Source organism: Oxyura jamaicensis, chromosome Z (genome assembly GCF_011077185.1).
Source record: "Oxyura jamaicensis isolate SHBP4307 breed ruddy duck chromosome Z, BPBGC_Ojam_1.0, whole genome shotgun sequence".
Lineage (NCBI taxonomy): Eukaryota > Metazoa > Chordata > Aves > Anseriformes > Anatidae > Oxyura > Oxyura jamaicensis.
The window spans coordinates 2,653,120-2,790,481 of NC_048926.1; the positions used below are offsets into that span (position 1 = coordinate 2,653,120).

The window sequence follows — 137,362 nt, forward strand, 5'->3', positions numbered from 1 at the left end:
GGGCCGCGGGTTGCCAAGGCCTCCCCGTTGCTATAGCGAGGCGAGACAGGGCCGAGCGCTGCCTTCCTCCACCACCCAGCTTCTCCTAATCGCACCTGAAACGCACGCCACACGTTTCACCAAAATTAATATTTCATGGCCTTTAAAAAAAAAAAAAAAATTAAATTAATTATCAAGGCATTTCCCCGTTGAGTCAACATAAGCGTCTCTCTGGCTGGAACGAGTTTGCGGCGCTAACTGCGAAGTTAAAATATTTATCTTCATAAACGTGTCACCCGAGCCGTGCTCTTCCTCTCGGGGTAATTAGCGCGAGGCACGTTAGCCCAATCAGCAAGGTGCCTGGGAGACACAGATTTGCCTCTCGCTGCTGGGCGTGGTGAGGAGATGATTTATTAAACGGATTGGAGAGCCGTGAATCTGGCCAGACCTCTGAGCAAAACCGCGGCAGAAAGGGAAAAAAAAAAAAAAAGAAAAAAGAAAAAAGAAAAAAAAAAAGGAAAGAAAGCTGAAGCGTTTTCAGGCAGGGTTATTTCAGCAGAGTCGGTCGCTGACTTTGAGGCATCCTCTGCCGAAGCTGTCTGGACCCACGGAGCACCCAGCTGCGGAGACAGTCCTGGTGTTAATTGGGTACCCCCGGGGACTTGGGTCGCTTTAATGAGGATTCAGGTGAGATATTGCCCAAATGCGGGCGCGTGGCTTTGTGGGGAGGCACGCTGTCCTTCCCCTCCGCCCCCGGTCTTGGGGTTAAAATGCAATTTTTGAGGCTGTGAAGTTTAACCCTGTATGGCCCGGTACTGAACGTGCCCTGGAGAGGAACGTGTGGGATCTGTGTGTATGTGGGATGGAGGAAGGCTGAGGCAGCGGCATGATCTGGGGCGTGAGGCTGTGTTTTGTGTGTGTTCGGTGGGCTGGCACAGCTCTGGAAGCAGAGCACATGCTTTCCAACCAACTCTTCGCTCTCAGGTACCCCAGGCTGTGTGGTGGAGGACGCTCATCCCCTGGGAGCGCCGGACACGATGCTGTGGGGTCACTTCCCAAAGCTTGTGCCTTCACCGGGGGTGTCTGTGTCCTGTAGACCTCTCTGCTCTTGAGACTGGGGAGATGTGTGAGGGCAGAGCTAGTGACGGCCCTGTGCTGTAGGAGAAGGACACCAGGTCCACGGCTGGTGGCAGTGGCAGACTGATGAAGATTGTTTCAGCTGAGGGCCTGTCTCTGGGTTTTTCTCTCCAAAGTCCCCTTCTGCTTCTTGAGCCCCATCAGACACTTGTGCAAACCACCAAGAGATGACATGGTCTGAGCAGCTTCTCTGTGGTGTCTTGCCCCTCAGGCATCATGAAGGGCTCTTTGCTTACCGCAGCTTGCCGAAGTTAGAGCAGGGTTTGCAGAAGAGGTGTCTGATGTGGGGCAGATCTCAGGTTAATCACAGAAAGGGGAAATCCAAGCGGTGCTGTTTGTGGCCTGGGGAAGGTCTGGTGCCCCATCCTTTGAATGGATAAATGTGCTCTTAAGGGTTGAGATGCATTTTTTTTTACTCTCTTCCCTCCAGCAGAGAACCTCCGTTTTTAGTGAAATTTTTGAAAACGGGTCTCCTGAGCAGTGTTGCAAGTGGGCTGTTGTCAGAGATCTGGTTTTTGGTAGGAAGCCAGTCCTTAGGGGAGGCGTTCTGGCCGCTCCCCATCGGTCCTGCAGCTGGCGCTCGCTGCTGTCGGTGCTTGTCTCCGACTCGCCTTCCCCAGCTGTGAGATGGAGCTGCACTCCCCCAGATGTGCCGAGGCGTACAGCTGGAGGGGTTCTCAGAAGAGCTTTCCCTTAATTTATTTCCAGGATTTGCTGTAGCAAATGCGGCTCACCGTGGATTCCCAGGTCTGTGGCTGCTCTGCTTAGGCAAGCTCAGTCCCTGATGCTCCCACCACTGCTTGTCTCCTCGCTGCTCTTCTCTCCTGGTCGGGCCGGGGAGCACCGCCTGGTGCTCTCCACAAGTTTTTCGTTAGCTCTGTCATGACTTGATCTGATCATCATTCCGTGGCGATGGCTAAATGGCACGGAGCGTGCTCAGCGCTAATCACTTGCAGGAGATGTACGGAAAGGTTACATCCTGTTGGTAAATGTCGTGCCCTCTGCGGTTCAATCAGGGCTGGTATTTATGTGATCGTGCTCCCCCGTGCCGGCTGGGTGCTGCTCCTCCTGGGGAAATCCGGGTATGTTGGTGGCAGCAGGATCTGACCCCCATTTCTGGGAAGTTTTGGTAGCTTCTTCCCTGCCCTTTTCCTGCAGTCGGTTTCCAGGGCTGCCTCTGGGGCTGCAGCTGTCACAACAAACATCCTTGGATTAAAACAGTACTGAGGCAGCAGCAGCTCTCACTGCACCGTGATGTGGTCAGGGAGCAAAGCATGGCCTGGGGGTGGCATCGCGGTTAGTACCCCCGGTAGGCGAGGGGATCTGGTCCGTCCTGGGCCAGAAAATTGCTTCTGGTTCAAGTCCTGCTTCTTTGTGGTGGGAAACACGGGAAAGGAGAGGCAGCCTCCCTGGGTGCTCACACAAAGCACTGGGGCTGAGGGGCACAGGGGGAACCCAGGAAGCTCGTTAGGGCAAACGAGCACACTGCCTTGTCTGTCCCTGGGGCTGTCAGAGGGGAGCTGTTACAGCCCTGTCCCTGGTGTGAAACCCACCCTCAGCCTCCAGGAGAGGAAAGCTTTTTCCCCAGAGCCCCCCTGATTGAAGGTGTGATTGCCTACAGCAGGTTTGTTACGGGCTGCAGGGAAAGCAGGACTGGGGGATTGTGTGAATCTTGCTCTAAGGTGCTTTAAGGGGACTGTGGGGATGTGCGGAACTTATTACGTGTAGTTGCAGTAGGTGGTCTTTGAAGGTCCCTTCCAGCTGGCCATGAATCCTCTTGTCCTGATGGTTCTGATGGTGGAGAAGTTGCTGGTCACTGGGCCAGACAGCCCAGCCGGTGACGTCTGCAGGGCTTTGGTGCCCTGACCAGAATTTGGCCAGTTTTGTTACCAAGTGCAGGAGCTGGGCAGCAGCCTGACCTCAGCCCTGGAGCTCCGAGTTATCCAAAGCCCAGATTTCGCAGAGAAATTGTGAGCCCTGAGGCTTGCATCAACCCGGCTGCATATTTTGTAGTCCTCTCAAGCTGTGGGCAAGGCCGGCGTTCGGAGGCTGCTTCCCGTGACTCAGAGGATAACTAGCACTTGTCCGTGCTCACCTGGCCTCCCCGCTAAAAATGAGCAGGGAGCAGTTCAGCGGGTTGTTTCCTCTGAAGATGACTTCTATTTCGGTCAGGTTCATCTCTGATTATGTGCCGTCAAACCTCAGAAATTCCTAGCTGCCTGTCCACGTTGTAATTATATGTGTATATTTAAGAAACGGGAGAGGAAAGGATGGTAGTCCTCTCTCAGTGGAAATCCAGAAATACAAATACAAGAGCAGGTGAGTTGTGAAGGACGCCTCTCGCAGGTGAGGACGTGTGCCTGGGTAGCAGTGCAGACCTGGTGAGAAGCACTGTTTTTGCAGTAAGAACTTTGAGGCTGTGTGGCAGGCACATGAAAACACGCAGAGCTAAACAGACCTCCTGTGGGTCGTCTGTTGTGCCGTGTTTTGCTAGCAATGCAGTTTCCTTAAGAGGAGGCCCGTCTCTTCGTTTAAGGCCTGCCATGCTGTAATTATTGTCATAATTTCAGGGATATTGCCCCTTTTGTGGTGCCCAAGTGGCAAGCCGTGAGCTCCTGGCAGGAGCAGCCTGTGGGGGTGAGGGTTGGTTTGGATTTACGTCCAGGCGGAGCGCAGGGACCTCCTCTCGGTGCTGTATGAAGCAAGGCGATGGCTGTGTGAGCAGCCAGCTCTGCAGCGTGACAGAGAGGGATGTGGTGTTAGTGCAGGTCCATGGGGACAGGGCTGCAGCGTGGGATGAAATAATGGGAAATAACTGGGAAAGGTTATTGGGAAATAATGGGGAAAAATGGGATGTCGGCATCAGCTCTGCTGCTGCCACCGTGTCATGGCAAATCCCGGTGCTTGCCACAGAGCAAGTCAGCTTGGGGAGCAAGGTGAGGTGAAGGCAGGTGGCTACAGAGAATGATGTTCTTGACCAGAATTCCTCCCAGGTGGTGGGGTACCCCTGGGGGATACCTGGGTGCTGCCCAGCTCTGCCACAACCTGCCTGGGTGGCCACAGCAGGTCACTGCAGGTCTCGTGTTTCCACTGAGAATCGCCTCTTGGCTCTTCCAGGGCAGGGACTGTCTTTTATGTTGCAAGTAAACCAGTAGCAGCTTGCCTAGCATGATAATAAATGCCATCTTGGCCGTGTCTCTGGGCTTCTCTGTAATATGGACGGTGAATTGTAATGATTATGGCAAAGTTTAGCCGATGCTAAAAGCCAGTAGGCTGCAAGTTGTTGGGGTTCTTAAGATCTTTCAGCCCCTTAAGGAAGGAAACATCAGAAGGTCTGCACTGACAGGGCCCTGGTTTGCACAAAGTATCCAAACCTTCAGACTGCTGCCTGGTAAAACTAGCGCAAAATACATGCAAACTTCAAAATAGCAGATGGCTTAGATTTTTCTTTCTTCTCAAATATAAGGGACACTGAAATTTGTTGATTTGACCTTTGCGAATTTTATAGGAGGCAGTGACGAATTTACATGGGTGGGATAATCATCTGGAAGGAAGGAGGTCAGTGAAAGAGGCTTTTTGGAAGCTAAAAAAGAGAGAGGGAGCATTAGACTGCTGTAATGCAGTTAGCCCAAGCTGTAGCCGAGGCTCATCCATCCCACCAGGACGGGCTAACATCACTGCCCACGACCCACCCAGCTGGCAGCGGGTGGGAGCAGCTCCAGGAGGAGACGTGGGGTGGCTGGACCGGGCAGAGCGAGGGAGGAGCGCACAGCTCGGCCCCATCTGCTAGGAGGCTGGGCTGAATGCTGTGGCCGTGTTAATTTCTGGTAATGAGGAATAAGTAAGGAGATCCAGCTGTTGAGGGGTGGTTGGGATTCGTGCGGAGTGACTCAGATCTGAGAGGGAGAGAGGGTTTATTCTCCCTTCCCAAATCTCGTGGGATCTCCGCAGTGGCCAAGAGGACAGGCTCGTGGTGAGACCCGTCACTGCCGTGCCAGCAGTTCAGCTCGGACCCGGTGTGTCAGCTTGGCTCCGTCACTGGGACCAAGATATTTGAAGCTCCTTCCAGCCTGGTTTGGTTGGGCGCCTAAATAAGAGCAGGAAGCCCTGTGGTCCTCGGAGCAGGACAGCCCCTGCAGGTGGAGTTCAGCATGTCGGTCTGCTCCTTGGATTCCTGGTCTTCTTCCCACCTAGAGGAGGGAGATGATGCTTTTCTACCAAGCATTGTGAGGCATCTAGAAGAGCTCAGCTGTGACAGCTTGGAGCTTCTCAGCAAAAATATAGGGGAATTTGTCATCTAATCCTTGTAGATAGCGTCTCTGCTCCTTATCTCATGGGATATTTACCTCCTCATCAGTGAGTTTCAGCTCTTGCAGCCTGTGTAATGACAGTCACCTGCTCTGTGAAGTTGCCCAGGAAGAGGCTGCAGCGTGGGACGTCTTGCAAGCCTTCTGGACACACACACAGAGAGCGCGGGAGGTCGGGGAAGGGATCTGTAAAGCCAAGTGATGTGCAGGCAGCAGTCATTGCCCACCCTGAGGGCATACCGTGCCACTCCGTCTGACACTCGGTGCTTTGCTCCTCTGCAGCAGGGTGGGAGGTGAGCCTGTTCTCACAGTGCCCTAGCATGTAGTACTTCGCTGCATTTCAGCTCAGAGCAGCTTTTTTCTTGCAGAGAGCAGAAGGCGTGGCCAGGATGTGCTCTGGCGTGGGGTCCGGAGCAGCCCTGAGCACAGCTCATCCTCCTTGCTCTGTCCTTGCCCTGCCAGGTCATGCCTGTGAGCAGCCTGTGCTCTGGGTGTGCTCCCGGACACCAGGGCTGCAGAAACAGCTCAGTGGTCCTTTGAGCTCCGAGCCGTCTGACACAGGGATGACAGAAGGCGAAGCCCTGGTGCTGGTGTGCAAGGCTCCCACCGCAGCCCTGCTGCAGCCAAGCTCTCACTGTGGTCCCCAGGAGGGCACCGCAGGCACATCTGAGCAAGTTGCTGGTTAGAATTTTTGCTGCTATTCTAAAGCCCTCCTCGCTTCCCCTTCAAATCCTTCCTCTGCTCTCCATTTTCTCCGCCAAGATCCTGCTTCCTTCTTCCCACCAGAATTCGCTCCCTTTCAAGCTGCACATTTCAATGCTCGAGACAGACACGAACCTTATCAGGAGGCCAGGCACCTCCATTTCAAAATGCCTGTGGGGCCAGTGATCACTTCTCTGATGCCCAAAAAGGCTTTTTCACAGCCACGAGCAGTGCTGGGGCACGGCATTGCTGAACGCAGGCTGGTGCCCTCCCTGCCCTCGATGCGTTTCCCAGCCCCGAGCAGCCCGGGTTTATGCCAGGTTACGAGGGAACAGAGACTGCAGAGCCCTGGTTCTCCACCGCTCGCATTTCATCTGGTGTAAGTCATCCTCGCCAGGCAGCAGCCCTCATTTTGCCCTCATTTACAAGGGTGCAGCTGGGCTCAGCGTTGCTGGGAGCGTCACCCATGCACGGTAATGGAAGAGCAGTCAGGGTTTTTAATCACTTATTCCAAGTGTAATTCCCAGACCGTTCTGAGTCATGTCAAGAGCTGCAAAACAAGGCGTCTAGCATCCCTCCTTCGCATTGGTGTCTGGTGATGGTGATGTAGAGCTATCCCCTGCCGTGCCTCACCCAGCCCTGTGCACCGGGCCCTGGCTCTGCACCCACAGCCTGGGGAAAGCGAGGTGTGCAGCATGCTGCCTGGTAGGGACAAGAAATGCGAGGGAAAACCGGAGCAGCACGAGCACCTGGCTGAGCCCAAGGCCAATTTGCAGCAATGAGGGTGAGTATGGCTCTTAAAAATCGTCTGGGTATGGACATCAGGTGTCCCTTCCACTTGGCTCAGGGTTGTGTCGCAGGTCTGGGACGTGATGCTGCACACGCCAGCAAGGAAAGCAACCTGGCAGTCAGGGGAGGTGTTGTGTTGTAGGGGATTGCCTTGGAAGCTGGGGTTCAGGAGGCACAGCACGCTCCCCGTGAAGGGCAGCCAGTGCAGATATATGGCTGTCGGAGGAGGAAGAGGGAGGCAATTAAGCTGTGCTGTCCACGCAGCCGTGCACCCTCCAGCTGATCAGTGCATGGGGGGAGAAAGCCTTTCCTGGCTGGGAAGTGAGGCCGTGGAAGCAGGAGGAAGGGTGCAGATCTTGCAGCCAGCCCTCAGGGATTTTACAGCAAGGCATTGCAGTCGAGGCTCTCCTTGCCTGTCTTTGACTTCGAAGTGAAAACAAAACAGCTTGCAAGATAACCTGGGATTTCAGGCTGGAGCAGACTGTCACAGGCATCCTGCTCTGGGGCTGTCCCCAGGAAGGGGGGATGTGACCACTTACTGCAGTGAAGCACCAGAGCCAGCCCCGAATCCATTCTTAGAGAGCTTCTGTCAGCCTGGCAGGCTGGACTTTGGTGGTCCTCACCGAGCTGTGCACCAGAGGAGGTTGTGTTACACCTCATTACTGCTGACCTGCTTGGGAGATGAGGCTGTTTTATTTTACGTTATTTTATTTTGATATTAAAGACGTCCTTTAAAGAAATGTCAGCTCGCAGGCTGTCACTTTTATGAATAAAAAAATTACAGCCACTTGCCTGGGGTGTATTTGAGAATGACAAGGAAGAGACTATTTTAGATTAGTGAGGGCTTAATTAATTTTCATTATTTGCGTAACAGTGTCCTTTAATTAATAGCTAATGAGCAGTCTCTGAATTAATGCTGGAAAGGGGTCTCTGGTAATGCCATTAGAGAAGGGTTTTTTATTGCTAGGAACTGAAGCTTTGCTTATTCTTTCTAGTAAATGCAGTAACCAAAAGACCCAAAGGTATCTGGGGCAAGAGCAGGCATTTTTAGGGGCAAAAATTCAGCTTTCCTAAATCCTGCTGCTCACTTGTGCATGCAGTGGGGCAGGACTGGACTGATTCTTCATCCGAAAGGGGGAAGAAGGAGGCAGCAGCGCAGGGGCTGGCCGGGGACAACGCCTTGCTGACCACAGGGTTGGTCCTCAAGTGCAGCCAGTGTCTTCTTCAAGCCTTTTGCTGGGCTGCTGCTGCTGGCACAGGCCAGCCAAGAAGCTGCCCTTACGATTTAATCTCCCTGAAGTAGCTTGTAAAGTAGCTGCTTGTATCGTGGCCGTGTCATTTTCCCTCCTGGCTCTTCCCCGTAAAAATCTAGCATGCTGTCATTTCGCGTGTCTGTTCCTGAGCTGGCAGATATCTTACTGCTGGTCTGGAGGCATACAAACGGTGCGTGTCTCAGATGTATGCTGCAGGGTGATATCTCACTCTCAGTATCTTTCTTTGGCACTGTCTCTGTTTCTCTCTCCTTTTTCATGCTGTGGTTATGCCAGTGTTTGTGATAACAACAGAATTGGATTGCATCGGATGACTTGAGATACACGGCTTGGCTTAAAGCAGGGAAAAACAGGTGATAAATTTTGGGGTGGGAACAAGATAGAGGCAAACCCCTTTGCTGGCAAAAGCAGCTTCAGCTGCGTTTGCTTTGCAAATACATCCCGGCAGTAGCTGGACCGCAGAGCAGGCTCAGTGAGATAGGTGCTGTGCAAAAGGCAGTCAGCATCCCGAGGAGCTCTCCTCGTCAAGGTGAGACAGGCAAACGGTGCAGATGTAGGAAGGGAGAAGACAAAGCACTGGAACACAGGTGCAGGATAATGGTTCCTGGGTTTTCTTTCCCACCAAGCTGCCTGCCCTGGGACTGTTTTGTCCATTGAGAAGACCCTTGTCAGGCAGGTGGTTAAGCACTCATCCCTGCACGTTGTTGTGCACTCTGAATTTCCCACAGTGATAATCCTGCTCCTTCAGAGAGCTCACGTGGACGTGGCCTTGGGTCTGTGTTGGGATTTGCACCCACTCATACCAGTGGTGAGCGGGGACCTTGGAGCTTATTTGCTTTTTTTTCGGTTAATCTACCCCTTTTCTTCAAGGGAAAGCTTCTGATATCTAAACTGTAAGTGTTTTCACTCGTTTTCCAACGAACCCCTGGGAGATACCACGTGCTCTGAGCTCCCACTGACTGTGCTTTGCGTTCCCACTGATATTTCTGGGAACCAGGGGTGTTTGTTGTTGTGCCAGAGCTGTATGCTCAGGATTGCTTGTAATCAGGTGTCAGCGCCCATTTACACCTGAGCATCTGCAGCTTGCTAACTTCTTGTGAATAAGACAAACCTGATGTTTTGAGTGATGGTTATTGGCGCTGACAAAGGGGGAGCATCGTTCTGACAGACGGCAGCTATTTCAGAAATAAATGACAAAAAAAAAAATAAAAAAGCAGGTCATGGAAGTTGAAATGTACGTTTTTGTTGCATGTGCAGTTCTGAACAGTATCTCCTCACCAACGGCAGCTCTTCAAAGAGGAAGCACAATTTGGCTAAAATTGCTCAAATGAGGTAATAAAATTATACTCCTGTGCAAGGCCCCATTATTCACGAAACACATTTGTTTGGATGCAAATTACTGCAGACCTTTCACTGATACAGCGGGGAAAAGAGAGAGTTTTCATGAGCTTTGCATCGGTACCACAATGTGGCCGCTGAGCGGATTAATACTAATGCAGCAGCCAAATGCTCTATTAGAGCCCATTTGTTCCCTATTATGCTCTGCGGACTGCCGCTCTTTGGGTGAAATCCTGACAAGAGCTCATCAGATACTGCTTACAAGGAAGTCCATTTGAATAATACCTTCAGCCTCAAAACGCCCCGCAGCACACGTGCCCAGGACCCCCTCCCGAAGCCCTGAGCTGGACGTTGTGACCGGACACGGTGCTGTCCCCGGGGCAGTTGCTCCTTCAGGCAGCTGCTGCTCATTTGTGGGAGGTTTCTGAACGCAGCAAGGTATCAGCGTGAGAACACACGTGAGCAGGAGGACGCAGAGAGTACCCACCTGATAAGGGGCTTCTCTGTGAGTACAGCAGTTAGGAAAGTTGCCAGCCCTGATGATCAACAAGTCTGGTACTCATTCCTGCAGAAAAGGAGCCTTTAATTAGCATGGGTGCGTGGGGCCTCCATTTCACATCTTGCTTAAGAGACGACGTGTGCCTTGCAGGTGCCACCTCGGTGCATTGGTTCGTGCTGGCCATGCGCTGCCAGGCTCAAGGGCTGTTTTCTGTTGGGTTTTGGTGGGAGGATTCTTGCTGAAGAAAAGCCCAAACCTGGCTTTGTACTGATGGGTTCTCAGTTTAGGAGTCCAGAGAAAAGGAGCAGCTTCCTTAGGACAATAGTAGGAGGCTCTAATGCCCTGCTTCCAGGAGCTGTGTATTTCCCGAGACGTTGTTTTTTATTTGTCATTCATACTTCAGCAGGTGAAGAGCCAACTTGCTTTCATTTAGTACAGGATGTTGACAGAGCTTGAGGAATGGGAATTTAAAAATCCACAGAAGGGCATGGATTTAAATGCAGAAATGTACGGAGAGCGAGGAAAAGGCTGAATGCAAAGAGGCTTGTTCTGCTGTCCCTAACCTCAGAAGGTGAAGGGGTAAAGGGATCCAGAGAAAGGATAACAGGAGAGAAAAGCAAGATACAGAGCTGCGTTCTTCTATTGCAGTAATTATTCCTGCAGCTGTCTCATAAAAGCAGTGGTGTTTTGCTCTGTGTTTCCTACCTCCCGTGACCGTGCCGGGGTGCCTGCTTTTATCCGGTGGACAATGGCGGTGCTGCCGGCATTGAGCCGCGTTCTGAGCGGCTCTGCACCTCATGTGGATTCACGTTAAATAAATGGCTTGGCTCGCTCAGGGAGTGAATCAAAAGAAGGAGCCGAGCCTCCAGCCTGCAGGCCCCGTGCTGCACACGCAGGCGTATGAACATGTCAGTTATTCTTTGGTGTTCAGTGCAGAGCAAACCTGGAGAAGTCAGTGTTTCTGATCTCCCGGAGCCCTCTTCGGGGTCTCCACGTAGGGGGCAAGGATTTTCTGGGTTTGAGCTGGGCCCAGTAGAAGTCCAGGTGAGTGTAAGTTTGTGGTCTGTCGTATGCACGTGTCTTTGCCTCGTCATCGGTGCGAAGTGCTTTCAGTCTGAGCAAGGCACGGTGTTGAAAAGTAAAACAGGAAAAATCTTCAGTGCTGTCACAGGCACAGTAAAATGAGGATAACGCATTGCCAGCCGTAGGTGACCATACACGTGGAGTTCTTGCCACTGGAAAGACCCGGTACCTTGCCGATGGTGCTCTGGGACAGGTTCTCCTGTCCTGGGCTGACTTACTGGAAAGCCTTTGCTCCATCAGCCTCCCCGGGGAGGTCACGCCGTGATGGTGACAGCATAAAGCCCAATGCTGCAAACTTTCCTTTTGCCACTCTCTATCCAAGCTGGCTTGAAGACAGCGCCATATCATCCAGAAACACGGCTGTGGGCATCTCCAGCCCATCAGAGAGCTCAAATTCTGGCTGAGCCTTGCAGCTGGCCTGGGGGCCCTGCTAGCTACCACACTGAGTGCCCCCCACAAGCTTGGGTGTGACCACTGCCGTGTCCCCAAAGCCCCTCGCCAAGGCCTTTGGCTGCTGCATGTCCCTATCAGCAGGAGTATTACTCATCTGAAGAGCAGTTGCGAGACAATACCCTTGGTTGTCATTGCTGGCTGTTCTTGTCATGCCTCCAAAGCCTTGCAAATCAGTCACGGCTTGACGTGGTCGCCTGTGTATGCGAGGAGAGATCTACTGAGAAATTGTTTTTATTATATGTTAGTGCTAGCACATAAATAATGTTCCCTCTATATCATGCATGGGGAGATAGTTTTCTCCCGTGCCTTCAGATCTGGTGACTAATAATAGCCATTAATCCCCATGAATGACAGCAGTATATTTGGAGCGAAGCACATGTTAAAATAATTTGAGAGAATGTTGTCAGGTCATAGGCTAACCTGTTCTCTTCATATAATATTTTCATAAGGTATAAATATTTCTCGGCTTGAGAACGTTGGCTGGAGATCCAGTTTAAAGAACGAACAAAGATGGATCATAAACAAGGGCATTGGTGGGGTCTCGGTATCACAGCCTGAACCAAAACCAAACTGAACTTCCAGCATAAATTCACTCCAAAAGTTGGATTCTGGAAAGACAGAACTATTCATAAGCTTAAGCTGAATTTGGCAGCGAGATATGTTCAAAATCCCCAGGGAGAGTTAATTTGTTTTTAATGTCCAGGCATTACATTTGAAATGTCAGAATGAAACGGGTCATTTTGGAAATGCCAAAACATTTCTTTCTGACATCTTCTCAATGAAGCTTTTCAACTTTTTGTTTTGAAATGGCAGTTTTCAGTTAGAATGAGGAAAGGTTAAACAACGTGGTTAAGTGACTTGAAAGTGAACAAAGACATCGCATTTTGATTTGAAGAAAATGTGGAGGGGTAGCAAATTTTTGTTGTTAGTTGCTTTTCTATATACAGCTGAACCCCTTTACCTTTCCCCGAAATCTGTTTCCAATTGACCCAAGCTATTTTAACTCCTACTTTTAGCACAAATAGGAAATGTCACAAGATTAAAAAAAATCATTATTCCCCCTCTTCTCGTTCCTGGAGGGCCCTAGTTTGGAAACGGTGAAAAACAGTGATTGAAAACCTGAGAGGGAATACTCAGAAAATACTCAGAACAGCCTTTTAATATCTGGTGACCCTAAATACAGTATTTTTGGGCGGGCTAAGTGCAGAAAACTTAAGCCAATGCTTCACGTTTTCCACCTCTGGATGCCCGTGCCCTTGCTGTGCGTGCTGCAAGGGTAAAGCCCTGTGCGCGGTGCCCCTTGGGTGGTGGTGGGAGCAGCATCCCTCACCTGCTTCTGCTCACAGCATGCCCACGGGCTCGGATCTCATCTGCCTCCTTCCCGGTGAGCTGAGGAGGGTGTCCCTGCTCGGCGGCTGGGTGGGGAGGGATGGACAATTTTGGGGAGCTGCAACATCCCCCGACCTCTCACATGTATCTAAGAGGGTTGTACGGAAATGACTCTGCAGCTGGATTTCAAAACCAGAGCATGAAATCCTCTGCGCTTTTTCTTCCCCCTCTCTAAGCCATCCTCTGGAAAGCTGTGGCGGGGATGCAGTTCTCTGTCCTGCGATCCGTCACTGCGGCGAGGCGGAGAGGAGGTGGCGGTGGTGAAGCGCCGGAGGGCTTCCAACAGGGGCTCGCAGCAGCGGAGGCACTGCGGACGTCGGAAAACAAGGGTGGATACGTTCACTTTGTTCACCCCAATTAACAGGCGAAGCTTCAAAATGCGTCCCGAAAGCGAGTCGGGGGAGGAGGAGGGCTGGGCATCCCGCTCAGATGGCTGGAGAATCCCCACGGCCACCGGCGGCGCGGAGCTGTCAGCGCCGTGGCGTGCGAGATGGGGCTCGGAAACCCCCGGGTGCACATTTCGCATGGACTGGCTCTGTAGCTGTCATCCAGCGCCGAGGCTTGGGAATAGCCATGTGCGTGGTGATGGCAGCATCCCCATGGCTTTTGTTTCTTTAATTGCTAACAGGCAGGCGTTGCTGCTTGCGACGCAGCCCTGCGGTGGTAGGGGCTGTGCTACCTGCGGGGCGGCTCCGTTAGTCTCCTGCCTCCTTTCCCATCTTTGAGCTGCAGGAAAGCTTTGTGGCACCTCCAGGGGAACAGAGGCGTTTGCTGGGTGCCGTTGAATGTCCCGTCTAGTGAGAGCTGTGAAATGCAAACCTTTGCATAGCTTTGGAGCAGGCTCTGGGAAGGCTCGGGCTGCGATGGCCGCTCCTGAGCGGGCTCAGCCCTGGTGGGATGCCTGTGCAGTTCTGCGTTTAATCAGATGAGGTCAAATGTGAAGCCAGCATGCTGGATTTTGTAGTTTCCCTTTGCCAATTCCGTTTTCCTGACTTTCTTCAGCCTTTGCATGCTCAGCTCGGGAGGATTTGTGCACTTCCAGGACAGACTTAACGAGCACGAGATTTTGTAAAGCTCATTTAGCAGTGAGGCTGAGATAGGGAATCGTCACCAAACATTCCCTTGGTTATCCCTATGTGTTGGTAGGGCTTTCAGATGGTTGCCCGTATGCCCGGAGCTAACAGTCAAAACAAGGCAGATCTTCATCGTTGTTCTTCTCTCCCCTTGGCTGCTCTGGCCCTAATTCTGCAGACAGGATGAACCGTCCATCTGGGGTTAACGAGGATGCTTGTGCCCCGGCGTGCCCAAGTGTTGGACCAGGGGTTGTGGGCAGCTGCAGGTGGAGCCGTGGCAACCTCAGATGTCATCTGCTCTGGGGACAGCATCACGGCTGTCAGCCTGGGCACGGGCACAGCGTGCGTGAGCCCGCAGCTCCAGGGTGGTCCCCGGGCTTCTGGAGGCTCCCTGCATCCCTCGTTTGTGCGTTCCAAACATAGCAGCGCAGTATTTGTGCTGAAGGAGGGCGAGCTGGCCTGGCTGAAAAGCCAAACCTCAAGCCCATGTCTATTTAGGGTGCCTGTGATTTTTCTTTATATATAGTGCAGGTGGTGGGTGCCTACGAAGCAGCGGGGCACGCTGCAAAGTGTTGGCTGTTCCTTCACGGGGGCACAGCGGGGTTTCGGCGGTCTGTGCAGCAGCGTGCTCTCTTTCAGGGGAGGTGTCCCCAGTCAAAGCAGGTAATTTGAATTTCCCTGGTGCCCCGGTATGAACAGGCCCTGGTGGAAGCCCGGATAGAGCCAGTGGCAAGGCTTTGGCTCACACCCTTTTTTTTTTTTTTTCTTTTTCTTTTTTTTTGTGGGATGCTTTTGTTATCTTTCGAGATGAAAGGTGTCCCAGAAATGTAAACCACCAACGAGCCATACTCCTTTTAATGTAAAATAGTAATAATAGAAGCTATCACGCAGCTCCACGCATCCCTGGAGGTCACAAAGCACTCCATAAATTGCACTTCAGCCTTTCGCATTCCAGCTGCTGAGTGTACCGAGATACAGCGGTGTGTGAGAACAGAAGAAATGCTATCTTAGGGGCCGCTGCTTATGTTATCCACAGGTTAATGTGAGCGTTTCATATTTCCCTTCACTCCCCCTTAGCCCAGTCTCTGATCTGCGTTGATCCGGGGGCTGACTTCAGCCTGCAGCAGCTCGTGCCGTTATTTCTGCTGGCTAACACCAGCCAACAGCAGCCACCTCGCTCATCCCCCTGGCCAGGGCAGAGCTGTTGACCTGGCCTTTGCTCGCCAGGCAGCCTGAATGCCACGGCGAGAGACGTGAGGCTTGATGCAATGCTGGCTGTTGCCTCCCTGCCCTTTCCCGTGGCCAGAGGGAGTGTTTAAGAACAACACCTGGCCAGATGTGGTGCTCGGATTTCCCTTAGCAGGCTCGATTCCCCTCCCTCTGCTCCTAGCCGGCCAGTTTGGGTTTTCTCACACCACCACTGTCGTGTTTCTCTTCTGTCAGCCGCACCTCCTTCCCAACCGGCGTGCCCAGAGCAAGCCAAGGGTGAGATGAGTGTTTTGGAAGGAGGGCTGAGTGTGCCTGAGCTCTGCTATGCCTCCCTGGGGACCTCCTGATGCGCAGCACCGCGCACGCACCAGCTCGCTGGCTGCTCCTCTGCCCCCGTCCTCGTGTGGGAGGCGTTTGGCCAAGGGGGGAATGGGAGCCCGTAGGTTGGATGCCGTCTGTGACCACACACAGCAGCCTGACTGATTTTGTAATTTCTTTGGCAATCAGACGGGACCCTTCCTCAGCACCGAGCCGCCCGTGTTTCTCCTGCGGCTCCTCCGAGCCTCTCTCCCAAAGGCAGGGCAAAAAGTGAGGGGGTGGAGAGGTGCTTCTGTGGCCTCTGCGAGCCCCGTCTGCTGGTGCCCAGCCCGCAGTGATATCCACATTCAGACAGGGGCCGTGGGGGGCCCGGGGAGCGCGACCTCCATTTGGGCAGCCCAGTCTGGCGGCTTCGGGTTATTTTAAAGCGGGCGGGTGGCGGAGCCCGCGGAGATAAACACTCAGGTAATCGCCTGGGTCCAAACCACGGGCCACCTTCTGCCATCAGAGCAATTTGGAAATCAATTTGATGTCTGGCGGGGAGGCGGCGAGGCTCTCTCAGGAGCAGAGTGGCACGCTGGGTCCCTTCGGCGCTCATTAGCATTCAGGTGGCAGCGCTCTGCGTAAGCCAGAGACCGGTGCCGCTTTTTCTGGGAAAGCCATTAGAAGAAATAAATTAAAGGGGGGAAAAAATAAAATAAAATCAAGCATTACCGATAATTTCCTCTCGTTAAAGGTAACAATAGCTCAGACCACAGCCCCAGCGCCAGTCTCGAACATGGCTGGCTCCTGGTTGGGTTCCCGAGACAGCCAGGCAGAGAGCACACCACAGAAGTGAAGTGATGATCAAATAAGAAAGCAAATGAGGCTCCCCCCTCGTTTTTAACAAAGGCAGGAATGGGGCCAGTGGCAGGGTGGTTTAGCTGAGCAGTTAGAAAATTTGAGGTCAAAGCCTGACATGGCTATTGATGAATTTGAGGGTGATGGAAGAAGAGTAGCAGACATTACGAGTGGGCTGCAGGGACTGAAACATGAAGCAAGATTAAAAGAACTTAAGTACCTGGAGGTACTGTGGCTGTGCGACAGCAAGGCGGGCCGTAATTACCCTGCAGACTGCCGAGAGAGACAGAGAGAGGAGCAGAGGGGGGCAAAACGGGGGTAAGGCAGAGGAAGGGGGTGGAATTTGGGCTGTTTTCTCTAGATGCTGTTTGGCCGTGCTATGTGGGGCATCAACTGGTAGTGCTTTTTTTTTGTTGTTGTTATCTCTTCTTGTACCACTCTGTTTTATACCCTGCTGTTCCTGATGGACCCACAGCTCTTTAATGAAGGGCCGGATTCTGCTCTCTGCGCTGCTCTGTTGGTGGAGAACGGCCCTGTCTGAGGCACTTCCAGTGCCTGCTACTCAGTGCTGTAAAGCAGCATTGCTGGGGCAGGGTTCAAAGCCCAGAGGAGCAAACCCTTTGAAAATGTGGTCTGCCCTCTGTCCGTGGGGCTGCCTGGGCACGGTGGTGGTGTGTTGCAGCTCGTAGGAAAGCATCTCCGCTGGGAATAGTCCAGTGTCAGACTTGCTTTGCAGCTTGCCTTTCAGTGGTGTCACTTAGTGGCTCTTTCTGGATAAGCCTGCCTGTTCTCATGAAGAGCTGATGAGCTTTGTAGCTTCCTATTGCCATACCTCCCCTTGAAACTAGAGCAAAAACGTTGACCTGGGCCGGTGATGGACTGAAAGATGTAGATGCACAGACCTACACGTGTGCAATAAACCTTGCTTCCTTACGAAGCCAAGCTCAAAGTGCATCCCTGAGCATTGCAGCTGCAAAGTTGTCTTTGGATCCAAGTGTAGCAGCATTTCCCTGAGTCTGTGGCAGAACGTGTGAGCTCCCCTGCCTTTTACCGAGTGCTTCGGGGAGTTTCTCAGCACTGCCACTTCTCCTTGATTGTCAAGACTCACTTTTTCCTGGGAATGAATTGGAAGCAGAGTCCCCTGAAGCCTGTCCGTATCATGCATTTCCATGTTTGCACTGGAGCTGTACCATTTTTTAGCTCAGCTTCCAAGGAAACAAGTCTGAGACCTGTCTGTTCCTCTGTCCACATAGCTCTCCCCAGTACTGCGTGATCGATGTGGTGGCCGAGGGCCAGGCCTGATGGAGGTGTAGCCAGGGCTTGAAGCTGCTAGACTTCTAGAATGTAAATGTTTTGGTCGGCAGACCCTACTAATGACTTCAGTGAGGAAACACCTGCAGTGTTATTAGGCACCTGCAGATGTGCCCCAGCACTTGGGAGAACCATCAACCAGCACATGAACGTTAGGGGACAGCAGAGAATCTACCCAGGAGCCAGAGATCCTCTGAAAAATAGCCCGTGTGAGTACCACAGCTCCCAGTTCAGCTGCCTTCACCATGTGGGGCTTGCGAGCTGCAGGTGTTCAGCGCTCTGAAAGCCTGTCCCCGGTTGCCACCCGACTGCAGAGGCTCTTTCCATGGGTGGATGCTTTGAGCAAATTAGTCCTAGGGGTGCCTGCAGTGTCTGTATAGCCAGACAGTTCTAGGATAAATCCTGGACCTAATTCAGGGCTGTCTGGCATCTCCTGTAGTCATTCAGATTCCGCAGAGCAGGGACAAAAAGCAGCCAGACTGATGTTTCACTGCGAGGCACTGAGGGATTGAACCTTTTGCATGTGTCTGATCCAGGCAGACATGAGTCTCGAATCAGATAAAAAAAAAAAAAAAAAAGACTTGATAGTTCATTAGACATGACTAAGGGCTGTTTGGGTTAATGGAAAAGTTGAGCAAAGTGTAATTGTTCCTGCATAAATAGCACACGGAGGAGCGATCGGAGGTGAGGTGTATAAGGTGTTACGGGTGCACGTATAGCATTTAAGGGAGCAGATCGGCCAGCGTGGCATTGCACAAGGAGGAAGAACATGAAAATAAAGCTCATGAGCTTTTGTGCTGCAGGAGGGCTGCCAGTACCGGAGCAGGAGTTTCTTTTCCTGCCCATTTGCTTTATACTGGTGGATTTCACGAGGTGCTGCGTGCGCCCAGCGCTGCCGCCGCGCGCCGGTCAGGGCTGCGTGTGCCCGTGCAGCGGGTGCAAGGGGCACCCACGTGTCCCCGTGCCGGCCTGGGCTGTGCGACCTGCCCCGTGAAATGGCCTCCCAGCCCCTTCTCAGGCAACCCCAACCTAAATAACCCAGGGGACAACCACATCTCCCTGCCGGCTGCAGAGGCAGCCTTCAATCTTCAGGGCTTGCCGCAGGGCCGAGCCGGAGGGACTGGAGGGTGGGCACGCAGCGAAGCCTTGGAAAGGGAGTTGCCAGTCTTCTGCATCCTCCTCCATACCCGCCGTCCGGTTGCATGGTAACACAGCCCTCGCATTTTGCCTCCCTGCCAGCCTCTTGTTTAACCCCTGGCCTCTGCTGCCGGCCTCCTTTCAGTGCTTGGGTCCGCTCACCCGGATCCAGGCAGCAGCCGATGCGTGGTGGGTGCGCTGCCTCCTCACCTGTCTGGGAAGGGGGCAGGAGGTGGGAGGGAGACCAAAACGGAGCCAGACGGGGTCAGAAACAGGCAGGGATTTTTGGTGTGACTGCTCAGGTCCTGGCTCCTTTGTCGAGGTGGGAGGGAAGGCGTGGGAAATTCCCCAGCCGCCATCGGTGCGACACCGACTGCACTGCAAGAAAGGACTTTATTTAGTAGAGTAAGTGTTATATTGACACAGGGAGACATACTTGATGCAGCAGCAAACTGACCGTGAGATGGAATAAAAATTTTATGCATCATCTCTTTTCCTTTCTTCCCTTTTACACCTCAAGCACTCGTTGCTGCTGCCTGGAAGGGTCTGGTCTTGGCACCCGGGTCATTTTATGACTGTTGTTGCTGTTTTCATGGGAGTAGAGTGATTTATGTGCATCTGCAGATTTGGGCCGTTAGATAACATCTAACTGCGCTCCCACGCATGCCGCCACAGCAACATCCCATAACCCCTGCATAGAAAAATATTTCCTTTTCATTGTAGCAGTGAAGCTGGAATTTCTGAAAGGATGATGGTGCAAAGCGCGTAACTCCCACCCAGGTAAATAAAAGCCAGGCACGTTATTCTTTCCAGGGCCTGCTTGCAAAGCTCCTGGTGTGTCTGCAGCGGGGCTCGAGGCTCAGTTCGGGTAGCACGGTGCTGAGACCGAACCCTGGGGTGAACCATGTCCCACACAGGGCCTTCAGAGGCTCTGCCTCTCCAGAAATTGGCTTTGCCCTTCTGGCAGGCACCTTCCTAGTGGTTTGGGTGCAGTGGGGGCTGAGCAACCTTCCAGTCCCAGGCTGGGCTTCAGCTTTCAGGTGGCCGAACCATGCTGGGTTGGTGTCCCAGCCCAAGGCTTGCCAGGAGCAGGGCTCAGCTCCAGAGCGTGCTGTCACCCTTGATAACGCTGTGGGAAGTTACGTGCAAAGAACAGGAGACCCTTTAAAGCTTTTTGAGGCCAGGCGGAGAAAGGGGAGGAATAAAATAAAAATAAAAGGCTGTTTTGTCCCCCAACCGGCGCAGCAGCATTAATGAAATTCTACAGAGGGCAGAGGGAGGGCAAGCCAGCACAGTCAGCAAAAATGAATCCGGACGGCTGTAACATAAATATCAAGGGGGCTGGAGGAAGCTGGAGCCGTTGCCCTGCCCTGTGCCATGCCAAGCATTGCGATTTAAGACCACGGTGTCCTAGTTAGGGGAGCAGCCGCCCGCACGTGCATGCACGCACATACACACTGATTTTGGCAAAACCTGCCCCCTGCCCGGGGAGCTCCAGGGTCGGGGAGGGGGGAGCAGTGCCCTTGCATGCCTCTGTGGGGAAACCTGCCTTTGGCCCCCTTTGGCTTTTTTCCCATTTTGGCCTGGGGAGCTGCAGGTGCCGTGGAGGGGCTGCTGCTCCACCAGGGGTGGCTGTCCTGGTGTCATGGTGCCTGTCCCCTGCCCTGCCTGTCCCCATCTCCCGAGCTGCCCTGCCCCAGCACATGAAGAGCTCCGTGCTCCCATTTCCCTGGCCTCACCACCCCCTCCTCTCAACTCCCTGCTGCCTGCAGCGCTGTCCCTTTGCTGCCTCCTGTGCCCCTGGTTGCTGTTTATCCCTCCCTGTCTTTTTCTCCCACCCACATGCCCAAACCCAGAGCCTGCTCTATTTCGGGAGCCGCTGCAGATGCAGCAGTGCTCTGGCTTTACTGTGGCTTGGACTTGGAGAAGGATGGCTATTTTTTCACTGCAGCCATCTGCTGTGTAGACATCATGGGTGTAAGCTGCGACGTTCAGAGCCAGATGTCCAGAGCCCCAAAGCTCAGGGACGTTTGGATCGAGGGTTTTGGCCTCTGCCTTGCATTTCTGATTGAAGGAAACAATGAGTCCTGGGGGCTCCCCTCCCAGGAAGCTGAGGCTCCGAAGGAGAAGCGCGCACAATGCCAGAGGAGCACACGGACTGCCCAGGGCAGTCTTTGCGTTCGGACCGTTCCTGTTGGATGATGAGTGATCCGGATCCAAGTCGGGGAAGACGCCGTCCCTGTCTGGGCCTGTGTTAGGATTCCCTTGTCCACGGAGAGTGCAGATGCAGCCCCGGGGGAATTGAGTGTTCTGGCTCCAGCTTTGCTTTGAGTGCTTGGGTACCCTCAAATCTACGGCTCAGAGTGAGGTCTGGGGAGATGGCAACATGAACACGTACAGCCAAGGCTGTGTGGGCAGAAGGCAGAGGGAGCAGAGACCCTTGCTGAGGTTTCCACAGCTGGCTTTAGGTGAATGAGAGCAGGGTCCCCTCTTCTTGGCATGCTTTGGATCCCCAAGCTTTCAGAGTCCTTTGTTGCAGAGGAACTCAGGGCAGTTTTTCCCTGCCCATGTTTATTTACTGACACTTTCATCTTTGCTATTACTGAAATATCCAGAAAGAGCCGTCTTAAATCTTTCATCTGGCCTGTGCTGATGCTCCTGGCAGAGTGGTAGCCATGTAGCCCAGCTGAACACTCTGAACCGTTCCAGCTCTTAGCTGCTAACTGGAGCCAGGTGGAGATATTAAGCTAGGATTTCCTAGGGCTGGATTGTGGTGGCTTTGCTTCTGTATTCAGCTGGCACTCAGTGGCTTTTGGCCATCAGGCATCCACATTCAGAATTCACAGAGCAGCAGCCCCCCCCCCCCCCCCCCAAAAAAAAAAACACCCCACTATCATAACGCCCAGCATCTGTAAGGCAGGCTATATAACATGAGGGAAGTTTCTTGTAACAGAGTTAAAAGAAGTAGCCGAAAGGGTAAAATGCAGGTGAAGTGGAGGCCACCTAATGATTCACTGTTTAAAACTCCAAAAAAAAATATCTTCTACCTCTAAAATCTCATTAACTTCCCCCCCAAACCAAGTATAATTAAACAGTAAATCAAAGGAAATAATTAGCAGTAAATGGTATCCTTCAGAAATGGAATTGCCATCCTGTTGAGGAAAACAATAAAAACATCTGAAAATGTAAAAATAGCAACTTAAATGTAGACCCATAATAATGCCAAAAATTTTCAGGGACAGTTTGTGAAAGGTGTAGAAATCGCCAATAAAATATTTCCAAAGCACAAAAAGCAAGAAGCCAGCTAGGAAGTCTGTAGATAGCAGCTAGACAGGGAATGTGCTGAATAAATACGAGGCTTTTGCAGAAATGTCATATTAATTATTTGCATCGCTTCGTTATGTAATAGCTCGGAAGGAGTCCCCCACCGGAGCCCTTTTTATGGAAACCAAGTAAAACAAAGTGTTTTAAAGATGTGTTTTAGTGGAAGGGATTCTAGAACCAACCAGTATAATGAAGAGTAACAGATAACAAGAACCAAACTGAATTTACCCAAGAGCTTTATGAAAATTCAAATTTTCCAGCTACCTCTTTGCTACATACCTAGGCAAGGGAACAGGAGGACAAAGAGGCAAAGGCAGTACTGATTTTTAAGCAGGACTGGTGGTGGGATCTGCAGCCCGTTACTGTTACTTCCGTACCGGGCATCTTTGTTGAATCTCAGGAGGTGAATTCATGGACAGATGAATAAATATGATATACAGAGGAAGAGTCAACCTGAGTTCTACAGAGTGAAGTCATTCTTCGTTATCTATTCAAGTTCTTCAAAGAAGACAGGAATGGAGAGAAAAATGACCCAGTCAATATCGTGTCCTTGAATTTCCCCCAGACTTTGGCAGCGTCCCTTGCCAAAGGCTCCTGAAGAAGTTAAGCTGTTGTAGGACAAGATTTCCTTGTGGATTAATAGTAGTGTAAAAGACAGAAAACAGAGGAAAGAAGGAAATGCTCATTTTTCACCATGGCTACCAGGGGAATCCGGCAGGTATGCACGCTAGTACCTGAGCTGTTCAACAAATTCATAAATGATCTGGAAACAGGGGAACAGGGAGATGGCAATGTGTACTGACTTTACTGAGTTATTTCAGGCACTTAGAACTACAGAGAGGTGTGGAAAGATCCGGTGATACTGCGTGACGGAGTGATGGAACAGCAAACAAAACTCAAGTATGTTGATTAAAGCAAAGCAATGCACTCGAGGAGGTAATCCCCAGCTACTCGTGCACAGCGACAGGCTCTCGATGGACCCATACTGCTTTAAGAAAGCGATCTCTGAGTCGTTGTGGATGCTTCTTTGAGATGCCACCAGCTCAAACCTCAGTCACTGTTGGATAGGCAAATTGAACATTAGGAATTGTCAGGACGAAGGCTGAGGAGGAAAGGGAGAACATCAGACACATTACCAGACTTTATGGTGCAGCTGCCTCTTGAGCAGTGTGCACCCAGACTCAGGAGTGATGGAGGCAGGGAGAGCCGAAGGGTTTTAGGAGGAAAAGAGTTTAAACAGATGAGGCCACTTAGTGCTGGAAAAAACTTGTCTGAGGAGGCTTTATTAAGACAGAAATATCAAACCGTGAATGGCGTGGAGAAGGGGAGCCGGGAACGGTTATTCATTGTCTCTTTCATAACACAGAAATGAATGGCTGTGAAATGAAATTATTTGGCAGCACTTTTAAAGCAAACAAAAGGAAATAGTTTTTTCACACAGTGAGTAATTAAACTGGGGGAGCTCATTGGCACAAAGTATTTTGGAGACTGAAGGTGCAGAAAGGTTCAAAAAGCAATTAGATGGGCGCAAGGCCCAGAGAGGACTGCTAGCTCTAGGGTTCAGATCATCCTGGGAACATCTTGCACGTGGATCAGGGAGGAAGCATCTCTGTGTGCTCCTACCTTTCTGTACACTTCTCCTGCCTAGGTCATGCCAGCTACTGTTAAAAACAAGAATTGGGGCTGGACTCTCCCTTTCTGAACGCGTGTCTTCTCATCTGAGTCGATGTGCTGTGGTCCTGTGGGGATCACCCACCTCTCACAGGCTTTCCTACAGCTCGATGCAGTCCCTCAGTTCCTTGGGGTCCCCATGTTCCTGTAGCTGCAAATGCCTCCTAAGGCTGTGCTCTGAGACCCGTGGTGTGTAGCCCTGTGGGGTTATCTTCCTTGCAATCATCTTGCCAAGTGGGAATAAATATCTTTTATATAAATATATAAATATATTTTGAGATAAAAGACAGATGCTGAAGTCTGTGTAGACCCGGAAGGGAATTCCTTAGGAGGCCCTACTGGTCATGCTTTTGTCTCTTACAGCTATGTCCATTCTCCTGCTTGGCTTTTCACACTCTCCACCGATCTCTTGCTGCTCAGCTCCTCCTGTTTCTCATGCTGGAGAATGTAGCATCCATTGAGCTGGAGAAGGATGGTTTGGCCGGCATGTGCCAGTATGAGCCCTGAATAAAAATACCACTTTACCCAAAGAGGCTGCTTGCCTGTCTCTCGTATTCAGTGCCACACTGGACCTTGTCGTTCTGCAAGCTAGAGGCTGGCAAGGGGGTTGACCTTAGCGGAGGAAGGGATTTTTGAGGGCATTCACCATTGTTCTAGTGCTTTCATCTTTATGTTATTAAAAAAAAAAAAAAAAAAAACTGTGTATAGCATTTTGCCAATGCGAATTTGCTATTGCATTCATTGGGAGCAGAATTAGCTCAACGCTGGCCGTATTTGAAGCCCCTGCCAACCTCAAAGGACCTCATTCAGTATCCACTTTGTTTCAACAATTAGCAATACGAAAGAGCATCTGGCATGCAAATTGTATGCTAGGACAAATGCCCAAAGTGATGTCCTGTACTGGCAAGCAACAGTTCAAAACAAACAAACAAAATCTCTTTCAGTCAGAAGATCTGCTGCTGGGATGTCTCCAGATGCCTGTACATTGACACAGTACTTTTTTTTCTCATGGTGTCCCTCCAGGGCTGGCCTGTGCAGCAAGAAGAGCTGCTCTGCCCCGTGCATCAGTAGTTGATCACCAACTTCTCATCACGTCCCGTGTGGCTATCTAACGTGCTGTGTCTTCGCTCTCATTTTAGTGAGGTGGCAGCCAGTAGCAGGGAAGAGAGGATGATGAAATATTTTCAATTTTTATTTTATTATTTTTTATTTATTTATTTTTAAGGTACATGGAAAAAATAGACATTGGAGTATTTTTTTTATATAATTTTGGCTAGATGGAGAGATTGGCTTTCACAGGAGATCATGGGCTTGGTTGATGCTTTTGTAGTTTGTTGTCTAAAGTGAGGTGCAAGTGGTGGCTTTTGAGCCAGCAGTGGTTGAACGACGGACCATGTAGATCCTCGTGGCGGGGATTTTGGGTGGTCAGCCTGGGTGCTGAGGTTCCCCTGGACACCTCTGTCCCCTCTGTCACCTCCTACCCCTTGCTGACGGGCTCCCTTCCCTTTCCCCACGCTACCCCAGCGCTGCTGGCACAAGCCCGGCCTCAGGCCCGGCCGCGGCCTTGCAAGTGGCAAAGTGCAGATGCTGATTTTCTGACTCGTAGGGGCTGGCCGAGCCTCCTGCTGTCCCTGCGTGTTGGGACAACGTGCCGTGACCTCCTGGCTCTTGGTGTGGAAGCTGGGAGGGCGGCAGGGCCGGGCGGCGGGCAGCGCGGCCTGGTCGCTGGGACATGGCGCGGCCTTGGGAGGCTGCAGCGGTCGGAGGCCAGCCTGTTGCCTTGCCCTCCCTCTCCGGTTCTTTTTGGGCTGGAAATCCCAAAAGATCGTGCCCTGTGCATATGGGCTCTGACCTCGCAGCCGCCCAGGTTGCTCTGTCGGGGCAGGTAGAGATGTGAGGAATTCTCAGTGGCACTCAGCCCTCGGGTGTTTTCTAAATTTAAGTGTGATAACTACTTTTTTCCACTTTACAGACTATCCGGATCCTTCAAATTAATAGCTCGGGGTTGTGGGAAACTGCCTTTACTTTGACTTGAGGTAGCCTTAGCTGAGCTTGTTGGCATCTCTGATCCATCCCAAACCTTCTGGGCTCAGAGAACAAAAACAAACTGGTGATAACAACAATCCCTGTGTTCCCAGTGAAAGGCAGAACTGGGCAAACAGCAAGAGTTTGGGGTTTTGATCTTGCAGCTTTGACGTGATTCATTGGAAATAAATGTGCTACAACTTTAAGGATTTGCCTGCAGCTAAATATAAGGGTGTGCTGGCTCCACCCTGCCGCTTTGTTAGGGATACAGGCACTTATTTTCTCTAGTGGGTTTTGTCTTTTTTTTTTTTTTTCCTACTTTTTTTTTTTTTTTTTTTGGTGAATCTCCACCATGACATAACCCAAGGTCTCACAGAGCAGCCTTTGAGCATGCAGCGGCGATACCTGACTAACGTGTCGTTCTCCCCACGGCACGTGGAAGGGCTGGGACCTAAGGAGCTCCGGGTCTCACCTCTCCTGTGAGTACCGTGCGCTCCTGGCTGGCGGGGAGGTGATGGCAGGGACCGCGGTGGGGGGCTTGAGAGCAGGGCTTGTCTTCACCTGCTGCTCAGGAGACCCCAGCCTGGCTTCTTGAGGGCCAGCGAGCACGCCAGGAGCTACGGATCTTTGCCAGCCTGGGGATGAAGGTGGGGTGGGTGACTCTTTTCCTACAGATTTTTCAAGTGAGAACTCGGTGCGTTAGTAAAACTCGGAGAGGGGGTGGCAGGGTGTGTTTTCAATCAGCGTTTAGTCAGTCTGAGTTTAGTCTCCAACTTTCTGCCTTTGAAAGATAAGTTGGTTTCATCTTCGTTTTCTATAATCATCTATTTATTTTATGCGCTTTTTCAAAAAACCTGCATTTCCCCTGGTGCGTGTCCACCTGTTTTGTATAAGCTGCTGAAGGTCTGAGCTTTTGCTCCGTTTGTGCGGAGTAGATTTCTTTCAACAAGCCAAAAGAAACTACAAGACTATATACTAAAAAGGGCAAAAAAACCACATGCTGTGCTATTTTGGTAGTAGCAAATTATGCGTTCTACAAATTACCATTGGTTATGAACACAGTGTGTCTGTCTGTATAACAATGTCCTGCTTTCAGATCACCACTAATACATTTAAAGTTATGATAATACCCATTGAAATCCAAGCGTCTCCTCTTTTCCGAGATCTGATTTATTCCTACCAGCAAATGTCAGATGTAAGTAGAAGTTTTATGGCTGTATAATTCACACACTGTTAGGCATCTTATTAGGAAGGACTTGGACTTTTTAAAAAATGACTTGATGTTGTTCCTTAAATATACAGAAACTATTAGTTCCCTTTTCTTTCTCTTTTTTCCTCATTTTTTTTTTCTTTTCCTCTTTTTCCTCTTTTTCTTTTTTTCCATTTTTCATTTTTTTCCTTTTTTTTTTTTTATTTACATTTTTCCTCTTTCCTCATTGCTTTTTTCTCTTTTCCCCTTTTTTGCTTTATTTTATTCTGTTCTTTCCAGTGAGGGGCAGGTTAAGCTGATTAAAAGATAACACATTTTTATTATTTTATAATGTTAATTTTCATTTGATATTATGGAATTAAACAATTTAATTAAAAGGTATCACCTTTTAATATTATTAATTTTCATTTATTGTAGGTATTATTATTATTAATTTAAATAATGTTATGAATCACAGGAAGAAACATCAATATTCTATGATTCTATCATCTTCATGAGCATCAGCTCTCAAATACCACTCTGAAAATATGATGAGGAATGTGGTACTGTATATACGTTGAGAGGTGGATTAGATTTGATTACACGCAGGAATTTCCCCACCTGTAGTGCTATGGGCACATTCAGCATGTGATACCTTACGAACCTTTTGCCAGCAATAATAAACAGCACTGCTGCTTCGGGAAGATGATAAACGCCCAAATACCCCTGCACGTATTCCTTCCCCTCTCACACTTACGGAGGCAGGGCAGGCTCATGATGCCGACACTTGCTGTGTGCAGAGGAGTCTAACAGCACTTTTCTGGTGAGTTTGAGCATCACAGGGGAACACCTGCCCCTGTGCCACCCCGCAACCCAGCCGGGCTCTCCCTCCATCCACATCTTATTGCTGATTCCTGCTGCTGGGGGCTGCCAAGGCCCCTGTGTGTATGTGTGCATGGGGTGGATGCTGAAACAGAAAACCCTGCAGGCAGCTTTCTCCCCTCAGACGAGCACCCTCTGCACCACCTGTTAGTGTCTGGCTGGGGGTTCTGCAGCATTTCACCCAAAAAAGACCTGTGCTGCTCTGCTGGGCCTTCTCTGGGCTGCTTTTCTGGGCTGTGCAGGGGCATGAGGACAGCTGCTTTGCTGCTGCCTGGGGAGAAAACAAAGCTGCTGCCTTGATCCGTGCTGATAGATCCCGGCATCACTCCACTTTTATTAAATATATCAATGGTGATTTAGTGGTCTTCCCCTTCTGTGCACACAGGGGTGCAAGGAAGGTGTGGAGCACCCACGGTTTCGGAGGTGCTGGCAGAGAGCTGGGTGCACGGGGAGCCATTTTAGGCAGGCTCTGTCCGTGGCTGGGCTGCACCCTCAGACGCTCGGGAGCTGCTTTGCATGTTGCTTCAGGTCATGAAACCAAAGCACTGCCTGGAAAGACAGATTGCCGCCGCAGCGTAAGCAAATCTATTGGAAACAGACAGCTCGCTAATTGACCCCGTGTTACGTGCGTGTCTCTCCTCCCCGCTCCTGCCTTCCTGGACAGACTGAGGAGGGCTGGGGCATCGCTGCTTTCTCAAAGAGGAGGAGAGAGATTGAAACTGCACTTCTGGGAGATGAAATAAAGGAGCAGCAGTCACTCAGGGCTCTGGGGCGATTCCCCGTCGTGCTCCCAGTTCTTAGCTTCTTTTGTGTAATGCGAGGAAAACCGGAGTGACAGCCCTGGTGTGTGTGAACAGCAACACTGGGCGCACCACCACCGATGGTGGACACCTGGAAGTAGCCCAGGCTGACGATTAAGGCTTGATGTAGCTGAAAGCTCCTGGGAAGTGGCTTTGTGTGAGACCACGGGGCTCTCAGGAGCAGGCAGGTGGTGGCAGCTCCCTCACACAGCTCCTGGCCCGTGTTGCTCGCAGCACCCTTCTCCCTCCACTCTGGGTGCCTGTGTGCAGTTCGCAGATGGATAATAAAAATGGAAAAAAATGAGAAAAAAAATGGATAAAAATGGAAAAGCATATAAAAGTGGCCAGTGCTTCCCTGCAGGCTCATGTATGATGTAGAGAACCAGCATCAGGAGGAGAGAGCAAGACACGGAGAGGATGAGGAGGGGAGGCACAGCAGGGGGGTCCCAGCACCTGGCAGCAGGACAGGGGACACTGGGACGCTCTCATGTGTTGGCTGCAGTTCCTGCAGCCTCTGCTGAAGGCTTCAAGCATGGTCAGCCAACGAGGCCCATGCAGACGCTGTGCAGAAGCTGAGGAGCCTGCAGCAGGTACAGGGGACCCACCACTAACGCCACTGATGGGCTGCTTTGTTGGGGCAGCCGCAGCAAAGACCCCCCAACCCCTCCTCCCCGAGCAGGAGTGAGGCCCCTCTTCTCCAGAGCTGCCCACCCGGTGGCGTCTGCAGCGCGTGTGTGTAAACCTGTACCTGCACATCCCTCCACTTCTGGCAGCAGAGCCAAACTCAGGGATGTTTTGGTTTAAGGACGGATGAGCTGCAGCCCATGCTGCTCATTTGCACCTTTTCCATCCCCTAATGGAAGGGATGTGGCGTTTGCTGGCAAATTGAACAAATGCGCTATAGAGCACCTAAAAGGGGGGTGCGTGTGTGCGCTGCGGAGCAGGATGCACAGACCGAGTGTTAGCATTTCTAAGAAATGGCAATTCTCCTTTCGAAGCCTAAGTGAACACCACTTTCCTGGAGTTGCATAATTTAAATCATCTTTGCTCTGTTTTGTCCTGTCCATTATTTTGAGCTGTCACGTTAAGTGCCACGAAGACTCTTGAAGAGGTTTCTTTCTGTTTCCCTCTAATAATCCCAGAAACATGCACTGGTCCCATTGTAAGGGGCTCTCTCTGGCAGCTCTCAGCATTCAATTTGCTGTAGAGGAGGCACTTTGTAGAACAATAGGACAATCAGTGCTGCAGCAGCTCAAGTGCTCCCATCCTGCCCTTGAAGAGGCAGGAGGAGAGCGAGGTGGAATAGTGTTTTGACCATCACCATTAATGAGTTCTAGGAAAAGCCTTGGTGGCGGCTCAGCGTGACAGCACAACAAAGGTGATCCTGGCTTGCAAAAATAGACGCTTGCGTTTCCTTTGCTCGAAAATTTGTTGGGGTTCAGCTGATTGCTGGTGCTCTAGGGAGAGCGATAAACTCTGGCGTTCAGGGCGGGATTAGGGCTTGGAGCCTGAGCCCAGGATGAAGGCCAGCAGAGAGAAAGCATCGCCCAAACTTCCTGGCTCTTTGAGGAGTTAGTAGGGTCCAGCGATGGGTCTTTTCCCTAAGAGCAGATCCTTGGGGCCAAAAAGTACCTCTGAGGAAAAGGCTGGTGAACCACCAGGAGCCTGCCGGGGCTGAGGATCCATCCCTGGCAGTCCTGAACTAGGCACATGTCTCCTGAACATGGCTGGGGTCCCTGCTCTGGGCCAGGGCCAAACAAGAAGACTTTCTGAGGACTCTTTCCCTACTTGGATGCTGTAGTCTTTGTCTTCAGGGCTGCGTAAGGCATCCTGTTTAAGCTACGTGACTAACAGGGAGCAAAATAACTTTTCAAATAACATTTAAAGTCGAAGTAAATTTTGATTTAGAAATTGGGCTGTGCACAAGGAAGCCCGGGACAGGTCACTGTAGATCAGACCATGAGCTTGTGTCATCCTGAAGCTTGCTCCGCGCAGTGGCTGGTGCCAGGTGTTTTGCATTGTTTTTACACTGCTCGGTGCTGCATTTTGTCTGCCCTAGCCACCTCGCCTGTTGCTTTGCTTTCTTGAGTTCTGCTGAGGTTTTTTTCAAGGATTTTTGTGGCCTCAAAGCCCATTGTTTAACTCTCTCTGCTAAGGCACCAACTTTAGGAATGAAAAAGGAGATGTTAAAAAATACTACTTTCAAAAGGCTGTTGCTGTAAGGTGATTTTTGGTCAGTCCTGTGTGGTCAAGGGTGTCCCAGGCTCATAACAACCCACTTGATGTGTCTCTGGGGAAATCCCCATGCAAAATATACTTTTGCCTGTTAGCGTGGCCTGTGAATCCACCCAGGTGCTTTCCAGGTCCGGGAATTGGGTGGAGAGCTGAAAATCTCAGGAAAACTGCCACGACAAACCGCGGGCTTGTTTGGCCCGAATGGCTGTGGAAATAAAAGCTGCAACCTGAACCTCGGAGCTCTCCCAAGTAAAGAGAGAAGAAACCAGTGCATGTAGGAGAAAAGCAGCGAGCTGGCAGCATCGGGGCAAGGCAGGGTGCGGGGACACCGCGAGGAGCCACGCCATGGCCCTGCCTCTGCCCTCCGGCAGCCCCGGCCAGGACTGGCCCTGAGCTGAAACCGTGGCAAGCAAAGAGCTCAGCCTCCGGCTCTTCTGCAGAGGCGAGGAAGGTGGATTGTTTTCCAGCGATGAAATTTCCTATTGAAAAAATTGAATGCTTCCTTGTCGCGCCTGTGAATGGGACGCCCGCGAAGCTGAGCACACTGGTTCCAATTACGGGCGCAGCGAGGCCAAGCACTGCAGTCAGGCAGGAATTTATACCTTTTCTTAGGCACTTAAAAAGATAAAACCTCTTTTTTTTTTTCTTCTTCTTTTTTATTTTTTATTTTGTTATATATGTAATGTATTCAAGGCAGGAGCCCAGCTGGCTGAGCTCTCTTTGATTTGTTCTCATGTTAATATTAAATGTCTGAAAATGTGCCTTAATCGCTCAAATTAGTCAAACTTCTCCCTCTGTTAGGCCAAAAATCTGGTCCCAAGGAATGGGTGCTCATTCCTCACCCCCTGCCCCACCGTCTCCAGGGGTGGCTTGTTTACGTCTGGGGCTTTCCTGGAAGCACATCTGGGATTTCTGGCTCTTCTCCTCGATGCCCAAAGCTTTCACTCCCTGGGCAAGGCTTCCAAGTGGAAGGAGGTGTTTTTTGGGATACACAGACGTAGGAGCGACTGGGGAGGCAGGCGGGAGCAGTGTCTAGCAAGGATGAAGGACAGGGGTGTCATTAGAAACCAGAAGGGGACTCAGGAGATGAGGGCTTGGGTGCAGCCTTTCTGCATGTGCTGAAGGGGACAGTGGCAAGAAACCAGTGCTATGGGGCTCTTTCCCTTGGTCTAATGGATTGTAAGAAGCTGTGTTTCCAGACGTGGGGATTTTCTGATGCTGTAGGGGTGTGCCTGTTTGTTAACCCCAGTGGTCTTCCACAAGCCCTTCAGCAAGGAGCTCTGCAGCCCCACTGTCTGCCGCAGGGAAAGCCGCCGCTGTTTGCTTGTCCTGAACCTCTGCTAGCTTAATTTGGTGACCCTGGCTGAACGAAGGGAGCCCGGTGGTGACCATAAGAGACTAGGATTAGCCATCCCAGCACTCTGCCCAGCTGAGGGCTTGTTTGTTTCATTGCCAGGCCATGCAGAACCAGTGTCCTCCAAACATCCCAGCTGAAGGGAACTGGGAGGGAGCAGAAGCCCTGGTTTTGGGGACTCGCTCCTGGCCAGCGGTCTGTACAGGTAGGACATTAGGGAGATCATACAGCTGCCTGAGGGCAAAAAAGGCTGGCTGGAGAAGAGTTCAAGGGGCCTCTTTCCAGTTCCACACACTGAAAGGAGGAAGGGCGGCTGTACCTGGATGTCGGGGTGGGCTGGGATCCTGCAGCTTTACTTGCAGGGGGCTCAACACCCTCACTCCTTGCCTAGGCAGAGCGCTGCCTGCCCTCCGGCGCCCGCTGTCCCCGTGGCTCTCAGTGCCCGCTTTTCAGGCACTGCCAGCTCTGACTGCTGCTCGCTGGCAGCGCAGACAGCGCCGCAGGCTCCAGCTTTGCATCCTGCCCTTTGTAGATATCCAGCGTGCCACAAAGACCTCGCGCAGTGGTCTGGTTTGAATGCGTGCGCAGGCGTGTTCCTGTGCACGCTCCGGGCAGGCGGTGCTGCTGCGGTACCAGGCTTTTTCTTCCCCACACTGCTCTTGATATGTAAAATGAGAGCATGCGTCTTTGTTATTGTTTGCATTCCTGTGTCACCTACGGGTCCCACTTTCCGAGGTGCTGCACAAAGCCACAACAGAGCCAAAGCCTGCGCTCAACAGATTGCGGTCTGAGACAAGGGGCGGCAGCCGTGTAGCTCGCTGGAGGAGATCGAGAAAATAACGATCCCGAACTGGCTACAGGAGAAGTCCCGGCACACACCGAGCAGCTTGCAGCACGTGGAGATGTTGCATACGTGTCTATGCAATTGCAAAAGGCGCGCATTGTTCGGCTGTATTATTGGGAAACAGAACATGATCGTTAGGAGCAAGTGAGAATGGGAACACCTGGAGGGACAGAGTTAAGGGCAATTATTCAGCCCAGCCCTGGCGTTTCTTAATTTTGGAGAGCCACCCTGCATAATTTCATCACAGATTTTTATACAGTTAATTGGCAAGCAGTTTGATATGCAAATACAAACATCATAAATATCAGAGAAAGATTTAAAGCTGTGCTCTCCACTGCCATGCTACAATCCTTGCTTTTCTGGTCAGTCTAATCTGCTCGATTACTCCTTTCATCTTCCTGCGTTTTGAAGATGTGATATCTCTTTCAAAGAACATCTGTCAGACATATTAATTAGCTAATTTTTCTACATGGAATGAAAAAGCAAGGGTGGGGAACCCGCAGCCCTGGGGATGAGATGTGGTGCCTGGCCGGGTAATCATTTTGGGGTAGCACGGAGATGTGAGATGTGCGGCCTGCACTGGGTCTGGAGATGCCTCCCTGGCTCTCGGCAAGGAACAGGTTTCCTGCCAGAGATAGGCAGCTCCTGTGAAGCACTGAAGGGAAATTTTCCTAATGTGGGTAATGGAGCATCCGTAGCAGACACCGTCGAGATGTCACTTCTAGACCCTGACCTTTCTAGATCAAAGATGCTACAGGCAGCGATGCTGGAGGATGTTTTTAATTCAGAAGATTAAGCTTAAGTAGCTTAAGAATGGGAGAAAGAGTGGATGGAGTCAATATTTTTATGTTCAAGGACGATTTGAGAGCGTAGACTAGTTTGCTGGTAACATCAAAGATCCCAGCGAGCGTGGGACGCCCGAATGGTTCTCGTCTGAAGCGTTTACCCTGAGAGCCACGTCTGCTGGGACTCCTCACGCTGTGAGCTCGGGCGGATGCCTTTTTCTGCCGCTGTAGTTGTTGAATCAGATACATTTCACGCAGTACAAGGCAACACGAACGTGTGGTTTGTGTCGGGCAGCATTTTAATTCCAGCTGAGCTGAAGAGGAGCTTAGCGTGCCCTTCGAGGGCCAAACCCAGGGCTGCCGTTAGTGCCGCCCTGGGTGCCTGGGAGGGAGGTGCAGCAGGGCGCTTCCCCTCTGGGTGCAGGAATTCCCAAAGGGCTCCGGCATCCCGGTGTGTGCCGGTCAGAGTGTGGGGTTAAGGGAGATGTGTCTTGGCAAGCCGTGGTACCGGGCAGCAAGGTCTTCCTGTCGGCAGTAAGTGTACAGCCGTGAGTTATCATGGGGATGAGCTCTGCCTTTCCTCTGGTTGCACCAAAGCTGTGTATGATTTCCACCAGCTGTCCTTACCACTTGCTTGCTTTATTTTATTTTTTATTTTTTGCTTACTGGCTTCCAGTCCTCCTGATAACGCGCTGGGCGTGTGCCGCCAGCCTATTCCTACAGGAGCAGTGCAGCTGCAGGAACCCACCCTGCTGGACAAAAAGTCACGTTCTCATCTGGAGGCGAGGGACAAATGAGGAATCTGCAGTGGCACTCGCTCTTCACACAGCTGCCAGCGACCCTGGAGGGCTTCTTTCTGGTTAACTTATTTTTTTAAAATTTGTTTCTTCTCTTTTCCATCCTCCTCCCTGCCACCCCCATCCCACAGGGCAGATCCTCACTACAGCACCAGCTCCTCTAGAGGTAGACGAGTCCGAAGGCTGCTCTGGGGCCTCAGGAGAGCATCTCCCACCCTGCTCCTCATGCTCTGCGGGGCCCCGCAGCCGCTCTCAGCCCCGCTCACGCCACCACGAAGCGGAGCTGCGGCCGGCGGTGGCAGCGGTTCAGGACGTGTGGCACCGCCACACGCTGCCGTCCCCCGGCAGAGCAAACCCAGGGTGTTTTCTGACAGCTGAAACGGGGGGAGGAAGGCGAGGGAAGGCTTTCCAAGCTCTAATTACCCGTGCCCCAAGGAATCAAGAGGCCTCTCTGTCCGCGCCCTCCCGCTGCGGCTTTCACTTCCCTCGATGGCAGCCTTCCAGCATCCACCAGCCTGTCAGGCTTTCTCTTAGCTCGTCTCACTACCTGCTTTATTTCCCGCCTGGGAAAAGCGAAGAAGCAGCTCTGGGGTTTTAATTTCTCCTTTTTTAGTGCTGTTTCTTTTCCCCGAGAGGTCCGCAGCAGTGGGAGGAGGCCTCGAAGATGATAGCTGGTGTGATCAGTCAAAGGGAACTCCTTATTTTTGTTGCCGGATGACACGACCTGTTGCTTCTTGTCATTAGGCAACGGGCCCAGCCTGTTGGTGGGTCCTGAAGGCTTCCAAAAACGCCCTGTCCTCCTCCAGTCGTTACAAAACAGCCTTGAAAAGGAAGGGAGAGCAGGGTACTTCTGATCAGCTGGGGATCTGGCGGAGCACCAGCTGTATGTCACAGCCTGTGTGGTGAGACCTGCAGTCAAGTCACGAGACCGGCAGTGCTACACTACCAACTTTTCCTGGGGCTTGGGGTTTCTTTGGCTTGCTTAATAGAATAAAAGCTGCCGAAACGCATGTGCTGGGCTCGTATCTGCTGTCTTCTGCTTCGAGCTGCTCCTGCTTGAATTATTCATGGTCAGCAAGCGATCTGCAAACAGCCCCTGTGATCTCGCTGCGTGCTGCGGGACTCACCTTGCTGGGGCCGGGGCTGTTCCCGGTTCCTTCCTCGCGGCAGGGAGGCTGTGGGGATCTCGGGGCTGCTCACCGCCTGCTTGTGATTAACCGCGCCGTGATTTATTATTTATGCACTTGTTCGGCTGGCCGAGGCGCACGGCATCATCACGGCTCCCCGTCTGGATAAGAGGGAAGGCTGTGTGCAAACACGTGTAGCTCTTGCTTGACAAATCCTGTCGTGTAAATAATATCGAGGAGCTGCTCAGCCTGGCTGCAGGAGGGCAAATGCCCTTATAAGTCGAGGCAGAGCTGCCAGCCGTGCTCCTCACCCGGCGTGGGCACGGAGGGTAGGCGAGACTACATGCTGAGGCACTGCTCTCGTGTCCCCAGAGCTCGCCCGCTGCAGGGGCTCGTTGTGAGTTGGATGCTGCCGCACCGCAGAAGGAGCTGTGGCAGTGGTTCATCAGCTCCTGGAGGCGGTTCACCTGCCTGCCCGTGTCTATAGGGTTTTACTGGGCTGTTAGGGGTTTTATGTGTTTGCTTGTTTTCCAGTCCGTGTTATCGCAGCTCTTCTCTGTGCTTGTTTAACCTCTTGCGTGCTGCTGGCATGATTGCACTGGTGGCGAGGAGCAGGGTCTGCCCCCTGGCACACGTCTGGCCTTCCTTCGCATGGGGTGTTCGTGAGACCCGCGTGGCAGTGCGGTTCATCACCATCACCTTAATCTTTTTTAGCAACGTGTTCTGCTTCTCTTTGCAGAGCTGTTGAGAAAGGCAGTTTATGGGCTGGCAGTCATCAGGTGTCCTGATTACTTTGCAATCCGTACTGTTAGCAGAAGAGACCGAACGTCTGCCTCTCCCAGCACGCCCACCCCAGAGGCGTCTGCGTGCATCTCGGCCCCTCCAGTGTCATTTATGTCATCCCGGTCAAATGAGCACTAAGCAACCCAGGCTGGTTTGGGATGAGGGCTGCGGTGCCTCAGGAGCCTCGTCCCAGATGGGGCTGGAAATGTTGTGATGCTCAGCAGAGAGCATTTTTTTGGCAGGTTTTTGCATTTCGCCACCAACATGGTGTGGCCCTCAGGTCCCTTTCTCTAGCTGAAGGGGTGGCACGTGCAGTCTGAGCTCTCCACTTCAGGTAAAGAAAGCTCAGTTTAGGGTAACCCCTTCTATACAGCACCCCTGAGCAGGACCCATGCCTTGCCCTCACCTACAGCATTGCTGAAACACGGTAGTAAGTTTGTTAAAATGTCCTGCCTCTCTGCATTATAGAAGGATTTTCTATTAAACCTTAGGGAAATTACAGTCCTTGTTAACTAGCGCAGAAGTAATGAACCGCAGCAGGGTTACTCGAGAGATTTGAGCCATCGCTTTGTAAGACTGCATTGTTTCTTTAAATTAGAGAAATAATTTAAGCAAACAAACGAACAAAGAATTTCTGGAAATTAAAGCACAGTACAAATGGGATGATTTGCTCATCTCCTATTTAATAGGAGCAGTGCCTTGAACAATTGCACTGTCGACCTCAGAAATCTATCCATGGTAACTAGTCACAGGAGAGAAAAATAGACAGTCTGCCACCAACTTGGTATTAAAGTTATATTTTCCATTTTTCCCTGGTTGTGGGCCAGTCGGGGACTTTCCATGAGCAGTCATCATGACAGAAATCCCCTTCTGCTTTGTCGCAGCCAGCGGCGCTGAACAATGAAAGGTCTGAGCCTGGTTTTGCGCTGGGTTTGGCTTTGGTGGGTTTGGTCCCCGTTCGGGTGGGACGTGGACTGGGCTGGAACCTGATGGGCAGGCCATGGGGACCTTCTGATGAACGCACCTGGCTGGAGGATGGGCATGCAGAGAACTTGGACAAATGTAGGCGATGGTGTGAAGGACACCTATGGCCTTCAACCAGCTCTGTCTGCACAGAGAGCCAAGGCCATGCCTTCTGTTGGGTGCCTCCACGGCCAGTGTTTCACTCCTGGATTAGGTATGGGGTCTGTCCAAGACCTGCGTAGTGATGAAGCACTGTGCATGCAGCTCTGAGCGAGTCCTGCAAGAGCCTGGAGGAAGGACAGAACAACACTGCCAGGCTGGAGCTCGTCCAGAAATAAATAAACAGAAATACTGAGGGCTTGGTCGTCTGTTCCTCAAAAGACATTTTTGGAAGGGATCACTGTGCTTTTGTTCTTCCATTAGGCAAGTGAGGAGAGAGCATTGTTTTCTTCCCCTCATCCGTTCCCCTTATAGGGAAAGAAGAAGGAAGACTTGGCCACCCCCAGCCGAGCATCTCGGGGGACCTCAGAAAACAAAGGGCCGTATGGACAAGAGTGCTGTCATCCTGTCCCCGGCACGCTCTGCCCTCCGCCAAACGCTCGGCGGGGCCGCGTCAGCTCGGGGCTGGCTTGCTCAGTGTCACCCCTGGCCCATGTGCGCAGGGAGAGGTGTTCCTCGGCTGGTTTCCTGTCTGGAACCTGGGAGACGTCTCCAGGTTTATTGCTGCCGGTAGATTTGGCTTCTGCTAGGGAGGTGTGTCTGCTGTGGGATGGCGCTGACAGTGCGTGCGTCTGTGTGATGGCTCGTGTCAAGCAGTTCTCCTGAAAAACACCGCTTTGATGCTCCTGGAGGTGGACCAACGCTCTGTGGATGCATCCGTGCTAGTGCAGTTCCTCTCCCATGTGCCACTGGCATCTATCCCTGCTCCACAGAGGACGCCTGTGGGTTGGGGAGCACCTACCATGGCTATGGGCTGCATGACCCTTGTGTTGGCTCTCTGTGCAGGAATATTGGGCTAGCACATGGAGCTGGGATGGGTTTTTAATTAAAGTGTAGCATTTTATGGCAAATAGCAAAAAGACTGTACTAAAGCAAGACTTGTACCATGTAGCAAAAGACTGTACTAAGCCCAACCTGTCTTGTTTTGTCCAGGCTCCAAGGCTGATCCTGCTGAAAGCCCCTGAGATACTGACCTCTATGGGAACTGAGACCACTTGACTGCACTCAGCACCTTTCAGGATCAGGTCCTAGGTAATTATTATAATTCTCTGCACGGATTATTTGAAAATTTGATGTTCTATGAGTTATGCAGACAATCTGCCACGATATTCCTAGCTGTCTGTTCCATTAATCTATTAACCTGTTCCAGTCAGGTCCTGTAACTTGCCATGCTCTGTGAAAAACGAATGCCTTGCTTACCTCCACATTCAATTGATTTGGACCTCCTGACCTTAGCCCACCAGCATTTCATTTTTCCAGGGCTGTGTGAGGGTGTTGGTGCCACACGAGAACTGACAGACTCATGTGGCAGGACAGAAGCACCAGGATTTATTCTGGTCCTATTGGGATCATTTGCCTGCTGCAAACCTCAGCTTAACATATCCTCCTGCAGGCTGATTTGCCCAGAGGCTGGTTGAAGCTGTTGCTGGAAGCCAGATGCAGACTCCAACCAGAACTTTCCTGGCTAAATTGATTTTTTTTCCCCGAACACTGTCACTCTGTAGATCAGTGACTTGACACTACAATAATAACCAGTTGATCCAAAGAAATCACAACTGCATCACCTCCTCCCTAAAAAAAAAACAAAACAATCTCCTTTACTTCCAGAAAGGGAATTTCTCGATCACCATTCTGGCAGTGGTCACCAGCTGTTCTGCTTGGGAAGATTTAACTTGACTGGCAGAAAGCTGTAAAAACAATTAAAAAAAGTTTTCACTCCCATCAGAAATAATCAAGGGCTGAAAATATCAATGTTTGTTGGAGAGGATGCCTGTTCAGATCAGAGTTACAGGGCCTCAAAACCTACAGCTGCACAAGCCTGTTTTTTACAATAATTCTGGCACCTGCAGAAAAAAAAAACAAAAAACAAAAAACTGTGAAAATATTTCCCTGGGTACACAGGAGCTGTAGTCTCTTCTCTGAATCTGGCCTCATTGTTGTGCATGAAATGTCTTTGTGATTTTTAAATAACTTGCTCCGAGGTAGGTAAACGGACACCAAAGAGCTGAGGGCCAAGCTGTGCCCTGGTGGAAATTCACTGGTGCCAGCCCAGTGCCTTGCACGGGGGCATGGGCAGGGTTTGCTCCAAGGTTCCTTCTTCCACCCCAGCGAGGTGAACTAAAGCTCAGGATGAGAGCTTGAAAAGCGCAGCTCTCGTGGATGAGTTTTCAGAGAACTGAGTAAGAGTGAAGCCAGCAGGATGCTATGGATGTTACTCTGAAACTCTGAGGATGAATGATTTCCTGTCGGGCTGGCTTCCTCAGCGAGCTTATATTCCTTATTAATTCTGCATGCTGATAAAAGTATCAGCCAGCAGAGGGTTATAATTTTTAACCCCATCTGTAGGATTCCTCCACAAAAAGGTGGTTAATAAGAGCTGGCTTCCCACTGACTCCAGCGGAGGTTAGCCCCCAGCTCTCAGGATCAGCTGTTATTTCGGGAGGAGGAGGCGCGGCGCTGCCTGGAACAGAGCCCCATTCTCCCTCAGCAATGCTCTGTACTGTGACATTTTCAGGACCTGGGCCTGAGGACTTTCACTGGCCAGTTTCCTGTTTCGACAATCTCCATTTCAAATACTCTATGTGCAGCATTGTGTGGAGAATAAAGAAAAAAATAGCCCGTATCCTTCTCTCTTGACAATTGTGGTGGACGGTAAGGAGCTGAGCTCGAGTTTCCAGTGGGGAGGGGGACGACACATATTGAAGCAGGCTCAGGAAGTGAAAGAGAGGAGAAAGAAGGAGAAAGGAGAAATGAGTTCACCCTCAGGGCTGCGGTGCGGTGTTTTTTCCCATCCACCCTGAATTTGTGGGGACGGGGTGCTTTTTCAGTGCCTCAGCTCACATGCTCTATGTTTAAACTGCTGCTGTCAAAGCTTTGAGAGTAACTAAAACAAAAATGTCACAGGTCAAATGGATGCTTTCCAATCGCCCGGTTTATTAGGAGTGCAATGTAAATCCTCGGGAAGAAAATAAACGGCCAAACATCCACCACCCCTGGTCTGCGTCCCCCGGGGGGGCTGTGGGTTGCCAGTCCTGTGGGCATCCCCATGCGTGTCTGGCATCCCCTCCCTGCCAAACCTCTGTCCCAACGTGACTGCATCAGGTTCTGGGTCGGGACTGCATCCAGGACTCTGCTTAGGAGCATCAGGGGGAGGTTGCTTCAGGTGAGCACGGTTGGAGAGAAAACAGCTGCCCGGAGTCTGATCTCACGCCACTTCAGCACATCCTCAGCTGAGGTCTGATGCTTGCTGCTGTAAAATTGGAGGATTTGGAGAGGCACGAAGGGAGCTGATGATCTGCAGCTGCCCAGCCCTGGCTTCTGAGGCAGTTGCAGGGTGGGTTTTTTTTGTTTTTTTTTTTTTTTTTTGACAGTGCTGCGGAGCAGGGACCCAGCACTGCCCTCTGAATGCAGCGGGTGTGTGCCCCCCTTCCCTGGCAACTCCATGTGTGCCGAGCCAAACCAGCTCAGGTTTATTTGTGAAAGGAAAAGTGTCATAAATATCAAAGTACTTGCATTTTCTACAGCGTCCCCAGAGCCCCAGGGCCTGGCCGCCCACTGTTTCATGTACCTCCGGGGTCTTTAATGAGGCAGTCACAGCAAGAGATAAAAATCCATCCCTAAATGCCAGGTGAGTCAAAATGGAATAGAAAACGTTGTTCCAGCTTCTCCCGTCCTCACTCACCTGAACACGCAGACACAAGTGTGCTCGCAGAAGCGTCGAGGCAGCCGTGTCCCCGACACCACTGCTACAGGGGCTGAGCGCAGCTGGTTGTTCTTCAGTTTGTTATAACCTGAAAATAAAGGCAGATACAGGTGAATTGTTCTGGGAACGATGCCAAGCCAAAGGCACTAAATTATTGAGAGATCCGTATCTGGATAACGGATTTATGCTCTTTAACAACTTTTAAGAGAAAATAAGGTGTTTGCGGGATCAGATTGGGATCATCCTGAAAAATAGAGCTCTCTGCATAAAACTGTATTGCTGTTATTATTGTTATTGTTTTAATAACAATAATATTTCCTCAGTGAAGCCATATATGAGAATATTATTTGCGTAGGAACTGGAAATGAACATGAAATGATCAGCATATTTTTTAACAGCACTTTACAAGTCACTCGGCATTGGAAAAGATACAACTATCCGTCAAACCAAGGCTTGGGGATAAAATAATTAGAAATCACACAACCATAGCAAAGGAAGATTAGCGCTAAAATTAGAAGCCATAAAGTTGTTTTTAGATTACGCTGGAATCTAGGCAGGCTGTTTTATTGAACAGCGTTCCTTAAGAAAACGCAAGGCGAGAGGTGTGAATTGTCTGTGTTTGGCTGTGTGGCAATGGGAGTGCTAGTGCTAATACTCGGTGGGATGATCCATGAAGTAATTTTCAGGGAAATCCTTAGGGAAGGGAAGGCAGCCGATACGTGGGCAGGAGCAACGACAGCCTGCTAAAGGCTGTCCTGGGAGGCTGGTGTGCTCCTACATTTGTTTCAGTGCCCAAATGCCCACGTTACACCCATGTGGGATGGCCGGGGTGGGTGCAAAGGGCCAGCACCCACAGGTGCAGTGGGTGCCACAGTGCTGGGAGCCGAGCTGGCTGCCTGGGGCCAGGCAGCAATGTCAGTGAGTAGCCATCTGCTGGAGCTCCCTGCGCACGAGTGCCGATGGTGTCCTCTATCTGTCCTGGAGGATGGATTGTATTTTGGAGGTGTGCAGCGCAGCAGGACCCACCTTTACTCTCAGCTGTCCATCTGCGCGTGGAGCTGCGTGTCTCTCCGCTGCTGGTCTTCAGCCGCAGTACACCATTAGTTTGCAAGGAGCTGCCTTTGATTAACACCTGTGCCAATTAGGCCTATTGCCCAGGTGTATGGGCAGGTGGGAAGGAGCTTGCCAAGGTCACCTGCTCTCCCCAGCTCTCCTGGCTCAACAGAGAGAAACTTTTAATTTAGGGGGGAATATAAATCTCTTAAAATAACAGGAGAGCTGCTGTGAGCTTGAATTTTAAGCGTATCTGTGCTGCGGAGCACACCAGCGAAAGGCAAAGACCTTGGGGCTGTGAGGCAGAAAGCATCTCTGATCTTTCCAGAGTGCCAGTTCTCCCAGCGCAGGCATGCAGCATGTCCTCCTTGGTATTTATGCTCTGGGGAGCGGTCTGGTTATATTCTGGGCTGCTGATGCTGCCGGGGAGGAGAGGCAGGGAGGGGTGCTGGGGACCGCAGCTCAGCACAGGCGGGTTGGTTTGTGTGGCCAGATCATCAATATTTGGTCATCATGCCTTGATTTTGGCAGGACTGCTCCCTCGTGTAAAGTTGAGCATGCATTTTAGGTGTTTTGATGCTACAGAGTGGATGTGCAGAACATGGAGCTCGGCGGGGGCCTGTTCCAGAGGGGACGCTGTGCATTTTCTTAGCTGAAAGGGGTCTTCTCAGAGGTCCTCTGGAGGAGAAGGACCAGGGAGGTCTGTAAGTGGGGCACATAAACCCTACGTGGTGTGGAGGTGCAGGAGGAACCATTGTTTGTTGTGTCCTGCAAACACAAGAGCTAGAAAAAAATCATGAAACGCTTGGGCAGAGGCTTCAAACAGCAGGAAGCACTTTTTCATAAAAGGTGTAATTAAAGCGTGGAACTTGTTGCCACAGGATGTTGCGGATGCCAAGAGTAAAAGTAGCTTCAAGAACTGATCAGGGAAACTTGAGGATTGAAGGACTGTCGAGGGCTCTTAGTGTAGCGCTGCAGATGCAGCCACCGTCTCTCTCCTGGGCTTTCCTCTGAGTCCACGTGTGAGCAGAGAGCCAGGAGGATACGGGTGAGCATCAGCCAGAAGAAGGTGAATACCAGGGTGCTGGTGCCCTGACACCAAGAGTGGGGAATTTCTGGAAGAGAAATGTGAACTCTGGGGGATGTGCTGTCTAAAGGCAGCTGGGGTGAAGCCCTTCATCTGGTGCTGTAAGAAGGAACCAGAAGAACACATCCTTAGGTTCCCTTTTGGCCATGAGCACCCCCCGTGACCACACTGCAGTCCGTCCGTCCGGCGTTTCCCGTCTGCCTGCTCCCCCTGGGACAACCCCGCGGCAGCGCTGCCTTTGGGAACGCAGGACAACTCCCAGTCGTCTCTTTGTAGCCCGAGAACAGAGCCTCAGGAAAGTCCGGCAGCAGGACTTTACTAATTCCAACTAATGACTCCGAAATACTGAATTATGGGAGCAACTGGGTACCATCAAAAGACGCAGACAAAAGACTTGCGGTAAAACACGCTGCATTGTAATATCAAACAGAGCTGAATTTGGTCTGATAGGGCACCTTTCGTATTCAGTGCGTTTCAAAGCACTTTGCAAAGTAATGAGCTGAATGCTGGCAGTGGAGCCGGTGGAGCAGTCATTATGTGCCTGACAATAGCTCTCGCAGCCCAGCGAGAGGAGATGTTGGCCAGGATGCTGGGGTTATCCCGCGCTTTCCCTTTTTTTCGGTGCCGTTAGATCTCTAGCGAGTGTTTGGACAGGAGGCGGTTGGACGAGGGCTGGCTGCAATTCCTGCCTCGTCCCGATGTTTCTGGCTGCCCAGCGTCTGTCTGGCAGCCACCCCAGCAGCAGGAGCGCGCAGGGCTGGGCATCCAAAAACTGTGACCCACCGGGGGTCAGAAGTGGTCCCTGGGAAAACAGGGGGGAAATGGGAGTTGTTTGGGACGGGGTAGAGGAGCTTAAGGATGGGCTGTGGGGTGGGGAGCTGAGTTATTCCTTCCCTCTTTAAACTTTGGAGAAATCCTTGGGTTTAGCTATGGATCTGCCCCTCTGCGTCTCTTAGAGGGTCAGGCAGCTTAGCCTAAAGGAGTGGGAAGGCCACTCTGGCCTGCAAAGGGCCTTCACTTGGAGATGTGCGCTCTTGACCAGCTCGGTTTCCCTGCCCTTCTTTTATCTCTGGGGAAACGGAGGTGGAGAAACATCTCGTGACTCGCCCGAGAATCCCTCTGTGCAGCTGGGCATAGACCTTGGCCTCACAGGTCGTGGTCCGGTCCTCTAATCTTGCGGTCTTGGGGACGGCTTCTTGAAGGCCCACACATGAGTTCAGCTCTGTAATTTTAGCTAAGCCAGAATAGCATTGCCACAGCTGCACGAGCAGAACTCATCCTGAAAGCATTTCAGTGGCTGGGAAAAGCATCTTGCCCCTTGGCAAGGGGAGGAAGAGGTTAATTGTATTTTTTCTTTTATTTTTTTCTTTTCTTTTCTTTTTTGGAAAAGAGGAAATAAATGTACCCACCCCGCCCTAGCGGGACCGCACAAATCTGTCAGCCCTGGCGGGTGGGGGCCGGTGGCTGGGCTGGGTGAAGGAAGCAGCCGGGGGAGGGAAGGGGCCGGGGGCATGGGTGGGGGCTTGGATGGCTTGGATGGCTGCCCGCGAGCCTGCTGCCGCTGTGCTGGGCTATATTTGGAGCCCGGGCTGTAACGTTGGCTCCAGAGCCATGGGCACTCGTGATGAGTTATCCCTCCAAGGGGCTGACATGAAAACCCTGCAGCAGAGCACGGTTTAGGGCCAGAGAACGAGGTCCGTGGTGAGGATGGAGATCTCCGACCTTGCCCCTTGTGACTGGGGTCCCTCCGGATGCCAGCTCCCAGCTGTGTAGGAGAGCCAAATGCCAGCAGCCCCTGGCTTTGCTGGAGCACAGCGTTGGCCTGGCTGCATCGCCCGCATCCCCACGGAGAAGGGGAAGCAGGCTGAGAGGCCTTGGAAAGGCCTCTGGGGGCTCCCCTCGCTGTCTGGGTTGGGCTGACACCATCACAGGACTTCCTCTCAGAGGCCTCATCCCGCCTGCTGCCCGGGATTTGATGCGTGTCAGGGCTCTGCTTTTTGAGCAGAGGGGCCTTCGGCTGCTGGTTGGAGTGGTGGCAGCAGCAGGCGCGGGTCCTGCGTGGACTTGTGTGGGTATCTCAGTGGGCTCTCAGAGGGAAAGGCCCGCCGTTATAAGCTCCTCTGGGAGCTGGTTACAACAAAACCAAACTCTGGTGTAGGTGAGCTGCAAGGTCGGCACAAAGCAGCAGGGCTTTGTGCTTGGAGGAGGGCCGAGCTGAAGGGGAAGGTGATGTAGGTCATGGCAGTGTTTGTCTGAGAGGGGTTGACATCCTCACACCCAACCCAGGGGTACTCTAGGAAGGCAAGACACGGGTGTGCAACCCCAAGCCAGCCCAGCTTGCTCCAGGAGAACATCCATGGAGCCTGGCTGATGTTTTCCATCTCCAGGGCTGACCTCGTGTCCTCCCCTTGGCTGCTGGGTGGGGAACATGGGGTGCTGGTGGCCGGGTGGAGAGTGGGCTGGCTGCCCTTACCAGCACTGCTCTGGGGCTCACCCCATGGCTCTCGTCTGGATTTAGCAGCATGGGTTTCCTCTCCTCCTGTCCAGGACTCGCAATGTGTCTGAGCTTTTAGTATCACGTCATTCCCTCTCCCCACATCCCACGTCCCTGTCCCAGATGTATTTGTTTAAGTGGCTTTAATTAACTTACTTTTTCCTGTGCGTGACAGCTCCTTAAGGTTTTGGTAGCTGTTTTCTGTCCTTCCACAGTTGTCACTGACATGTAGCACTTTCCCTGCAGACTGGCCTTCAATCCTACCATGTTTTTCCCTGCTCTACAGAATTATTTTAGCATACTGTGGGGAAATGGTTTCCATGTGAGCCTTGTTACATACACTCAATTGATTATTAGGTGTGATTTTCCTGATCCCTGCCTGTATCTGTGAGGACTCAGAGCGAGCGAGCCAGAGGGGCATAGAGTGATGGTTCAGGTCAGATAGATTTATCTTCTCAAGTGACAAGACAGATAACTCCGGAGTGGCATGGCTACAGGTGTTATCATTTGGGTGTCTCCTCAAGAGTGAAGGTTAATGTCTTGCCACTACTGATCCATCACTGCGTTATCTGTAGGATTTATATGTCTTCTTGTGCCTCTCCAGCAGCAGTGGTTTCACATTTCCGGAGCTAAGATCTATGTACCCACTCCCTGGCACAGCAACTGCAGCAGTCACTGTCAGTGAGCTCCTGCTCTCTGGGTTTCCGTGGCTGTGTTATGTTAGGAATAAACCCCGCTTGCTGCTGTGCAGTTTTGCATTTCCCTGGTGGAGGAAATGGGGATGGGTGGAGGCTTCGGAGAGTGTCATCTGAAGTGCAAATACATCAGGCCGATGAAGGCAAGACGAGCCCTCACCCTGTCTTTCAGAAAATCCACCTCAGAAAAGTGAGCAGGAGAGTGGCAGGGAGCAAGGAGGGACTCCAATCTTCAAGTGAAATCTCCTAAAAATAAAAAAAATAAAAATAAAAAAAGGCAATAAATCCAACAAACTAAAATAAAAACGCAAGTAACATGAATGACAATTGTATGGTATCAGATAACACCGCATCCTGAATTCTGGTGGGATAGGAAATATGAAGCAAAAATCACTCAGGTGCTTCTAGATAGCGATAAGGAAAGCAATTCCCATTTACCGGTAGAAATAAAATAAGAGGTCCTGATAAACCCTCCATGACTAGACTGGATTAGGGCTCTAGCTGTGAAAATTCATTATGGGCATGCAAAAGAATGCATATCTTGCAGAGCTAAACTGACTGCAAACAACATTTATCTGGAGAAGAGCCGATTCACTCAGAATAAATAGATTTCTTTCAAAGGGGAAGGGGGGGAATCTGTGGGAAAACCGTATCTCTGTCTTGTCATTTATTATGCAAAGAAGTCTCGCACCTTTGTAAATCATGAAGGATGAGTTTGTGCTGAAAGAGCGACCCTAAGCTGTTCCAGCAGCTCCAGAGCCAGCCTGGGGTCCTTTGCACGTGGTATCAGGAGCTGATGATTTCAGGAGGGCTTCTGGTAGGACAAGTGCCAGTCCTCATCAGCAAGGGTAATGCAGTTCGCTCTGACATTTTCTGAGTCCATTACTTTATATTATTTCATATTATTCACTGTATTTTATTTTATTTGCCCTTTCTCTGTGGGAGCGACTTTGTACTTGGGTCTTAAGCAGAAGGGAGCCTGTGGCTTATTCTGCTCTGTCCTTGCATGTTTGGTTCTGGTCCCTTTGGTATCAGCGCCGATTTAAGCCACCAGCATCTCTTGGTTGGCTGGGGTTCAGTGAAACAGGGCACGCTTGAATTCTAGTTTGTGGTTGACTGAGATGGCTGTAGGTGGCTGCCGAAGTGCTTACTATGGTGTGCAGGGACCAAAATGTGATTTAACATCTTTTGTTCTAGCAATTAAGTAACTCAGGTGCAACTTTTAGAAATAAAATTGAGCTGGTAGGAGCCACAAACAGTGAATGAAACCTGGATGCTCCCTTCGGTGCTGAGAGTGTTGAGCCAACGTTTAATGGAAAAAAAAGCAACAAGAGCAACAAAACAAACAGAAAATAATCTCTAGTTTTTTGTTGTTGTGTTTTCCTCACAGGTTTTATTTTTCTGCTCTCTATTTTGAAAAAGCTCCTTAAGAAACATTTGGCCCCAGTTCGGTACGTGTGAACAGAGCTCTGGAGGTGAAAGGCTGACCCACAAACCTCCCACTGCTGAGGAGGCTCCGAGCAGCCTGGGACAAGAGGTCTCCTCTCCCACGCACCAGGAACGTCAGGGGATGCTCGGAGAGCAGAGCAGTGCAGAGGGGATGTTGTGTGTGTTTATAAGCGGGTTGTAGGACACAGAAAACCAGATGCCCTTTGCTACAGGAAAGCACATTCACAGGACTTTCCTAAGTGCTTGATCCCAGACTTCCCACACACCTTCTCCACCGCAGCCAGTAGAGGTATCTGCCCTGATTCTGGCTCTGCCATCATCACTGCCTTGCCTTAGGAGCCCCCCTCAGTGGGTGATGACCTTAGCATGGGGAAGAGGAGACCACCCAGCACCTGCTGCCGCCAAGGGGGAAGGAAAAGCACGTTCACGTTGGCCATTGCATGCATCACCCACTTCTCCAGGGACATTTTGCATTTGTGTTTCACCCTCAGCATTTCAGCAGCGCTGGCCCGGCCGGGCTCTTGTAGTGCTCCAGAGTGATTCTGCTAATGGGATCTGACCTGATGGCTTTGCATGTTTTAAGTAAATTAAACACAGCTGCTAGGAAAATACAGCAACCTTAACAGCACCATGGCTCCGTTGTCTGCATTGTAATTACCGCAGCAACTGCCTGGAAGTTCTACTTTCTGGTTTATTTTTAAATAACTTCTGAGCTACCCTTTGATCAACTGCTCCATCCCCGAGACCTTCCTGTCCTCTTCCTTGTTCTGGGTTTAACCCTTGCTCCTCAAGCTCCTTCCTCAAGCAGCCGTCTCCTTACAGTTTAGTCTGTCACATGTGCAAGAGGCTGACTGCAAAAACGATGTGTCGCAGATTTTCATCGCTCCTCTCTGAATACTGCAGAGTTTTGAGCTGGAGGTGAATCCGGAGAGAATTTTTAGCCAGAGCTTATGGGATGTATGCATCACGCAGACATCCAGGCAGCAGTGTTTTGAGGCTGCTGGGGAAGTACATCTTGAAAAATGCAGCTTTTCTTACGGCTTCAGCTGAAATCCTTTGTACCCCTTCACAGAGATGGGTTTTCTGTCACCAGAAAGAAGAAAAAAAAATGCACATCAATGCTTTTGTCAGAAGCAAAAGGAGTCAGTTTTATGCAGGAAGCAAAACTAGGAGCCTAATTAATTTTCCCTCATCAACCCATGAGTAGGACCCATGCCTGCAAGAGCAGACGATCAACTCTCAGCACTGGCGTAGCTGCACGCTCCCTCCTTTCATTAACAGCCCATGCCATCTTCACTACAGGGTCTGCAGGGCTCAAATTTATGGAGCAAGCCCAGCCTCAGCGAAATGACTCAGGGTTTTTCACTGGAGCCTGACAACGGGCTCAAAGAGCTGAATTTTAAATGTGTCCCAGTGCAGGGAGGGAGGCTGGCTCCGCATTGCGGGATGGTGGCCCCACCTCGGGGCACCAGAGCGCGAGGTCCCCAGCTGCACTCAAGGACACATCATGTTTGGTTCTGGCTACCCGTCACGGTGCCAGAAACGCGGGCTGGTACATGGGATGAGCTGGTTCACAGGATGAGCTGCCTCTGAGGCTACTTCCAACACCACTGGCTTGTTTTCACAAGTCATCGGGTGGCCGGCTGGAGAGCGAAGCGGGAGCCCAGGCACTCGATCGGAGCAAAAGCACTGAGCGAGTGTGATTGGGGCTGTAAAGTTTATGAGATTCTGTGTTTTATGGTGAATTTTAAATTGACTTTGCAATCAGGGTACATTAGAGTTTTTAAAGGAAAGTCAGCGTGATGCGTTGCAGAACACAAGGTGGTAATTTCCCCTGTTATATTGGTGCTATCAACAATAAAGAATGAAGCAGCTGCTTCTCGGAGGATTGGATTTTTAATGCATTCGATTTATATAATTTATAGGCTATTATTTATTACATGGGGTTTTTCCCCCTTCTGCTTCTCCAAATGGCTTTCCCTCTCCCTCCATTATTAGGGCAATGCAGTGTGGTCTTATCTAGCACTTCCATCTGCAGATTTCAAAGCCCTTTCCAAACACGCCTGATGTCATTATTTCCATTTTTTACCCAGGAAGGGAAAACGGAGGGCTGGAGATGGGGAAGGGTGTGTGCCCAGAGACACAGCCAGGGCACTGCTCCTGTGTGACTGCTCCTGTGTGAGCTGGGTGACTTGGTTACCTCGGCTCCGGTGGACTTCTCTGACAGAAATGGGGTTTTCAGCAAAGCAGAATCTTTTCTGGTGAGGTCGAATCCACCTGTCCACATTTAGATACCTGGACCGTAGCCACCTCCTCACTAGCTGCCTTTTCCATTGACAGACGTAACAAAGCACGATTTCAGTGGCGTGGTTTCTCTTTTCCCGAGGGAGATGTCCAGCAGAGACCAGCTGGCTCTTGCTGTGGCTTCTTTCTGTTGCCAATGAAGGGTGTTGAGCTAACTAGCCCGCCTGGGGACATTTCTCTGCAGGTACACGAGGGCTGCATGTGAGAGCTATCATTTAATCACCGTCGGGACACCTGCAGTGCTTAGGCTGGGGTGGGAAGGCAGCACGTCATGGTTTTCTCCTTGTCTTCACTGAAGCCAGGGTGTGCCCTCATTTCTGTCTGACAGCATGGCAATGTTTGCCTGCAGCTCCCTGCCTTGCTTGCAGTTTTTAAGCTTGCTAGAAAAAGGTTCTGTCCCCTTTCCGATGCACTAATGCAGGCAGCTCCTCAGCGCATCTGGTAATGTCAAAGGCTCCTGAGAGTATGAGGGAAATGGGCAGAGTCCCCTGGGAGGGGAGCGTGGGGTCACCCAGGCATGAGGGGAGATCTGAGATGAATTCTTTCCCAGACCTGAGGTTGTTTGCTAAAGCTGAATCACAGGGCAGTGGCTCTGTGATGTTTGATTTGCAGGTATGTCAAGATGAAAAACAAAACAAAACAAAAAAACTGATTGCAGTGGTACTGGGCATTTTAGAGTAATATTTGATGCAAATTTGCTGAAGATGCTGTAATACAGCCTTTAGCAGTGTCTGCTTTCCAGATTAACAGGAAGCAACCTGCAAGGTCATTTGAAAATGGGAGAGAAAGTCCCATTTGGTGAACGACTGTCGACGTTGGCTTCAGCATCAGTTGTTCCTTCTCCTTCCTTTGGCAAATTTATTCCCTTCAGTGGTACTGTGGGAGAGACCCACAGACACTGTAACTGAGCCACTCATCACAGCAGGGGCCTGAGAGTGCAGAGCTGGAGGGCATCTCCTTCTAGTGCAAAGGGTTTTTTATCTGGGAGCTGTTGGAACTTGGGGCAGCAAGGAGGAGGGCCACAGTGGAAGATTACAGCATGAACTAGGTGCCCAATCTTCCATTATTCTCAGAGAATATTTGGTCAGTGGAGCCTGGAGGGTGCTTTACCCCAAAGTAGGTATGGATATTTGAGTAACTGCATGGCTCTGCAGACACCACGGATTGCACTCACTGTCCCTGTTGCCTGCAGTAAGAGCTGAGGCAGCCAGCACGCATGTGGGTCATGATGCAGGCGTCTTAATCTGGAGCTGAACCCCACCCAGGGGGTCAGGGACTGGTGCAGATTTTTTGGGGTTGTCCCCCATGCAATGTGCACCCCAGGAAAAGCATCTCACAGCAGGCTGTGCCCGTGGTCTGTGTTGCTGACTGTCACCACATGCTGCTTCAGGTGGGGTAAATTTGGGTTGCTGGGTGGTCCAGGCTAAAGCAAGCATGCGCGTTTTGGGGGATAGTCCCTTTGGAGTACGTCCGTGCTTGCTCTGTTGAGAGCTAGGGCTGTCCCCAGTGTAGACACCTTGGAGAAGGCAGAGAGACAGGCAGAGGCTCCCCTGCAGAAGCATGTGGTGTGAGGAACAGGCTCACAAGTGAGCTGATGTGGCATGCTGGTGATGCACTCAAGGATGGCAATTAGAAACGTTATGTCATATCCAGGAGGGTGTGTGCGATTCATCTAGAAACCGCCCCGAGAAGCCAACAGGGACTTTGTGGCTGAGAGGAAAGCCACAGGCAAGCCTGTTTGCTGCACAGCTTTTCATCTCTTGTGCGTTTTGGCAAGGAGAGAAGGAAGCCTGAGCTGCTCCCAGCAGTGCCCCGTCCCATTTGGTAAAAGCTACCAGGGCACCACGGCGTCACCCCCAGCTCCCTGCTTGCTGGCTCAGAGGGTGCCTCACGAGTGCGGTCGGTCACAGGCTCTGTTCTTGAGACACCTCTTCAAGGCAGTTGGCTAATGAAACTATAGCTCAGGTGCGGCTTTGTTTACACCAGAAACTCCCATTTATAGCCTCATCCCACAAGGATTCCCCTGAGCCTCGAGCAGTGAATTCAGATGTCGCGCTGCAAGCTGTTGTGTCCCTGAGTTCCCCTTGCCACGGGGAGAAGCCAGCTGCAATGCCGGCCTCTGCCTTTTGAGAGCAGAGACAGCTTTAAGGAGAAGTCAGAGCTGAAGCCTGGCATTGCCCAAGGGAGACGTGGTGCCAGGCCCTGTTCTGGTGCCAGGAGGAGGCCGTGCACCCACCTCCACAGAGCCGGGCCGTCCCTGGTGGTCTCAGGCACGAAGCCAGGGCACTGCAGCTATCTGCAGCCTTCCTTGGGAACTTTGCCCAAAATAAATACAGCGGCACTCACCCGCGTAGGCATGGTGACAGTGACCTGCGTCAAGCTCTTTGCCCCCTTGCTGATCACTTTTGGCTGTTTAGCAGCAAACGAGCCATTAGTCCTCGGCAGTGGTGGTTACTCATCAGCTAATGATCTGAACTGGGGCCGGGGCGAAGGAAGGAGTTCACGGTTAAGTGCACAAGGTCGAAGTGGCTGGATGCTCTCAAAAGCAGGTGGACTCATTAGGCACTGAGAAGTCCTGTTCTTGGGGCCGATCGTAGCCTGGGAGCCTGGCCAGTCCTCACCACCGCGGTCACCGGGCTGGTCTGCACCGCGCTGTGAAGTCACCTGTGCTCCGTGCGCTGTTTACTGCCTAAATATCCGTGTATTTACGGCCTGAGCTGCACGAAAAGGAGGAATACCGGCCATCGTAAAGATCACCAGTTGCAGTTTTTCTCCGCTCCTTGGCTGTGTGCACCCTGCAATTATATTCCCAGTTGTTGAATCGGTGTGAGCGGTCAGAGCCCCGGGGTTCCTCGGTCCTGGCACGCTCATCCAGGTGCCAATTGGATGTGGAAAGCATTGTTAGCGTTTTCCCCTGGGAGAGAATCCCATAAAATCCAACACGAGGCCAGGGTGGACACAACCTCAGCCTAAAAGGAGGGTTCCCATCTGCATGCCCGTGTCACAGGCGGTGGGGACCCTGCTGCAGTAAACCCGTGCTGGTGCCTGTAGGAGGAGAAGACAAACTGCTCCAGTGATTGAGCCGGTCGGGAGCTGCTCGGGGACCTCGGGGACAGGAGCCCAGCTGACCCGTGATAACGAGTGTCTCCTAGCATTTCCGTCAATCTTCTCATGGAAAATTTACCAAGTGGGAACGCGCTGCGTTTGCTTTGCCTTTGTCAAACACGGCCAATGCGGAGATTGCACAAAATGAAGGGCCATTTTCTCACTTCGAGAGACTCCCAGAGGGCTGCACGCCTGTAAGGCCTGGCAGAAAAATCCCATTGTCCTTGCAGCTTTCAGTAGTGGGTGAGAAGCCCTCAGCAGAAACTCAGGTGGCCGTGGTGGTGTCCCGCTTTGTCCTTACCCAGGAGCAGACCTGGGTCACCACGCTGGCTGTCCTACGGGTTTTTCAGACCACGCTATCATGACGGCTGCCTGTGGCAGGAGTCACACTTGCGAGTGCAAACGGATGGCAACAAGCTGCTTTGGTGCTGGGGTTTTGGCTTTTCCTAATGGTGTTTTTCCCCATCTAAGAGGGACGGGGGGCCGAGGCACCAGACACGGACAGCTGATCACCCCAAAGGGACGAAAGCGTAACGCTGAGCTGCCGGTGGGAGCTGGGACGGGTGAAGCAGGCAGCGCTGCGTGGACGGGATCCGTTTCCAGACTCTCCATCTCCCAGCTGTCACGGGAGATGTGTTACAGCGGGTGGGTTGGGTTTGCACCTCTGGCACCGAGCACGAGGGAAGGGAGAAGAGCAGAGACGGAGCTGAGTGGCCACGGGGAGCCGGCAGTAGGAGAGCAGGAGCACGCCCGGCTCAGTGCTCCCGGCAGGAGCTGTCTCCACGGCAGGCCCTTCTTCACCAGAACCTCAAACCTGGATCTGATGAAGGTTTTTGTGTTTTTCTTTCTGTTGTTTCTTAGGAAATGGTCACGGGCGCAAAGGGAGCACCGCCAGAGATTTGAAACGAAAACAAGGGTACCGGTGAGTACGCAGGTGGGCGAGCTGGGCTGGTGGCTCTGCGCGGGGAGATGTTTGCTCTGAGGAAGCAGGACACGAGTTGAGGAGCACGAGGCGGCGGTCCCGATCCTTTCTGACATCTCAGGACCTCTGATCCTGCCCTTCCCTTAGCGGGGACTCCAGCGGGAGATGAGACCTGCGCTGTTTGCGGTGTTGGCGGATCAGCACAAATCAGATTTAGCAAGAACATGGTTCTGTTCCATTATAAATGACGGCAGCGCTAATTGCTGCTGTGTAAAGCTGTACGAGATACGCTCATAAATATGTGTGTGTGTGCTCTGTGCTGCGGTGCTGGAAGAGGCAGGCAGCAGGTTCGTTCGCAGCTGCACAGAAGTGCGATGAGCAACAATATTTGTTAATGCTTGGAGTGCTTTTGGCTTTTGTTGTGCTTGGCCCCGATGCAGACCCAGTCACGGGGCTGGGATCTGGGTGACATTTCAAGGTCCTCTCCAGGCCTATTTTCTGCAGCTGTCGCACAGGAGGTTGTGGCTTGGGCACTCGCCCCGTGGTCTCAAATAGGAAGAAGAAAGGAGTGTCTTTTTTATCATCTGAGCTGGTTCAGACATGTCAGAGCCAGATCCTGGGCTGGTGTTGCTGAACCAAGTTATCTTGCGTTGCACCAGGTGGGACACTGGTCTCTTTACACCAGCCTCCACTGAGTTACCACCTGGTTCGTGCTGGCCGAGCCCTTGGTGGAGCTGAGCCCTGAGTCCCTGTGGTTCCCCATCCTGGAGCAAATCCTTGTGTCCTCCACTGGGCTCAGTGCTGCCCACGTGTTACGGATGCTTGCTGCTGGGTTGTCCTTGTGTGTCTGTGCTGTACCCTGGGTGATGAGGATGTGCAGGAACGTTGGTAGTGGGGCGTGGGTCCTAGGGAGATGCTGACTTTAAGCTCCTTATGGTATAAATATGAGCTTAGAGGAAAAGGTGGCATGGACAGAGATGAGAATGGGCTTTGGGAAGGACTCTTCTTTAGATGTTTAACAATGTAGAGGCCCCTAATGGGGGCATTTTTAGCCCACATTACATCTGACCTAGCTTAGACATCCACATCGGGGGTGGTGAGAGCCCCGCTCCTCCCTGCTCCCCTCCCAGCAGAAGAGCCTGAGAGCGATGCTCTGTTCCCAGGGAGCGCCCCCGGCTCCAAACAGCCTCTAATCAGGGCCCGAAGCAGAGGCCAAACTCCTCGGTTGCTCCCAGACCTCCCACTCTCTCCTTGTTGCCTCTCTGCAATCAGCTAGAAAATACCTCAGCCCGTCTTCCCAGGAGCAGCAACCCGCTCGCCTGTAAACAAGGGAGCCCCGAGGGCCATCGGCCGTGCCTGAACCGTGCCCCCGGGGCTCACACACGGCTGGGGAGCCCATCTGCTCCCCAAATCCAGCTGCATCTCCTCCCCGCACACCCCAGCCCCTCTGCGCGAGGATGGTGATTCAGGGGTAGATGGGGGGCAGCACGGGTCCCAGGCACGGGTGCATGATTGTGGGGGTATTTGGTAATGCTGACCTGGGGTCAGTCCTGATCCTAATCCTGATTTACACCAGCTGGGGCTTGGTCCCCTCTAGCTGCAAGAAGCAGAGCTCTTACAGTCCTGAAGTGATTCAGCTTATTAAACATCCGTTTGCAGTGTGCTTAGCAGTAAATAATTGGCTCCTCAGCATATTTGACTTGGATGGTGTCTGGTAATTCTGCGAGCTATCCATCAGGCTCCACTCTCATCTCTGCACTCCTGCGCAGGCTTCCTTGTGTTGGGAAACTCTGCCTGGGGTTTACAAATAGATTTTGTTTCTCCTGCAGTTCTGTTCTCTTTTCTTCCTCTCTCTCCCTCAAAGGAGCAGTTTTGGTCTCCCTACAATTTGTGCAGATGCTCCAGTTGGCTGCGACAGCATCTTTCTGCTGACTCGGGAGCCATTGGTCCCATCCCCGCCCTGGCTCTGCTTCTGGCAGAGTCCCCGTGAGAAGCAGAACCTCTCATTTCCCAGAAAGGAATAGAATCATTATCTCGGCTGAAATAATTTCCTTTTCCAACCTGCAAACTGATAAACCATCAAATTGTTGGAGTTTCCTTATCGGCTCGTAGAATTTGTAGGAGACAAAATAATGACCTGTCAGCTCGCCTCCAGCGGGCCAGCTCGGTAGCACTGCGCCAGTCACACGCAGGACAAAACCCTGGGCTGTCTTGATGGTATTTTAATAAGGATACTTAAGAGGGCTCCTGAAAAACCTCCTAAGCAGATGGGTAATGTGAGAGCTGAGACTTTCTCATAACCCCTTGTTATTTTTGGTACCTTCAGGCTACTGCAGTATTCGCAGTTGAGGCTGCGGGCTGCTGCAGACTTCGAAGCAGCTGTGTCTCTTGCAGGTTTAAGAGCTGCAAACTGGAGAGCCGTCAGCTGGATGGACTTTCTGCAGGGTGCTTTTTTTTAATTATTCTCCAATTTGCTGCAGGACCGACCCCTCTATTACAAACATCTCCCTGCATAGCCTGAATGCTCCTTGTCCGAGTCATTCCAGAGACTTCTTTTGCTCCTAGGGTATAAGACCTGCAAGGAAAATTCAGGCATACAGGAGTGCACAAGGCTTCAACCCATTTAGGAGCTCTTCCATCCTTACATTGAATTTTACCCCTGGATTTCAATACTGCCCTTTGAAAAATCTTTTCTAGCTCAACCTGTCAAGATTGCTTTTGCATTGATAAAAGCAGATTAATATCCTATAATAGCAGCCTGGTACTTAGGTAGAAACAGGTCAGTGCAATTGTCTAAAGGCCAAAAATCATTTCATTTTGTAGTGGAAAGTATTGGCTTTTGTATGGATGAGTTTCAGTTAGCATCCCTGTCCTGGGTCTTACACGTTATTGGAGAGAGGCAGTCACTAAACCAGTGAGCTTGCAGTGTAAACAGGAAAAAGAAGACCGACTGCAGAACGAGAGCTATTACTTCTGTTTCACACGTGGAGCGGACCGATGCAGGAAGGTGCAAGGTGACCCACCACAGGCCACGCACCTAAACCTGCCGCGGGGGCAGGGAGATGGTTATCTGAGATAGCTGCAGTGCCTTCAAGGCTGCGGATTTTACTTCTGCTCCCCGAAAGCCAAGGGATGTGCCAGCACTCCCTTGAAACTATGAGGCAAAAGCTTGCTGATTTCTGCGACTGTGCCCTAATGTCATTACTTTCCCTCTTTTGCAGATGCACATAATGACATTCATGGTCACACACACAAAATACTTTCATAAGGAAAACGAATCTGGCTGCAACTGGTTCTCGCCTCCTGCTGCGGTTACCTCCAGACCCCGGCTCGCCCAGGGTGAAATGAAAAGGGGAGCTAATGTAGCAGGGTCGTTTCTCACTGCTGAATTGGTCAGCCATCTATGGAGCCAATTTCTGCAGCTTTCAGTGCCATGGCAGACCCCTGGGTAATATTTGCCTGAATAGAGTCATAAGTGTTTAAGCTGCATTGCTAGGAATGGCTGTTTTATCCTATGCATCTGAGATTTCAGCCCATCAGACATGAAGCAGGTCAAGACTCTTATGCCATTGTGTGCATTATAGTGAACAGAACAGAATATGCTTGATAAAAGAGAGGACTTAAAAGAAATGCTTCTTTAGACCTGAAACTTTCAAGTCACACAATGCATCAAAGACCCCTCGTCCAGACTTTGAAAGGGGCGAAAGGCATTACCTAATATTTGGAGGAAATGAATAATAAAGCATCCCAAGTGCCTGGAAACTAATTTAGGAGTGCATATTGCACTGTATCGCCTCTGCTGGATTCGCTCCCCAGAAGAGTTGCTAACAAAAGGTTTAAAAAAAAATTGCATCGGGAGACCAACTTTTCTGCCTTGAAATGCCCCCTTTTTGTACTGTTTCCTGGTAAGAGTTACTTATGAAAAGATGAAATGCAGACCGTGCTGCAAACACCAGGTCTCAAATGAAGCTCGAGAGCCCGGAAGGCTTCCCACCATTCCCCAACACGCCGCCGCCTTTTGTTCCCCGGCGCGGAAAGCAATGCTTGCGATGCGCTGGAGCAGTGTGCTGGCAGGGTGCTGGGGCGTGCATCCGCACGAGGGGCCGAGGCACTACCTGCTTGTGCAGTTCAGAGTTGTCTTAGGGGAAAAAAACCCTGTCTGTGTGGCTTTTGCTTTAGTTCCAGCAAAAATGCCGTTGTCGATTGAGTGGAATCTAGATTGCTGAGAACTGTGCAGCAGGATCTGGGAGCCTGGCGCGGTGCTGAAGGTACCGATGGTATTTCTGCTGCCCTGTGGTGTTCTGAGCCTGAAACACTTCTTGCAGTCACTTGGTTTCTCAGGGAAAGCATTATGCCCAGAAATGACTCAGGCAGGGGTCCCTGCAGCTGGGAAGGCTTCAGAGCTTCAGACCCTTCCTGGGAAGGGTCTTGAGAGCTGCAGAGTTTGGGTAAGGCCAAATTTTGTCTCGTATCAGGAGACGTAGGGCCTGGGCTAAGGGTGGCAGGGGGAAATTTCTCCTGTTGCGACCAGCAGGATTGGGTTGACCTGGGATGTGTCCGGGACATCTCAGCGACAGTGCAGGACAGGGAGCTCGGTGGGTTGCAGCTTTTGCTCCTCGACAAAACCTGCTTCTCCAAAGCAACGGTTTCCCTGAAGAACCGGGGGAATTGACTGTGAAAGGTGTCAAGGAAAGAGAAGCCGAGATCTGGGCAGGGCTCGAGAGGTAATTATCTCACCATCAGCAAAACTGCCTGCAACCCACAGCCGTGGCCGGAGCAGGGAGGGCTGGCGTCCCCGCCGTGCCTGCACCAGCCCCCCCTGCCCTCGCTTGTCACATCACACTTTATTTTTACCATCTGTGGAGACGTAGTTAAATTTTACTACTCTCTTATCTGCTTCTCCCCCAGGCCACAATTAATTGAGGCCAGGAGGCAGGCAGAAGCGCTCAGGCAATATTTACAAGAAGAAGGGATGTTAATGGGCCGCTTGGGCTGAGCTGGCGGAGGGGGGACGGTGCAGGTGGGCAGCGACGTCTCGGGGGGATTAAAGCCTCAGGGAGTTCGGCTTCAAGTGAAAGTGTCCAAGTGAATGAGACCCAGCCTCTCCCCTGCCTCCACCCCATTAAACTCCTGGTGCTGGGGTGGGAGGGTGGCAGGGATTTGGGGTGGGGGAGTTAGAAGCTCATCAAATGCTGCAGGGCTGGGGGAGGGAGAGCGTTTAAGAAAATGGTGTTTGGCCTCTCCAGAGCCCAGCCCAGCGGTCCCGTAACACTGGGTCTGATTATTTAGCATGCCTCCACTGCATCCTTAATGAGCAGAGGATGCTCAGTCGCTGGCTCTAAACGCTGATGCTCTGAGGCACAAAGCCCAGTCGGGAGACGAGGCTCGAGGAGAGGTGCACGGAGGATGACACACCAGCTTCGAGCCTTTCCTCTGTGATTTCCCAACACCACAGCACCAGGAGCTCCTCTGCTGCCTGCAGGTGAGCCGTGCGGGGCACACCCAGCCCCTCTTTGGCACCGTTTGGGAGCAGCAGCCAGATCCGAGGGTCCTGTCCCCTAGATTTGGCAGCAGGGAGGTTCATGCCCTGCCTTAACGCTACTTCAGCTCCCGGGGACTTCTTAGTCTGGTGCCTGGGTTTTACGTTCCACATTCCTTCTCTTCTGATTCTTACTGCTTCACTTTAATTTTTGGAACCGCCCTGGAGGCAGCTCGGTGGGCAGAGGCAGCTCTGGCAGCACTAACCGTCACCTTGTGGCTTGACCTAGATTTCGGAGGGGGCAGAGAGGAGCCGGACTGCGGCTGGCAGCCCTTGGCACGGTGCTGCGAGCGAGTGGCGCGGCTGGGCTCGCTGCTCGACTGGGCACACACAGCCACATCTGTCCTGAACAGCTCGGGGACCCCCCGCACCACCTCTGAAAGCTGCTTTTGGGCAAGGGGTCGCCCTGAAACGTGGGCACCGGGAGAAGGAGCTCAGCTGGGGTCTTCTGATGTGCCTGTGAGGCTGCACGAAGCTGGAGGCTGCTGGGCTCGACCTGGTGGGTCCTCCCAGGCCTGCGCGGCAGCTGGGTGTTGCAGGACGTCTCGTGCAGGGGTTCCTCTGGTTCCTAGGACATCGCTAAGGCAGGTAAGTGAGCAGGGGTTGCTGATAGATGGCTCTGGATTCTTCCTCCCATATCAGGTGATGCTTACTTGTCTTCTGTGCGTGTCAGCAGCGCTGTTGTCCTGTTCCTGGCTTGCTACCCATCGTGGAGAGCACGGAAATCTCCTGTGTCGCTCTGTTACACAAAGGCAGTAAAATAGGGAAAACTCAGAACTTTCTTTTGGAAACTTTCACATCTCAAACACGCTGGGGGGGGTCACCCACCCTCTGCTGAGCTGCAGCTCTAAAGGCCAGACCCCACGGGTCTGCCAGTTGCTCTTGTGTCAGAATGGCTAGAGATAAGATCCTCTGCAAGCGGAAGCAAGGGGAAGGAGGTTTATTTAGGCAGCTTGGCACTTTCCAAGCTGTATGATCTTGGGGTGACTTCTGCTAATGAGACACTCGGACTGGACTTGCTGGCACATCTCTGTGAAGGGACACATGCCCTGGGCATCTCCCGGGGCACGCTCCGTGCCAGCTGATAGCCTGTGTCATTTAGGAGAGGTTTCACTGCTCACCGAGGGACAGATCCAGGCCCCAGCAGAGGCAGGGGAGCTTGTCCACTGGCTGCAGCTGGCTCCATCCTTGAGAAAGAAGATGTGACACAACCTCCGTGTCAGAGTTTATTCCTGGTGACAAGTGCACCTTCCCCAGTGACCTCTCACGCTGCCGAGCGCGGTGAATGGGATGCTGTCTCCCTCCTGGGCAGGCCAATAGCAGGGCTGTCAGAGCCAGGGAGCTTGCATGCCATTAGGAGAAATCCTCCCTGTGCCACCCAAGGGAGCTTGGAGCTGGTTCAAAAGGTTTCCAAACCCTGTCATCACCCCTTTGGGGCTGCTGCTGTGAAGGGAGGTCCTGCCAAGGAGGTCGTGGGCTGAAGCAGGCTGAACGTGAAGTGGTTGTGCTTTGAAATGTTCGTCTAGGTTTGTCAGCCCTGTTAGGAATCAATCCACTTAAGGGCTACCTCCTGTGCACGGAGCTTTGTGACCGGCCAGCTGAGGATGGGTGTCCTTGCAGGCGAGGTGGGCACCCAGCCAGGCCCAGAGCTTTCCAGCCCTCATCCAGCAAGGCAGCATTCAGTTCGTCTGCCACATGTGGGAGGCTGCAGGGAAAGGAAGAACAAGGACATCCACCTCTACACCTCTTGCCACGGTGTGTGCTGAGATCCCTCTGATGGCAGCAGAACAGTGGGGATCCATCCATCCATCCATCAACCATCCACCCATCCGTCATCCATCCGTCCACCCACCCACCCACCCGTCTGTCTGTTTATCTGTCTGTCTGCTCAGAAGGTTTCCAGACCATGGGCACGAGGCATCCTTCCACATGCGTGGATGTCTCTCTCTCCCCTGTTCTCAACAGATCTGACATTTGCTCGTGTCAATGCCAGCGACTCTATTGACTTGCACAGTGCAGGGTGCTGTGCTTGTCTTCCGTCAGCAGTTCATTTAAAACACAGCCAGCTCCTGAGTTCTGTTGCTCCAGCCTTCTTCATCAAAACACTGTATGAAAAAAAAAAACGAAAAAACAACAACAACAAAAAATCCCATTCTATTCTGGTGAAGCAGAGCTATGACAACAGCCTCCCTTTGGTTTTGCTGCTCACGGATATTGTTGCTCACACCTGAAATCTTTTGCTGAAGATTTGGCCTCATTTCTTCCACTTTGCTGAAAGTGTTGGTTCACCCAGGTGGCTGGAAGGCCAATTTAGAGTGGCTTCATCCTTTGTGGTTCTCGGAGAGGCGATCGCTGCAGAAGAAGTAGGGTCAGTGGGCTGGGGGCTGCAGCCTTCTTTGCCTACCCCATCCGCTGGTGCGAGCTGAGTAGTTCTCTGCTAACAAAATTATTTATTTTGACCTGTCATTAAAGATATTCGTGCAGCAGGGTGAAAGGTGGCAATGAGCTATGCTTTGTGAGCTTTACAAGCCCATTTTGTGTTTGTCTCAGTGGTGCCGGAGCAGTAAAGAGCTCCGTGCTAGTGCCTGTTATGATAAGTGAGTTTTGGAAGAGGGTTTCTGTCTGATAGTCCATCTACAACTGTGGGGAAATGCCATTCCAAAGGCTGTTAAAACACAATTGCTCGCTGATTTACACAGTCAAGGAGTGCCTCTTTAGTATGAGATGTATGCCGAATAAAAGCAGTTCAAGTGGTGCTTTTAATAAATAGATAATGGAATGGCATTTTATCTTCTGCTTTAATCCATTATGTTAGTGTAAGGCAGCGTATCCCTCTGATAGATTTGGCGATAGCAGAACCCGAAAGTCGAACCGCTGTCTTCGTGTCTCTCGGAGGCAAATTGCGCGCCGCCGGAAGGCACCGGCTGCACGGGGGCTTCTTGCCCGTGGTGACCACAAAGGGTGGGGACGGGCGAGCTGATGCGGGGACATTTCAGCCCTGCCACCTTGCTAGGTGTTGTGTCTCCATGCGCTGGGGTCCCCTGAGCCCTCAGCTCACCATGGCTTTGATGGGAAGGGAGTGGAGGAGCCAGAAGCTCCTCTCCAAGGAGCAGCCAGGAGGCTCCGGATGGCCACAGAGCCCAGCGAGCAGCTGGCTGCCCGCTTAGGAAAGAATCAGGACGGCCTGGGGAGGCAGGAAAAAGGTCATTTATCTTGACGATGCTCATCCTTGCTCATTCATTGTTTCCGCCAAGAAGCCGGCACTCAGCAGCTCCATGAATGGACCTAGTGTTCGTGCCTCCAAGAACAACTCGGTCCGGGGAAAAATAAGAGCTGCCGTCGTCTCCTGTCTGGTCTGCTGTGCTGTTTTTCCCCCCGTTTTCACCCACTCGCGCCCATCCTGCCCTTGTGGTGGCCTCGTGGAGCAGCGGGGCTGGAAGGTGACCTGGCTGCCAGGAGGGGACCGCGAGGTGGCCCAGGCTGGCCACCAAGCCCTCCTCCAGCCATGGCCACGCAGCCAAGGGCAAACGGGCTCGTGGCAGCCCCGTCCCATCCCCCCCTGCCCACCTGCATGGCGGAGCAGCCTGTGATGTGTTTTAGCTCCTCTCCTAATGCAGTTTAGCAGCTGGGAATGAGGAGAGCTGGCACCACGTCAACAGCGAGCTCTCCAAGGACCATCTGTGAGCGAAGGGCAATGAGAACAATTACCAGCCAGAGGAAAAAATCACCAAGAGAGAGGCTGGAAAAAGCTGGGAGGGAGGAGGCGTTTAGCCAAGTCGAGGCAGCAAAAAGGGGACAGTAACATCTCTAACCTAATGAGCGGCCAGAGAAAGCACGTCGGATGCTTCTCATCTCCCCGTCTCGTAACGCAGCCTGCCGAAGGAGGCGGCCATGCCCATGAGAAAACGCTCCCACAACTGGTTGCTTCTGCGAAACTCGCTGCCGCAGGGTGCCTCCGGAGCCAGGAACTCAAACAGGGCTCAGATACCGCATGGGAATGGCAAAGAAAGCAAGAGCTATGCATTAGCAGGCAGACCTGAGATTTGGAAGGGGATTAAACCTCCCCGTTCAGGGTTTATAACAATCCGGAGCTGGGTGGGGGTTGAGGGCACCTTCCTAGAGGCCCGGCAGGGGTTTGTTGCGTCAGCCCGCGGTGTTTAAGGCACTCGGTGGACCCTGGATCTGGCCTAACGCTGTGATGCCAGGTTGCTTGGGCTCTTCACATCGCTGCTGGCCTTGTCCACGCCGCTTCGCTCCAGGGAGCTCTGCCAGCGGGGAGAGTGGCTTTGAAGCTCTTCCCAGGGCAGGGAAGAAACCAAGAAAAGAGCAGATATTTCCTACAGTGCGAGAGTAATCTGGCTGGACCACTTGGTGCTCCCACAAAGGCTGGTGAGATGGCACGGCACGGAGGAAGGCTGTAAAATGGGGAAGAGGACGAATCAAAGCAGAAGGTGATTAAAACCCAGGCGAGGCAGAAAGCAAGGATGGGCTCGAGGCAGGGAGAATGTCTGGAAGGGCTCCATGGGGGGGGGGCAAGCAGAGGGAGGTAGGAAATGAAAGCAGGGCTGTGTTGAAGGTCAAGTGTAACTGCAGGGCTTTGGGAGCGGGGAGTAACGCTAACCGAGCTGCTGCTCCAGGGAGGGAGGGTGGGAGGCTGATTTGTTAAGTGCGTAGAAAGAAGTTGGTGTTTAAAGCTGTGACATTTGTTTCCCCAGTCTGGGGGAGAGCTCTGCATCTGAGCCTGCTCAGGCTGCTGTTAACGAGGTCTGCATTTTTTTGAGCCTCAGTGACAACTCAGAAACTCCCTGTTGCTGGGATGCCTCCCGCTGACATGAGAGGTGGGCTTAAGATGGAGACGCTGGAGCAGGTGCTGCTTTCCTGACCGGCCTCTTGGTCTTTTTGTGCCTCTCTGCACTCCTGGAGAGGCAGGGGGTGCCCACAGGGGTTAGACAGCCAGGCAGAGACGGACCCTTTGGGTCGAGCGTCTCCCACTCGTTAACGTCACGCACCCAGGCCTGCTTTCAGCTGCAGCCCCCAGCACCCACCGCCCTCCTGGGGCTCTGCCCAGGCTGCTCTTTCAGGGGTCCGGGAGTCCTCCCCCGCCGGCATTCACAGCTGCAGAGGTCACAGAGTGAAGTCCTCCCCGTTAATGAGCCTCGTTAGGCTAATGCGGGGGAGCGGACTTGCGGGGGCAACCAGCGCGCTGCCTTCCACGACCTGCAGCTGAACCAGGCGGCTTTGTCTCCGCCTGAAAAATGCCCACACCTCTCCCCATCCCTCCTCCAGATCCTTGGAGCCTTTTTGGCTCCTTCCTGCAGCTGGGACAAGCAGCTCCAGCAGCCGTGGCGTGGTGCTGAGCCACCAGGCTGGCCACCACCATGCTGTGCCCGCTCCGGGGCACGGAGCATTGCCCCGGAGGGAAGATGCTGCTGCAGGTTTTGGCTCCCGCTCCTCGTCTGAGCTTCCTGGCGGGTTTTCTCCGCGCCCACAAACTTCCTTTTTCTCTTTCCATTTGCAGCATCTTGACCTAAAGACCTGTGGCAGCAGGAGGAAATCAGATGGAGATCATGGCACTCCCCTGCTCCTGTAAAGCTCCTGATTGCCTTTTTGTTTCTTTGCTGACTTTGTCTGCTCCCGTTATCTCATGATGGGGGAGTTTTTAAATAAGTAGGCTTGGAACAGCAAGGCCAGGGAGATAAGCACCATCTCCTGCGTGCAGATTCATTACCTGCTCCCATCCGAGCCGGCAGAGAAGCGAGCCTGCTTTTCTTTACCTTTTTGTTGATAAAAATGCAACACTGGGATTTTTTAAAAATCAAATTAAAGCACAGAAGGGCTTGAGAAAATGTGGGGGCTACAAACCAGTGCTGGAGTAAAACAGACTCATTAAAATACAAATTATTTAAGAGAACAAACTGGAATGCCATTATGTGAAGTGTCACTGACTCATTTTCGTTTCACTGAGTCCAGGCTAGACTTCGGCTGCACATGATAAATGAGTCCTTTCTCCTCCTCCTCCTTCCCTTTTTCTGTCTTTCTTTTTTTTTTTTTTTTGTTTAATATGAGGGAAAAATACGCAATTACAGCTTCGGTGCTATTCAACCTGTTGAAAAATCATGTCCTGCTGGAGGAATCAGCGTGAAACCTTTAGGGAGCCCTTTGGGGACACCACCGCTCCGCGCAGCCGCAGCTCCCGGGCTCTGTGGCATCACCACCCAAGGGCAGCGGGGATGCACAGCAACCCCCGTCCCTGCATTTCAATGGGAAACCTCCAGTTCGGAGCTGGGCACGTCGGTGCTCTGCCAAAGCTCCCGTGAGCATTTCCAAATCCACGCCGACAAGCCGAGTGCTTACGCAGCAGCACCTGACCGCGGCACGAACCGGCGCACCCGATGCTCCAGCCCCGGCTGGTTTCGCCTGAGTAAGGACTTTAAGACAAGAAGCCTTTGTCCGCTGTGGTTATTTTTTTCCCCCTCCTCTTCTAAATAATTTGCTCTGGCTGCGCCGTCTGGAGCTGGGGGGATGTTCTGCCTCGTCAAGCGTTAATTGCAGCCGAGGAGAGCTGCTCGCTGTAGCCTGGCTGGGAGCGGAGGCTGAGGCTTTCTCTCCATGGAAATGTGTAGGAGAGGCTAAGGAAAACATGCTGGGCACTGGGGCGGAGGGCGAGGACAAGACAGGGTCGAGGCAATATCTTTTTCAGGGGGGCGGCTGTGCTGCATGCCTCATCCTGTCTTTGCCAGAAAAAAAAAAAGGGACACTCTTGGGCAACCCTTTGGGCTTGCCAAAACCCATCTCCAGCACACGGAGTGCAGTAAAAGATGCCTCAGTGAAAGTGCCAGGGAGAACAGCTTCTCGGTAAAAGCTGGGAATAATGAATTTTCTGTCTTAGTGCAGAGCGATGGGAGCTAAGCGTTCAAGGGCAGCCACAGGGATTTGGGTGCTGCAGGTTTGGGTGCATCCTTCCTGATAGAACCAGGCAAAACAGAAGAGGCAACAAAAAGCGTGGCTCTTTGAGGGCGTGCTTGTCTTTTTTCTGGGTGATCACCACCAAATCTTTGGCTGGGCAGCCAGATAAGATAGCTGCTTAGGGAGCTTCCCTGAAGAAGGCTTCGCCATCAGCACGGCTCACCAAAACTGTGTGTGATGGGATTCAGGGATTTTAAGCCAAAGTGGCCTTTTGTGTCCAAGTCTGAAATATTTTGTAATGTCTAGCATTAGGTAAGACTTTGATTTAATGCCGTGTCTCTTGAATTCACCTTCAGCAATAACAATGTATTCTAACCCTCAGCTCGGGTGTTGATGGATGGGGACTGCTTGGGTTAAACATCTGGGGCTGGAGTTGTTGACCCCTTTCTGTCCCTGAAGCAAGAAGAGTCGAAGGAGCCCTTGAGAAACGTAAGCAGCGAGTTCTCCATCTCCGCTTTGTGGCGAAGTCGATGTAAATGCGAGGCCAGGGACTGTGGTGCCGTTATCCAGGGGTCATCTCCAGAGCACCGGGAAGTTGTGGAGAGCCCTGGGTGAGCTCTGAAGGTGTAGGACACACGCAGTGGTAAACAGCCATCTGCAGAGCCAGGCAGATGGAAAAAATACGTTGGAGTCTAAATTCTTCCTTGAATGGATTTTAGGAGGAAAAAGGACAGGAGGGGGAAAAAATCTTGCATTTCTGTTACACTTTTTCCCAGGGACTGGGGAATGGAGATGTTTTGATATAGCAACCTGTCCCCTCGTCTGCCACGTGGCTGAGCAGCCCAGTTCTTTCCAAGGCTGCTGCAGAAACAGCAGGACGAGGGGCAGATACCAAAGTGCCCTTCCAGACCCAAAGGAAGGTAGGGCAGGAGGACTGGCTCCTACGACCCAGCTCTGAGTCTCCGAGGGCTCTCTTTTGCCCCATGGTGCCCTCAAGGAAAGGGATGTGGGCTGGAGTGCTGGCTGCCTTCCCCAGCCTTCCTCTTCGGTGCCACATCACCCACCCGCTGCTTGGCTGCCTCTGCTGTTGGCTGCCTAACAGGGCTGAGCAGCTTCTGTGATTTATTTATTTTTTTAAGGTGGGAGAGTAAAGAAAAATAAGGTTGAAGGCATGGTAGCACACTGCTGGCTTCAGGGGGAGCAGGGCGGTGCCCGAGAAAAAGGAATACCTGCTCAGGGAGCAAAGAAGTGGTGATACTAATAGGATGCTGGGGATGGTGTAACTGGGATGCAGAGAAGCTGCTTCATGTAGGATTATTTAAGCATTTCCATTTCCTCTGGCTCACAGGTTTCTAGAGACCTTTTGGTTGCAAGGTTTTTGGCTTTGGAGCTGTGGACAAGCACTGGATTTCAGTCTGAGTGCTGCCCACGGGGATGCTCACTGGCATCCGTGTGCTTGCCTCCTAGGTGTCACTGAGGCGTTTGCCCACATAGCAAAAGTGCTGTGTTTTCCCCAGGGCAGCTGGGGCTCAGGGATATGAGGCCAAATGAAGTACCCATGTACCAAAATGCTGGACTGAGCTTTAGTTGATTTCCCGAGGGTCACAAATGTCAGCATCAGAATTCAGCCCCACTTGGAATGGGTTGGAACCCCTGAAATGGCTGGGTGGGAACATGCACACTTGCTTGTGCCTTGCTCACAGACACCTGTGATTTATGTCCCCTTCCAGGCAAACAGCTCTGTCCTTTCCATTTCTCTTTGAACACAATTTTTAAGCCTCCATGGTCAGTCCCTTGGCACATCACTGGACACCTCCAGCCTGCGGTGCCCATTCTGAATGGCAGCACACATACACTGGGACTGCGGGACCAGAGAAAAAGGTCACATCTTCTCCTTCCACCTTCACACGCCTCCAGGGCTTTCACCTGGGCGCCCTTGCAGCAAGCCCAAAGAAGTAAAAGCTCCTCCTTGCTCACATTTGTGCACCCAAGGCTCGCCGAGTGCAGCAGTGGTGACCCCAGCCAGCTGCTTGCCTGCTCCGCTCAGATGGCTGCTTGGCCTCTGCTGTTTGTGTAGCACGTAGCTGATTTATCAGCAGCGGCATTATATTTGCTTCCAGATAAGAAAACGCTGAATATTGGGGCTGGTATTGAGCCTTCTGAAATCCCCCTGGAAACAGCCTGACTCCCCCATGACAGCTATTTGCAGAGATCAGATCCGAAGCCCTTGCACATGTGCTTTATTGTTGTAATACAGTGCTCAGTTTTTAATCAGGATGCCATGCCGCAGTAAATCAAATGCCTTACAAAAGCCTATGTATATTATCTCTAGGCAATTATCTTTATTAACTGAACTTGTAATCTGCTCGGAGAACAAAATCAGCTTTGTTTGACATGATGTGTTTTCCGCAGGTCCTCTCTGGCTGGCATTAGCTGTGTTCCTGTCCTTTAATTCCTCTCTGGTTGCCTCTCAGGAGCGTCCCCATTATTTTACCCATGACTGATGCCATTCAAGCCAACCCGCTCCTCAGGCCATCCCACTCGCCCATCTTGCAGATCCGCATGGCATTCTGCATTCTTCCTAGATCTTCCCCTGATTTCCAAGATTTATTAAAAATTAACATCAGCAGGGCACAGAACTTCTCAACCAGCTGTTGGAGGGCTCTTGGGAGCAAGCTATCCAGGCCTGCTGATTTAAAATTGTTTATCGCTAGTAGATGCTGTTTAACAACCTCCTTGGTTACTAATGGACTGGAAAGTACTTCATCCTCCTCATGTGATACAAGCATATCATCCTGCTTCTTTCCAAATGCGGAGCAGAAATATTGATTGAACACTTCTGCCTTTTCTGCATCATTACTTTTCTCCCCATCTGAGCCTGCACTACTGATTTATACAAAGGCATTATAATATTGCCAGGATTATTTGCCGTCCCTTTCCCCATGCATCCAAACATCTTGTTAGCTTTGGGGCTGCAGCTGTGCGTGGAGCAGAGGTCTCCCTTGTGCTGTCTCCGCTGCTGTCAGGTCCCTCCTCGGTGTGACACAGTCAGTTTAGGACCCTGTAAGGTGCCCGAGGAGCAGAAATTCACCCCACCCCGTCATACATCGCTTTGCATTTATTAAGGAGTTTGCCATTTGCTGTGCCGTTGCCCATTTGTTTGTCTTGCTGTGCAGTCTGGCTCCCTCGCAGAGCTCCGAACCATCAGTTCCCCCTGGCCTTCGGGAAAGGATGAGATTTGCCCCCAGTTTTTCTTGTCTTTACATTCTACGTCGTAACATCTCTTTCACCACTCCTCTCTGTGCCAACATACCAGTTTTAGGTTAGTGTTTTGTGGATGTGCAACCCAGCATCTCCGTTTGTGCCTGCTTGCTCTCTCCCTAACCTGTTTCCTTCCCCCATCTTAACCTCCTCCTCTTCTTCTCCTCCCTTTCCCCTGGCTCCCCCCTGGCTCAGGGCTTCTGAAATAATAAACTGGGGGGCCTCCGGGCAGGGAGGGCCAGCCCGTTTGTGCTGGGGCAGCGTTATTGCAGAGGCTCCTCCTGCAGGTAGCAGAGCCCTGGAACGAGCACGCAAGTGCCTTCATCCCTGTCTGCCTCCTCATCCTCATCCTCTCACCCCTGGACAACTGGAGATTGCCTGTCCTTGTTAGCAGCTCGGCTGCTGCGGTATTGAACTCCCATGGGACTTCTGCCCTTTTAAATATCAATTTATTCCAGCGCCGCTTCTTCTGTCAGCTCAGTCTCATCAGGGCACCAAGGCAGAATGGCTCTAGCTGAGGGCCTCCCTCACCGTCCTGATGGTGAGAGCCAGGCAAGGAAATCACGGTTTTCCTCAGCGATGCTCTTATCCCCTTAATTGCTGCTGATTCAGCAAGGTGGGAGGCAGCGAGGGACTCTCACCTGCAATTACTATCGCTGCGCGCTCTGCACACGCTCGGGGGCAGCAGCCGAGGATGCCCGGGAGGTGACAGCCCAGGCACAGCACAGGCACACAGCTTTGGGTTTGTTAATGGGTTTGGCTGAGAATTTCCTCCAGCGCTGCTCGTAGCGCTCCCCTTAGCTGCAACACCACACGAGGCTGGTAACTGGAGAGGTCGTCGTACAGATACCCTTTCTCCTGTGAGTCCAGTCTCGTCCTTTTGAAAAGGCAATGCAGTGACAAGTGGTGGCCAGAGCTAGGGGCTAGGGTCAGGGGTTGTGTTGGGTTTCTTGGCCTCGGGTCTGCAGAATTTTGCTTATTTTTTTCTTGTTTAAATGTAGAAAAATGGAGCCTGGCAGTGAAGTCTGGGGGTACTGAGGTGTGGCGTGGGTGGCAGCAATGGGCTGCTCCCAGAGGTGATTCAGCTTTTTGGCTCTGTATGTGCCAATTCTGGCTTGTTTTCCTGCAGCCTCTGCCTCCCTCAAAAAGGTTAAATATGGCGAAAAATGAACAAAAGGATGCCAAAGCAGGCACTGTGCAGTTGTGTTCTGCTTTTCAGCTGCAAATGCCCCAGGCATCGATGCTGAGCATCGCAAGCAACCCAAGAGAAAGCTGAAAGTAACCCTTTGTGTTTATTATATACATACATATAAATAACATACGTGCATATATATTAATAATATACATCTGTACCTAAATAGTGCACCTCCAGAGCAGTGGCTTGCAGGGTGCATCTGCACACTATCCCCATATTTCCATCCCCACAGGGAGGGGTGCTGGGACTCACAGCAGTTCCCAAACACTGGGAGGTGTTACAGTGGAGTGCCGTTGGAGGAGTTGTGCAAACAGAGAGACTCTGAAACGTCTTCATTTGTTTTGTCTAAGGTCGGGGGCTGACTTCTAGCATTCAAGTCCTCGCTTTGGGTAGAGATATCTCAGCACCGAGCTTTATTCTGGCAGTAAAAGGGAAAAAAGGGGTCAAATGGTCGGATGCTGAAGCTAGGCACGTTCAGGGAAAAAAAAAAAGAAAAAAAAAAGAAAAAAAAAAAAAGATGAAAACTTTTTAGACTAATAAATTGCTTGAAACAGTTCAAAGGATCAGGGCAAGCCCCTTACAACCAAGACTGCCTCTGCTTCTCTGTGCTGGGAGCAAGGGCCTCAGTGCAGAAGCTGCTGGAAGAAGCAGTTTGTTTTGTACAAAGCTGGAGGGCATAAAAGTCCCTTGGGCTTGAAAATATTGGTATAAAATGAAATTGTTCTGGAGCCTAGATTTCCTATGAATTGCAGTCTGAAGTCTTTGCGCAGCATTAGGAGGCGTGTTGAAATCCTGAATAACAGCGGCTGAGTATTAAGAGGAATGGGCAAAGGAGGGAAATATTCTGCAAAGTTTGGAGAAGCGAGGAGCGGGGCATTTGGGGAGCTGTGAAGGAGGAGGCAGCACCGACGGCGGATTGATCAGCTCTGCTCAGCGCCGTGTGCAGCGCAGGTCCTCCTTCCCCAGCACGTGTGAGAGGAGAGGAAATAAAAGCCTGGCTTTTTCTAAGGAAAAGAATGACCTGTGATGTCAATTTTCTGCGGAAAGAGCGGATGAATTCAGTGTTTGCCTTTCTCACTCCATCCTGCTTCAGCACTTGGCTGTGCGGCCGGGCCAGCCAGCGAGCAGATAATGAATCTGCCGAAATGTGGTTATTGATATCGCTGAGATCATTATACCGAAGGGTCTTGTGAGCTTTCCCATATAAAAGGGCATTTTTCAGAAGGTTGCGGTCATGACATAAACAGTTTCATTTCATATGAAATCTCGGCTGGCGAAGTCCTCAGCCCGGGAGCACTTTTTAAATACATTATCGGGAAGGTAAATCAGGTCAGCTGCATTTTTTTTTCAGCCAGGAGAAGCAAAATGGCTCATTTGCCTCTCACTATTAATGCAATATTCTGCGAGGACCTATGGCCTGATCTGCAGCTTTTGAAAGCAGATGAGATTGTTTCCACCTACATCAGGGAGCTTCTGCTAAGTTGCTCATTCCAGGGTAAGGATAACTTTTGGGACTGTGGAAATGAAAGCAGAGGGTGAGCAGCCCACGAGAGCCGAGCTGTGATGAGAGCCCTGAGGCTGGCAATTTGCTCGGTCCCACAGGTGGGATGATGTGGACAGACCCAGCAAGGCATCATGCCTGATTTCGTGTGAGAGCAAAGCAAAAATAACTGCTAGAGAAATTGCGACGCAGGGAACACATTTACAAAGCGGCATGTAGCAATTTCACCGGGGTGGTGAATTGTGCAAGGCAGTTTGAAGTGATTGCAGTGGAAGTCGGCTGAAATCTGGAGCCATCACTAGGATTTAGATATCTGCCTCCTCCTCTGTTTTGTCCCCTGGCAGATTATATTTGTGTCTCTTAGTTTTTTATCACCAATCTCACGTTTGCTCTGAGATGCTGGGAAGGTTTCTTTGGCATTGGGGATGGTGATATTTGTAAAGGACATCTCTGTCTTTTGTCCAAGAAACCCCTTGGACGTCTTTGGAGGGCTTCATCTCACCCAGGTTCATCAGGGGGTGCCTGGTCTGGGGGGTGTCAGTGGAGGGACGGGTACCCCCAGTAAAACTGTGCTGCTGCGTCAGGCTCTGTAAGGTGGCTCCACATTCTGTCTTTTACTATTAATGTGTGCAAAGTGAGAGTATTCTGAACAATACTGAAATAACGTCCACTTGTGCTTAGGATTCATCCTGTGGCCATTTATTTTTAGCAACCCTTGCCCAGCCCTGCACAAACACGAGCTGAAGTGGACCTGAAAATCCTTCCTGACAAAGAGGAAGGGAGGACTGCAGCATTAAAAACAAATAAAGTGACCTGGCTCCTGCCTTCAGGCATGTATCATCTAACCAAGTAATCCAGCAGTGCACCAGGCACTGAGATAGGCATGTGCTCAGGGAGGTAGGTGTGCGTGCGCTTTATCTGCGGTGTTTTCCACGGGGAGCAGGAGCTGGTACCGTTCCCTCCTCACCCAGGGCTCACACACCCTGTGGTGTCCTGGTGAGAGTGACCCGGCCCTGAACGTCAGCACCGAGAGCAACCAGCGTCTTGGTCGTGCTGGTGATGCCTTTATTTCGGGAGAAGGAGAACCAGCTGGTGCATGGAGTGCCCTTGGCCCTGCGGAGCAGGGCTGAAGGACGGGGGCCCACCAGGCCTCCCGTGTCCAGGCCCCTTGCTCTGGGAGCTGGCCTTTCTGCCCCGCTGTGCCAGGGATCACCCTCACCCCCACTGTCCTGACATCCAATGCCTCGGGGATGGTGCTGGGCCCTGTGGCAGCTCTGAGAGCTCCACTGAAGCCATCCGATGGAGGGAGATCCCATCGTGTGGCCTCATGTACAGCGTGTGTGCGCGCATGTGCATGCAGTGTCGTCCTGGCTGCATCCAGCCCCATTCCCTCCATAGAAACCAAAACCATATTCATTTCTCCAGGACACCCTTGGGCAGCCCAGATGGACCTGTGACCCTCTCTGACACCGGAGCCTCACTGAGCTCCACCACGAAGCCCGTGAGGTCCCATAGGAGTGGTCTCATTATGGCCATGATGATTCCAAATGAGACACTGCAAAATCGTGGGACTCCAGCGAGGTGGTTTCAGCAACACACTTGGCCAGCACCAGTTTTCTCTGATCTGCCACCGAGCTTTGAGTTACTTGGCTGGGACTGTTCTGGGTGCAGCCATCGGCTGGTTTGGTTCAGGCTCCGTTTAAGCGGGGCTGTCCGATCCGCGGCGTGCACCAAGGTGAGAGCCAGCCCCTCGCTGAAAGCAGCTCCTTGTCCTCAGCACATGGGGCTGTTAGCAAGGAAACCCTTTTTATGGTTCATCTGCTCCTCAGTGTCCGCGCTTGTGTTTTAAAGATGAAAAACCGGCAGCGATGAGTGCACTTCCCTAAAGCAGACGGGTCGCTTCCCCATCCATCGCCCTTCCTCCTGCCCCAGCTGAGCTGGTGGCAGCTCGGTGTTGAGATGCGAGGCTGTGGGCTCTTCCCTCCACTTCCTTTATCACCTATAAAATAAGGCCAACATTTGGAAGCACTTAGGCACAGCTTAACTTTATTACCTGGGTAGCAGTAGTGAAGCTAGTGGGGATATGCACCACAGCAAACGGAAACCTGTGCATGTGTGGGACAGACGCCTTGGAGAAAACCTCGCTGGGCTTGTCAAAGTTTCCGGTTTGCAAGCAGTTTCTGTGGGATTTGGGGGGATTTTGTGTTGCTGGGTTTTATTTCCTACCAAAATTCACCAGTAGTGTTGGTTTTTTTTAGTTACATTTTTGACGACAAAATAAGGATTTTTAAAGAAAAAAATATTTTCCTTTAAAAAAATACGACTGTTGCAGTGTATTACAAGAAATACACTGGAAAATATCTCCTGGCTCTCAGAAAGTTGGATTCCCTGAAACTGATTATTGGGCTCCGGCTAGCAAAAGTTTAAAACTGGCCTGAAAACCTCAGTTTCAAAAGGAAGCTGCAAAATTTCACAGACCGTTTGTGCAAATATATTCTTTTAAAAAAAGCTGGAGAGCACAAAACTGTGTCAAACTTAATTTTGCCCATGAAACACTTTACATTTGATGACCTCTTCTTTTTCTAATTGGGCAGCCACCCTTTAAGCACTCTTTCTCCAGGACATTTTTTTGTCCAATATACGCACAATTAGAGCTTTCCCCGGGGAATCCAGGGCCAAACATGGGATTTGCAGCCTCTTCTAGGATTTCTTTTGCTGAGTGCTTTCTGTTACGCTTGCAATCTGCCCAGCTGAGGTGGGGTCTGCGAGAGCCCTTCCTTCTCTCCTTCCCTCTGCTATTCTTATTTCACACCCTGTTAGAAGCAGCATATTCTCTCTTCCCTTACAGACTAGGAGACCCGCTCATCCCTCCATCAGTGGTGATCAAAAACCAGGAACCAATTTCACATGGAAAATGGCAAATCATTTCCAGGGTTCAGTGGGGACCCATTTTCCACAAAATAGTCCACAGTGTTTTTGTACTCAGAGTCATTGCTGAGATGTTTCATTTGTCACTGTCTGCCCTCCAAGTGTTTTGCTGTATGAAAATGTTGGTTTTGGCTTGCAGGAATTTGGGGACATTTTTAATAAATGGGCTGGGGACATTTCCATACACGCCGATTAAAAACCACCCTGGGAAATTTCACGACAAACAATGCACTTCAGTAGCATGGGATGGAAGTAATTGTTTCTCCAACAGACTGGCTTTTGCGGATTGACGGGAGCAAGCCGTTTTGACGGAAAAAAAAAAAAACAGCTTTTGTGGGAAGAGCTGCTTGGGTCTAATTTGGAGCATCCCTGCTCTGGCCCAGGGTTGTTTCCTTCTCTCAGGCGCCCCTGCCCTTCAGTTTCTCGCAGCAAACACCCTCGGTCCCACATCTCCTTGGCTGCAGACCCCAGGGGACCGCCGAGCGCGGGACAGCCGGAGCGGCAGGAAAAGCAGTGGGTGGCAGTTTGCGTTCCTCTCCGTGCCGCCTTGGCAGCCACTGGATGTTGCCCAAGTTTTGCTTTGCCCTTATCTGGGGCCAGACACATTGTTCGCACCGGCTTCGTGTACTGATTTACCCAGACACTCCTTAGAAACCCAGCAGCCAGAGGAGCTGCAGATAGTGGTTTGGGTGTGGGGATGGAAGCAGCTTTTTTTTTTTTTTTTTCCTGCTGCAGACCAAGAGAGGGTGTAATAAGTTTCAAAAGTAAGTGTGCTGTGAGCAGGCAGCTCTCCCCAGCCGTGTCTGGGAGTGCCGGCCTGCCCCGGGCTATCTTACACTTGATTTTGCCTCGTGCTCCAGAAAGATTCCCTTTGTATAAACAATTTTGATCTGCCTTTGGTTGTGATTTGGGTTTTCGCGTGTGCCTCTTTAAAGTAAGGCCAGCAGAAAGGTATGTGATGTGTAACTCGGTGTCCAGCTGCTCCCATCAGATTTATTGCCTTAACAAAAATCTGTATTTCCTCGTTGTCATGATACCTTTGCCAGAAAGGAACTGGTATTTTGTTACACGCGGTGTTTAACTTTGTGCTCGGAGGCGGGGCTGTTGAATTTGGGGCAGAACCTCTGGAACAAGCCAATTTCTTCGGTCTCTCCCAAAAAAAGAACACCCCATCTCGCTGTGCATCCCAGTGCTGCCTGTGTGGCAGGGGCACGCCGACAGGGACAACCCCGGATGCATCCCTACCCTTTCATCTGCTCCCCACCCGACGCACAGCCCCGAAGAAGAGGAGGGACCTGCACCAAATCCTGTTATTTCTCTCTCAACACCACGACCAAGCCCGTAGGGTTGCGTGCGTTCTGGGAAGCCGTGCCGGGCAAGGTCAGGCTGCATCCCCGCCAGCAGGGAACGATTCCTGCTCCGCAGAGCCCTGCCGGGGCGAGGCGGCACGCTCCGGTGAGCCGGGCAGCGGCGGCGTGGCGATGCCTCGGCCAAGAGGGCTTCGTGGAAGGGGACGGGCCCCGTGCAGGGGCAGGACGGGTTCTCTGCGGCCTCGGGGACACCTCAGGCGGGCAGGAGGTGGCTTCCCGAGCCGGGTGCTGAGGGGCCGTCTGCGCCACCGGAGCTTTTTCCTTGTCTCCACGGGTAAGCTGAGAAGCCCCTCACGCAGCACTTGGGAAAGGGATTTTGTGCTTCTCAAGATCACTCGGTGCTTGCACCCAGCGCCCAGCCTGGGCTCTGATCCCCGGCACAGCGCTGCAGCTGGGAGCTTGTGTAAGCAAACCCGCCTCTGAGCCTGCCTTGTCTTCCCCTGCGACCTTGCTTGGGTCAGATTAGCAAAAAAAAACAAAAACAAAAACAGGTTTTTAGTTAAATTCCATACGTCTCTTTTCCAAAAGACAAAAGGATTTGACCTAGGTTCAGGCAGAAGGGAGCACGGCTTGCGGGGGACGTGGGGCAGGGCGGTGGGAGCTCGCCCACGGCTTCCTACACCCGAGGCTGGCTGGGGGTGGCCCGAAGCGCGGCCGCACCACGTGGGAAGCAGAAGGGATGCGATAAGTCCGCTTGAAGAAAAATGGGATTTCAGGAAAAAAAAAAAAAAAAATCTTTGCAAAGAACTTGGTGTGCTTGTTTAAAAAGGAAACATGAAAAGATCCTGGTAAAATTGGTCCACGTCCCGTGAGCTGTTTAGACCTTAATAGTACAGGTGGACGAGGAGGGCTCGGTGCCAAATACTTTTGGTTTAGAGGGAGTGGTGGGAGTGAATTCTCATAACCGCTCCTAGAAAGGCTTAACTTTCCTCACACAAATCAATGACAATCTCCACTCGGCTGCAGACACCCGGGCAGCAGCCTCGCCAGCTCCGGCTACAACAAAGCAGCAAGTTTTATGATAGGCAGCGCGCGGCGCGGGGAAGGCGCGGGTCGGCACGCGGAGCAGAGAGGTGGGTCGGGTGCTGTACTTTTCCACGTCGCGCCTGGTTTCCAAAAGATCCGATTTTTATTTTTTATTATTTTTTTTTTATCCTTTCACGGCTTCCGCGGTTTATTTAAGCAGGGGGGAGCAGCCTGGATTTCATGCTCGGAGGCTAATCGGGTTCTTTTCAGAAATCGCCCCGGCTTGTTCAGCGATCCCCTGCAATAATCTGTCACCATTTGCACGCGTTTTTAATTGCTGTTTCAGCTCACCCCTGTGATCCTCGCTCTGATTTGCTTGTTTGGCATCTTGAATCTTTACCGAGCCCGGAGATTTTGGCTCCATATCAGCACCTACACAGTACGGCTTCTCAGTTTGCGGGGTTTCTTCGCAGGTCCGGCTCAGTTATTTGTTTGTTTGCTCTAGATAGGAAGGATCAGCGTGAAAACACATCTGCTAATACCTCCTGCTGGGTAGGCAGAAGGGCGCTGGAGGGGCAGGTGATTAATATTTGTCCTGGTTTTCCTAAGGTTAATTTTGTTCCAGTTGCTCTGTGCGGAAAGCCTGCTGAAAAAAAAAATAAAAAAATAGTTGAAATAGAAATATTTTAATAGTGGGTTGAAAAAAAAAAGAGTAGTTGAAGCAGACTGCGTGTTCGGGCAGTGCGGGCTGGCCCTGACTGGGGGCATGGGGCTGGGGCTGGGGCTGGCACGGCTCAGCCTGCCCTGCTGGCCCCCGGCCCCGAGCAGGGCTTCGTCCCACGCCCGGGCATCCCGGCGGCAGCTCGGGCTGGAATCCCAGTCTCTGTCTGGAAGTTTTTGCTGCTTTTTTAGCGAAGAGGACGCCCCCGGATGGCATGTTTTACCCCGCTAGGGTTTAACATTTTTAACAGATCCTTCTTAAGCGTAAATCGCCGTGCTGTTTGAGCAGCACAAAGTCCCTCCCCGGTTCTGGAAGCTGGGATCTCTCCACCAAGCCTCCTGGGTGATTCCCAGAACCACACCACGGGCAGGAACAACGGCAGCGAGCTGCAGTTTTGTTTAAGGTTTGGCTGAATGAAAATCCGACGGGAGGAATGTGCTCCGCAGGGGAGGAACCGGTGCTCGGAGGTCTCGGCGCTGCTTTTCCAAGTGCGTTGCGTGTGCGGAAATGTTGCCTTTGTGCAGGGCCCCGGAGCTCGTCCTGCCCCTGCTAAGGTCGGGGCAGCCAGCGGTTCGCCTGGCTGCGATGGTCGGCGGGGGATAAGTCTGCATGTGGTGGCTTTCCCCTCCTTTCTGCTTGGTGGTTGAAGGCCGGGGGGTTACGGAGGGGCTGTGCCGAATGGCTCCGGTGGCCAAAGGCAGCGGGGACGCCGAGTCCCGGGGTGCAGATGCTGGGTGACGGCCCGCGGAGCTCTGCCCGTGCCTCCAGCTCCTCCTGATGCACAGCAAACCTGGGGGCTTCTCGGCATTCCTCCTGGGGACCTGCCCCAGGGTGGCCGAGTCAATATCTGCCCGCGTGGGGACAGCGGGGCTGGCTGGTGGGTCCGTGCCCCGAGCAGCCGCGGAGGCTTTGTCCCTCTGTGGTGTCCTCCGCGGAGCAGTGACCTGATGTGTTCAAGGCCTGATCCCGAGCAGGTTTCCTCCTCCGAGTCACCCTTAGACAGCTTTTATAATTGAGGTGGGCTGCCTCTTGCAGGGAAGGGGCTGCGTTTTCAGGCTCTGTCTCTTCCCCCGTGCTCTCCGTCCCACACCCTTGCCTTCCTTACAACGCGTTTGGTGCTGCAAAGCCCTGCAGAGGACATTTGAAGCCTGTCCTCCTGATCAGGCAGGGTCCAACACCCACTTTCCCCCGGTGCTCGGTGCTGTTTGCTCAGGTGCCAGACCTGAGAGTCAGACCTGGCGTGTTAGAGCACCGAGCAAGCATCAGCTGTGAGAGCCTGGGGTTTTCCAGCAAGCCTGGGGCTGGCCAGCACCTAATTCTCTTTGCCTCCTTTGAAATTCCTCCTCTAATTAATAAACAAGTGGCAAGTTTCACTCACATAATTCCAGAGCTATTGCTTTTAATTAAATAGCAGCTATTAAAATACTTTCAGAGTGCTGAAGCCTCTCTCCCCAGTGCGCAGTCCTTATCACTTTTCCACTCAGCGTAACCGAAGGAATGGCTGTATAAATTCGGAAATCACTGGGAAGTGACCCCGCAGGCCTTGGTGGCTGGGCACTGGGGCTTGGGAGGGTTTTTTGCCCTCTCTGAAGGACGGGGACGGGGACAGCATCGGGACGGTGCGGAGGGAGCCGATGTGGGTCAGCGAGGGAGCTGTGCCGGTTGTTTTCCTTTGCCTGCGAGCTTCAGAGATGAATAGAGGGAGGGGATGTGGGGCCGGGATACTTGTGCCAAGAGAGATTTGGAGGCATCTTTACATTAGTCAGAGCTTTTTGATTCCTTACTGGAAGCGTGCGCCCAATGCCCGTTGCTCATACGCCTGTGTAATTTTCAAGTGTTGCTCATGGGAGCAGCTTCCCCTCATTATGCATTTATTTCTCACGGCTGTTTGATTGTTTTCTTCCTCAACCCTCAGAGAGATGTCCCTGCCCCTGAGGAACGGGCACGTGGTGGCCACAAGCACTTTTCCAGGACACAGCTTTTTGGGGGAAGGATGCCACATCCAGAGGTTTTGTGAGCCGTGGGGCGGCAGCAGCCAGCTTCTCCCTCTCCCATCCGCCTTCGCGTCCTTCCCTTGGCGTGTCCAGTGATCCGTGTCCATGTGTCCAGCTTCCTCACCACAGCCAAGCCCACTGGCACCCCTCAAACACCCCTGCTCCTCCCTGCAGCCCTCCCAGCCCCTCGATGCTGCCTGCGGGGCCAGCCCCCGGCCCCTAGGGCTGCCCTTGGGACTGGGGAGCCCAGCCCCTGCGGCAGAGGAGGAGGGGACATCTCACCCCGTGGCAGGTCCCCACGGCCTCCGCCTGGGTCTGGGCATGCGTGTGGACGTCGGGACCGTCCGATGACATCCACCTCCCGGGCTGTGGGGAGAGGCAGCCCGGCAGCAGTCCCCCACCCTGCCCTGCCCAGCAGCGAACCAGTTGGGGAAGTGTCTCCGTGCTGCCGGCGGATGAGCCAGCCCGGGAGGAGGTAGGAGACCACTTTGGATCGAGCTCCTGGCACCACTGGGAGGAGGCAGGGTGGAGGGATGGAGGCCAGCCAGCTTCCTAGCTATGCAAACAGCCCACACCCATGCTCGGTGTTTATCCCCGCCGAGCCCGTCACCATGGCATCTGGGCACCTTTTGCCAAGGTGAGCCGAAGCTGATGGAGCAGATCCGCTGCCAAAGCCCCAGTTCTCTAGGCATGTCTCTGGGAGGTCTTCTGAGATCGGCTGGGGATCTTCCAGCACTGCTGGGGCGGCGAGAACTCTGCTGCCGTGCTGGGACTGCTTCCTCCGCCCAAAATTGGGGACCTTCCACCCACGTGGGCTGAGGGATGCTGGTGGTGCCACCAGGAACACTCGGGGTTGTGGCGCATAGCCTGGGGACCGGTGGGGATGTATAAAACACCCCTCCAGCTTGCTCACCAAGCAACAAGCTTGGGCTGCTCTAGTGACCTGCTCGGGCCACGTCCCCTAAAACTCCCTGCCCTGAGTGGAGGAGGACAATGTAGGTGAAGGGACAGAGCTGAAAAACGAAAACAGCAAAGAGCAAAGCAAGGCAGCATTTCGTTCCGCAAGGGATATAGCTGAAGGAAAAAAAAAAAAAAAAAAAAAAAAAATAATCTTTTTATTGTTGTTGAGCAATTTTGAAATGGGAAATTTCCCCTCCTGCCCCGGGGGCGGCGGTGCCTGGCTGAGTCACCTGCGGGAGCCGGGCTCCTGCCTGCCCTCTCCCTTCCCCTCTTTCTGTCCGGCCCAGCGGGGCGCAGCGGGGGATTTCTGCCGCAGCTGTGCTTGGTGCACGGAAACCATCAGTGCTTGTGAGAGCCGAGATGGAGGGGTGGGACTGGAGACGTTGCTGCCTTCAAGCCAGGCCAGGTGATGGAACTGGGGGCAGCCTCGGATGAATTTGGTGCTTCGCGTTTCCTCGGGGCTGCCTGGCTATTGCTTCGTGGCTGGTTTTGTATCTGCACGCGCCCCGCTCCAAACGGGAGCCTCAAAGTCCTCCTGAGTGGGCAGCTGTGCCATGGGCTTTGGAAGCTGCAAGGGAACAGGCACGTGAAGGTCTGAACGCCCCAGGGCAGAGGCAGAGGCGGTGATTTTCTTCCAGGGCAGCAAGGATGTGTCCCAGAGACCTGGCTGCTCCTCCGGCCACTGCCACGGCCGTGGGCTGGCTCCCCTCGCTGCCACAACACAGTGCTCCCTTGCAAGCCCGACTTGGTTCACTTCTGGCAAATTCTGCCCTCTTAATCCCGTCTGGAGATAAATTAAAGAGATTAGCTCCTCTGCGCCTTAATTTCCCTGCATGTAAAGTCACTCAGCGATCATCTTCCGTGGGTCTTGGTCTGGTTTTGAAGGGACGTGCAGGTCCTGTGGATGGAAGGGGTGAGGTGAGCGCCGAGTGTTATACCGAGCCAGGATCACCGCTTTCCTGCAGAGCGTGGTTTCACCCTCGTGGCTGCAGAGGAGCAGGCAGGTTGCAATATTTGAGCCTTTCCACCGTGCACCACCACGCACTTTCCAAACAGTTTTGCTGCAATTAATTACGGTGTAATTAAAGCAGAACGACAGTGCTAACTAAGGGCGAAATCTTGAGAAACAAACAGTGTTTGGGCTGATTCTGTAATTGCTCCGGGTTCCCCAGATACAAATTACACTGCCAGGGCTCCTGATTTATGGGAGAGCTATACAAGCACAAGTACCTCGGGGTGAGAGCGCGCTGACTGCCTGCGTGGGCTGCAGGTTTGGGTGGCCGTGCCCCATCGGCCGTCCCTGTGGGTGACCCCAAAAAGGCGCAGAGCTCTTCCCTCAGCGTGGCGAGGCGTCCCACGGCGAGCAGAGCACGAGTGGGGCTTGCTTCCCCGCTCTGCTTCGCTCCCAGAGCTTCTCAGGATGCCTCCTCCTGGGGGTGGCAGTGCCACCTTTGGGGACACGGTGAGCAGAGGCCACCTCCGTGGGTCCAGGCAGGGGGCACGGCACAACCCAGGGGACTGGGCTTCATGGCAGGTGCCCGATCCGTGCCGGCTATCTGAGGGCCCCCGATAAATAGCGCTGGAGCGCGGTGACTCATCTGGTGAAGGTGACCCGCGGAGGGAATACAAAGAGGTTGTGCCCTTATCTGCCTCCCGGCGGGGGGCGGGTGCTTTATGTCAGAGATTTCTTTCCTCCGCTCCGGGTTTCCAGCCGCAGAAGGAATATCAGGCATTGTTGTCGCTGTTGGTGCAGGAAGTCTCTTTCAAGATTAGAGAAATGGAGTGGGTGTTTTCTCGCTTCTAATTAAGAGGAGCGAAGTTGCGACTTTTTAGCAGAGGAGCCCTGCCTCACAGCCGCTCGGAGGTCATTTGAGTTAATGCATTTCAGCAAACGGGAACAAAACCCCAAAGTATTCAGACATTGCTGCCTGGCTGGAGATTAAAAATAGTGAGGTGCGCTTCTAAAAAAGTCACGAGGCCGAGTTAAGAACAATGAGATGAGCTGCGAGCATCAGTCCTCACAGTCAGACCACTCCAGGCTCATTTTGTACCTCTGCGTGCAGAGGCCTGGGCCGCGGGTCCCCACCTCCCGACGTCCCCGCAGTGTCACGCCGAGGGCATTTAGCCGAGCAGCCACCACAAAACCCCACCTGGCTCCTGCGCCTCCCTTGCAGCAGTCCACAAAAGCCTACTGGTGTAACTGGGAAGCTGTGGCGTAACTGGGAAGCCGTGGTGGTTCGCGTTGCTGTGGGCATCTTCCCCCGGCACGTTTTGGTACCGGAGCATCCCCGGAGCCCCCACATCTCCCCCCCGGGCGGGCAGCCAGGCTCCTGCTCCGGGTGCCAAACCCAGCGCCGCGAGACAGGGAGAAGGAGCCCTTACGCTGATTAATTTGCGCCCGCGCTGCTCTTATCCTGGTTTCAAAGTAATTGTCTCTCTTGTCCACAATTTTCTCTCCTTACATTTCACTGCATATTTATTAGGTTTTGTGAGGCTATCTGCAGCCACATTAAACCAATTTACTCCTTGAAATGTCTGACCTTTGATCTGCCAGCCACTGCCTTTCAGAGCCAGAAAAAGAGCCTTTAATAGCGTGTCACATGAAAGGCTCGCTGCACAGCCTGTCACTTGCCAACCCGACTGCAGTTAATAAAGTATCGGATGAATCAATTATTGCCTAATAATTGTTACCTATATTTTTGTGCTAAACAAGGAGAGTATTTTTCTGCTCCTTCCCCGGCCGCTTTGTAATCTCCCATTAGGTAAAACTAATAAGCCAAACGCATGTACACAGCTATGGCCAATATTTCTCGAGCAGCGTCTGCAACCTTTGCAGCCTCAGCTCAGCTCGGCTCCCGGCAGATGCGGGGGCTCCTGCAGAGGTGTCAGACTACCTGGGGGCATCTCGTTTCAGGAGTTAACCTCCTGGCATGTGTGTGCCTCCTCTCACGGGGGTTCGGAGGTGGTCCCCACGTGCTCTGCCACGTGCCGTGTCCCCTGAGCCCATCCAGCATCTGCCCACAGCATGCACGGGAGACACGAGGGGGTCAGCAGGTTGCAAAGTGCTCTGCTGGAGCTGCTCCGGGTGTTTGGCAGGTGAGCACAGTGAGGCAGGGGGATGTCGAGAGCTGTCCGTCCCAGCAAGGCACCAGGGGCCACCAGCACTCTGCCCAAGGACTGCTGCCTGCCACCTCCCAGCACGCCGGGCACCCCCTGTGCCTTTGCACACCAGGGCTGGATGCCCAGCGCCTCTTCCTAGCACCTCCCTTTGCTCACAGATGGAAAAGCTGCTGGGCAGCTGCAGTGACCGGAGCTGGGAAGGTCTGGGGGGTGCCGGGGGTGCCAGGGGTGCTGCTGGCACCTGGGCACAGCCTGCTCTCCGTGCAGGGAGAGGGGCAGCTCCCATCGCGGTCACAGCCACATCCAGCCACTGGGTACCTAGTATTTTACATTCTGGTCATGGATTTGAAATGGCCAGTGCGTTACCTCCTACTGCTACAGAGTCGTTTTTCTCTCGGGGCGTTGCTGAGAAAAAGAGAGGCAGATCTGGCCAAGCTGCTGCGGCAATACAGGCTGGTGGCTGGAGCTGGTGGGATGCAGGGCGGCTCCCTGGGGTCTGCACCAGCTTGTCGCAGCTTTTCGGCCTCCAGGCACGAGACATTTCTGCCCCGAACCCCAAGCCATCGTCTGTAGCATCGCACAGTGTCCCTGAGAGCCCTTTTTGCCAGGCTGTGGGCTCACAGCTCCTGGTTTGAGCTGCTTTTTGGGGTGTTGGGAACATTGTTCAGGTCCTCTTGGAAACCAGAGCATCCGTCAGCCCCCGGGGGCACGAGGCAGCATCGTGCCCCAGAGGCACTGCTCTCCTGGCGGGTGGAGGGGCTTCACCCTCCAAATCTGGTTGTTTTTCTAGAGATGCTCCAAAGGCCGTTGTGCCTGGCCACACCAGCCTCCACATCAGCCCGTGAAGGTGTCCTTAGGCTGGGAAGGCTTCTGCTCCACGATTCCTGGTGGTGGTAGGGGCTGGCTGGCCAGACCCCACCTTGCTGTGCCTTACACCTCAAAGAGCAGGCGCAGCGATGGCAGCTTTCTTCCTGCACCTGCAGCTTCCCTGCCCCAGCGGCTGGGAGATCCCTTCGCCCCGTCCGCATCTGCGGGCAGCTTTCCCTGCCGGGGACATCGATCCCGCTGCTGGAAGCGGCAGCGAGGCAGGCGCGGGTTTCACGGGGGTGCAGCAGGCCGGTGAGGTTTAATCACAGCAATTACAGTTTCTGTCACCTGCGAGGCTCTGCGATGCATCACTCGGAGCCAGCGCGTTGTCCGGGAGCTCTGTCTCGCTCCAGGTGACATCTCGACAGGGCAGGAGCAGGCTCGGAGCTGAACACGTGGGTACGGATCCATCCTGGGGGTGGCCTTGGCAACGCGCTTTGGCATTTATGTATTATTTATTTGCCATCTCTCGCGTAACAGCACCAGCCTTTCACGGCGCGAGGCAAAGGGCTGAGCAATGCAGGAGGCAGCCCGGGTCTCCTCCCGCCGCTGTGAGCTTCCCGGGGTGACTTCTCGCTCGCCATATGGGCAGGGATGCGCTCCTGACGTCCCCAGCCTGCAGCACGCCGCAGACTCTTGGGTTTCAGGGGAAGGGGAGCCATCTGCACCGCTCGCTAGCACATCTGTGCTGGCTTGGCTCGGCAAGGACTTGGTTGCGAGCCTGTAGGATTCGTCTTCAGGAATGCTGGTAATAATTGCCATCGAGATGGAAAGTGTTAAAAGCCGGGGGAAGGAGAGGTGAAGAAAAAGGGGGAAGGTTGGAAACACCACGGGCTGATGATTCCTTCCGTCACTCGGACGTGCTCTGAGGGCACCAACAGCGCCGTGGGTTGGCCGTCGGTGCTGTGGGAGGCTGTGTCGCCCGTCCTGCGTGGGGGGGGGAGGTGGAGGCGGGGGGCTCAGACCGAGGGATGGGTGGTGGAGGAGGGAGGGCGAGGGGCAGGGTGGCACAGAGGGTGGCTGCCGCCCCGTGACATCTTCATTCCTCTCTAGATCTGTAGCACATCGCCCTTGCAGAGCCAGGGGTCCCACCAGCCCGGCCCGCCCTTTGGTTTCACAGCCAAACCTCTCCCCGGGGCTCCCTGCCTCTAAAGCTGACATCAAAGCATCGCCCACCTTTAGGAAATTCCAGCCCCGGATTCGGGTGATCCTGAACACCCCCACAAACCTGAGTTTCTCACATGCATTAAATAACAAATGTGCCGAAACAGACCCCGTTCTCTCTCTCACCCACCTCGCTTTGGGTGGAGGCACCTAACTGACCTTGCAGTGCCAGCACCACCCCCAAGCCGTGTCCCGGGGGGGCTCCACATCGTTTCCCAGCCCCAAGCCCCCCGGTGCTCAGCTCCTGCTCCCCGCCGTACCCTGGCCACGTGAGCGAGGGGAAGCTCAGCCCTTTTGACCTCCAGCTTTCCTCCTCGAGAGGTGAAGCTAATGCTTGCTGCCATAGCTCGCAGGGACGCTGCTAGGATGAATTAGCTAATAGAGCAAATCTCACTTTGCTCCGGCGGGGGAAACCGCCGAGTGGCTGAGCCTAATCTCATTCACACAGGGCTGAAAGCGGCGCGGGGGCTTTGCCACTCCTCGGGTGGGAGCACCAGGATCCGGCCCCCGGGCGGCAAAGAGCCCGGGGTTTCTCAGGATGCAGATGTCCTCCCTGCAGACGTCTTCCTGCAGCAACACCCAGCCTTCGTGGCCGAGGGGAGCCGCCGGGAGACCGCATAATTTCAAGGCTCGCGGTGCTGTCTCTGCAAAGGTGGATTTGGTTTCTGTCAGTACGGGGATAACAGGGCGGAAGACCTGGCTGCAGGATGGCGCAGGAGCGATCACCTACGGTGGCCGCTGCCCTGCAGTTGTCCCCCCGCGCTGCAGCGCAGCCCCCGGGGTTTGTGCACGGTGCCAAGGCCAGGGGCAGGGAAGCCCTGATGCGATCCAGCCCCCGGGGACATCCAGCACCCGAGCGGGGCCACAGTGCTCCTGTGGCTTGCTCCCAGTACAAAACCAGTCCAGTGGTGCTGGTGGGAGGCTCTGCGGGTTGGCACCCCTCGGGAAGTGGCGCGTTGAGCTTCGCACGTTGCCAGCATCCTTGCGGAGGGTTGAGGGAGAGGGATGTTTTGGGGTGGGGATTTGGGATCCCCTGCATTTCCCTCCTTGTGCTCTTTGGAAAGCCGATTTGCTTCTTCATCCCTCAGCTGAGTATCTGTAAATAAGGATAACGGTGTAACAGAGGGGTGCAGAGGGAAGAAATACATTAGAGCAAGGGAGATGCTCAAAGGCAAGCTACCCACAGCGCTGAAAACAAAGGAGACCTTTCCTAGAGCTGTGCGGGTCCCGTGACAAAACACCGCACCCTGTTTTACAGCATCGCTTGTGGGCTTCTCCCTCTTAATGGCAGGTTGCCGCTGAAAACGCTGCTCTGTGGGGGTCCGGGTCACCCAGGGGTGCCCGGCTGCGAGCTGGGTGCCGGGTGCACGGGGGGCTCCGCAGAGCTGAGCGCCGGGTGCCTTTGGCTGTCCTGACTCTCATTGTGATGGATGGTGTTGTGGGGAAGCGGTGAATGGAAAATATATGTCAAGGATAAAAAGTGACACTTAAAGGACAGGAATAAAGCCTTTCTTGTGAGAAGAGCCCGGATCCAGTCTGTGCTGTTTCAAATTAAGTTTTCGGTTTCCTAAAGGCAGCAGACAATGCCTCACTCAATTCTGTCCCCACTGTCATTAAAACTCGAGTATGTTGTCTGGATATAGTATTTTGCCCTACCTTAAGAGCTCTAATCTTTTTAGGACCATTTCTCGCTGCTATCTGCAGACACTCGAAAGCCTTCCCGACTGCGGAGTGAAATACAATCCCTGTCTTCGGGAGCTTTACCTCCCCTTTGTCTTCCGCAAAGACAGAAGGAAAATAACCACTTAACAAATCTGCCATGTCTGAGTTTCCCCCGTCCCCCCTCCGCAGCTATCATTTGTCGCGGGCTGCTTTCCCCCGGTGCCACCCGCCTGTTGCAGGGGGATGGCAAGGAGCCTTTATTGTTTGCTGAACAATTCCCTGCAATTTGCTCTTCGCTATTTCTTTCGGGCTCCTTTAATCCTTTTCACTTGCCGCTGCTTATTTTTAGCTCGCGCTCCAGCTCGCTGCTTCCCAAACTGTTTATGTTTGGAAAAGCCCCGCTTTGCTGCCGATGGCACCTCTTCGGAGCGTGCCTGCAAAGCCTTCCCTGCCCTCTCCTCTCCCCAGTGAGGCTGGGAGCTCGTGCCTTCTCCCATTTTCATGTTTTCCTCGGCGTCCCTTTGGGTTCCTACAAGCCCTGGACACCCGCTTTCCCCTGGGGCCCAAACCCTTTCGCTCTTGCTCCTGAGCCTGCCGCCAGGTGAGCCCTGCCGGGTGATTTCTTGTGTCCAAAGCACAAAGGAAAATCCCCAGCTGCTGCTGGGTCCCCGGGCAGAGGGGATTGGGGCCGGGGGGCTCCTGGAGCAGCCCCGTGCCAGGCTGGGCTCGGGGCCGGTGCCGCTGTCCCCGGGGTTTGGGCACGTGGCGGTCACCACGCTCTGGCCCCTGCCCGGGGCCCCGCGAGCTCCAGGCAGCCTCGCGCCCGAGGGTAAAGCCGAGCCCCAGGCAGAGTGCCAGCTCCCGCTGATCCTCCAGATAAGGTGGTGGATTGGGATTTGGAAGAGCTGACTCCGAATTTTGGCTCTGCCATGGGCTTCCTACGTGGCCCTAGGCGAAGCGCGGAGTATCTCTGTTCCTCATCTGCACAAACGAGGTAATCTCTTTTCTCCCGCTGTTTATTTTGAGCGCAAGCGTTCAGGGACAGGCTGCTCCTTCTCCTGCCTTGTTTATACAGCGCCTGCGAAGCGATGAGCATCCCGCTCGTAGCTGTTAGGCAAAGGTGCCGAGTAAATGGCCACTGCAATTAGTGGTAGCCATAATAATAAAAATAACAATAAACCCTGCATCTTGCACAGTAAAAGCCCAGGCTCAACTGCAGATGCTCCCAGCTCCCGTCAGCAAACAGGAGTGGTGGGGATTATTTCCTTGCCTTTTGTATGCTGGCACGGCTATGCCCTGCTCCTGCTGCTCTGATCCACGGCTGGAGGATCAAAATCCATCCCTTCCCCTGGCCCCACTCAGGGCTCAGATTCGAGCAGGGCTTTCTTATCTGTGCAAACATTTCCTGATCTGCTCCTGCTGACTGCCCCAAAGGCAAACAGCAGCATCCAGGGATCCTGCGCGTCACCCCCTTCTCCTGAGCTCTATTTCACCTCTCCTGGTGAAATAACCTCAACCCTCATTAATATTTCAGCGTTGCTCCCCGGGAACACTGCCTGTCCCTCTGGATGTCTCTGGGCTCTGTGCTTGGGGCTGTAAGTCATTGCCCATGTCCAGCATCCCCCAGTAACGCCAGTGCCAGCCGCCAGCCCCGCACCGCATACTACCCGTGTTACCACTTCTGCAGATCCATCATCATCTTCATCACTACCTGCTGTTTTTGTGACGGACGGGTGAGTTTCTGGTGGAAAAGCAGCTCGGCTTTCCTGACCCCAGAAATGGCTAAGGAAAGGTTTGGAAGTACTCCTTCTGGTTCATTTTATTTTTCCTCTAAGACGCAGTGGTGGCTGGAGGCACAACCCTGGAGCTGCATCTTTAACTCCCGTTTTCACGAGCATCACTGCCACGGCGCCGTGGCTTGGGAGGAAAGCGGGGTCTGTGTTAATAATCTTGCTGACAATATCTCAGACTGGCAAAAAGGAGTTATTTCTGCTTTCTGCTAATAACAAGCTGATTTTCTCCGTTGTCGTTCAACGTGAGATGTGCTCTCGTTCCCATTTCCCTTTAATAAGTGTTATTTTGTTTCCATTATTACTCAATAGTAAAATCTCTTCCCGTCGACTTTAACAGAAGTAGATTTACGGCTATGAAAATAAACTTGGGCGTGATGAGATCTTGTCGTTTTATTATCTATAAAGTGCTCCGCATGACTTTGTAGTTATCAGGATGTAATTATACATTCAGATTTTTCCATCATCTCTGTTTGTTGTTTTTTTTTTTTTTTTACTTTTTTAAAAAAATTATTTTTCAAGAAGGAAACGATGAAAACCCAGAAATCCGCGCTCAGGAATAAGGTGAAATGTAACCGCCGTTCACTTCACCCTGGCTCCTTTCAGGGGCAAACAAACAAAAAAAAATAACCTCCGCTTGCCGGGTACGGCGCAGATCTGCCCGAAGTGGTGTTCGTGTTGGGACACATCGCCGGGGTTTTTTTCATCTGCGCGGAAAACGCCGGCGTTTCCTGGTTGGAGATGCCGTATTTACTGCTCCCCGCGCGGGGCTGGGTGTTAATTGTCGTCGGAGGTGCTGGGTGTGGGCGAATCATTGTATAATGCCCACACCCTTCGGGTGGCTTAGGGCGCGGCGTTGTCTTTGCCTCACCGTGCAGTTTAAGATGTATTATTACCCAAAAGGAACACGCCCTTCCGTGCCTCCTTGTTTTTATTAGGGATCCCTCTGCCCCGCCGCTCCGAGCGCCTGGCACGGCGGCCGCTGGCTGCGGAGCCGGTGTCTCGGCCGGCCTCTGCGGGGCTGCTGGAGCTTTGCGGGGGGAGTGGGTCCATTCAGGTGCCCTCTCCATCCAGGAGGCTTTGACATTATGGTGGTGTGGTTGGAGGTGCTGGTTGCACCCAAGTGGAGCTCAGACCTTCCCCTGATGATGGGCAGCAGCGTGAGATGGAGAGATGGGGAGCGCCCAAGGGGGACCTTGGCCAAGCCCATCCTTGCTGTGTCCCAGAGCAAGCGTTTTATGGACTTTAGGAAGACTTGCCCCATGCAAGGGCTTCCACACGGCTTTCTGAGGTTTGGCCAGGCTGCTGTACCTCTGGTGCCTGGTTTCTGTGCCATCCCACACGGCATGTCACCCTCATCTTCCCTCTGAGAGAAGGATGACTCCCCAGTAGCTCCCCAAGCCCTTCATCCAAGCGGTGCTGGCTTGTGACGCTGCCCGGTTACAACCAACATTTCTCCAAATTAAGCCTGCAAACTTAAGGACAAACTTAAGGACAAACTTAGGACAAACTTAGGACAGAGCTGTCCCACTGAAGAGCCTGCTTGGCCTTTTCCAAGCACACCACATCTCCAGCCAGGCATGACCGTGGTGACTCTTCCACCACCTCCGCCCGGCCAGCCCTCAGGAGCATCGGCGGTGTCAGTGTTCTTTGCTCACCTCGAGGTCACCGCCGTCCTCTCCAACCACCCAGTTCTCGTCCCGTGAAGGGTTTTATGACCTCTTCCTGCCTGACGTAGGGGCTATATTTAAATGACACACATCCAAGGCCAACTCGCAGGGAAGTCTCACCTTCCCCGTGCCACATGATTGAATAGGGGGGCAAAGATGCAACCCCCTTATTACAGTAATGTAATTTTCCATCTCAAATAGGAACCAGGGATGTTTTAATGATTGGGCTCATTAGATGGACTTTCCACTTTAAGTGTCTGCCTGGCAATTAAGGCTGGGAAAAGCATGACTGATGACCACACCTTCTGTGACTTAATGGGGAGTCTGAAGGCTGATCTTATTATCACACTGATACAGTCTGTGATAAAAAAGAATTTAAGATACTCTCCAGAGATTTATTCGCCCATTAGGAAGCTGCCAGGAGAAGGTTAAGGGAACTCGTAAGGTCAAAGCTGAACAGAGAAAAGTACTAAACGCTTGGGATCGGGGTGAGCCGTCGGAGGGGACAGAGGACACGGTTCCTGCTCTCTGCTCCGCTCCTGACCCACTGCGCGGCCCTTGCCACGTCACTTGGCTTCTGGTCTCCCTGCTATCGGGCCGGTGACCGGCTGATAACTACGCAGGGCTCTCTGCAGCCCTGCGGTTTGCTCCCCGGCAGGATCTGGCAGAGATGCTCGGCCTGGCCCAGCACACGGCGTGATCCCGGGAGCAGCCTCGCGCGGGGTGAGCCCTTAGGGCGAGGGGAGCGCAGCCCCTGCGGTTCGAGGGATCTGGCGACGGCTTCCAGATGGATCTTCTCTCCCTTTTCCCTTTTAATCTTTCAACAACAAGCAACCTTTACCCGTTTGGGGGATTTAATGTGCTTCTGCTCTTACCCGCATAGCCCGGGAAACACAAATGCTTCTCCGTGTGTCTGCGGAGGGACCTGCCAGTGCCCAAGTGGGAAGCAAAGCACAAAACCTGCATTGAGCGGAAGGATCTGGTGCTTAGGGCAGGGAGGAGGCAGCCGAAATGCAAAGCAAGGTTGCTCGTTTAGAAAAGCTTAGTGCAGGATTTCCATTCTCCTCCAGAAGCATCCTGGTGGGTCCTCAGTGACTCCCCAGCCAATTCTGTCCGCTTTAAAACGTGACCCACCGTAATATTTTACTTAAGGCTGGTGTTTAATGGGCTGGAACTTATTGCAGAGATCACTGTGCAGGCTTCAAGCCTCCTGTTGGGTACCATTTTACTGACATTAGCTTGCCATAGCTTGTCAGTGTTTTTAACTGTGCTGATGGGTTGAACGCCCCGGGATACAGGAGCAGGCTCTTTCAGCTCTGTACTTAGCTTTCGCTTCCTTAAGTACAGCTGGGAGAGATAATTCAGCTAAATATGCTTTAGTACAAAGTGAAGTTTCGATGACATAAAAACCACCCGGCATTTGGGTCAGTTTGGTCGGATTAATAGACAAGTTGTGAGCGGCAGAAGCATTCATTGCAGCCTTTTCAAAGAGCGAGTCTGACTTTCACACGCAGCCTGATTTGTTTGCATCAACATTTCCTTTGTTTTTAATTAAACACAATCTATGACAGATGCCCAAAATTTAGGCAGAACATTTTTTTTTTTTTTTTTTCAGATTAAACAAGTCCTTTATGCTGACTTGCAGCTACTTTTCCACATTTTTCAGCACACGGAGAAGCCCTGGTCACTCCCACCTTTCCATTGCCAGCAACCAGAGAAATCTTTTGACTCAGCAGCCTTTGCTCTATCCAAGTGCACTGGGGAAAGCAAAGGGTCCGAGACTTCTCTCATCCTTTCCCCACTTCAGGTTCCTTTTCTGTCAAAGGTGGAAAAATCCCAAACACACATATTACTTAGGTTTGTGTGAAAACTAAATAAGCAAACCGAAAGGTATTGGCTTTGTGTCTGTTAAGGAATCCTTTTGAAGTTGGGTCTTTTGACCTCTGAGGCCCTGCATAATTCTTCCTCTCCTCTCTCCCCCTCTTTGCTCGCTGCGCTCCCGCAGTCCCCCTCCTGCCTGCTGCCTGCCTCCCCTCCCACCCTGCCTGAAGTGCCCGGTGGTTGGTGCTGCCGGCAGCTTCTCCCCTGGCAATCCAAGCCTCTCTCACCCCATTTTCTCCAGCTAACGTTTTACCTGGGTTCTTTCCACCCCTGGGTTGCTTTTTTTCTCATTTCCCTTGGGAAATCCTAAATTAGGGACCCGGCCTCCGCCCCCTGACCAGCCAAGTGCAATACGCACACCCGCTGCGTTCGGCAGGGGACGGGCTCCCTTCCCTTCCCTCTCCTTGGACAGAAGGAGGACTCCACCCTCCCGTGCTAATACTGTAAGAACTGCGTGACCTTCCTGGGCTGAATCGGCATCACGGGAGGGCGCACAAGCAGTCTGAGCCTGCTTTGCCCTTCCTGACAAACCCCTCTGTCTTCTCCATCGGCCCCCTGCTCTCCCCACGGGTGGAGGCTGGGGACGTGCGTCCGGGAGCGGGGCGAGTCCCCAGCATCCCATCCACAGGCTCCAGCAGTACTCTAAAGTCCGGGTTCGGTATTTTTCAACAAAGAGGCTTCAGACAGTGAAAAAGGTCACTTAGATGGTATGCCAAAATTGCTGCAGGGCTTCAGATCCGCAGGCTCAGGATGACTACGCTGGTAGCCACCGTGCCGCCTAGCAGGAGTCGTAGCCTCACAGGAGGGCTCAGCCAGCTTCAGCGGGGCAAGCAGCCTTCTTTCCAATGAGCAAATGTAGCTCTGAGTGAGTTAAAATGCACACGTGCACGCCGTTTCGTGGGGATATTTAGGCATGAGAGGGCAGCAGCTGGAGGGGAGCAAAACTCTGGGCGGGGGAAATTTCTGTTTGCTTATTCCCAGGAGGGAGGAATATGGATTTGCTCCCGGTGCAGGTAAACATTCACAGTGATTTCACGAGAACTCGAATTCCTCCTGCGGTGAGCATCTGAGCTGGAAAAGGGCAGGAGTGATTGGCTTTGTGAAGAGCTGCGCTGATCTTGCCAGGGTACAGAGTTCATTTCTCCACTGACACATCCCTGACAAACACCCGAAGAGTGTGTGGCACGGGGAGCCAAGTGATTGTGTTGTCATGGCAAAGACCGGTGAAAGAAGAGCAAGATTTATATCGTGGCTGCTCGGAGGCTCGGAGGAAGATGGCCCGAAGCCATAAGTCATGCAGGCATGGCTGATACGGTCTTCGGGCTTTGCCAAGTGTGGGCTGCTCGGTGGCTTGTGTGAGATGGGCTGCGTGGTCTTGGTCCAAGTCTCGGCGGGCATGGTTCCACATCACAGAAACCAGCAGTACCGTTGACGCTTCTGCTGACAGTCTTCGCAGAGAGATGAGTTGTTGAATTGGCCCCAAAAATGAAAAAAAAAAAAAAAAATCTGAAGAATTTTGCAGCTAGAGAAGATTTTCCTCCTACAAAAGCAGAAAGAGCAGGCGACCCTTGGAGCTCGTCACACACACAACTGTGGCGACTTGATTCATCCACCCAAAAGGAGCCGATTCTGCAGCAACGTGCGGAGGGTTTAGGCCTCTCTCTGGAGAGGTAGCCCCAGGTCCACTGTGTGCCTGTGGTTGTGTTATTTCATCCCATTTTGTGCCTGGGTTTCCCACGTGCCAAACCAGGCTCCTGGTTCACCCTGCCTCCCTAGGTGAGGCTCACGCCTTGTGCCGGTGAGTTTTGGGTGTCCCCAAGGGTAGAAATCCCAGCGCCGCTCTGGCTTTATGCTTCAGGGCTTGACCAGCCCCGTACTAAAAATAAAACGAAAAATTAAAATTCCTCTATCTGATCAAAACTTCCTTTGCTGCAACTTCTGACAATAGCCTCTTGTCCTCTGAGAGCAGCCCGACTCCATCTTCTCTCTTCTCCGTGCTGCTGGCTGCAGCGTGGCTTGGCTCGATTTCCCACTCTGACATCAGGAAGCCTGTTAAAGCCGGGAGGTGAGGGGGCTGTAGGAGCAGGGAGGCACTACAGGAAGCCAGAGGACACACCGAAGCACCTTTTTTTTTGGTCTCAGGATTGTTCTTGTTCAGAGGAGGTTCAGCTCGTGTAGGCACTGCGGTTGCTGATGCAGTACCTGCCCTGCGAATATAAAAGGAAGGTTTCTGTCTGCACCACTGCCCATCCATCACCTTCCACACGCCTAGAAGCAAAAGGAAGAATAAAAGGAATAACAAGAAAATAAAGAAACATTGCAGCCAGAAAGCTATCCTCCGTGTTTCACAATTCCATAAATTATGTCCTTCCCTTCCCCTTTAATCGCCAGGCATATAAAACACACTTGCAGCAGAATCATATTCTTCCTATTAAAGTTTCAGAAGAGAAATACAGGTCCCATCTGCCTGTTTAGCAAAGCAGGGCAGAGCGTGACCGTTTCTTTTTTTTTCTCCAAATCTGCTTTATGGCAGGAGTTTTCTCTTTTAGGGCCGGCCATTCGTTTCACTTTCTCCTTGCACTTTGCATTCTGACGAGCAACCTCGTTATTCTCTGACGGGGTTTGTCAGATGCCTTCAACCTCACGTGCCCCTAAGAACAGAGGTGTAACCAGCCCTTGGTGCGGGTCAAGGAGAGAGGAAGGTCACCCGGGACTTCAGAGGTGGGTTTGTGCTCTGTGGAGGGGACGCAGACTGCACGACCAGCAAGAGTTGGCACTAATGAGAAATTAATGGCAGCACTGTGGGGGCACTTGCTTGCTACGCTGCCCTGTGTCCCCGTTGCCTCCAGAGACAGCCGATCTTGTTTTAGGTGGGTGTGGGCTTGGGGTTTGGGGCCCCAACGATGCACGGTGTGGGCACGAGCGTGGTGTCATCCTCTGTCCTGTTGGCATTGACCGGGGGACCTGGGCTGCCCTTGTCCTTGTGTGGAGGATGGTCACGCTGTTTGGGCAGCAGCGATGGGCACGAGACCAAAAAAGCCTCCGTGTCTCCTAAGTGACCTGCTGTACCTCTTCTGCGGCCTCTCACAGGTTACGTGGGGCACATGCAGATGGCTCGAATGATAATTTATAGTGCTCAGAAATCCCTCCTGGTGCGGCAGGACACGTCCCTCTTTCTCGCCACGAGCCTCATTCCTATGCGGCGGCGTTCAGAGCGCAGCGGGCGGCGAGGACCAGGGCTACCTGGAGATTTACCCGCGCCCCAGCTGCCATCACAGCTCCCAGCCCTGCGTGTAAATCAGGCTGTGCCCTGCCAGAGGCACGAAACATTTCCGAGAAGCCTCGTGCGGCAGCAGAAGGGATGCACAAATCTTGCGCTGGCTCTTCGTGGCTGAGAGCAGCCACAGAGGGACTTGTGTTCTCCCTCCTGATGGGTTCACCATACAAGAGGCTTTTTTTTATTTTTATTTTTTTTAACCACTTTGGGCAAGGAGCTGTTTGGTTTGATGTAGGTTCAAATTTTATTTTTAAGCATAATATGAGAAACGCAGTGGAGGAAACCACACTGTGTTCCTTAAAATAAATGGAAGAAAAGACAGTGCTGTGAAAATATTCTCTGATGCACGCACTTCATGTGCGTGCCATAAAGGAGCATGTACCTTGGCACAGGCAGCACTGAGGAGCTCTGGATGTTTAACTGGATCATATCTTTTCCTACATAACATGCTTTTTATGCGGCCTGGTGGAGTGCTTGGGCTTGCAAAGTGCTGTAGCCAGGCTCTGCCTTTAAAATGCCAGCAGCTCCGTGGTGAGCTCTGAGCCTGCAATGCCATTTGGAAGAGTGGAAACCCAACCTCAGTAGCTCACAACCTACCTGTTGCTGAGGCCATAGCTCAAGGAAAGGGAGAGGGAAACGTGCATTTTGGCCGCCCATCTCCCTAAAAGCCCCTCCTGCTGCAGCCGTTTCCCCCAGCTCTGTGCTTCGCATCCCCTGTCACACCTTGTTCGGTGCTCGGTCTTTGTCAGCCATGGAGGCAGACCTCAGATCCTCACGTCTCCATCTGGAAAACCTGCAGCCCCATTTTCCTTCCCGTGCCGTCCCACAAAGTCCCTTTTTCCCCCATCGGGAAGGGTCCTGCTACAAACACGGGTCTCCAGCCTCTGCCCCGCGTGCAGGGAGCGCTCCCGCTGCTACCCCCGGCGCTGCGGGCGCAGCTCCCCTGTGCCTGGCACCGACCTGGGGGCAAACTTTGCAAACAGAGGCAGCGGTCCGAGCGGGACCTAGGTGCACTCACGAACATTTCTGAAGCACCAGCTCGGGGAAGGAAAGCCCCGGTGTGCCGCGGCGCTGCTGATTGATGCCGGCTGGGGCTGCGGCGAGTGCCAGCGTGCCGCTTGGAGGTGCGGTGCTGGCAAGCCCCGGGGTCCCTGCCCCTGGCTAGGAAGGGCTGAATGCAGATAGGTGGGTACCAAAAAGCCACATAAAATGCAAGGCGTTCAGGGTCGTTTTGATGAGTGTTTTCACAGACAAATGAGGAGAATAAATTAAAATGCCATCAGGGCTGTTTTGCTAATGTGAAGCCTAGATGAAACGGAGTAACGTGCACAAGAAGCGCCAGAGATGGGAGGCTAGATGGGTGGACGGAGAGGTGGATTGTTCCAGATGTCTTGTTTTATTGTGACCCTTTATCTAGGGAATGTTTCTCAGCTAGAGGGAATTCACAGTGGTGCATTTAACGAGAGACTGACATACCTGTGCAGCCAAATGCAAAATGCAGGTGGTGAAGTGCTGGGGAACGCAGGGAAAAATGCTGCTGCTCTCCTGGGCAGGACAAAGGCTACGTCCTGGAATGGTGTGAGTCCTTCCCCGTTTCCAGTGGTGCTGTTCAGGACATGTCAGAGGCTGAATTTCCCTCTCTGCAGGAGAGCAAGGGGTGCTCAGCAAGGTGCTCTCTGTCTAGGAGCTGGGAGCCAAGCGGGCTTATGGAAAAGGAAGAGCTGCGAGGGGTGGTTACCTCTGGCCCAGCAGTGGAAGCTGGGGGTAGTTTCTTATGTCAAATCTTGGCGCAGGAGAAAGCATCTGTCCTCAGCCCTAATGGGCTGTGTGTGTGGAAGGGGATCAGCGAAATCCAGAACAGCATCAGTTAAACCCCTGGAGTCAACCCATGGTGACACCAGGAGAAATAAGAGTCGGCTTTACCCAGCGAAGCCCAACAGATGCGTAAAATCCATCTGTTCAGCCCCAGCAGGCCAAATCCTGGCTGCAGCCAGCGCTCTTTAATTCAGAGACTCCTTTGGACATCTCCTTTGAGTCCGGACATGTGAGCAACTCCAGCGTCCCTGGAAAATGTTTTCCTTGTAAAGCCTTTGTGAACTTGTGCATATATTTATGCTATGGTTATCGCACATGTAATTTAAGCTGACATTGTAATGACAGCATGGTGAGTTCAAAATGTAGCAGTAAATATAGTTGTTAGGGGGAAAAAAAAAAATAAAAAATCCCAGCCCATCATCCTGAATGCCTCTTCACGTCATGGGAGGGATGCAGACAGAATCCAAACACCATAAGCATTTCTGGGTTCCAGTTGGAAACTGCCTGGAGTTCAGGGCAGGCCAAAACAAACATGCGAGACCGTCTCTCTTTACACAGCAGGACTGCATTTTCTCCTTATTTCCCCTCCTTTATTTTTTTATTTTTTTATTTTTTCATTTTGAAGGGTCACCCCTCTAAATAGGGCAGAGGCTGAGGTTTCCTTGCTGCTGGCTTGGGCTGCTTTCCTACCTGGTGGCACGGAGCACCCCTGATCCTGCGCTCTCTGAGAGCTGAATCCTGATTATTTTTGAGTGCTGTCAGTTCGCGGTGCTATATTTAAGGGTCATTTGCCAATTCCATTATAAGCCTCATTTACAACTCAGCTGTTTTAAATCGAATCAGACTGTAAGCTGGCGGATGCGCGCAGTCAGCTGGGAGGTAGGACTAGCCCTGCTAAGGGGCCCAATCCTGCACCCCCTGCCTGCTCACAGAAGCATCAGCTGAACAATTAACCCTATTGACTGTCATTTTTTTTCCGTGTGTTCGAGCTGCTACATCTAACCAGTAGGTATTTTCTCTTTTGCTTTTTCCAGGTGAAATCTTGTTGATTTTTTTTTTTTTTCTGTTGGCTTTCCCCAGCTCTGGCTGTATTTGCTGAGCTGGGCATGGGTGGGCCCCGCTGAATCGCTGGGATTGCTCAGGCGGGTGAGGCTTTGCAGGATCAGGGCTGATCTGACAATTCGTCTGCTTTTCAGCTTTCTGGCAGGTTGGTAGAGGCACCGGGGGCCTTGCTCGCAGAAGGAGCTGAGACACAAATGAGATCTGAATCTGACCTCTGATCTTTAGTTAAATTGCTCCATAACCTTGAGAGATGGATTAAAATGTCCCCTGAACGTGGGGAGTTGCCTTTGGATATTCCGTGCTGGGGCCACACACTAAGGTTATGCTCATATATTACCTGTGGTCTTCGGAGAGCTCATTAGTTGGTTGGTTTACATACAAGAAGCCTGGATGAAAGTGTCATCTCCTCTCCCCAGCTGTCCTCTGCTGCAGACTGCCAGCGGTTCCTCTGGACGCATCCAGCTCAGGGGTTAGAGATCTGTGTGCCTTGGTGGGGTTTCAGCGTGGTCAGGAAGAGTGATTCAGAGAAGTGTGGCTTTGCAGAAAAATGATGCTTCTCCTCGGGTCGGGGAAGGATGAGGAGATGCGGTATTTGCCCTTCGGACTGACGCCCAGCTGCATGGAGCGGGGCTATATGGGGCTGTGTGAGACACTCACAGGGCAGGAACTGGGTGGATTTGGTCCAGAAGATGTTCTCGCCTTGGGCTTTTGCATTGGCTTTGTGGGCGTGCTGTTTCGGAGAGGTGACAGTAGGACTCGGAGATGGTTTGGGAGCCCGTCATCTGCCCCTGCCTGCCTGGTGGTGCAGGGCAGCGAGCCAGCTCCCAGCCAGGGCACTGTGCCACCCCTCAGCCAGAGCCAGAAATAGCCCCAGAGCCCCTGCATCAACAGAACCACGGTGCTGAACGTTTCAGGTAGAGGCAGTGCCGCAGCTAACAAGTGGACCAGAACTGTCCTATCATCTCCTCGTGCTCCTCGGCTCCTGCAGTGGCACAGGGTCAGGCACGTGAGGCTGGAGGCCCTCTGAAGGCAGGGACTGAATTTTTGCCCTGTACTGGGGCAGCGTGGTCTGAGGGCAGGCCCCTCCTGCTGCTCGTGGTACAGATAACAGAGCAGTGCTGCCGGGGGGGCCGTGTCCCTGCAGGCTGCAGACACTTTGCGTGAACACGTCTTGCAAAGTCACTTCTGCTTCGAGCCGCGTGTCCACATGGGAGCCATTCTGAACCAGCCCTAGCAGGAGAGCTCGTGTGCTTAGAGCTCAAGGACTTAAATGGCAATTAAAAATGAATGAGAGCTAAGCAGACAGATCACGTTTTTGGAGGAAAATCCTCCAACGCGAGGTGAGGCTGCGCTACTGCTCCCAAAAAACAGTCGGAGCCTAAAGCCAACGCTGCGCGAGCCGTGGAGGGTGAGAGGTGAGGCTGATCTTTCATGATGGGGCTTGGCCCAGAGCAATCTGGGTTTTACAGACGTGGGTGCTGGGGCTGAAGTCACGCACTGGGGTGCTGGCTCCGGAGGATGCCCTTGTGCAAGGTGCGAGGGGGCTGCCGTGACCGTGATGCTCCGGACGGGATGGCCGCGCGGTGTGTCCAGCAGTGGGCACATCTCTGGCCACCACCAGAGCAGGGATTCCTCCTGCAGGGATGAAGCTGGGAGATGTGTTGACAAGGAGTAGGGCCAGGACAGCGAGAACCACCCCGGATGGCCCGGGGATGCCCGGGGATGCTGCGGAGGCGCTGGGGAAGGGCTGCAGGAGCAGGGGTGGAGCGGGGCCGCTGCGAATGCCATCGCCGAGCCTCACACCCCGGCGTTTCTGGAGCCTGCCCGTACCTGCTCCAAAGCCGATATTAAGCCTGCTCAAACACTGCACCGCCTTCTCCCGGCTTTGTTTTCCGTACCCCACACCCAGCACCAGAATAGCGATAACCCCCCTCCCACCCTGCCGGGTGACTCAGGCGGGCGGCCGCGAGCAGCACCGCGGCGCACACATCTGCTTCTCGTTTAGCGCCTCCGACCCTTTTCGCTTTGCTCCCCGAGACCTTCCTTTGGCATCTTCGTCTGGATGGAGAGAAAAAGGGGGAGTGGGGCCGAGGCTTCCCCGTCCTTCACCCCCTGCTTGTCTCGGACAGCCAGCTTGAAGCCTCCTGGCTTTTTCGGGGCATATTTTGGAGCCCCCGCAGGCTGGTGACAGCCGTGCCCGGAGCCGTGTCCAAGTCCCTCACAATCCTGTCCACTCTGGAGAGACGGGAGCCAAACCAGTTTTCCATGGTTAAGCTGGGCACATTTTCCGTCGTGTTTTTTGTCAGGAAGCAAACCCACCCAGTGCGTGCGCCGCTCAATAGGAGCCTTTTTTTTAATTCCTTTTTCCTCTCTCTGGCTGCGGAGAGGAGCGGGGTGAGGGGGAGCGGAGGGGCTGCCTTTTCTCCCAGGAGCCCGGGAGGGCGAGCCCAGGAGAGCTCAGAATGGGAGGAAATGGCTTTTTGCTATTTTTAAGGCCGTGCTGGAAGGAGGTACCCATCCCCGCCGGGCTCACGGGGTGGTAATGTTGTGTGCCTGTAGGAATTTATTTTATATATATATATCCCATGTAGCTGAAGATGTGCCAGGGGCTGGGCAGATCACACCAGCAGCAAGGTGATGGTGGGGGAGAGCGGCCAGAAGCACACGGGATCAATGCCACCAACAATGTCACCCAACTCCTGGGCCCACTGGGGCATCCTCCAGGCCGTGCCGGAGATGCTGGAGGGCCCTGGGGAAGGGCTCGGGGCTGATCCTCATGAGACACGCAGGGATTTTCCTCTCACTCTCTCTTTTTTTCTCTCTTTCTGGATTTTTTTTTTTTTTTTTTGCAGAGCACCGCGTGGGAGGGGATTTGCGTCACTTGAAGCATGAGTGAGTTTCCATGCAAGTGGAGAGGTTGCACAGGACGAATGGAAACTCGGTTGCATTATGCCCGACACGCTCCCCCTCCCACAGGACTTGCACACACACAAACACACAGGTACAACACGTATCTGTGTGCGCACACATCCGCGTGCTGGGCAGTGGGGATGCGCAGGCAGCGGGATCATTTCCTGCCCGGTGACACCGCGCTCAAAACTGCCCAGAACACTGAAGCGTGGCCAGGAGAGCACCAGGGCTCCCGTGGAGCCTTGCAGAGAGGGACCCGGCCCTCAGACCTGGCAGGACATTGAGCGCCTCCAGCACTGCAGCATCTCCTCAAGCCCCAGCGGAGAGGAGCAGCAGGGACCTGGTGCCCAGAGCACCGTCCCCTCCAGTCATGCCCCTAAACTCATGATGCAGGGATAATTGGTTGGTTGCAAGGAAGAAACCTTTTGTGATGAGGGTGGTGAGGCACTGGAACCAGTTGCCCGGAGAGGTTGTGGGTGCCCCATGACTGGAGGTGTTCAAAGTTGGGTTGGATGGGGCTTTGAGCGACCTGGTCTGGTGGGAGATGTCCCTGCTCCCACGTCAGGCATTTGCCCCAGCTCCGTGCGTAGATGCAGCCCTTGAAACACCATCTGGAGCCAGGCCGTGCCTTCCGTCCTGCTCCACTAATTGTTTGTGTTTATTTGCCTGCTCGGGGTCATTTATCACCGGGATCCCCCTTTGCCAAAACCTGCTGAGCACTCAGGTGGGCCTTGTAATGCAGCATTCAGGCTGCACCGAGCTGCTGCCCAGAGGTGACCCACAGCTCCCGACTCCGGAGATTTATATAGGCTCTGGAGCTGGGAACTGTGCTGGGTAATTTAAAGAGGCCAGGAAGAAGAAGAAAGGAAGAAGAAACCAAACTGAAAACATGGCTCTTCAGTTATAGGAGGCATTGAGCTGTGCTCTGCCCTTGCCAGAGCTCCTGCTTGCATTTATCCAGGGCCCCAGAAGTGGTCGAGAGGGTCAGGGAGCACCAGGGCTCGGTCCCACTGCATGCAGCTCTGCTGGGTGTCAGAGCCCCAGACCTCCTGCCAGGTCTGTGAGCTCGCTGCAGAGTGACATTCGGCTCGGGATGGGACCCTGGTGCCCAGCAAAGGGGGTGCTGGGGATGCCCGATGCCTGCTGAGGTGAGCAGCAGCGAGGGAGAGAGGAGAGGAGCTGAACCCAGCAGCCACCGTGCTGATGGAGGGGCCGGCTCACGCAGCACGCCAGCGGAGGAGCCGGTGCCAGCACAAATAGAAAGAAATCTCCCAGCTCGCTGCGGGTGCACAGCCCTAACTTAAACACCCCCTGGGCTAAGGGTGGGTCCTGGCAGCGGCGGCGCGGCGGTGAATTCCCACCACCGCCAGCAGCACCCAGCGCGCTGCGAGCCGGGCCAGGTCCTCGGGAGGAGAGGGTTTGAAGCACAGTCTGCAGTTTCACCAGGTCCCTCCTGCACACCAGCAAAGATACCGAAGCACCGGGTGCTGGGCGCAGGCTCTGTGTAGCTGCAGCTAACCGGCAGGGATCGGTTTGTTTGGAAATGCATCATATTTGCTGCACGTTGTGCCTAGCCCTTACCGGGATGAGTTCCCAGGCATGAATTCAGCAAGGGCACGGCAGGCACTTGTGCCTCCGCACCGTGGCGAGCAGATGAGTGGCATCCACAGCCACACTTTGCTCCTTGGTACAGTGCTTGGTACTGTTTGTAAACAGTATTTGGTTCTTCCCAAGGGGTGTCGTGGTGGAGAAACACAACTGATCCCCAGCTCTGATCTGCTTGGTGGGCAACATTTCGTAGAATCATGGAAACAGAATATCCTGAGTTCAAAGGGAGCCACAAGGATCACGGAGCCCAGATCCTAATTTCCGTATGAATTTCGGAAACTGGAAAGAATGGCTGTCACTTAAATGCCAGTAAAATGAGAAAGAGGTTAAACGTGGCATTGACAGGATTGTTGGGCTGGGGAAGGTTCTCCAGCGCCTCTGATTTTGGATTCTGTGATGGGACTTCACATGAAGATGTCCTTCTGACGGCGTTACAGGAAAGCAATAGTGCCAGCCCCAGAATGGCAGTCCTGTGAGTGTGTGTGCATGTAGATGGTTCTTGTCGGCTCAGTTGGCAGGGAGACAGTAGATGCTGAAAAGGGCAAATCCTTGTGTGCCCAAGGGTTTTGTTCAGAGACTTGTGCTAATGTTGGCAAATCCAGCTGGCGATGGAGACCTACCAGGCTAAAGGTCACCCATTCACCCAGTCCCCAAAGCCTAACCACGTCCATTACATGATCAAACCCTGCTCCGCTGCCATCTCCTGCATCCTTGGCCCTGTGGAGCTGGGCCAAAACCCTGGGCTGGGCTCCTTGTCCATCCCTCTCCTCCCAGCGTGGGTGGAGGTCACCGGTGGCACCAGGGCTCTGGATGACATCCGCAGTCAGCCTCTGCACAGGTGCCTACGGATCTTTAAGGTGCCGTCCTGCACCTCCACAGCCTCCTGTGGTGCTCCTTCCCCATCCTTACTGCGAGCGTCGACCCTCTTTGCATCCTTCCTCACCAAACCATCTCCTTGGAAACCTCTGCCTTTGCTTATCTTGCCCAGATCTAAGCAAAACCATGGTGGTTTTTATTGAGTGTGGGTTTGTAGGTGTTTTCTTTTTTTTTTCTGGGGGGGTGGGTAGAGGTCAGTTTAGGGTGGAGGAACATATTACATACCGCTTAAAAAACAAACACCCCCACCTTTCCCGCTGTCCCCGGGCAGGACGGCTCCCAAGGGGGAGGCTGCTCCCAGTTACCAGCGGCTGGGGAGGGCGCCCAGCCCGGCAGTAACCCCCTGGCAGAACCGCCGCCGAGTCGCTCCCCTCCCGCAGCATCGCGGGGCCTGCGGTCGATCACAGCCCTGAAAAAAAATCTGATTATTTCCCTGCGAGGGAGGCAGAGGCTGGTGTCACCGCGCTTCCCTCACCGTCTCGGCGGAGGGGCCGGGGAGCGATGGGGAGGCAAGCGGCGCGCTGCCCCACCTCACCGCCGCGGGGAGAAACGCCGGGTACGAGGGTGGGTGGCTTAATAACACGTTCTGCCGGAGACAAGATGTTCGGAGGGGAGGTGTGCTTAAGGAAATATTTGCCTTTTCGGTTTTTACATCTTCCTTTTTTTTTTTTTTTTAAATAAAAGGGAAAAAAATAAACCACGCTCCGCCAGCCTTTCAGAATGAGATTTATGGACCCCAAAGACATCTCAGCTCCTTGTGCCGCCAGGCAGGGGGCACGCACGGCTCTGCTGGTGCCCCCCTTCCCTGCAGGTGGGAAGGTCACAGCAAAGGAGGAAAGGGAAAAAAAGGGGCCTGGCCCCAGGTGTCGGAGCATCCCGGTTCCCACAGAGCAGCCGTGGGGCTGGGGCATGCGGGGGGAGCGGGAGCTGTGAAGGTCAGCGTACCCCGCAGAAAGGAGCTGCTATATTTTGACGGATTAGGGTAATCTCGCATGCACATCTTAATTGCCTCATTACGATGAGACACCAATAAACCGGGGGGGGGGGGGGGCAAAAAAAGCCCACACGTGTATTTTTGGGGCTGGTGGATGCAGCAGGCAGGTAGGTGCCATGGTTTTGGGTGCTCCTCTGTACCCAAAGCGTCCGTCCCTTGGGGTGCTGAGCACCCCGGGCACAGGAGGGATGGAGTTGGCGTAGAAAATAAACACGGATGGGCAAAGCTGCTGGGACCTCCTGCTTGGCTCCCTCCCCGGGCAGCAGGATGGGGTTGGGGGGGGGGTTCAGCACCCCGAACCCAGCTCCCAGCCCCGCTGGGATGCTTTGCAGGATGGGTCCCACGGCTCGGTGCAGAGCTCGATCCCTGCTGCCTGCCACAGGAGCGTGGCCGAGGTGCCCGGTTTGTAAAAGGGTCGTACAGCCTGTGTTCAGGCACAGACCCTGGTGGCACTGCCCATGCTGCCTGGTGCCTGTATAGGACGGCATCTCACAGGGTCCTTTCAGAAAGGGGGCTTTTCATTTGGGAAAGTGGTGAATGAGCTTCAAGCATTCCCATGAACGCACTGTTCCAAGGCACCATCTGCAGCCTGGTCAGGACGTGGTTATTTTAGGTGCCCTCCACCCTTTCCCCCCGCCCCAGTTTATTTTAACAATGCTGTCATTTGCTATTAAAGCTTGGGATTCTCTGCGTAACTCCGTGCAGTCGGTTCAGCGTTCGCCCGTGTGATTTTTTTCCTGGGGGTGACATTTGTCCTCGGCCGCCGGGGCTGCGGATGCTGTTCCTGCGCCTGTTATTCCTGCGGACCCCACCCTTGGCGCGGGGAGGAGGCAGAGGAGGGAGCTGGAGGAAGGGCAGCGCCAGCCTCCGAGCACATCCAGCCCCCTCCCGGGGCCTGAGGTCATTTCTCAGGCTGCCAAAGCACCCCGCGAGTAAAAAATGCCCTTTTTGCAAGCGTGTGGAAATGGGTCTCTGGGCTGTTTCTCTCCCCACCCGGCCCCTGGCCACTGACACGCCGTGAATCACCTCCAGCTCTGCCAGCATCCTGTGAAGTTATCAGCTTTCCTAAGGGCTCCCAGAACCGCACCTCCAGAGGACCAGGAGGGGAGGATGAAGGGAAATGAGTCCATTTCCACCGCAGGGAGCTGGGCATCGTTTTAGGCACAACAGCTGTCCTTTCCCGTTCCCGTTAAACTGGGGGGGTTGCAATCGTCTTCTCCCACATCTCCTAATTCCATTTTTCTTGCTCTTGGTGCTGAGCGAATGCTGCACGCATCAGGGAGGACAGAGCTACGTGTCCAGGAGCAAGGAAGCCTCCAAGAACCAGTCTGATGTCCTGCTTTTCTGATCTTTTGCACTCAGGGTGTGATCTGGGAATAGAAGATCAGAACAGATTCACACGGGGATGCATTCCTTCGTGTGACATCCCCCTAATGCCAGTTCTCCTTCCAAACAGAAACGAAAAAGGCAAAGACAGGGTCGGAAATGTAATTTCTCACACTTATTTTTGGGACGGAAGGCCCTACAAAGGGGGGTGTCTCCTCCTCCCCAGCTCAGGCGCTGTTTGTCACCTCACGCTCACCTCGCAGAGCACATCACTCTTGCTTTCCTGTATCTCCCTTTCTGTAAGAGGATTTTGTACGGAGCCGGTCGGGCTGTGAGGGAAACGCAGCTGGTTAACATGGTTCAGCACAGCACACTGCCATGAATCAATTTGCTTCAGACAACGGCCGTAATTAGCGTGGAGCTCATGCTGACGCTGAGGGATGCAGGGATGGATCTGCGGTCCGCGGCCAAAAACGCCAGCCCCAGGCACGGCCCCCGAGGCTCCTGTGGTGGGGATGGGTCCTGCCCCTGCGGGGCTGGCTGGCGGGGCAGGAAGGCACCTGGATGTGCTCGCAGAGGCACAGAAAAAAGTCCCTCTGTGGCTCCTGGGTCTTGGGGTGCTGATGGAGAGATGCTGAGGTGGTGTGGGCATGGGATGGGGAACGTGTTAGTCCCATCCTTGAGGAAGGGGTAGGAGCAGGGCTCGCAGAGGGGATGCTCCCTGTGTGCTGGGGGCTTCTGAAGGGTTTTTGCCTTCGGAGTTATTCTGGCCGCTGGATTTATTCAACACGTGCCAGCAGCAACGTGTTCAGAGCCCGCTGGAGGAAGCCGCGCTCCTTCCCTGGGATTTCTCATGTGCAGGGGCCGCTGGAGCCATGTGAAAGAGGAAACCTCTCTCAGATAAAAAATGGCAAAAATCATGTTTCCCTTTTGGGCGTGGGCTTCTCGCTTCCGATCTCCCCTTTGAAGCTGGAGCTGCTCCGGCAGGGGAAGGTGTCCGCCAGATGCACGGGGCATCCGACAGCGCGCTGACAGCTCCGAGCAGACGTGGGGCCGGAGCAAGCTGAGCTCACGGGTGAAATTAGCCTGCAGTCATCTGCCCCCAGCCCTTGCTCTGTGGCTGGTCGTTGTTCTCTGAGCGTTTCGGCACGTTGTGAAACAGCTCCCTGTCTCCCTGCTTGGTAGTCTGGTGCCAGCGGTGTGAGGCAATGCAGCATCACCCTTTCCCCACATAGCTCCTGACGGGGCAAATCCTGCGTGTGCCTGGAAAGATGTTGGCTCGGGGAGGGCGTGGAAGAGACGTGATGGGGAGGGAATCGTTGCACAAGGATCCCAGGGGAGGGACGTGAAAGAGCAGAGGAGCATGTGGTGGTTGTGGAAAGGTAGAGGGGGTGGGAACCGAGAAGAGAAGGACGGAGACAGAGGGATGCAGAGGTTAAGTCGCAGAGGTTATGGGAGGAGTTACAGGTGATGCAGCAGCAGCAGGTGATTTTGGAGGTGCATGCGGGGCAGTGGAGAGGAGGACGGAGAGGCAGGGCTATTTTGGTGCTGTTGATTGGGAACCCCCTGCTGATGCCGCACTGTCTGTGTTTTGTCCTAGGGCACTAAATGAGAATATGGCCAATGGCATTGAAGATCTTATCGGGATCCCATTCCCAAACCACAGCAGCGAGGTCTTGTGTGGTTTAAACGAGCAGCGGCATGACGGTCTGCTCTGCGATGTCATCCTCATCGTGCAGGACCAGGAGTACCGGACCCATCGGTCCGTCCTTGCTGCCTGCAGCAAGTACTTCAAAAAACTCTTCACTACTGGCACTTTAACAGACCAGCCCTATGTTTACGAGATTGACTTTGTCAAGCCTGAAGCACTTTCTGCCATCCTCGAGTTTGCCTACACCTCAACCCTCACCATCACCACCTCAAACGTCAAGCACATCCTCAGCGCCGCCAAGATGCTGGAGATCCAGTGCATTATCAACGTCTGCCTTGAAATCATGGAGCCCGACAGAGAGGTGGAAGAGGAAGATGACAAAGAGGACGATGACGATGATGAGGATGAAGACGAAGAGGAGGAGGAGGAGGAGGAGGAGGAGGAAGAAGTGGAAGATTTTGTCAATCAGGAGAACCTAACTGATGTCCAAGAAGTAAGCTGTCACCAAAGCCCTTCTAAGTCTGATCTTACCGAAGAAGCATACACAGAAGCACCTAAAGACTTCCCAAATCACTACCCAGCCAATAACTCCTCCGGACACTTGGGTGTGATACGAGACTTCTCCATCGAGTCCTTGCTAAGGGAAAACCTGTACCCTAAGGCGAACATCCCGGAAAGGAGGCCAGCTCTCTCTCCTTTCACCCCCAGCTTCTTCCCCCATCTGTGGAACGGCGATTTTAGCTCCTTTCCCCAGCTCGAAGAGCCACAAGTAGACAACGGCCCCTTGGATCTGGTGATCAAAAAGAGGAAGATCAAGGAAGAGGAGGAGAAGGAAGACCTGCCTCCGCCTCCTTTCCCTAATGACTTCTTCAAGGACATGTTTACCAACACCCCAGCGGATCCCTTAGGGCATATTAAGGCAGAGACCGACTACGGCGCTTATCTCAATTTCCTCAGTGCTACCCAGTTCGGAGGAGTTTTTCCTCCCTGGCCCCTGGAGGAAGAGAGGAAGATAAAGCCCAAGGCGTCCCAGCAGTGTCCCATCTGCAACAAGGTCATCATGGGGGCCGGGAAGCTGCCCCGGCACATGAGGACCCACACGGGGGAGAAGCCGTATATGTGCACTATCTGTGAAGTCCGCTTTACCAGGTGTGCATCCCGTACCTCTGCCGTGGTGGTGGTGGGATGGGGGGGGGTGGCTGGTTCCCGAGCTATTTATCTCTTTTGTCCCCAAAAGCGTAGCAAAGAAAGGGACGGGCCCTTTGAGAAAGAGGGAGGGAGAAGAAGGAAGGAAAGAAAAGGAGCCCACTGATTCTGGTGGGATCGCAGCCGCTCTCCGGACAGAATGGTAAATAAGTGATGGGGCATGTTCAGCCCCGCCGTCCTCTGCCACGGTTGGATGAGAGGGAGCTGGAAAACAGATGGCTGCTTTTGGTCAGACAGCCAAGGAAGCTTCATCCCTAATGCTCTGGGGGACACGTTGAGCTGGGAGGGCTATTTAGTTGAGGGATGTAATTAGTTCGGTTTTGCACATCGTTTTGGCACCAGTGTAGACCACAGCCAAGTTGCACATGTTTAAACATGACAGTGCCTGCACTTTTGGAGGACGGAGCAGTCCTAATTGCTAGATTTTGGTCTGCAAGGGTGGATTCATCCCCCTAACATCATGCAGACAAGATCCCTGCAACTCCACACCTCCACGGCCAGCGGAGGGACATGGGCACCCTCGGCTTGGCCACGCAGAGCTAGATGAGGAACGGGAACGAGCGAGGTGTCCTCATCCCAGTGGCAATGACAACCTGCATGACCGACGTTGCCTTGGGTGATACCAACCCCAATCTGGCTGCTGCCAGGCGGGTGTGAGCGGCCAGGTCCAGCCCCTTCACCTCCCCACACCCCGGCAGAGCCCTCGGTGGTAAAAAAAAATGCATCAGGCTGTGGGAGGGCTGTGCAAACCTAGAGCTGCAGCCTGCGAGCCTTCTCTGAGAAGCTGGGCAAATTTAACCGGTGAGCAGAGACAAATAGATTCCTGGACCTGCTCTGGCTGGGTATAATTAATATCTAATGAGTACAATCTTTACCATAATAATAAAGCTTTTTGACAAGAGCATGGTATTTCAGCTCCTGGCTGTGTGAGAGAGAGAGAGCCCTATTAGGCTGGGGCGAGCAAACCAGAGGAAAATAATATGCACAGTAGGCAAAGCCGAGCTCCTGACAATGGCCGGACACCTGGGGTGCTCCCGTATTCAGCCTGTCTTTTCTTCTCCCGTCCCTGTGATAACATTTGAGTGGAATTTATGCGGATGACGAGGATTTGACCTGAAAATAAATTTCCATGCTCTGCTCCATTAGCGCAGCGGCCCCCGGAGCATCGTGCCTGGGGTGGGCGTTCGCAGCGCCTGCCGGCTCACCCCGGTGCTGCAGGGGAAAGGCTGTGCCCGCTGCTAGGTCCTGCCTGCAGGTGGTGGGCTCCAGCTCCTGTGGGTGCTGTCCCCATGGCTGTCACCTCCGGGTGTGTGGGCTCGTGCTGGGCGTGATGCTGAGGGTGCTAGCAGCCAAAGAGGAAGCACCTCGGCTTGACCCATCGCCGACACCTTTCCCATCATGGGAATAAGAGAGTGGAGCTCTGCAGAAGGATTCGGTCTGCAGCTCCCCAGATCCTGTACAAACGAGGACAGCTTGTTTGGGGAAACCGAGGCACAGGGCGGTGTTGGCACTGACTCACAGCCACCGCGAAAATAAGTAGGAGGGCTCGGGCGAGAGCTGAGCTATCCTGACCCTTAGTCCAGGCTTTGACAGGGAGGCTGAATCAGCACCTTGGAGGTTAAAACCTTACCAGCCCTCCCAGCTCATGGCCCCCAGTGGGTCGGGAGAAGCCTCCTGGAGCCAGTCCTGGCCCCAGGGCACGCGCCGTGTCCGCAGAGCCTGCGGCTGACGAAGCCTGGCCCTGCAGCGAGCCTTTCCTTTCCAACGGGAGGAGCTGCTCCTCCATGCGGGGCTTTTGACGTTGTTTTTGGAAGGAGGAGGACTGGCCGAGTGCTGCGAAATCAGCTCTCCTTTCAGTTTTGGACATCAGCTCCCAGGAGCTGTGTGCCTCCAGCCCTTGGGATGTTTTATTCCCCATCCCACAAGAAATCAGTGCAGCGCTGGTGACCAGCTCCACGTCCACAGCTGTTTTCCATGCCACAGATCCTGATCTGGGCAGAACAAACAAGGAAACCTCATCCCTCATTAGGAAATATATCTCTTTTTTGGTCTAGCATGGACCATTACTAATGTGAGTATAAACATAAGAGCTTCTTTACATCCCCCCATATGCTCGGTAGCTTCTGAATACACACCATAAGGGTTTTGCAGAAAATAAATCCCCCCCAAAAAATCAGCACCAGCACAACAGTGCCATCCCTCACGCCCCATCATCACTCAGGAGAATGAAGCCATTTACACGCAGTGGAGGGCTGGAGGGTTTTTTCCTCCTTTAATGCGCTAAGCAAAGTGGACGTTCCAAAACACTGGTTTATTCTTAAGAGCATTTGGAAGCACTTTGAATAGCACGCTGCCGTTTTTATTTTTACTTTTTTTTTTTTTTTTTTTTTTTTAGGTTATTTCAGCACAAATCGAGTGTGAGTCCTCTCCTTTAGGGTGACATGTATTTGAGTGAAGTGGAGTGATTGAGATGTAGCAAGAGATTTCTGCCAGGATTTCCTGCACGCCGCCGCTTGTGCAATGTGTTGAGCTCCCACAGGGAATCGCAGGCTTCCTGCAGCATCGGCCCCACGAGGCAGCGAGCAGAGCCTCAGCTGGGGAGATGTGAACCCGAACTGTCCCTCCTGGCATCCCGGAGGGGTGCAGGGGAGCACCGGCTTTCTGTGCTTCGGAAATGGGATTTCTGTATTAATCACTTCTGCGCATTATTTCTGTGCCCGAGGAAATGTGTAGGAGCAAATTCACTGGGGGAGATGGAGAAAATGCAGTCCCCTGGGTGGGGGTCCCCAAAACTCTCCATCAGATGTGTTCTCCATCACTTCTGTGGGTTCCCACATCCCGTGGCAAGGACCTGCATCTGCCACTCCTGGCTCTCAGGGACAGCCGCCCGCAGGAAGCAGGACTTCATTTAATAGCTCATTAATTTTTTGCTTAAACAAAGCCTGCTCAGGTCATAATCTGCTGTGGTGCGCTGCTGAAGCGCTAGAGAAAACTGCAAATATTTCAGCTTTTCCACCAAGACAGCCCCAGAGCGCTCACGGAGAAACTATTCCAGCCGGAAAGGTTAACAATATTTGTTCATATTATTTGTGTTGTGACAGCTCACAGAGCCCTAATCGCTCTCCTAGCACAATTGCATTAAGGGTATTCACACACACAGCGCCTTTCTCCCCTGCGCATCGCTTGCAGCTCCTCCCGGCGCAGCCCGTGCCTGCCCTAAGCCCACGACCCACACACGAGAGCAGCAGCCAGGGTCACCCCTTACCTGTCAGCTTCTCCTGACATGCCCAGCTCGCCTGAAGGTTAATATCTGGGGAGAAATGGGCAGAGGCAATGCGAGCCCGCTGCCAGCCCCTGGGCTGCTGGCAGCTGGCGGTGGGGCTGCGGCAGGGCAGAGGTGTGCGCTGCGGGATCCAGTTTCTCCCCGTCTGCTGACAGAGATCGGTAATAGCCTGAAAAAGCTTTGCCTGTGTTTACATTATGCAGTCCTGGCACGCTGCGTGTTTATTAGGAAAAGCGATCCTGCTAGGTTAAACATTACATATATAGGTTTAAATTATATTATAGGTGGGGCGGGTGGCTCTGCTTTTTATTAACATTTCCCAACACTTCACATTACGAGACCCCGTGTTCATCTGCTTACAGCTCCTCTGAACATTATCCATTCCGGCTGAAATTTTCCATGCTGCTTTGTCTGTTTCTGAGAACTGATTTCAGCACTTTCGAAGACCAAGGCCAAGGGGAAATGCGCCCTTGCTAATATCTTGGAATAACGGTGTCTTTGAAAAATTCAGACTTGGCTCTTGGGATCTGGCCCTGGGCTTGGTGTGGGTCCCAGGAGGTGCTTTTTTCTGCCTCCCTAAAGTTCTGCACAAGCTGTAAGCCTTGGAAAACCAAAGCCAGTGCAAGCTCTTTACAGGCAGTGAGCATCTCCGCCGCCTGCCTGCAGCTGCACCGTCCTGCTGGCACAGGGCTGGGCTGCGATTTCCCGGAGGCAGTAAAAGGTTGCCTGCTGACAAAGTGGCTCTCCTGCTAGGGACACTTCTCTGCCTCCTTTCTGGAGTCCTGTGTTTCTGGCCTGAGGCTTTCAGACCCCCACTGGCAGCAGATTTGTGCCTGTAGGACCCGCGGGAGCCCTGCCTGGGGTTGTGCACGAGCCTATGGGCTGTGCTTCTGCTTTCTCTGCCCTCCTTCATCCATCCCCACCAGCAAGCGAGGGAAAGAGGGTTTGGGGCTCAGACTGCTGAATGCAGCATGGTCGAGCCGGGGCTGAGCCGCAGGGTGCCTGCATGGCCCTGGGAGCACCAGGGAGCAGAGCAGGGAGCACCCAGCTCAACCCCAAAGAGCTGAACGTCCCCAGAAGGAGAGTCCCCAGAGCCATTGTCCACATGCCCCAAGCACAGCTGGATTAACAGGCAGCAAAAAAGCACAGCGGCAGTGCAGATAAAACAAATGCAAAGGCAGGGCTCATGTAAAGCAGCAGGGCTTGGTGGTGCTGCTGAAAACTGTTTCATGCAGTCAGGGTGGCAGAAATCAGCGTGTAGGCAGCAGCTTGAAAATTTGGAGTGTTTGATCTGCCATCAGAAGTATAGTTTTGCTTGTTTTTTTCCTTTTTTTCTTTTTTTTTTTTTTTTAATGCTCCTGTACTTTGTATATATTAAGGACTGACTCCAAGTATTCTCCCCATTTTCTTAATGTCTCGGAGGGACCAGACTGAAAGCATTTCCCAAAACGTTATGATTTCTCCCACTTTGCTGTTTACTTACTTTCCGTGTCGAATGCCACTCGTGCAGGCTTGTCTTGGTTCACTTCCAACAGCTTTGCATTTTATCTCTGTGCCTTAGCTGTGAATTTTGTAGTCTGCAGAAGGAAATATTGAAAAAAAAAAAAAAAAAAAAAAAAAAAAAAAAAAAAAACAGCCAGATTGGGAGAATAAACTTGTAGATATTAGATATTTCTAATTTCTATTCCAAGGCTGGGCTGCTGAGACACCCAGCGGCCAGCACGGGAACGGGAGGGAAGGGAACACACCGAGGGGGCTTCACTGGAGCTGCATCCATCCCCAAGTTGCCAGGCTCTTTATGCTTGACTAACAGAATCACAGAATCACAGAATTTTCTAGGTTGGAAGAGACCTCAAGATCATCAAGTCCAACCTCTGACCTAACACTAACAGTCCCCACTAAACCATATCCCTAAGCTCTACATCTAAACGCCCTTGGTTGCAGGCAAGGATGTAGCTGTGCTTCTTTAGATGTGCCCAGATGTGTCTAGATGTGCCCTTTAGCCTAGACTTTTCCCTTTTTTTTTCTATGAGTGATGAAGCTTTGCTCTAGGGTCATTTTTTTTGTTCCAGTCCAAGCTGTCTGGGGCTGGTTGGGGTGGGCTGCAGGCTGCTGGGGCGCTGGCTGGGTGCCAGACCCGTGGGTGATGGCACCCACGTCCCCATCCCCACTCCTCCTGACCCCTCGCCGATTCTTTTTGCAGGCAGGACAAGCTGAAAATCCACATGCGGAAGCACACGGGGGAGCGGCCGTACCTGTGCATCCACTGCAACGCCAAGTTCGTGCACAACTACGACCTGAAGAACCACATGCGCATCCACACGGGCGTGCGGCCCTACCAGTGCGAGTTCTGCTACAAGAGCTTCACCCGCTCCGACCACCTCCACCGCCACATCAAGCGGCAGAGCTGCCGGATAGCGCGGCCGCGGCGGGGCCGCAAGCCGGCGGCGTGGCGGGCGGCCAGCCTGCTCTTCGCCCCTGGCGGCCCGCCGGTGGAAAAGGCCTTCGTGATGCCCCCAGCGCTGGAGGAGATGAGCGGCCACCTCGGCGGCGCCGCCGCCGTGTGCCTTCCCGGCCCCAGCCCCAAGCACTTTATGAGCGGGGCCAAGACGGCGTTCAGCCTGCAGGAGCTGGAGAGCCAGTTCGAGGACACCCAGATGAAGCTGCTCAGGCGAGCCCAGCTGGACATGGAGAGGAACGCGGGCATTTTCGCCTTCGCCCTGGGCCACAACGAGAACCTCGCGGCCCAGCCTTTCTTCCCGCTCCCCGACCCCTGGAGCACGGGCTTCAGCGGCCTGGCGGGGCTCGGCCACGTGGCTCCCATCTCGGAGGGCAGCAACTAGCCCCGCCGGGGGGCCGCTGCCTCCCTCGCTCACCGCAGACCCACCAAGCGAGCCGACCCCACTCTGGACGCGGCCTGCCTCCACCCATGGCCACCGGCGCTTTAGACTCAGCGATGCACTCGGTGGCCCCGTCCACGAAGGCCATGCCAGGGCTGCTGCTCTCCTCAACGCTCCCGAAAATGTCACTTGCCTTAGCCCGGGGCACGGCCACCCCCCTGGGACCGCTCTGCTGGGGGACCCACGGGGGGCACTGGACGCCCGCAAGCCGTCCAGACTTGGTTTTTGATATGTTACATTCCTTGGCCCTTTTGGCCAAAAGGACTTTTGGGGGTTATTGCTTTTTTGGTTTTGTTTTCAGTTAAATTCCCATGTCTGGAAACAAAATTTTATTCCAAGTGGGGTCCTGGTGGAAGAGCGGGGTGAGCGGGGCAGCTCTGCACTGCCACAGCCTGGAGAGATAAGGGGATCGAATTTACGGGGCTGTGCGGTATGCATTGGGACCCTAAACAATCAAAAAACTGTTTGGAGATCACTCCAGACGAAACCTGTGTGGAAAAGGGGAATTTTATTACTTTGGTTCTTTGGCCATTTCTGAACTTCAGACAGAGAATCAAACCCTGTTTTGAGCATTTTAACTTCAGTTGCTTAAAAAGGTGAAGAAAGTTTTTTGGAAGGATCAGAAATGTTTTGATCCAGAGCTTTTTTTAAACCCTTGCTTTGGGAAAAGAAACCATGAGGGAATATTGAAATGAGAAAGTCGTTTCAAACCAAAGAGTCGGGAGAACTCAGTGAGAATTTGCCACCGCTGACCATGTCTGGATTTCTGTCCTTAATTGGGGGGCCCCCCCCCCCCCCAATTCCTATGAAATTTTTGATGACAAAAATTTCACAAAACACTTGGGTGTCCCTGAAACTGCAATGCTGATAAGAAAAAAAAAAAAAAAAAATCGGTGCGCAAATTTTCCTGCTGCTGGTCTGAAGGGATCTTCAGGGGAAAGGAGGCCACTGAAGATTTCTTGCAGGCAAGGTGGTCTACTTGCAAGCAAGAAGAAATCATGTTTCTTCTCCATTTGTTGCTTCAAAAGACAAGGGGATAGCGTCTGACGGGCTGCTCTGAGCTCAAGGAGGTCAACGGTGGCTGCTGGGTCTGTGGTCCCCCCCTGCCTCCCTGCAGACCCTGCTTCAGCCACCCCCACCTGATATTTCTTCCCTCCCTCCTTCGAGGCCAAAAAGTGGCGGTGGGCTGGAATTGCCCCGTGAGCCTCCTTTGGCCCGGCAGCTCCCAAAAACGTGAGCTGCCTTTGAGAATGACGGCTTTGCTGGTGGTCTGCTGGTGGTCAGACGTGGTGGGACCCCCGTTTCACCATCTGATGAGAGAGGACGGCTTCCTGCGGGTGCCCGGTAGGGTGGTCATACATGAAATCTGCTCGAAAATGTAAATGTTACAAATTACGGCTTTTTCTTTATTTCTTTACCATGACCTTTCAACATATTTACCATTTACCTTTCAACATCAGCAGGATGAAAGGCAACGAGAAGACTGCGGGTCCATTTTCCATAGGTTTTTGGCTTGCCTGCTGATGGTGCTGCTCTGAAGCGGTGACCAGGTGAGGGTCTCCCCGCGGGAGCCTGGCACGTCCCCTCCCGTGCCCCCACAAGGGATGCTCGTGCTGTGACCACATGTGGCTGAACGCTGCCACAAACTGCCCGCTGCTTGTTCCTGGGAAGAAACCTGCAGGGAATGTGTGCGCAACAAATTGGTGGAGAAAAAAATAGAAGAAAAAAGAAAAAGAGAACTTTAAATACTGCATCAAACTCTCTTTTCTTTTTTTTAAGTCCTTATCAACTTCTTACACAAGCGACGTTTTGCAGATGACTGGTTACTTCAGGTGTTTTTAGTCCACGATTTGGAGTCATTGTAAAGTATCCAAAGAAGCTAAGTACTGTATAACCTACAAGAACTTGAAGCAAGGTGTTTTTTTCGTCTCAATTTCTTTTTTTTTTTTTTTTTTTCTATTTGTCTATGGGGGAAAACATTTGCAATTTTCTATTTATAACTATTTTTATGTGATTGCTTTACGTACAAAACAATGGGGAAAACAAAACAAAACGAAAGAAAAACAAAACAAAAAAAAAAAGGAGGGAGAAACACACACACAAACAAATTTGCCTTAGTTACTCACGGGACAATCACCCTTAACTTTCATTGAAGCTAGAAAGTGAATGAAAAGAGAAGAAAGACGTATTTACGTATTTATTAAACTGTATTAATTGATGCTCTTAAATTATTAGCGGGACTTGGTTCTCTTGCCTGTGTCCAAGCTGAGAAAGCTGAGCTGCCCCCCGGGACGGCCCCGGCTCCACGTGTACTCGCTGGATGTACAAATTCGGCACTTTCCAGAGGCACCTTTTGGAAATCCAGACTAGTTACGAGGCCGCCAGGCTGCACGGGCTGTGGCTGCGCGGCCGTGCCCCAATTAAGGTTGATTCTCCCGCGTTGTGCTGGTGTGGGTGGTACGGAGCCGGGTGCTGGCAGCGAGCGCGTTTCGGGGCGGGGAGGGAGGACTCGAGCAAACCCAATTTCGGTGGTGTGCGGTGGCTCCAGGCCACAGGTATCCTCGTGGGAGCCCGTCCTGGCGTGGAGGAAGCCTCACGGGCGTGCTGAGCACCCAGCCTTGAGCTGGGAGGACATGGGGATATCCAGCTCGCCCTGTGGTGGCTTCTTGGTCATCTTCTCCCCCCGGGCCCCGTGGTCCGGCTGTGGCAGGTACCACCAGCTGACGCTGTTGAGAGGCCTGTAATTCACGTTGCAGCCAGGGAGATGCACAATTCCCTCGTTATTTTAATGCTACTTTTTGAAAGAGGTGCAAAAGCCTGGAGAACGGGTCCCAGGTATGAGTGGCGGGACCCATCCCACGTCGTTCAGCTGTTACCAAATTAACAGCCCTCCCCGTGCACTCTGAGATGCTGACACCTCGGCTTCGGGTCTCAGAAGCTGCGGAGTGCTTTCCACCCATCGCCCCTGCTCTGGAGGGAGGCAGGCGCTGCTGGAGGGTGAACCACCCACCCATGTGGGACCTCCCATGGTGGGATGAATCTCCTTTGGCGGCACCTACCTATCCACTGCCTACCCACGTGGATTGGAAAATTTGCTTGGAGTAACTGCTCTCCATTCCCGTAGCTACAGTGAGATAAGGTGAAGCTCTTCTCCCCCCAGTATATAGATATTCCTGATGTTTGGGTTGTGAGAGGGCTCTGAGAGGGCTCTGCTCCCCAAAATCCGGCCCTGCAGCCTTCAGTGGGGCAGCTCCGCAAGGCGCTGAGCATCTATCGGTGCGCTGGTGCCCTCACCACGGGGAGCAATGTTCCCAGCACCGCAGCTCCCTCCATTCTTCTCAGCCATCATCGGGTGCTGGGGAAGGGTCTGGACCCATGGGTACAGTCCAAAACCGGTGTGAGAAGATGGAAACGCCGTCCCACCTTCCAGGGTGGGCAGGCAGCTGTGGGCATCTCACCCCTGCTCCTGTGTGTTCCCCACCAGCAGTGTGTTTCTGAGCAAAAGGAAAAAAAAAAAAAAAAAAAAAAAAAAAAAAAAGAAAAAAAAAAAGAAAACCAATCAAATTACATTTTAGCTATTTCAATATGTTTTTAATTTTTTTACAACTCTTGTGGCTTTTAACCCAATTTTATATAATGTCAAAAGAAAAAAAAAAAAAAATTTGCGGGGAGGGTGAAAATCTGAAAATCACTCGGAGGAGCTGTGTGCTAATCAGGCACAAGGGAATCACGGAAAGAAAACCGGCTTTGGTAAATGCTTGTTAGCAGCAACATATGGCTACACTCCTGCTCCTGAACAGCTGCTGTTATCTGCTGGAGCGTCCAGACCCCGGTGTGGGGAACGGTGCTGGGGAAAGGCTGCTCACACGGCGCGCTGGTGCTGGGTGCCGCGGCAAAAGCAGCCTCGGGAGGGATGGGCAGCTCCCTGCCCCGGCCTCGAAACCCTGGGGAGGGTGATGCAAAAGCCTCTTCCTCCGGTTGTGCAGGAGAAATTAATAAATAAATAAAATAATATAAATATGTAAAAAAAAAAGGGGGGGGGGGAAAGCATTAGCCTGCACTTTGGGAAGCGAGAGGCTTTTCTGTTCAGCAGCCGCCCAGTTCCCTGCAGAAGCCTTGAAAACCGCTGATGCTGGTGGGGCTGCTGCCCTGCTCCCAGTCCCTGGCTTTTTCACACCGTTTTGGGAGGGATTAGTGCTGTACAGTCACAGGGGCAGGCAATTTCTGGAGATGCTTTGCTTAGTAAAGCTGGAAGGTTTAGTCTGTGTGGTTGCAGAGGAAAGCTTGAAGAAAAAGGAGCGAGTAAACATGATGAGACCTTTTTGTTTTAGGAAAATGCTGCATTTTGCAGCAGGCCACACACATGGGTTGGGTTTTTAGAGGCTGCCATCACCTCTCGGCACTCTGAGAGCCTGCACCTCCTTAGTCCACGTGTGGCTTTCTTCCCAAGTGACAAAACCAAGGGAGAAGAGGAAAGCCCTCCTTGCAGCAGACACACCACCTCCCCGCTGCCTCTGCCCTGCGCTGCTCTCCTGCCCCACCAGACCTCCAGGACGGCTCGAGAAAGTACCTGTGGCTTGGAAATGCCTTTTTTTTTTTTTTTTTTTCCATTGTTTTCCTGTGTTGATCCGATGTTTTACATGACTTGCACTAATGGCTGTAGGGCAGGATGATGCTGTTAGACTTCTTGGTTTCGGTCTCTTGTTTGGTTGCGACTCCCCTTGGCTATCAAAGCGGCAGTCCTATAAACGTACCTGTTGCACATCTTACACCCCTGGAGAAAATAAACTGTTACCCGAAGCGGCGAGTGGCTCGTGTGTCCTTAGATAGGGCTGCTGCGGGGCCGGGAGATGGGGCCGAAGCGGTGGCAGGGCGAGGATGCGCTGCCCCTGCATGGAGCCTGACGGCAGGGAAAACGAGGTGAACAGTCTGGGGGTGCCCTGCTTTTTGGGCCTCCGGCTTTCTGCCTGCTCCCTGGCAGGCTCAAACCTTCACTGCCCTCATGTGGTGGCCCGGGGACAGCTCTGTCACCGGCCCGAGAAGCGATGGAGCTTTGGGGTTGGGGTTGTACAGGGACAGGAACGTTCCCCATCGCCTACCCTCACATCCCACCATGTCCACTGGCCAGGCAGGGGAAACACGCAGCTCAGCTACACCACGGGTTTTCCACACCCCAATTAATCCACAAGCAAATAATTAGGCCAACGAGGCCTGTGCTGGTGGGGACATCCCAGCCACCACCTGTGGTAACCTCACGCGGGTCCTGACTCGGGGAGGGCTGGTCCTGAATTAAGGTGAGGGGTGTTTGCACCCCCATTCCCAGGAAGCTTTATGCTTCATCTTCCCCCGGTGCCGGCAGCATTTATGTCCTTAAATCTCACGGAAAGGTGTAAAACAAGGTTTGGGCCTGGTGCAAAATGGGAGACGTGGAAGAAGGAAACCTGGCTGCAGCTGGAGAGTGAGGGAGAGCAAAGCTGTTGCAGGCTGCCCTCAGCCGGCGTTACGCTGAGTAATCCCGGCGTTTCTGTACCAGTGGCAGCAGAGAAATGGGAATGGCTCAGGAAAAACACATTTTGGCAGACCATGGGAAGAAACAGGGCTCCTTACAAAGCTGCAGCCCGAGGGTGAGCTGGGGCTGGAGCCCCCGGTGCTCACCATGACTTGTATCAAGCCGAAATGGGCCGGCAAGCTCAGGTCAGTAGGGGGAACAAATGTTAATTTTATGCAGTTATATAAAACCAATTTTTGGAGGCTCTGGCTTGCTGGGACCAGGCAGGGCTGAGGATTTAGGGGCAGCCCCTCACTGACAGCTAAAACCCTTGTCTGCTCATGGGCAGCTTCTGTCAAATCTTCACACCGATGTCTGCAAACCTGCCTGCCCTGTACTGGTGGGAAGATTTAGCTGTTCACTCGGTTTCCTGGATCCCCCGTCCAAGGGGAGGGAAAAAAAAGCAAGAAACCAAGAGAGAGACCAAGCAGCGTCCAGCCTGTTAGTCACGCTGGGGAAAGAGCAGCCCACCCCAGTGCAGGAAAAATAAAAAATAGGGTTTGTTTTACGGCTGGCCCCGTGTCCTTGCCTCCAGCATCCCACCTCGGCCCAGTGGCCCACCGCCCAACCTGCCGCCTGCCTGCAGCCCCCCGGCGTGGGGAAGGGACACGGGGAGGGGACGTGGGAGGCAGGGGACGGCCGGGTCACATCGCAGCTTCTTGCTTGTCATCGCCAGCTGCTGCATTAATGCCCCATATGCCAGGCCATATGCGTGCCCCACGCAGGGGACGGGGCTGCAGCGGTGTTACGGGAAGGAGAACGGGCAGCCGGGCGCCTGGGGGGGGTTATCTGTGGCTGTGGGGACAGCAGGTTTCCAAAGTGCCTTTTTCTCCCCTGTGACCAGGGAGGGACCTGGCTGGGTGTCCCCTCTGGTGCGTTATCCCTCTGGATGTCCAAATGCCCCCCGGGGACGTTGCATGGTGCTGAAGGCAGGAGGCTCATTAGGTGCCAGACAAAAGGCTAACGAGGCACAGGGTCATCCCCAAGCACTGAAAAGGGGCTTGGGGCAGTGCTGGGCTGGCCTGGGTCTGGGACCATGCTGTGGCTCCCTGCCCCATGTCCCTGCTCGTTTCCTCTGAGCTCAGTGCTGGGGCTCATCCCGGGAAGGCAGCTAAGCCTCCTGCCTTAGCTCCTCTATTTGTAAAATGGAAATGATGACTTTATCCATCTTTGTGGGCTGCGGTGGGGATTACTGCTTAATCTGAGGCTCTGCCGTGTGCTGACAGGGAGCCCGCTGCGGCCGATTAGCCGTATCGATCGGGATGCTGCCTGGGGAAGGAGGGATCTGGGGGCTAATTTCAGTGTTGGGGCGAGCAGGGGAGTGGGTGTCTGCTCATCCCTGATCCCAACCAGGAGGCAGCTTGCTCAGGCAGAGGTGGGGATTTTCCCTGCGAGGGGAGCCGAGTCCTGCTGTGCCCTCTGCCCTCGTGCGGGTCTGCCACCTCTGAGACATGGGAAATGGCTCCAAGCAGCCAAAAGCATGAAAGGTGCATCCCCGTATAGCTGCCCTGGATCCAGGGGTGTTAATTGCTGAAAAACACTGAAAATCCCAGCGATGCTGCTGTGTGCAGCTGTATGGAGCCATGCTTGCTTGTGCTCTGGGCCTTGGGCAATTTGCAGAAACCGACCCCAGATATTCGTTTTATTTTTACTTGCTTCACTTTTGGAAACGTGGTCAGCAAGGAGATGGTGCTCTGCTCATAATGCATTCACCCAAGACGTGCAAAACCTGTGCTCACTTCTCCGCCCTGCCCAGGTTCCCTGTGTGAGCTGAGCTGAGTTGTGTCCCCCGGTAAAAATGTGGCTCCATGACCCAGCCGTGCTGCAAGGGGCTGGACTGAGGCTGAGCTCCTTGCCCCCATTTTTAGGGCACGGTTCCTTTCATCTTCCTTTAGGCATTACAAATCTGCAGCTGGGGCAGGCTCTTTTTAAGCTTCCCTCCAGAGGGGCAGAGTCCCCGTGGCACTGGCCAGGCATGGGCACTCGTCCTGCCCGCAGGAGACAAAATCCAACCGTGGACACCTTGAGCAGGCTGAGGGCAGCCAGGGGGATCTGCCGTTGTCTCTGCTGGCGCAGGAGAGAAGCCCAAGAGGAGCCGCATGTGTCTTGTCCTCCAGCATCTCCATAACTCACCGTGGTACGTCTGAACCCAGCTTCCGGCAATGTGTTTTTGTTACTGCCCTTAAAATGGGATGCAGAAGGAAAGGTTTATGGGAGATAATTCATTTTATTGGCTCTTCTGCACCAGAAATAATTGCAGCCATATTTATTGCTCAGGAAAGTGGAGATGAGGCAGATAAGGGAATGTCTTTGTTTAGGGCAATGAATAATTTATGTTGTAAATTCACCAGAACCTTGAAATTTGAAGGACTGGTTCCTTCTCCATCCAGGGAGTGAGATTGAGCCTTAACCCTTGTGTGTGACTGATTTATGTCTTCCATCTCGCGACCATCTGCTCAGCTCTTTTCTAGCACAAAGTTTAGAATTTCCCTGCGCAGGGGGCACCCAGCGTGGGCTCCCTATGGCTTGGCAACCAGGCTGGCTGTGCGTGCAGAGGTGAGAGGTACACCCAAGGAATGGCTCACCCTGCCCTATGACAAACGATACAACAAAATATCGACCACAGAGGGAGCTTTGGCAAACAGCTCTGACGGCTAGCCAGGACAGGGGTTACACCTCAAGTCTACCTTCTAGCTGGGCTGGAGGGGGTGCTTGTGGAAAGATACCTAAAAACCTCCCAGGCGTTATTAGAAAGTGGCAGCTTCTTTCCCAAAGCGGCTGTTGCCCAGGCTGCAGGCTCCTGACAAATATTAAGGCACATATTAAAGGCAAATATCGTATTCCCAGGAAATCCCTCCTCCCTGCAGCATCTCTTTTACAGAGAATCGTGGAGTCCTCACGGACTCGTTTGGGTTGGAAAAGGCCTGGAAGAGGGCAGGTGACGCTGCTGAGACCTGGTCTGCCCGCACCACCGTGGGGATGGGACCTGCCTGCTGCCCAGGCTGGCGGGGCTGAGGACTCGTGGGCATTTCCCTCAAACAGGGGGCAAATGTTGGCTCCTCGGTCTCGCCTGCTCATGCTCTGGAGGGCTCTTCAGCTCGTGTTTGTGCCTGTCCCTTGGACGATCTCTTCCTTTGCTACGAGCGAGAGCAGGGGGAAGATAGTGAAAGTCAGAAACCGTGACTTCAAAGCAGAGCCGGGAGGGGAGGGAGCCCCTGCCAGCGTCTGAGAGGGAAAGCAGGGATGTTTCCCATTAGCGGGAAGGTGAAACACATGGCTAGCCAGAACAGCACTGTCTGCTCACAGCCCTCGCACAGACAAAGGGAGGACAGTTGTGGGGACACTGGCATCCTCAGTGGAAACTGTTATGTCTCGGGAGGAACAAAAATACCCATTTATTTTGATCAGATGAGAAATGGGCCTATAAATCTTCCAGCCTTGGAGAGGCCCTGGCAGATCAATGCTAGCGGGAGCCTTTGCATGTGACAGCGGCGTTACTACCTCTGCTCTGCCGGGGAGAGGAATCTGGGAGCAAGTGCAAGTTAAATAGGGGACAGCAGAAAAAAAAAAAAAAAAAAAAAAAAAAAAAAAAAAAATCTGTGGCCTAATTAATCTTTCCTCCATAGAAAAGAATGTTGCCCTAGAAAATCCCAGTTGTGCTTTGGTCGCCCAGTATTCCCAGTCTGAAGGGAGATCACCAGCCCTCCGCTGGACCCCAACCATTTAGCACATGCAGAAGTCCCTTCAGAACATGAAACCAGGTGGGCAGGCACCACTGGAGGATATGTTTTTCAGGATAGCTCAGTGAAAAGAGCAGCCCAGGGCTCCTGGTGCAGAGAGAGCAGGCTGCAGGATAAAACTCAGGTTTGACAAATAGCAAATGTGGACCATGGTGGAGGAAAATGCTGCTGCTGCGGTGGTCTGGGTGGCTTGGTCAGACTCCAGGCAGATGATCTCCTACACCATGGAGAGGATCTGGATGCAGGAGCAGGACAGGTAAAGGTCCCTCTGGCACATCCAGGTGGGTTCAGGTGTGAGCAAGTCCCGTGCTGCCGACCATGGGTGTGACTGGAGGTGGCTCTCAGTGGAAACAGAACCCTGGCTCCTTCAGCAGCGGCTGAAATGGTTGGTCTGGGCTTGGATTTAGGATGGGGACACCTGAAATTTGGCTGCCTGATCTGGCAGGGATTTGTCAAGTTCTGCCCTAAGGGTGGTCCCTGTAACGCCAGCTCAGTAACGCTCAGGTCCCTCTGTCCACTGGTGCGTGTTGTCCTTAACCTGGTCAAGTCTGAACGAGGTCCTGGTGCCCCCAAAGATCCCTGCTTCCAAAATGCATCTGCACATCCAAGATGCAGCTGAGGAGAAATAAAAATAATGAGGGAAGAATCTCACTTTTCTTACTTAGGTGAAATCTCGAAGGCCTGGCTTTCCTTCCTTGGAGGAGCAAGGAAGGCACAAGCCTGTTTTCCCCCACGTGCCCTTGCCATGTTCTTCCTTCCATTTGCACATCAGCGTTCATCCAGCAGCTGAATTTTCAGCTGTCACAGAGGCAGAGAGGAGGAAAAAAGTCTGATAACTTAAGGCCACCCGGGGATGATTCATAACCAGAGAGCCAGGGATGGAGGCTGCTGCTAAGTAATTTTTGCTGGCAGAAGTGGCCAAACAGTAGGCAGCATTTTGCCTGGCCGGGTGTTGAGAGTTGTCAGACAGCCCGTGAGAAGGTCCCCAGCTTGTGCTGGAAACTTCTGGGGCAGAAGAGGTAATTCACCAGCTGCTGAAATGTGCAAGCCCTTGGCTTCCTGGGCACAGGGATGGGAAGACGTGCTATGAAAGCAATTGGGGATACACCAGCACCAGGCTGCACAGTGTTTTTTTTTGTTTTTGTTTTTGTTTTAAGACTGAAAGCTAAAAATAGAGATGAATTTTGATCAAGAGAAGAAATATTTAAAATTCAATTGTTAAAATAATTGCAATTTAAGGTAATGCTCCAATGAACGTTAATGAAAGATAAACCTATTCTGAACGATACAAAGGAAAAAGGGAGCAATTACTTAGCTAAGCTATAATTTCATTTATTGTTATTAGGTGGATTTATATTATTGCTCACTCAAGATTAGAGATTTGAAGTACATGGCTGAAATCCTCTTTCTAATCCAGAAACGCTAAATCCTTGGGCATTTCTCCATTATCGTATTGTGATTTGCATCTATGCTCGTATGCAGGACAGAATCTGGCCACCCTTTTTTTCCTTTCCTCTCCGCTACACGTAGCCCCACGTTTTCTTAACAGCAAACCCTGCAGGCAGACCGACAGCACCAACCCCTCCTGGGTTCCCCAGGGCTCGTGGAAGCAGTTAGCAGTTACAAACTTCAGATAATTTAATTGGAATAAAAGACACGAAGAACACGAAACTAGCTGGAAACATGCTTTTATTTATTTATTTAACGCCCGCGGAGTGTGTTTATTTATTTATTTAACATGCACCTCTCAGAAACTACGCAGACTCGACAAGCCTCCTTGTCTGGATTGCTGCTGCCAGAACGGGAATGCATCTGACCCCTGTGTCCTACCGCTCGATCCCTTTGCCTCTGCCTGCCCAGGAGCTGCTGCTGGTGGTGGAAGGGGCAAAGGGAGCAGGGAAGAGGCAGGGCTGGTGCCCCAAGAAATGCAGGCTCAGCCTGGAGTGGCTCTGCTGGTGTAAGCAGAGCCTTGCTGACTTACAGGAGGAAAGGAGTCGGCCCCCGATGTTTTGGAAGAGGGCTGCTCCTGCCACTTCTCACCCTAGCACACATCCGTCGGGGGTACTGCTACGTGATGGACTCCATGACCTGTCTCTCCTTGCCATCATTAGGTAAATGCACCAATGATTTCTGCGTGCCCATGAGCAAGTCCCAGAGGCGACGGAGCAGTTGGTCATTTCGGTACAGTTTGCACGGTCAGGGGAAAATCATTGAGACAGCGGATTTTGTCCACCGATGTTCAACCTGCAGACAGATCTGGGGTGACTGCCACATCCTAGCAAATGAATATGGGATAGGGATGGGGAGCAAGGGGTTCAGGAAGCCTTACCCTCAGTTATTGGCTGTAGGGGATGGAGTTAAGCAGCTCTCGACCCGCGGCACTTACTAACCTGCACATTGGCCTTGCTGCAAAAGGCATTTGCAATTTGCCATATAAAATAAAAACAGCATGAAGGCAAAGTTTCCTCTGCAGAAAACCCTCCCGTGGGAGACGTATCTCCAGCCCTTCGGGTTTTTGGCTGTCAGGTCAGGGTGCAGAGCGAGTGTCTGGGTGCTGCGCGCTGCCGTGCCCGCCCCGGTTGGTGTCTCTGGCGGGTACCTGCCGCCTGCCAGCTGATTTTTAACTCATTTAACTGATTTTTAAATTTGGCATTTCTATGCCTGCGAGGTGCTCGTGCTGCATGTGGGGAAATAAGAGGCCCGCTAAGAACAGACAAGCGATTAGGCATTAGGTGAGGTGTAATCCCCCCTAATCATGTCTCTAAACCCGGTGGTTGGAGGTGGGATTAGCGCTATTAACATGCGGACACGAAGGCATATAATTTATTTAACAATTACTGGCTCTTCGTGAAGAGGGGAATGCTCAGGCTATGGCTGCACATCATCACCTCCTTCTTGCACGGGATGAAGCTGCTGCCAGTGACAAAGCCAGCAGATAAGGTCTGCTGTCTGCTGGTGAAAATGGCAGAAAAACAGGGGAAACTCTGAATATAAGCAGAAGTAAATCTGAAATTCCCGCACAGGACCCTTTTGCAGTCCTGTGGGGACATACCTGACATCTAGATATTAAACTGCATAAATATAAATATAAATATAAATAAAAAGAGCGTAGGGTGAAAAAAGGTGCCCTGCATTTCTTAGTCTTCCCTTGTAGGCTATGTAATACAAAAGTACAGCAGTTTAAAAAGCTGTAACTTACACGATGAAGAGCAGGAGGCCAAGGCAACAACCGGCAATGAGCGATGCAGGGAACGGAATTACAGAGCTCCTGGACCAAACCTGGGCATACAGTTTCCCCAGCTCTGTCGGTCGCTCTGTTGTGCCAGGTAGACATCCTGGTAGTCAACAGCTTGGTTGCTTTGCCTTCAGAGAACCGAGCTTTGATTGTGCTGAGCATGTTCAGAGCAGCAAGGTTTGTGTCTTGCTTGTTAGGTTTTGTTGTCTGCTGTGCAGTTTTTCCCCAGTTTGTTGAAAATAAGTAAGTCTGTTGCTCCAGCCCATTCACATTAACCTGCTGGAGGACGGCTGCTGTAAGATGGATGTCACGTCTGCCTGGAAGCAGACACGGGATGCCAAAGCTTGGGGCATGGCTTAGTCTCATCCCAGGACCCTGTGGATGCAGACGGGAAATCCAAGGGAAAATCTGATGCACGTAGCAACCTCCATGCTCTTCTTGCTCTGGCCCCGCTCCAGCTGCACTCTCCCAGACAAGTTTTGGGCACGGTTTGGGATCTGGGTCAAGCCAGGGACCATTCGCAGGAACATTTTTCACGTGCCCGCCCTGTTTTGAAAGCCGGGAGCCCGGTGCTCTGGGCGTTGCTCCTTCCACGCCTCTTGGCATCTCCGGCTGCGGCCAGCCGGGGCAGTACCTGCAGCACGTGCTGCCCACAGATCTGTCCACAACGCCACCCGCGAGAGACAACGCCTCTGCTACGGGCACGCTGTGGCTGCTGGATGCCTTTCCCGATGGCTGTAGGGAAGGTTTCGAGTGACTGACCTGGATTTTGACACGTAACTTGTAATAGTTGGTGAAGCGCCTCCAACCAGCTGGCCGTGGGGACAAGCAGCTGGTGCTGGAGGCAGCCCCAAGGCACCCCTCAAAAGATGCCACAGATCTAGCCTCACCGCGTCTCCAGGTGAGGCTGTTATGGGGCCATATCACAGATTTAAGTCATACCACACGCTGTTAAGCCATTGTGCTCAAGAAAGGGCAAAAAAAGGTGGGAGAGGAGAGGGAATGGCTGGATTCCCTCCTGGCGACAGTCTTATCTGTCTGGAATTGTAAATGCTGCTGGGATGAGCCTCCTTCTTCCTTCACTTCTTCCCCTTTTGCTGGGAGAAGCAACCAAAGAAGAGAAACCAACGATCTGTTTCAAAACAGATGTTTTTCCAAGCCGCTGCCCTTCATTTCCAAACTCCCTCCAAGTGCAAAATGTCATGGTTTTTTTCTGGCTTTACCTAGCAGCAGGAGACCATTACTGCCGACATTACCTGTTAAATAAGTGAGAACTACCCGTAACCGCGGTGTGCATGTGCCGGGGGAATTTATGTAAGCGTGAGCTGGTGGCAGGGACGGACTTCGAAAAGACCTAGGACATTTTACAGAGGCAGAGCTGATGGAGCGAATCATGTCCCCATCTGGAAACGTTACACCTGCCAGTGACACAAATAACCTCCGAGGCGATGGTTGAAAGAGGATGCACGGGGAAAATACTCTCCCCCATCATTTTGTTAACTTTGTGTGCCTGGCAGCACATCACTGTCAGAGGCAGGCTGACAATCAGCTGTCTCGCGATGACACGCCGCTGGTGAGCTGCTACCAACGCTTTTCCTTTTCCTCCGGATCGGCTAAGGAGAAATAACAGGAAAATCAGCTGCAGGACGAGAAGCCAGCAGCCAGGGAGGGATAATCAGGAAGGAGCCTGAGCCCCCAGGCTGCCATTTCTTGGAGCATCACCAGGAGAGGGCAACTTGTACCTGGAGCTGCCAGAGTCCATCAGCAGCATCATTAGGACTTGTGCCGGACACTTGTCGGGGGCAGAATGACACCCCGACCCAAGGCATGTCTCCGCTGTGTTTCTTAAGGGTGGACAGGGTTCAGGCTGACATTCCCCGACTCCCTCCCTCCCCAGACAGCGCAGTCACCTGTAATGCCAAGCTGGGTGCGTTGCAAAATCCACCCAGCCCTGAGCTCCGTGCTGCTCTGCTGACGGCACTCCCAGCACCTGGGCTGTGAGTTCAGACAGGCAATTTTCCCTCCTGATTAAATAATTATAGACACATCCTGGAGAGGACCTTCCAGATGATTCTCCAGTCTCCTTTAGCTCTATCAGGGCTTTTTTTTTTTTTTTTTTTTTTTTTTTTTTTTTTTTTCCTCAGTTGTGGCCCAGAGGCAAGCTGGGCAGTTAACGCTAATTACTGCACCCAATTCCAAGTCCCCCAGGGCTTTGCATCACAATAAGGCCACCCGTCAGGACCACAGGGGGCTCACACGGCCAGCATTGTCAGCCTCTGTCCTGCAAAGGCACAAACATCTGCCACCTGTGCTAGCTGAGGAGAAACCTGTGTTACACTCAAGACTGCTAAGGTCCAAACTGCACACAGCGAGCAGCTGGGTCCAAAAGCAATCGCCAAAACTTGCCTTAAATCCTTACCCTCAGATTTAGCTTTTACATTTGCGCAACCTACTGGCATTAATTAAGTAAAGGAAGACACGAGGTCCTCGGAACATCTCTAATAACAAAAAAAAAATTTTTTAAAAAAAAAAAAAAAAAAAAAAAAAAAAAAAAATTTCTTTTTATTTTTTTTTTTTTTTTTTCTGCTTTAATCTTCAAGCCCGTGGATGGGGAACAAGGCATTGCTTCTGGGGGATGTTACTGCTTGCCATCAGCCATTGCAGATAGCAAACTGCTGCACATTACTCTTTGTATAGACTCGGAAAGTGACGTACCTTGGAAAGAACACACCACATTGTTACTGGACATTACTCTCTTTCATTTTTTTTCTTGCTCTTTGCAGACCACTGCTTGTATTTCAGTTGGTTCTTCTTTTTATTTGCACGCGGTGGGCATCTCCCATGTTTTCTAAGGCTTTCATCTCTTGTAGATTCTCCTTGCCTTGTTCCCTGCTGTGACGCATGTCAACAGCCTGGTCAAGTTCTGAATCTGACTTTTGTAGCCTGTGTGCTCTGTTTTTCTTATCTCTGGTGCTTAAAATTATATGATCTGTAGTATGTTTGCCTGCAGTTGTGTCAAACCTGCATGAAGAAGCTAACTTGGGCAGATTTGGTTTGGTGACATACACTGGGAGACACTCTATTTCCATTTTCACTGCCAATGCTACTCTACAGCATTTAAGATCTCTTTATTGTCTGACCTTTCTTCACCTGTAAACAGTAAGGTCTGAACAGTCAGAAGCTGTCCTTGCCTGTGGCTGGAAGCAGCGAGGCTTTTCCTACTGCCACGTTTCATAAATATTGACAATTTACTTTTACAGAGCGATCTGCTCCGAGCAGTAAATGCAGCCACTCCGATCGGTGGTTTGAAGACAGCTGTCTCGAGGAATCAAGGGTGCACATCTCAGCTTCGAGACCTGGGACTGCATTTCGGAAAGCAGTGACTTTAAAAAGGATTTATGGCTCACTGTTGAAAATATTGGGAGCACATATTTCCGTTTTTCTGTAGTAGACTAGAGAGAAAAAGAGGCCTTTGAATGTATAAACAGGAGACGAATAAAGGCAGACTTTTATAACACAACACGTATTAAAGGACTCTTCACAGCTTAAGTGTCCATACTTTAAGAAGGACATTGCAGAAGTAAAGAGGATTTGGGATAAGTGTTAAAATTTGGAAACCTTACTTGTGATGATAGACCAAAGAAACTCAGCCTCGTTCATTTATTTAAGAAAAACAATGAGGTGCAACTCACTCCCACCCACCAAATATTTGTATGCCATGACGTTGTCTGTGTACATCAGTCCAGAAAAACAAAACCACAAAAAAAAAAAAGGTATAATGAGATCTAATGTCATAAAGTTGAAACCGAGCAGATTCCCTGCAGATAAAAGAGAGATTCCCACTTTGCCCACCGCTTGCCAGGCGGGTGGATCACTCCCACTTCAGGCTGGTGGTTGGAGCTGAGCTGCCTTTTCTGTGGCTGGTATGCAGGAACTCAGAGCTGCAAAGGTTGTGAGCTCAAGGAAGCATTCTGTGGGGGAAACATTTTGGCCTTTGAAACGAGTGACATAGACTAGATGGTTGTAATGGTCCATCTTAGTTAAAAGTTTGAAGATTCTGGTAAATTATTTGTTTTGAACCTCCTGATGCCTTAAATCATGCACTCAGGGCATGGCACCAGGACAATGTGTTCCCACAGCTTGGTGAGAAGCTGGGAGGACAAAGATGCTGCCGCTGACTCTTGCAGCAGAAGAGGCAGGGACAGCTCCTTGAGTCCTCTTCAGAGAGCTGTGCCGCTGCAAGTACGATGCCTGCCAGTGTCACGGCAGGGCTGTCCAGAGCAGAGCTCCTTCTTCTGCCACCCCAGCTGACAAAATCAGCCTGCCCCAATTAATGCGGAGAGGCAGGGACAGAGGCTCTGACATGAGCCTCCCCGTGGAAGAAATAGTATCAGCTGGCTTCAGGCGTTGTTAGAAGGACAGAGATTTTTGCAGCAGTTACTCATCGTGATAAACGCCAAGATCTGAAATAAACAACATGACAGTTTTGTAATTATGAAGTCCCAGTTATATTTTTAACGCCTAGTCTTTTATTAAGGCAACATTTTTATTTTGTGGTGCCTTCACCTGTGTAACAGTAATATATGTTTTATATCTCTAAATAAAACTGAGCAAGGGAGATTTTTTCAGGTTCTCCGAGCACTTGCTTTATCTGTGCTGTTCATCAAAATAATAGTAACTATTTAAATGATATTGTTGTAAATCACCAGCTTTTGAAAGCACAAAGAGAATATTCCAAATCTGCAGCTAAAGCCTTGCAAGACCAGTAACAGCATAAGGAAAACTTTTACCTCAAAGGATCCTAAAGACTTCATAAACTAATAGGGAAAATATATACAGAGATCACTTCCAACTCGGCTACCAGCCTCGCACAGATGGTGTAGAAAACTGGGGTAAATCTCATTGAGACTAATCTATACAAACATATGCTTAATTAGCATAGTGCATCTTACACAGTGTAAAACAGAAACAGACTGTATTGCAATAACTGATCACAGCATAAATTGGTTTATTTTGATCCTTCCTAGGGAGGCACAAACTACTTTTTTTATTGTGCAAATTTCACTGTAATAATGAATTAATTTCAGCTTGCTGGAAAAAGAAAACAGAAAAAAAGGATGATAAAAATTAATCATATCGAGGATTTCATTTTATTTTATTCCTATGACTGATCCCACTGCTTTCAACTGGTCTATTCACTGCCTAGATTTAAACGTGTACACAAATCCTTGCTGGACCAGGGCCTGCCATTAACTCAGAAACAAAGCTATTGTCCCCCAGGCCTACTCCCAAATTACTCTTGTTTATTTAAGTCAATAAAGATAAACTGGTGTAAATCTCGCTGTAAACAAGGCTATTTCACTTCAGTGATGGCTTACTTGGGGTTAGCATAAATGTGTTTCTAATCAACTTCAGCTAATCCAAACTAAGGGATGTAGGCAGATGAATGGTGGAGTATCTGGAATAATAAGAAAGGACAGAGGAGTAACCCAAGAAAATACCAGAAATGTTGGCAACCCAACACATTTCCACCATGTAAAAATTGGGAAAATGGGAGAGAAAAGCCCATTTCGATGACTGTTGACAACTGAGAGCAGCCTTGCCTCAGCTAGCAGTGATACTCGCAGAATCACAGAATGGTTGAGGTTGGAAGGGACCTCTGGAGATCGTCGTGTCCCAAAGGATGTCTAAAGAGCTCCTCAGGGATGCTCCAGTTTGCACCAGAAGGCAGGAGGAACCTCGCCAGCCTCGGCCTTATCTTAGGAGGAAGCAGCTATGTGCTGCTGGACCCGAGGGAGTTCCTGCAAAACCATCTCGGAGGCTTCGCAACCTGCCGTACTGCAACCTCAGCTGTCATCCAAGCATAATTAAAGCGTGTTTTGAGTTCAAGCAGCGTAAGAAGTTACCGTTCCCTGGCACTGGCGGACCACACCTACGGTTAGTTGTAAAACCGAACCTTTGAAGCCAGGAGACAGGAATGATATTCAGGTATGTGTAATATCCATGATTGCATCTGAGCTACTGAGCTCCCCATATGGATCTGGGCCTTTGCGATTTTCCTGCAACGGGACCTTACTGCCCCCACTGTATCACAGCTCCTGACCCATTTCAGCACAGAGTAAGGGAACTTAGCCCAGGCTCACGCCAGTAACTCAAAAGAATTAAAAATCCATGTGTTTGACTATGCCAAAGTTGTCTCTGCTCACCCGCTGTGCTTGTGGTTACTCAGGGCAACTGAGTTTATGTGGCACTAGGCACTAGGATATATGGATAAGTAAAGATAGTTAAATCATTTACTCAAGAGAATTACACCATGTAAATAAAGAGTGTGAATAAACATAAATCTTCTCGTTGTGCTGTGAATTTCTTACAGGAGATGTCACGTTTAAGGATTACTGTCTAAGTTTCATCTGACAGATGAGCTTTATAACAAGAACACCAACCAGTTGGTACTCTGCTGGGTCAGAAATATATGTCTCTGCTTTTAGCATATTATTTTATATCAATTATTTCTCAAGTCCACTTTGACAAGGGCATAGGACACGCACAGCATGCCTTCATCGAGGGCCATCAAGATCTTTGCACAGTGGATCTGCCCCTTTTTGTTTGTTTTGCTTTGTTTTGCTATCTAGCAGCGCAGTCTGAAATTACGATTTACGTAATTTTGGAAACATACTTCTGCATTTGAGAAGAGGGAGTGAACAGATTAGAGTTTCAACATTTCAGAGACATTTCATTACTGAAAAGATAAAAAGAAGAAAAATGAAATGCTTTTTTAATGCATTTTGCTGTTGTTCCCAGCCTTCAGTCTCAGCATTTTTGAAAGAAGGAGTACTGTCCCTTTGCACATATTTACTCTCCTAAATGCCAGTGTGACTGAGAAGAAGTTTTTGTTCAGTTTTTGACATTCTTATGCCTCTCGCAATAGCTTTCTTTTCATTTATGACATTAAGAATCTTGTTTCATCTCTTTAAAGCAAGGACCGTTTGGGCAGAACAATGATAGCAGTTAGTCATCTTTAAAATCAACTGATACGTTCCTCATTATTGGAAGGGAAAAGCAAAATGCAGTTTCCTCCTTAACCTTTCTCATGCTGTCACAAGAAGTGCTTGCAAACTTCATGTGATTTAAGGGCAATTGGTTTAGACCCATGTGAACTCTCTGAAGCTGAGGGAGACGCAATCTCAATCCTAGCGGAGTTATTTCTTTCCATTATCTCCATGGGGGAAGTTTTTGCAAGTCTCGTAATGCTAGTCCCCGTGGCAGGCAGTCCTACAATGGTATGGAAAGGCTGCTTTCATGTCACTTGGCCAAGAAGTAATGCAGCATGAAAGGGAATCGGTCCCTTTCACAGTTTCCAGATCCAGCTTCTCTGCATGCCGTTCTCTCTTTCATAATCTTATGCAGACTTGTGGAAGAAAAGAGCTACCTTCACAAAAGTTTAGAGTGAAAATAATTTGAGCAATGGCATTTACAGTAAGCAGGCAACCAGCAGTGCAGCCACTGATGTAAGAGACAAAGCACTTATTGAAGTATATGCTAGAGCTTCACTTGAATGAGTTTAAGAAATCTGGGAGCACTTAGCAGTGTTTCTCCATGGAATTATGGTCATTTTCTGGTCATTTTCATCATATATTATTCCCTGGCTGATATTTTTTTTTTTTATCCAAAGTCAACTTAAAGCTAGTTTTCCTCCCTCCCTCCCTCCCTCCCTCCCTCTCTCTCTCTTTTCTTTCTTTCTTTCTTTCTTTCTTTCTTTCTTTCTTTCTTTCTTTCTTTCTTTCTTTCTTT

The 137,362-nt window shown here is 52.3% G+C and overlaps 1 protein-coding gene across 7 annotated transcripts; it reads left to right on the top strand.

Moving 5' to 3' along the window:
- The first annotated feature begins 26,237 nt into the window (after window positions 1–26,237).
- ZBTB7C (zinc finger and BTB domain containing 7C) lies at window positions 26,238–119,091 on the top strand. 7 transcript variants are annotated; one of them, XM_035310426.1, is made up of 5 exons: window positions 26,238–26,334; window positions 38,767–38,865; window positions 54,585–54,645; window positions 109,609–110,808; window positions 116,352–119,091. In XM_035310426.1, exons 4-5 carry the CDS (start codon window positions 109,625–109,627, stop codon window positions 116,989–116,991), a joined length of 1,824 nt encoding a protein of 607 aa, XP_035166317.1. In that variant the 5' UTR covers window positions 26,238–26,334; window positions 38,767–38,865; window positions 54,585–54,645; window positions 109,609–109,624; the 3' UTR covers window positions 116,992–119,091. The 7 variants fall into 7 exon arrangements, with proteins under 7 accessions (XP_035166317.1, XP_035166319.1, XP_035166320.1 ...); XM_035310428.1 differs by lacking the exon at window positions 54,585–54,645; XM_035310429.1 differs by lacking the exons at window positions 26,238–26,334; window positions 38,767–38,865; window positions 54,585–54,645 and adding an exon at window positions 76,892–77,619.
- The last annotated feature ends 18,271 nt before the right edge of the window (window positions 119,092–137,362 follow it).

Coding starts and splice junctions, on each gene's coding strand:
- ZBTB7C (XM_035310424.1), top strand. CDS start 78,288: ATGACAATCTCCACTCGGCTGCAGACACCCGGGCAGCAGCCTCGCCAG. Junction 78,419..109,608: donor TCGGCACGCGGAGCAGAGAG/GTGGGTCGGGTG, acceptor GTTTTGTCCTAG/GGCACTAAATGAGAATATGG. Junction 110,809..116,351: donor TGTGAAGTCCGCTTTACCAG/GTGTGCATCCCG, acceptor TTCTTTTTGCAG/GCAGGACAAGCTGAAAATCC.